The sequence below is a fragment of the Rhinopithecus bieti genome, unplaced genomic scaffold (genome assembly GCF_001698545.2).
Source record: "Rhinopithecus bieti isolate Rb0 unplaced genomic scaffold, ASM169854v2 scaffold_618, whole genome shotgun sequence".
NCBI lineage: Eukaryota > Metazoa > Chordata > Mammalia > Primates > Cercopithecidae > Rhinopithecus > Rhinopithecus bieti.
The window spans coordinates 505,194-649,372 of NW_016803195.1; the positions used below are offsets into that span (position 1 = coordinate 505,194).

General features: G+C 46.1%; 2 protein-coding genes across 8 annotated transcripts in view; both read right to left on the reverse strand.

The window, feature by feature from the left end:
- Positions 1 to 42,735: 42,735 nt before the first annotated feature.
- ABCC12 (ATP binding cassette subfamily C member 12) lies at positions 42,736 to 115,322 on the reverse strand. 7 transcript variants are annotated; one of them, XM_017868590.1, is made up of 31 exons: positions 115,139 to 115,322; positions 104,944 to 105,112; positions 102,555 to 102,710; positions 99,826 to 99,973; positions 99,307 to 99,540; positions 97,771 to 97,944; positions 96,844 to 96,991; positions 92,648 to 92,796; positions 89,751 to 89,858; positions 87,425 to 87,703; positions 83,149 to 83,220; positions 80,650 to 80,774; positions 76,499 to 76,571; positions 74,663 to 74,866; positions 70,976 to 71,110; positions 70,787 to 70,862; positions 70,637 to 70,696; positions 67,625 to 67,714; positions 66,569 to 66,672; positions 64,352 to 64,549; positions 63,356 to 63,582; positions 60,236 to 60,373; positions 56,118 to 56,304; positions 50,557 to 50,646; positions 47,948 to 48,137; positions 47,332 to 47,491; positions 46,138 to 46,216; positions 45,588 to 45,722; positions 44,987 to 45,100; positions 43,310 to 43,474; positions 42,736 to 43,202 (listed from the first exon to the last, which is right to left on the reverse strand). In XM_017868590.1, the coding sequence occupies exons 2-31, from the start codon at positions 105,060 to 105,062 to the stop codon at positions 43,116 to 43,118; spliced, it is 4,224 nt and encodes a 1,407-aa protein (XP_017724079.1). In that variant the 5' UTR covers positions 105,063 to 105,112; positions 115,139 to 115,322; the 3' UTR covers positions 42,736 to 43,115. The 7 variants fall into 7 exon arrangements, 6 of the variants coding, with proteins under 6 accessions (XP_017724079.1, XP_017724069.1, XP_017724089.1 ...); XM_017868580.1 differs by having other exon boundaries at positions 70,637 to 70,708; XM_017868600.1 differs by lacking the exon at positions 45,588 to 45,722 and having other exon boundaries at positions 70,637 to 70,708.
- A 10,755-nt stretch (positions 115,323 to 126,077) lies between these two features.
- Positions 126,078 to 144,179, reverse strand: part of ABCC11 (ATP binding cassette subfamily C member 11) — a 67,788-nt gene continuing 49,686 nt past the window's right edge. Inside the window, exons 22-29 of the mRNA XM_017868630.1 lie at positions 142,391 to 142,577; positions 138,434 to 138,523; positions 136,818 to 137,007; positions 135,152 to 135,311; positions 130,636 to 130,714; positions 129,691 to 129,804; positions 126,662 to 126,826; positions 126,078 to 126,532 (exon numbers count right to left, since the gene is read on the reverse strand). Of these exons, the coding sequence (XP_017724119.1) occupies positions 126,440 to 126,532; positions 126,662 to 126,826; positions 129,691 to 129,804; positions 130,636 to 130,714; positions 135,152 to 135,311; positions 136,818 to 137,007; positions 138,434 to 138,523; positions 142,391 to 142,577 (1,078 nt within the window). The 3' untranslated portion in view covers positions 126,078 to 126,439. The remainder of the gene's footprint in view (positions 126,533 to 126,661; positions 126,827 to 129,690; positions 129,805 to 130,635; positions 130,715 to 135,151; positions 135,312 to 136,817; positions 137,008 to 138,433; positions 138,524 to 142,390; positions 142,578 to 144,179) is intronic.

Here is a 144,179-nt window from a genome sequence, read left to right on the forward strand (position 1 = left end):
AAGAGATATCTGCCTCTCCCCAGAGGCAACGCTTGAGCCAGACACTGTCATGAGCACTGGAGGACTGTTCTTTCATAAATCCCTTCCTGCCTCTGTGGGGCAGGTTATTATCAACTCTGTTTTACTGATGAGAAAAAGGAAGCTCAGAGAGTTGAAGTAACTTAGCCGACATTTCAGAGGGATGGTGGCAGAGTCAGCACCAGAACCATGTTCTCGGCACTTTATCCAGTGCTCAGTCGATTGTACCACGCTGCCTGCATATCTAAAATGAAGGATAGCAGAAGGAGGGTAGAGAGGGAGAGTTAGGCAGAGAGAGAGAGGAAGAGAGCTTTGGGGGGTCTGTAATTAGTTTGTTCATGTAGATCTTTGATGATAGAATTTTTCAAAGCGGTGTAGGTGGGCTGTCTTTCTGAGCATAGTTGTGTGATGGAAGTCCAGTTATAGAATTCTAAAATCAACACCCATAGTTGCCTCTGTCTCTATCCAATCACTGGCTGAGTCCCCAAGGACAGTATTTCCCTGTTCCATGTGTGCCTCTTTCTTCTGTAAGATGGAGAATTGAGATGCTGGGAACCTTCACATCACCCAGTACATGTAGAACAACTCCACCACTAGCTGTTTGACCTTGGGCAGGGCACGGTATCAGTCAATTATTGCTGTGTAACAAATTACCCCCAAATATATGCCCACTCACATATGTGCATATCGCTAGGGTGCTCCCACTTCACTGGTCTCAGCATAGGCCAAGACTGAAGGGTCATTGGCCATCCAGTGCATATTCTTCTCATGTTACGGCCAGAGTGCAAGTGGGTAATACCCATTACTCAAACATACCTCAAGAATCTACTATCATTGGCCAAAGCAAGCTACATGGCCAAGCCCAAAGTCAAGGAGTGGGGAAGTTCATTCCTCTCATAAAGATTGATTGAATAATGTAGGTGAGAGGAAACATTTTTCAAGAATAATCTAATCTGCCACGTTCCTTCACTGACCTGGGCCTCAATGACTACTAGTTTCAATGACTGTTTGGTCAAGGAGTGGAAACACATATCATGCTTAAAAGACAATGCTGGATATGTTCTTGATTTTTGAAGTAATGAGATAGCAGATATCTATTACATCCTAGTTCATTATTTCCTTGATTTGAGTATTCCACAGGTCAAACCGTATCTCTAAATGGAACAACTACATTCGATCGGATGCAATCAGCCCGTGTATAAATCCCATTTCTCATCACCAAGCTGGCAGTATTTCCATTGCATGACTATAGAAATGTACCCATAGCAGTAAGAGCAGGTTTTTCGCAATTGTAGTTTTCTCCCTGCATGAATTATTAATGACAAAGACTCTCCTTATAAATCTACTCACTTTTCTGTGGTCTTCCCATATTTCAGAGCTTGCCACTTTTCTAATTTGCCCTTAAATGCAGCAAACCCTCTTTCCTAAGAGGGTTTCACAAAGGTTTGTTGCATTTAAGGGCAATTTAGTTGGGTGTATTTATCTATCAAGTGGTTATAAGTATTTAGGCACCAGTTATGCACAAGGCACTATGGCAGGAAAGTGAAAACAGACTGAAGGGTGAGAGACAGCTTCTATTCACATGCTGCTTTAAGTCTGGTTGGAAAGTTGAGATACTCACTCACATTGACATAGACTAGCCATTTCACTGAAAATATCACCTTACATTTCACGGCTGAGACTATGGCATAGCATGTTTTTGAACATGTTTCTCAAACCTGACCTCTGTAGCTTGGGTCTCAGGGGCAAATTTGAAATGTCTGTTTTCTGAAATGATGGCTCTCAAATCTCTGATCAACAATAAGTAGGCTGCTCTAGCACTCCTTTCAGCCGAATTTCTCATCTCATAAAGGATATTTTTAATCAGTTTATAGGGGAAGGTTAATTTTATTTGATAAAAGAAAAATGGAAGCACTCGATGATACACATTTATCTTGGTTTCACGTTCTACCCCGATGACGGATTCCATCGCATCTGATGCTCTCACATTAACAAATCTTCGGATACACCATTTTGGAGTTAAGACAATAATTTGCCTGCAAATTTGACAAAAAAAAAATTGGTAATGCTGAAGATCCATCATATGGATATAATTTGCTGCTCTTGTGATCATTTTCAGTAAAGTGATCCAATTAGATGCCACATAGCCTGTCATTAGGTTCTCTACCTCAGCCCACTGAAAAGGGAAAGAGAGTCATGTTATCAGTAAATAACTAAAAGTTTGCTTTGTGCAACTTGAAGTCTGATTCTGACAATGTATTCCAGTGACGTCAAGTTCCAAACCCTATTTACTCAACAAATACATGTTAAGTACCAGCACTCTGCAAGACACTGTGCTAGGTATGAAGAGGAGGAGGATCTACACCAAAAGTGTAAGACAGAAGGATCCCAGACTTATGATGACACAAATAACTGAAATGAGTATAGGAAAGCTGGGCAAATGGGAGGCTGCGTATTCTGCCTACTCAAGTCCAGTCACCTGTTACCTGATACAAAAGCATGAATGACTGGTGGAACCAGATCATCTGAACTTTTACAGGAAGCCAGAAACCTGGGCATTTGGTGAAATCTCATTATTTGAAACACCTATATATTGGCCTATGGGCTGCTAATTAGGACCCCTAGACAGTAGGATTCTGGCCTTCAAGACACTTCTGGTGTAGTAGAGAAGCCAACAGTGGACACTGGCCACTTTGACACAGGGCACAATAAGATTAGTGCTGTGATAGATATAGCACCAAAACAAAGAAGCAATATGGAAAAAGAGACTCCAATTCTAAGTCTCAGAAAGGGCCTTCTTAAGTGAGACATCTGTAGGCCCTATGCACTATTTCCTTTGAAGACCCCACCCCAAGACATAGTAATCATATTAAAATACATCCAGTGCCCAAATTAACTAAATGTTTTGTTGTCAAAAACATTTTTGTGGTTTTGTTTTAAATATTATTATTTAGATTCTGCAATTTTCATATTTTGGAGTTGATTATTTCTAACCCCTTCACTGCAGGTCCCAAACATTGTCACAGGCTCCTGAAAATCCTATGAGGCCTAATAGTCTTGATAAATGACAATGTTTCCCCCAGCAGAGGGGAAGCTGAAGGGCTTTACAGAAAGAATAAACAGGAGAGAAGGTTCAGGAGCAGTCTGGAAAGGATGAAGCCTTCAGCTCTTGACAAAGGCAGGTCAGAGAGGGGTCTTGAAAGATAAGTAGTAAACAAATTTTGGAAACTAGATGTGGATTTTAGACTCTTCTCCAGGCCATGAGGAGCCACTAATAGTTTCTGAGAGAAGCCCGACCTGTCTAGAATATTGTTAGGTGGGACTTGTCTGGAAAAACTTTAAGGAGGTAAGTCTAAAACTTGGCTTTGAAAAACAAAACTCAGGACTGAGCTTGGTGTAGAACTCACATACTGTCTGCATTGACTCTACTCATCTTTCTCTTGATTTTTTTTCTGGCCACTTTGCTTTTCAAGACTTCTTTCCTTGCCTCCAAGATCCCCAGAACCACGTTCTACCCCTGCTGCCTGGTCTTCAGCAGTCCTGGTGCTGATGTGGCTCTCTCTGACCTTCTTAGTCCACATTTCATTCATTATTAAATGTGCTTTCTCCCAAACATACTTCCATATTATTCACACTATAACTTCTCTTTCTACCATAGAAAGGAATTACTTTATAGAACTGTAATGCTGAACAAGACATTACAGGCTAACCACCATTTCCCTTAAGTTTACAGGAAAGGAAATTGGCTTAGAGAGGTAGAATGACTTGCCTAAGGTCACCAGAATCAGAGCCAGAGTTGAAACAAGAATCCATGTCATCTGATTCAAACAATTCTGCTTCTCTGCACCAGGCCACCTCCTCTGGGCATAACCTGGAAGTTAAATGGACAACTATGCAAAGGTATGACCATTCACATACTAAAAAGAGACACAACTATTCTCTGAATTAAGATTGGTGTCCTTGGCAAAAAGAAAAAAAAAAAAATACAGCCCACGTTTATAAAGTCCAAGAATAAACATTGGAAAAATAATTATACTACCAAAAGCAATCTACAGATTCAATGCAATCCCTATCAAAATACCAATGATATTCTTTACAGATATAGGAAATACAATCCTAAAATTCATGCAGAATCACAAAAGACCCCAAATAGCCAAAGCAATCCTGAGCAAAAAGAACAAAGCTGGAGGCATCACACTACCTGATTTCAAAATTCACCCCAAAGCTATGGTAACCAAAACAGTATGGTACTGGCATAAAAACAGACACATAGACCAATGGAGCAGAATAGAGAACCCAGAAATAAACCCATGTATTTACAGCCAATTGATTTTCAACAAAGGTGCCAAGAACATTCACTGGGGAAATGACAGTCTCATCAATAAATGGTACTGGGAAAACTGGACATCTAGATGCAGAATAATGAAACTAGACTCCTTTCTCTCACCATATACAAAAAGCAAATCAAAATGGACTAAACTTAAATGTAAGACTCTAAAGTATGAACCAACTAGAAGAAAACACAAGGGAAATGCTCTAGGACACTGGTCTGGGCAAAGGTCTTATGAAAAAGACCTCAAAAGCACAGGCAACAAAAGAAAAAATAGATGAGTGGGATTATATTAAACTAAAAAAGCTTCTTCACAGCAAAGGAAACAATCAACAGTGTGAGGGGACAACAGTAGAATGGGAGATGATATTCACAAATGATTCATCTGACAAGGGATTGAAATCCAGAACTCAAACAACTCAACAGAAAAAAACAAACAAATAATCTGATTTAAAAATGGGCAAATGAGCTGAATAGACTTCTCTCAAAAGAAGACATACAAATGGCCAACAGGTGTACTAAAAAAATGCTCAACATCACTAATCGTCAGGTAAATGCAAACCAAAACCACAATAAGACATCATCTTACCCCAGTTAGAATGGCTATTCTGAAACAGACAAACAAATAACAAATGCTGCTGAGGATACAGACAAAAAGGAACTCTTACACAGTGTTGGTGGGAATGTAAATTAGTTAGCACAGCCATTATGGAAAATGGCATGGAGAGTCCTCACAAACTAAAAATAGAACTACTATATGATCCAGTAGTCCCACTGTTAGGTGTATATCCAAAGGAAAGGAAATCAGTACTTCGAAGAGTTCCCTGCATTCCCATGTTTGTTACAGCACTGTTGACAGTGGCCAAGATATAGAATCGACCTAAGTGCTCATCAACAGATAAATGAATAATGTGGTATATATATACAATGGAATACTATTCAGCCATAAAAATAATGAAATCCTCTCATTCATGGCAACATAGGTGAACCAGGAGGACATTATGTTAAGTAAAACAAACCAGTAAAGACAAATACTGCATATTCTCACTTCTATGCAGAAGCCAAAAGAGTTGATCTCATAAAAGAAGAGAGTAGAATACTGGTTACCAGAGGTTGGGAAGTGGCAGAGGTGTAGCTAAACGTTGGTTAACAGATACAAAACTACAGCTAGATAGGAGAAATAAGTTATAGTGTTCTATAGCATTGTAGTGTGACTATAGTCAATGACAGTTTATTGTTTTCTTTCAAATAACTACAAGAACAGATTTTGAATGTTCCAAACACAAAAAAAGATTAATGTTTGAAGTGACAGAGATACTAATTACCTTGATTTGATCATTACACATGGTATACATGTATTGAAATATCATACTCTACCCCATAAATATGTACAATTATTATGTATCAGTTTAAAAGAGGGGAAAGATTGCTATACTTGGAGGCAACCTAAAAATACTTTTGGACATGGGACCCCATGGTTTGTGGACAGACCAGGTTGTCATGGTGCCAGTTAGACTGACCCATGGAATGCACAGTGTGTGATTTACTTTCTCTTTTTAACTAAGAATGAATGAAATAAAATTTGGGGCTGGTGAGCCACCCTTTTTTTAATCCTCTGAGAGAAAATGTCTGGCCTGGAAATAACCATTTTTAAAGTCCTTTTTAAAAGCCCAGTCTCGGAAAAACAGTGATGTCAAACAGCTGCTTCCTAGCCTTCTATGCTTGTTCCCACCATTTTAATGAAGAGGGCTTCCCAGACATCATGAATTTTGCATGAAATCCTCATTTCTCTTTAAAGGGATTTAGTGCCAAAACCTTCTGTGACAGCCAAAACCCACGTTTGAGTTATATTGTTAATGTCAATATAACTTACAGTGATGTGTTGTGTTGTGGAGGCAGTGGGCAAAATAGCCATAAATACCATCCTAAGTGTACCATCTCCCCAACGTTTCTGGCATTGTCTACTGGTTGGTTATGCCATCTCTTCCTACAGACCCCCAGGAAGGGCAACATCACTTCCTGGCTCCAAAGCCTCAACCTGATGCTTTAATAATAGATCCTGATTGTCCTATCAAAACTACAATCCCTTCGATATTCATTTAATCTCTTCCTTTTTCAGTTCATTTCCTAAAACATGAAAATCACTGCTCAGTTTTGTCCTTTTCCTTCCTATTTTTGAAGATGTCATTGTTTCTGCTCAGACCAGTACCAAGGGTGCTGGATGATAAAGGCAGCTTGCACGGAAGGTTTCCTTGGGCACAGGGCCCTAGATTCTCACCCTGAACTGGATTTCAGGTAGTTGTTAGCTCACTTGGAGAAGTTGTTAGCTCACTTCCTGGCTGCCTCTTCATTTCTTTGCGATGCCAACAAACCTACTGCAAACACAATGAAAGTTCTTCTTCGCTCATTTGAATCTGTGCTTACAATCTCTAATTAAATAATAACTTTCATAACACTCTGCTTCTCCAAGCCTGAACGGTATTTCCATTACCTCCTCTACTGAAGTCAAAATTACAGACCTGTCATTTTGGATTTTCTCAAAACGCAAGCATTAAATTATACCTACATTCACCCATTAGTAATTTCTCTTTGTGGTGGGTGTTTAAATGTATTATAATGACTCTACTATCTCTTCAACTTTCCATCCCTCTCAGAATATTGATGAATTCTACCTCATTCTGGACTGCCTGCCTAATTTTGTCTTTTAATTTCTTGATGAAACATGAATTTGATTTTATAAAGTTCTTTTTTCTTTCTCTTTGGGAAAGGAAAAGAGAAATATCTTTCTGATGTGGAGTTACTATTCCTCTCTCAGGGTGAAAAACTGATAGAAGAGGAATTACCTTTTAGGTTTCAAATTGTCTTTGAGCAGCAGTGGCTCTTCAGTCGCAGACAGATTGGGTCCCTTGTTCTGGGGTGTGTAATCATTTTTTGCCACTCACTCACACTTTGATGACAGTACATGTTTCTTGTGCTTTATATGTATTGATTCTTTTAATCCTCGCAGCATCCTTACAAGGTAGTGTATTAGGCAGTTCTTGCATTGCTACAAAGATATACCTGAGTCTGAGTAATTTGTAAAGAAAAGAGATTTAATTGGCTTGTGGTTCTGCAGCTTTACAGGAAGCATGGTGCTGGCATCTGCTCAGCTTGTGGGGAGGCCTCAGGAAAGTTACAACCACGGCAGAAGGTGAAGGGGGAGCAGGCATGTCACATGGCCAAGCGGGAGCAAGAGAGGGAGTGGGTAGAGGTGCCACACACTTTCTTTTCTTTTCTTCTTTCTGTTTTTTTTTATTTTTTGAGATGGAGTCTCACTCTGTTGCCCAGGCTAGGGTGTGATGGCACCATCCCAGCCCACTGGAACCTCCGCGTCCTGGGTTCAAATGATTCTCCTGCCTCAGCCTCCCGGGTAGCTGGGATTACAGGTGCCCACCGCCACGCCCGGCTAATTTTTATATTTTTAGTAGAGATGGAGTTTCACCATGTTGGCCAGGCTTGTCTCAAACTCCTGGTCTCAGGTGATCTGCCTGCCTCAGCCTCCCAAAGTGCTGGGATTACAGGTGTGAGCTATTGTGCCTGGCCTCATCTTTTTTTTTTCTTTTTTTTCTAAGACAGAGTCTCACTCTGTCACCCAGGCTGGAGTCCAGTGGTGTGATCTCTGGTCACTGAAACCTCTGCCTCCTGGGTTCAAGCAATTCTCCTATCTCAGCCTCCTGAGTAGCTGGGATTGTAGGCATGCGCCACACTTTCAAACCACCAGATCACGTGTGAATTCAGAGCCAGAGCTCATTTATTACCGAGGGATGGCCCAAGCCTGTCGTGAGGAATCTGGCCCTATAATCCAAACACCTCCCACCAGGCTCCACCTCCAACACTGAGGATGACATTTCAACATGAGATTTGGGTGGAGGCAAATATCCCAACTATATTAGGTAGGTTCTATTATTGTTCCCACTTTGCAGATGAGAACACTGAGACAGAGAGGCTAATGAACCTTCTGAAGATTGCACAGTGAGCCAGTGTCAGATGCAGATTGAACCTAAGTCGTAGTTTGGCTCCAGAGTCCACATCTGTCAGGTTTTTTTGAGTCACAAGTAACAGAAGCTCAACTCAAAAATAGGCAGAAAGGAGGAGTTTGTTTCCAAACATTGAAAAGAACGGAAGTCTCTCTGAAACAACTGAAGCTGGAAACTTGAGTGACCTCAGGACTTTATCTGTGATCTCTTTGTGTGCCCCAGAACCCTGAGGCTGGCTTCTTCCTGAAGGCTGAAGCCAGGGACACCAATTATTCCTTAGCTGACACCCTCCCAGCCTTACGGATGAAAACTAGGCTCTTGCTCCCAAGCTCCAATTAACAAAGAAAAAAAAAAAGAAAGAGAAAACAGGAAAAGATACTGAACAGGTCACATGCCCCAAGGCTGGATCAATCACTATGGCCAGGAGGATGAAGTATTAGGATTGGTTCAGCCTGGGTTAAGTGCCTGTCCTTAAATAAGTTACTGTGATGGGGGAGATAAAGTAGCCTCCAGCAAATCACATTTTAAAGTCACAAAATTAAAAAAAACAAAAAACAAATAATTCCCTAAAAGATGGAGGATGGCACAGTTTTGCTGCTGGAATAATTACTACAAGCTGAACAGCCACCCTGAAGAAATAGAAAACTCAGAGAAAAATAAAGGGCAAGATAATGACTGTTCCTGAAGCCAATGAACAGGTGCACAGATTTGGCGACACCAGACCTTCAGGTCAGCTGTCAGCTGGTGCTGAGGACTGGGATCCCTCTGTAGGTGGGACAGGGACAGTCCACTTTGCCAAAGTTCCCATCAGGCCTGCTTTGCTCATTTATGTCACCTGCCTGGCCCCCACAGGCATCTGAGTTTGAGACCTGCAGCTTAGTGTGTTGCCAGATAGCATAGTCAATCCCTGGGAAGACCAACTAGAGCATCCGTTTCCTCCTTCACATTTGGCCAACAGCCAGTGAAGGTTAATGCTTTGAAGACGAAATAGCCAAGGCAAAGGATCCAGTCATTAAAAACAGAGTTTTCTTGACAGAATGGCTTATGGCATTTGACAGATTTTTTTCAAGGTGCAGAAAAACACATTTGACAGCATGTGTTTTAAGCAGAGATGCGTATATGACACGTAGAAAGTCAATCACTGCCAGCCTTTGTGTGGGGAGGAATCAGGAAGGGAGCGAGAAGGGCTTCGTTTCTTCCTCCTTCCTTCTTTCCATGCAGAGCCTCAGTCTGCCCTCTTTAGATGGTTGTATGAAATAGGTAAACCCATTTGTCTCTTGCGTCCATTAATTTCCAGACATTCCCTTTGTGCTCATGCCCAGCGGCTCCTGGAAAGCCTCAGGCTCCACACGACTCCAAGCTTTTCCCACTGTGGCCTGAGAGATTCTTTCCTACGTTAGGCCGGAGATGATTTTTGGCAAGAGGACTACTGAAAGTTTTCTAGAACTCAAAGAAGAGATTGTGTTTGTAAAGTAGCCTCTGGAAAATCATGAAGTGATGAAATAAGAAAAACCAAACAATTTCCTAAAAGATATGGGATGGCACAGCTTTGCCACTGGGGTAATTACTGCAAACTGAATAACAACCCTGAAGAAATATAAAACTCAGAAAAATAAAGGGCAAGATAATGATTGTTCCTGAAGCAAACGAATAGGTGCACAGATTTGGCGACATCAGACCTGCAGGTGAACAGTCAGCTGGGGGAGGATTTGGTCTCCCTGCAGGTGGAATGGAGACAGGCTGTTAGGATGGGGGGAGGGTGGTGGTGCAAACACAGGATGAAAGTTTTAAATTACACATTCAGTCTTTATTTTTCTTCACATCTGAAGCTGCCAAAATATAAACAGCCACTATAAGGAGGACAGCACAGGGACCCTGAGCTGGGAAGGGGAAGGTGAGGGAGCAGGAGGTGGTCATTGAGGAAAAGACGTCACACCGGTCAAGCAAAAATGGCTCTCTCCATTCCCATTTCACTGAGTGCCCATGAGAAGATGAGTCTCTTGCCTCTTTTTACGGGATTATTGGTTCCATTATCGTATTTGAGGTGGAGAGCAGACTTGGCTGCCAGTGACTGTCTGTCTCCTTTAGCTGTCCCTTTTAGAATAACAACCCATATTTATGCAGCGAATTCAGTTTTCCTGACTGTTTTGCTGCCCCTCTAGGCACTATTGTTCTCCCTGTGCCTTGTGTAATCATTCCACTACAATTCTAAATGATTTCAGTGTTTATTTGTATGTTTTCCCCTCATTTTGTTGAGAAAGAAGAAAACAGTTTGTTGCTCCCTTGTTGCACCCCTACAAAATCTCAGCTTCAGCTTGTATTAGACTAAGATCATCTTATTCAACTCCTTGTTGTGCTGATTTTCTAAAGGCAAAAAAATATTGCCTTTATCAAATCCAGCTATTGGCCAAAGGTAAGCGAGAATGAGTTTCAACTTTCCTTTTTTTAAAAAAAAATTTATATAACTTGTGCTCAAGGTAATCCTTAATCTAACAAGTGATTTTCTCTCACACCTGATTAATTCATCCATTCATTCACTATCCATCCATTGACCCACCATCCATCCATCTATCCATCCATCTATCCATTAATTCCACCATCCATCCATCCATTCATCATCCATCCATTCACTCATTGTTCCATCATCCATCCATCCATTCACAATAGATCCATTCACCATCCATCCATTGATCCATCCATCCATCCATCCATCGATCCACCATCCATCCATTGATCCACCATCCATCCATCTATTCATCATCCACCTATCATCCATTCATTGATCCACCATACATCCATCCATTCACCATCCATCATCCATCCACCATACATCCATTTATCCACCATCCATTCATTCACCATTCAATCATTCATCATCCATTTACCATCCATCCATCCATCCATCCAACAACCAGCCATCATCCATCCATCCATCCATCCATCCATCCATCCATCCATTTCATGCATTCAGCATTTTGTTGAGTGACTACTGTGTCCCACTCATGAACAGAATCTTTGCTTTTTTCAGCTGCAAGTAATATTTATTCAGGTAAAAATATCAGATCAAAACACCATCTCTTTGACATTTACATTNTCATTCACTATCCATCCATTGACCCACCATCCATCCATCTATCCATCCATCTATCCATTAATTCCACCATCCATCCATCCATTCATCATCCATCCATTCACTCATTGTTCCATCATCCATCCATCCATTCACAATAGATCCATTCACCATCCATCCATTGATCCACCATCCATCCATCTATTCATCATCCACCTATCATCCATTCATTGATCCACCATACATCCATCCATTCACCATCCATCATCCATCCACCATACATCCATTTATCCACCATCCATTCATTCACCATTCAATCATTCATCATCCATTTACCATCCATCCATCCATCCATCCAACAACCAGCCATCATCCATCCATCCATCCATCCATCCATCCATCCATCCATTTCATGCATTCAGCATTTTGTTGAGTGACTACTGTGTCCCACTCATGAACAGAATCTTTGCTTTTTTCAGCTGCAAGTAATATTTATTCAGGTAAAAATATCAGATCAAAACACCATCTCTTTGACATTTACATTCATCCCAGTGACGATATGGGATCAGCTGCATCACAAAACATAGCTACTCTGCAGAAGTCAGTTTTTAAAACAACCAAAGAAGCAATTTGACTAGGCAATCATTAAGCGTGTAACTGGGCTTATTAGATTTCTCTGTAGAGTATTATTCTGAAATCTTTAAAAGTAATTTTTAGTTGTGGAGGTAAAGTATGACTACGTGTCTTTTAAAAAGAAGAACAAAAGGAAGGAAAGGAGGGAGAGATAGAGGATAGAGGTAAGAACATCACAAATGTCCCTTTGCTAAGATCCCTTTTCTTTCTAGGCCTAACCATAGTTCCCTCCTTTTGCCTAAGGCCACCATTGTTATGAGGTAGGATTTACAGACTTTTTATATGCATTTATATGCTTATATATAGTATCACATAATTTATATTAAAATACACACAAAATAATGCCCCACATTTCTCTATGGGTAATTACATATACATGCATTCGCTGATATCTTTGTGGGAAGCAATTTCAAAAGTTTCTCATGGTTTTAGTAGAAATGGACAGGGAATGTGGGTCATTTGTTCCCTGCTTTACAGCTTAAATTTAAAATCCCTGGTTAAACATCAGTGCTTTGGTGGCAGCAATGTCTGGGCTTGGGGCAGAATGATGGCATAAATTTATAGAAATATAATTTTTCCAGATCAATTAAAATTTAAAATCTCCTGCTTTTATAGAGGGTATTGCATTATCAATTTTCTCCAGTGTTTTTTCTTAGTAGGGGCTGGGAATTAGGAAAAGCAGTGTATTACCACTCTGACTTTCACAGGCCTACCCTTTGCCCAAAACCCACTTGCTCTTCGTTCACTCTCCCTGAATTGAGAGCAGAGAAATTGCCACCTGGGGAAAAATAACTTGAACAAGCGAGAATCTTAAAGCATGGGGCTGTCACTATATCAAGCCCAAACTGGAGGTGGTCGGGGCATAAAAACAGGGCCTTAAGTCACAATGTTAGGCTTGCTGTCACTCTGACAGGAACCTTTCTGTGCGGCTGCTCTGCCACATCATTAATTCATTGCCTGTTCCCTTTAGGCTGCACTCTGGCGGTACTGATCATAATACATTCATTTGCTTTTAATACAGAGAGTTCATTCTTACCCCCTCTGCCCCAATTTTATCCCCAGCTCTGCTCCCCAGCATAGATCAGTGAACTCCAAATGTCATACTGTAACAATGATACCACCATCCATTAGCAGACGGAGGAACTCCTAAATTGGAAATCTTTAAACTTAAAAAATATGCGTCCAAGTTATAAGTCAGCAGGATTTCTAGATATATTCAAATAGTCTACGTAAACATGAATAACTATGCATGTTACCCAAGAATCCATGTTAAATTATTCATTCATATAGCAGATTTTCCAATTAACCCAGAGTTCTCTTCTATAGGATGAATGCTTTTTTTGAGAGTAATGATTATATTTTTAATAGTTTGTGTTTATTATAAAGATTTTAAGTAATGCCAAATCTATAAGGAAGAAAGTAAAAGAGTTACCCTGAATCTAGCCCCCAGAAATAGATATCATTAAAATAATGTGACTATTTTAAAAGTTGCAAGAATATCACTCTACATACCTCTTTCTCTTTTGCATATATACAGATAGGAGGGCAGACGAATCAACTAAAATACATTTCTCTGAAGTAGGTGATGCATATTATTTTTAAAAATAAATTTAATTTAATTTTACTTGAATTTAGGAAAACAAATGGTGATTAAACTGAAAATATTTATGAATTTCAAGTAAAATTTTCTAAACCACCAGAGGTATTAATTGCTGAAAGATTCATCTTAGCTTAAAATGATAATGAGCTGGGCATGGTGGATCATGCCTATAATCCCAGCACTTTGGGAGGCTGATTTGGATTGATTGCTTGAGCCCAGGAGTTTGAGACCATCCTGAGCAACATGCAGAAACTCTGTCTCTACAAAATACAATAAAATTAGCCAGACTTGGTGGTGCATGCCTGTAGTCCCAGCCAGTTGGCAGGCTGAGATGGGAGGATCCCTTGTGCCTGGGAGGTCAGGGCTACAGTGAGCCATTATGGCACCACTGTACTCCAGCCTGGGCAACAGAGCAAAATCTTGTCTCAAAAAAATAAAAATAAAAATAAATAATATGATAATGACAATGAAAACTGGAAAAGGTTGAAATCACATTTTTTAGCTATGTATACAAATTTAAAATAATGTTTATACATTTCATTCTATGGAAGACATGGAAATTAGCACTGCCTCTCTCTATTTTTGTTAGTTTTTTTTAAGTTTTCAAGATTTATGACATTCACAAGTTAGTCTGTGATTATAATTTCCAACTTACTTAGTCCCGGTTGATATTTGTATGGTTCCAATGCTCAGAACCTGCCCCTTTCCTGTTTTTTCTCCACCGTTAGTTCTTTATCTGGACTCCTCTCTTAAGTGGCTGAATTTTGTTGTTGGGTGATCTTTTCAAAAGGACTCAGGAGTGTTGCTCTCCCATGGTTCTGTCCCGAGGAGAATCTCTGCTACTGTGACATTGGAAGGACATGGTATTGGAAGGCAATAGATTGGGAAGGTGCGTAACATCTAGCCCCTGTGACCAGAGAGGATAGAGGTGCTGCCAGCATCTTACTCAGCCTGCTGGATTGCAGGAGTCCAAACGTAGCTGCATTTAGGAGGAGAAGGAGGCAGAGGAGGGGGAGAGAGAGGGAAGAGGAGGGGAAGCAGGAGGAGGGAGGGGAGAGGGAGGGAATGGAGGAAGAGTAGGGGGAAGAGAGAAAGGGGAGGAGGGACAGGGAAAGAAGGAGGAGAAGTGGGAGGAGGAAGAGGAAGGGCAGAAAGAGGAAGAAGAAGAGGAAAAGGAAAAGGAACAGGAGGAAGGGGAGGTAAAGGAGGACGAAGAGAAGGAGAGGAAAGAGGAGAGAGAGTGGGACCATGTATTAGGGTGGGCAGTGACTCCGCAGGAGGAAAGGGTCCCCTGGACTGGTCACTTGTGGGTGCCGGAAAAAGGCTGCCCACCAGAAGGTCACCCCCACATTCATCCCAGCTCTTGGAGCAGCTGCAAGTAGAATGCAAAGGAGGAGGACAAAAGCCCCCATGAAATCCCAGAGGCCAGGAAGTGAGCTCAAACAGGCCTGCCAGGGAACAAATGAGGAAATCCTGCCACCTGAAAGCCAAACCCTCTGTGGAATAAAGCAGGGTGAAACTAACCAAATTAATCAGAGTCAAAGCAAATGCAAAGGCGGTGAGGGTGGGAGGAAATGAAAAGCTGGTGAACAGGCACAGCTGGTCCATTCAGAGCAAGCTTCATATCTCTCAATTGCAGGACGTGCTTTGCTCTTCAAGAACGTCCACACCTGTTTCCTCATTCAGCCTCTCAGCAACTCTGTGGAGTTGACAGGACCCACCCCATTTCACAGAAGAAGGCACCAGGCTGGGAGATGCAGGACTGGTGGTACCTGCTAGTCCGGGGGTGGGGGGGTGGTTTCCTATGTGATGTGCCTCTGTTGCATTCAAAAGACAATAAAAGAAAAAAGGCAAACAGGATGAAACTAGGAGAGTTTACACACTTTCCACTGTGTGCTGCTTTTGGTTGCCTTTTGCAAGGGGGAGGCTGGGGCCAGCTAGGTAGTGGCCCCCCATCATCTTTGGTTACCTGGCATCCACCCTTTCCCTAATAGCCTGCCTCTTTCCCACTGGGGAATTACTTCCTTTCCCTCCCCACTGTGGGCAATCTTAGTGCAAAATAATTTTAGATGTTCACTTTTACTGCAGAGATGAAGGGAGCCAAACCCATCCCAGGACAGTTGGGAGAGGTGTCTTCTCCACAGACTTTAAATGTTGAGGAAATGCTAAAAGCAAAACTGCAAATGGCTAGAGGTCATTCATCATAGCAATGGTGGAGGTTTTAAGGGCCATGGCATCCTCTTTGTGGTAGAACAGCTCCTGCCTGTTACATCTTCATTTATATAAAGAGGCTAAAGTTGCTTTCTGTCACATGTAGCCCAGAACCCTAACTGATGCAAAGGGGTTTGGCAGACTCATAATCTTTCCAAAGCTCCAGCCCCATACTTAGTCATTAAGGCCCTAATGGACAGCCAAGGAATTAGGATGGGGGCAGAGAGGAATAGATCCTCCCTTCCTCGCTGGGCCGTGCAGCTACAGGTGAGCAGATCCAGAATTTGGCAGGTGCACAGCAGTCATCAGTGAATCACATGAGAAGCTCTTGGAGCCTCCAGGATGGTGGACTGGTGGCTGCTAAGATTTTAATGTATGTATCCATCCAAAATTCATGTTGGAACTTAAATCCCAAAGTGATGGTGGGAGATGATTAGGCATGAGGGCTCCATCCTTGTGAATGGGATTAATGTCTTTATAAAGAGGCTTCAGAGAGCTGGCTGGTCATCCCGTCCCTTCTGCCAAGTGAGGACACAGCATTCATCCTCTCTGGAGAACACAGCAACAAGGAAGCAGAGAGAGCACTGAATCTGCCGGCACCTTGACTTCAGACTTCCTAGCTTTTGGACATGGATGAGGAAATAAACTTTTATCATTTATGAATTACTCCATCTGTGGTATTTTTCTACGGCAGCAGGAATAGACTAAGACAGGCCAAGCCTGGAGGACCCTGGGTCTAAAGGCTGCATTAAGCTGGGGTTGCCTAGGGACACAGGCTTCGTATAGGAACATTCCAGAGATGCATCTCTACCACAAAGTCATTCAAGATGTCATTTCCTCCTGCCAGCAGAGTGGCAGGCTCCCTGTAGAAAGGCTGCCCCCCAATTCTCACTGCTATTGTGGCAAAGAGATGCTTGGAAGCCCCTGCCTGGGAAATGTCTGAGTTAAGCGTGAAGCTTTCACCCTTGGACTCTGTATGGGAGCAGAACATCCACTCCTGGGGCTGCCCATCAGCATGCATCTTCCACTTGATGGCAGAGCTTTGCTACCAGAGTGCACACCAAAGCAGCCCCACAGGCAAGCCTCTGTGAACCCCAAGGGGCTCTTTCCTGCTACTGAATGAAACTTTCCCTCTGCAGGTGAAGGATGGCTGCTTTCCTGATGCTGCTTCTCTCCTCCTTTTACTCCTTTTATTACAGTAGGTAGTTAGGAAGATATAAGCAGGGCAGGAGGGGGCCCTTCCACCAGGAATGTCAGGTGACCATCAAGCGATGGTCGGGTAATTATTAAACTCTCTCTCTAAAATAATCATTGATCACAGCCAGCATCAGGGAAAGGCAGTCTCTCAATAGATAGAAAACACCTGAGGCCGATGATCAGCAGCTTCCTGATAAGATCTCAGGAGTTGAGCAAGTGGACTCAAGCATGTGCATTAAGAGACAAATGGTGGAGATTACCTGGCATATGACCTTCCTCTAGGAACACTCATCTGGTAAGGGAAGGATGTCTCAAGTGAGCATGCGCACAACTTCAGTTAACACACTGGGCACATGGTCCCACCCAAGTGCTGGCAGGTCACTGTGCATGCGGACAGCCTGCTCCAAGGGAAGAACCAGAGGACAAGAGATGCAAGACCCCCAAAGCATGCCAACGTATGAAACTCCAAGTCAAAGGTCAAACCACACATTTGATCTCTCAAGTCACCTGCTTGGCCCTCTTCCAAGTGTACTTTACTTCCTTTCATTCCTGCTCTAAATCTTTTTTTTAATTTTTTTTTAAATTTTTTTATTTTTTATTATACTTTAAGTTCTAGGGTACATGTGCATAACGTGCAGGTTTGTTACATATGTATATTTGTGCCATGTTGGTGTGCTGCACCCTCTAAATCTTTTTAAATACACTTTTATGTCTGCTCTAAAACTTGCCTCAGTCCCTTACTCTGCCTTATGACCTTCAGACATATTCTTTCCTCTGAGGAGGCAAGGACCGAGTTGCTGCAGACCTGTATTCACTACTGCTAACACTCTTACAGCAGAAGAAAGGGAACACGGTTGCTCATTGTGGAAGTTTGTGGTAAGTGAAAGAGTCTAGTAGAAACCAAAAAGCTTTTATTTTACTTTATTCATTCCCTCCTTCTTAAGAAGGCTGCTTGCAAAACAGAGATGAGAAAGCACAATGGGTAGGGCCACAGCAAAAGAAGAAGCAAATCCTTCCCTCTGTTACTGGTGGAGGGTGTCTAGGTTCTTGGTGTCCTGAACAAAGAATTGGACAAAACGTACAAAGCAAGGAAGGAATGAAGGGATTTATTGAAAATGAAAGTACACTCCACAGTGTGGGAGCGGGCCTGAGCATAGGGGCTCAAAGACTGTGTTACAGAGTTTTTGAGAGTTTAGCTACCCTTGACTTGGGGTATGCCCTATGTAAATGAAGAGATGAAGTAAAGTTACAAAGTCATTTACTTGGTGCATGTTCTATGGAGAAGATATTTCCTGTTGTAGGTGAAGTGTGAGTTGGCCTTATGCTCCCTGCCTCCAGACCGTATTTTTCTGTGTTACCTCCTGCCCTTTTGTAACCACCCAGGGGGTTCACCTTGCTCACTGACTAGACGGAGCCAATTCATCAAGACAGGGGAATTGCAATAGAGAGAGAGTAATTCACACAAAGCCAGCTGTGCGGGAGACCAGAGTTTTATTATTACTCAAATAAGTCTCCCCAACCTTTCAGGGAGTAGAGTTTTTAAGGATAACTTGGTGGGTGGGGAAAAGCCAGTGAGCAGGCAGTGCTGAATGGTCAGAGATGAAATCAGAGGGAGTCGAAGCTGTCTTCTTACGCTGAGTCGGTTCCTGGGTGGAGGCCACAAGATCGGATGAGCCAGTTTCTTGATCTGGGTGAGCCAGCTGATCCGTCAAGTGCAGGGTCTGTGAAATATCTCAAGCACTGATCTTAGGAGCAGTTTAGGGAGAGTCAGAATCTTGTAGCTTCCAGTTGCATGACTTCTAAATCATAATTTCTAATCTTGTGGCTAATGTTAGCCCTACAAATGCACTCTAGTCCCCAGGCAAGAAGGAGGTCTGCTTTGGGAAAGGGCTGTTACCATCTTTGTTTAAACTATAAACTAAACTAAGTTTCTCCCAAAGTTAGTTCAGCCTACGCCCAGGAATGAACAAGATGAACAAGGACAGTTAGAAGCAAGATGGAGTCAGTTAAATTAGATTCTCTTTCACTGTCTCAGTCATCATTTTCCAAAGGTGGTTTCACTTTCCTCTGGTTCATTCCCTTTCCAATAACTCTCCATCTTGTAACCACCCAACAGCTTCTTCCTGCTCACTGAACAATTAAAGACCATGGCATTGCAATAAGGAAAGGGTTTAATTGACATGAGGCCAGTTACACCACGTGGAAGATGGAGTTATTACTCAAATCAATCTCCCTGAAGGCCCATAGTTAGGGGTTTTCCAAAGGCAGTCTGGGAGAAGAGGTGAGGGCGGCCAGGTAATGAGTGCTTGCTGCTGATTGGTTGGGTCAGAGATGAAATCACATGGGGCTGGGGGAATAGAAGCTGTCCTCCTGCATGCTGAATTTCTTCTGGGTGGGGTCACAGGAGTGGGGTCAGTGGGTTGGGTTGGAACCGTAGGTGTCAGACATTAAAAAAACCTGCAGAGCTACCTCAAAAGGCCAATCTACAATAGTGGTATTACCTGTAGGAATGGCTGGCAATCTATGTCTGGACCTTAGCAGAATCAGGCTCCTCTCCACCCCCATAGCCCCATGGCCTTTCATTAGCTTTACAGAGGGAGTCGAGTTTGGGGGAAGGGCTATTATCATTTAAACTATAACTTAAATATCTTCCAAAGTTAGCTCAGCCCAGCAATAATTAAGGGAAAGGCAAGATGGGGGGTGGGTTAGATCATATCTCTTTTACTGCCATAATTTTCTTACTGTTATAATTTTCGCAAAGGTGGTTTCCATCTGAGTGGGCCAGAATGCTGCAGGTTAAGATGCTCGCTTATGGGTTCCTCTGTTTTAAGTCTTTTCTTTTTAGAATGGAATCTGCATGCTTGCTCATGTCGCTGCTGCATCTCTAGGGCCAAGGGATGTCCCTGACATGGGGGGCTTGGAAACTGGTGGAAAGGAAGGACAGAGGGGCCGAGGAGGGCAATGTGGCAGCATTTCTTGTTCCTTCCTTTCAGCATCAGGAATAAAATGTGGAACACAAGGGACCTTAGTGATACACCCCAAGGGGCTCATTTCATGATGAAGATGCCCACCCCACTCACCATAGATAGTTAGAGATGGCATTCACACTTGAGACATACAGGTGATTCTATCCAGACCACAAAAGTCCCCCTCGATTACTCATTTTTTCAGGGAACCTTGGAAATATAGGGTCCTGTTTGATTGCCAGATTTTAAGGAGGACTTATGCAGATTTTCATTCAAAATTATTCAGTCAAATATGTTTTTGAATGAAATGATATTAGAGAATTATTTTTGACAACATGCATGAGCTGAAGGACAATGACAAAGGGGTCTGGAAGCCATGTCATTCCAAGAACTGGCTGAGACACCTGAAGTCGGGAGAAGGGAGAGAATGGGCCACAGTGCAGGGATCCTCACACGTGTCTCTCCTCCCCATGGACACATAACACAGAGCGAGCACCCCACACACATTTGTTGAGTGAGTGTGTTAATTGCTTTGCTTGGAGAAGAGAGGGCTGACAATATACACTCCTTCGGAAAGCTCTGTGACAGCTGATGAGAAGGAAAGTTTTGGAGAGCTGGCTGTCTTTCGGGGAAGTGAGAGAGATCGGTCAGAGCTGAAGGACAAGAGCACTTCTCATTCTTGATTACGCTCTTGAATTATCTGGAGATCTGGTTGAAAGGCAGATTCTGATTCAGTAGGTCTGGGGTGAAGCTGAGATTCCGCATTGCCAATGGGCTTGCAGGCAGTGTGGATGCTGCTGTTCACAGACCACCCTTTCACGTCAATAATCATTTCGGGTTGCTTCCATTTCTAAGAGTCCCTATGTGCTGAGCCTTCCATAAAAAAGACAAGGTTGAGAAATCTGGTCGGGTGTGATTTCCAGATGTAGGAGAGTAAAAAATGGCTTTCTTCAACCTTCTAGGTTCCTTGGCTGGGCTGCTAATTAAATTGACATAAGACAGATTAACAAGACAAAAACTATATTCAATTACATATGATGCACAGAGTCCCACAGACATGTGTGACTTGAAGAAGGGCCAGATGATTGAAGCTTATATAATATCCTGAGCTATAGAAAGGAATAGGGGTTTGGGATTTCTAAGGATTGGTGGAGAAAAGCCATGTGAGGGTGAAGAGAAGAAATGTGTGTTGAAAAAAGGTTGTGTTTTTATGCAGCTAAGAGGTCTCTCGGGTAGTAAAAGTTGTCTCAGAGCAGCCCTCAGAAGAGCAGATGAGAGTTGGGGTGTGGTACCAACCTCCAATCTTATCTCTTGTAGTTCAAGTTAATCTTCGCTGGTTGCTAAGATTCCCAGGGAGAAGATTCATGACAGTTGAGTTCTTTTTGGAGGAACAGTCTTTAGGCACATCAATAGAGCGCAGAAAAAGCCCAGATCTCCTGTTCCCCAGTGCCTTCAGTTCAAAGTAATCAGAAATACCAAAGCATCAGATTTGGAGGTGGCATTTCCTGAACTCCTTCATAGACATACAAGTTCGTCTTTATATTTATGTAAATCCAGAGATCTCTGTGCTGTGAACTGATCAAAAGAAGGGGAGGTATTTCTCTTTGTATTTTCACACAAGAAGAAAAAGCATTCCTGGTGGCTATGATTCTACTAAAATACTCAGCATATGTTTACTGCATTTCACAATAAATCTGCTCAGTTTGATGCATTTAAAACCTGTCAAATGCTTTACAGGCAGAAAATACATAACTCATGCAGAATCCATAAGACACTTAAAGCCCTGTGCTGTTACTGTCAGCAAAATGAAGTCTTTCATACTCCCACAGCCTCTCCATTCCATTTATTTCTCCAGTCATCAGCTTTTCTTCCAGAGTTTCACATTCCTCATGAGGCTGCTCCCCAATCTGGCCCTAGAGAGCCCAAGGAATTTGCCCTCCAGCCCCTTGAGCTGACTACACTGGCCTTGCCAGAGAGCCAGAGCCACGGGGCAGCAGTCTTGAGCTCACTGAACTGACAGCTTCTGGTTAGGGAAATGCAAGTCCACAGGGAAGCGAGGAGTAAGGAATCATATTTGTTGAGCACCTACTGTGTGCCAGATAATGAACCAGAATCACTCCACCCATTTCCTCTAATGCTTATTGCACCATCACTGGAGAACTATGGAGGTTAAAGAGAGAAAAAGAAGTCTCCTCACATTCATGGACTTCAGAGACAAGTCAGCATGTCCCAGACTACTCTCCTATTGCTTGACAGACAGGTCCTGACTCTCATTCTGTGTCCTGAAATCCTCTACCATCTTTGGGGAGCAGGACACCAAAGCTTGCCTAGATCAGGGCTGCCTGGCCACATGAGGAGAATCTAGTGGTGATGGTTCCAAGTTGTTTGTTTTTCTTCCAGTGTTGTCTGCTCCCGGGGGAAGGCTATAGATAGTGAATGCAGAAGTCCTGCCTGGACTCTGCCCTCGCAAAAAGTGCACATCTCTCCTGGAGCCTGAAGAGCCAAACTATGGGTGCCAGAGTCCAGGCCAAAATGGTGCAGCATGAAGACCCCATTATTAAGGCTGCTGATTTCAGGTCTATTTCCAATCAAGGAGGAATGGGGTTTTGTTTTGTATTTTGTTTTTTCAGATTGAAAAGCGCTAAACTGATAAGCAATGACGCATGGCCTTCATGGTCAATTACTCACACTAGCAAAAAACATTTAAGATAAGAATCACAAAAATAATAAGGAGAGTAACAATGCCACCATGACCTTTTAGCAACATGGAGGAAACCACTCTTCAGCAGGGATTCATTTTTCTAGTCTTCTTGTTTTTTTAGCTATAGGAAATAAAGAGTGCACCCTACCCTTTAATTCACTGTTTTCCCCATTCATTTTCTACTTCCTCGTAAATTAAGTAGGGGCAATTTACAAGCCTTTCTTATGTTCCCAGCTCCTGTGGACCCTGATTCTAAAAGCCTCTCTACCCTATCCCTACCACTCCCTCCCCATTTCTAACCCAGCTCTTCCAAACAGAGTATATATAGGTACTGTGGAAGCAGAGTAAGATATCCTGCATATAATAGGTGCTCAATAAGTACTGAGATGAATTAAACTGAAACACTGACAGTTCTTTATCTGGGTCTTAGTCTCATGGAGAATTGCAAAATCTGAGAAATGTGCTATCATACCGTGCCTCCCCAATCTAGTTTGTTCTCTTCCACGTTTGTTACCGGAAACTTGGAACTGAGAATGCAACACCCATTTTCCTTGGAAACCTTCTCCAGAGACAAGCGCTCCTTCTCCCTGGGAACTGTGTAAGAGATGCAGCAGGGAGCCTAGCCCAGCCTGTGCCCGTCCTAGCAGCCTGCACCTGTCAGCGCAAGGTCTACGGATCAAATGGAGGGGACTTTCTGATGGAGCCATCCTGGCAGGGCCACTGTGTAAGAAAGAAGTCACATACTTGCAAAATGAGGGTAGGGGCCAAGCGCACTCCCCAAATCCTCTGAAATAACAAAATTATTCATGAACTGAAATAATCACTGCTTTGTATCTTTTCGTTTTCCCTCTTTGTAAACAGCTCTGCTCTTGGTCCTCCTGCCTAACCACAGCAGCCCCTAGTGGCAACAAGCTGGAACACGCAGGACTGTTTCGAAAATGTCTCCAGCCGTTCACCGGAGCCTAAAGCATCCCCCACCTCCGCCCTCCCCTCTCACTTTCATGGATCTGATTATTATTTCTTAGGGGCTGAGGTTAGCCTATTGGTTTTTCAACACACACGAATGCACACAAGCGTATGCATATACTGATACTGTGTGGGGTGAGGCGAGACACACCGGTCAACGGGCCCCTGGGGTGGGGAACGCACAGGAGAGCTGGTAGGAGCTGGGGGAGTTCTCTGCACACCCCCACGTCCGATGGTCCAGAGTGCCCATGAAACCAGGACCCAGCTCTGACTTGATTTTTGTCGAGAAGAATCAGTCGTCAAAGAGTGAGGGGTGGGACGCCCCACTCAGGGGTTCACATCTCTGCTCCTATCACACCCCCAGGAGCAGCTGCCACCAGCCAAGGTGAGAAAATCATAATGGCACCCTAGAGACAGAGCCTTTTATGAAACAGCTAAATATCTTCCCTCTTCCCAGGGAATGACTTAACAAAACCTCAAATGCCACGCTTGGATGTCAGCTGAAACAACTTTTCTCAAAAAAAAAAAAAAAAAAAAAAACCTAAATGCAAAAAAAGCTTATTTGAAACAACATCCAGAGGGAGTCCTTGTATACCTAAGTCCAGGTAATGGATTTATGCCCGGACTGCTTTCCCTCGCAGGGAGTCCAGTCCCTCCACGATGTCCCTTCCCAGAACCAAAGGCTAGTGGAGCATCAGGCCTATTTTGGAAGGGCTGGGAAGGGAGGGGAAAATGGGTTTGTAAATGTCTAGTGAGTGCTGAGACTGCTGGGTGCTTCCTTCAACAACCTGAACTCAATTCAGACTCACACAGAAAAAAATAGCACGTTAAGAATTCCTCTGGGAAGGAATTGACTCTTAAGAACAGAACTGTTTAACTCTTGATCCTGCCTTAATTGACTCTGCAAACGTTTAAATGGATTCAAATACAACTGAAACGGAGTTGGGTGATTTTGACATCAATTAATATACTCCGATGAAGTTAGCAGGGGGACTTTGAGTTAAGTGCAAGGAATTTTTTAAAAAGCAGGGGGAATACTTTGTTTTAAATTATGATAGAGCATACAGGGCAATTCCCCCAGGGCTTATTACAAAGACTCAGAAGATGTTAAACCCACTGGGAAAAGCCCAAAGCTCTGGCTTCTACAGGGAAATGTGAGTTAGTCGATGCAGACACCACAGATGCTTTATTGGTTATTGTGTGTGTTTTTATGTGTGATATTGGGCTCTGTGCTATGTGCCTCTCAGCTGTTTGAGGGACAGATGTCACAAAGAGTAGTCCGGGCACTCACAGGTTAACTCAAGCCCAGACCCCAAAGGACCCAGGCATTTTAAGAGCAGAGCCTCCTCCAGTCATGGCCTGCCCTTACCCCTTCTAAAATCTTGAATGTGAAAAAAGACTGTCTGCCTTCCATCTGATGGGGGTTGCTGAATATTTACTTCACCCAAGTCCCAAAATGAGGCACACGTTAGCTGTTTCCAGCCCCTCACCTTTCAGCAGCCTGCGTCCACTGAAACGGCTTTTGGGGAGCTCACTAGAGTCCTCTCCACATCCAGATTCCCCAACCTCTTTCCAGGTGTCCTGTGGGGATCAGGACCCTCTCTGAGCTGCGGCCCTTGCTGAGCTCCTGCTCAAGTCTCCTCTCCTCCTGGAGTCTCCTCTCCTCCTCTGCTTTTCCTCGAGTCCTTCCAGCCAATCCCCTGAAGTGTTGATGCCCTTTCTGGTTTAGGACCACTCCTTATACCAAACCAGTGTTCACTTCCCTTTTATTCATCCTACGAGTATCTACTGAGTGCCTACCATCTACCAGGCATTCTTCCAGCACTGGGAATACAGCCGTGAATTTAACAGACAAAAGTCCCTGCTCTTATGGCCTTAGAGTCTAGTGCCAGGGTTGGCAACACTTTTCTGTGAAGGACCAAATAGTAAATATTTCAGGCTTTACAGGCCATATGGTCTCCATGGTAACTACAGCTCTGTGGCTGCAGCTCTAAAGCAGCCATAGACAGAACATAAACAAATGGGCATGGCTGTGTTCCAATAAAACTTTATTTACAAAAAAAAGTTGTAGGAAGGAGGAGGGCTTTGGCCTGCTGGGAAAGACATATTCTGTTTCTGCTGAGATTTCTTTTCTTTTCTTTTTTTTTTCTTCTTTTATTAATTTAATTAATTAATTTATTTATTTATTTATTTATTTATGTTGAGACTAAGTCTTGCTCTGTTGCCCAGACTCCAGTGCAGTGGCACGATCTTGGCTCACTGCAGCCTCTGCCTCCCGAGTTCAAGGGATTCTTCCGCCTCAGCCTCCCGAATAGCTGGGATTACAGGTGTGTGGCCGCCAAGCCCAGCTAATTTTTGTATTTTTAGTAGAGACAGGGTTTCACCATGTTGGCCAGGCTGGTCTCAAACTCCTGGTCTCAAGTGATCCACCTGCCTCGGACTCCCACAGTGCTGAGATTATAGGGGTAAGCCACCCGTGCTCGGCCTCTGCTGAGATTTCTAAACTGACAGAATGAAGCTCAAGGGCCATCTTTCCTGCAACACAGGGAGAAGGTGCCTGAGAATTAAGCCATCCTGGGAAGGCAGGGGGGGGAGTCCCCATGGCATTTATTTTTTTTTTTTTTTTTTTTTTTTTTTTGAGACGGAGTCTCGTTCTGTCGCCCAGGCTGGAGTGCAGTGGCGCAATCTCGGCTCACTGCAAGCTCCTCCTCCCAGGTTCTCGCCATTCTCCTGCCTCAGCCTTCCCAGTAGCTGGGACTACAGGGGCCCGCCACCACGCCCGGCTAATTTTTTGAATTTTTAGTAGAGACGGGGTTTCACCGTGTTAGCCGGAATGGTCTCGATCTCCTGACCTCGTGATCTGCCCTCCTCGACCTCCCAAAGTGCTGAGATTACAGGCGTGAGCACCGCGCCCAGCCTCATGACATCTTTTGACCCCCCTGGATTCAACCAGGTAATCATGTCTGTGCCTTTGGTTATTTTGAATCAATAAACATTTCTCCCTCCCCGCCGCTTTATTTTTTTTATTTTTGGCTTAAGCCAGTTGTTTTGGGGTTCTGTCACTTATAACCAGAGTCCTGACCGATACCAAACCCAAACCCATTCTTGAGCTCCTTTTCTCCTTTCTCCATGTGTTTCCCTGGGCAATATCACTCACCTCCCTGAGTTTCTGCTGTCACCTCTATGTAGATAACCCTGGCATATTTTTTATTTTATTTTTGAAATAATAAAACAGGATCTTCTAAAGATTTTTTATAGAATTTTTATAATCCTATTTTTTGTTTGTTTGTTTGTTTGTTTGTTTTTTCAGATGGAGTCTCTCTCTGTCACCCAGGCTGGAGTGTTGTGGTACAATCTTGGCTCACTGCAACCTCTGCCTCTTAGGCTCAAGTAATCCTCCCACCGCAGACTCCCAAGTAGCTGGGACCTCAGGCCTGTGCAACCATGCCCGGCTGAATTTTTTTTTTTTTTTTTTTTTTTTGTATTTTTAGTAAAAATGAGGTTTCGCCATGTTGCCAATGCTGGTCTCGAACTCCTGAGCTCAAACAATCCACCTGCCTCAGCCTCCCAATGTGCTGGGATTACAGGCATGAGCCACCATGCCCAGCCTTCTATTTTATTTTATTTTAAATTTAGAGTTGGGGTCTCACTATGTTGCCCAAGCTGGTCTCAAAATCCTGGATGCAAGCAATCCTCCCACCTTAGCTTTGGGAGTAGCTGGGCTTTTATAGATATGAGCCACTGTGCCCAATCCTGACATCACTATTTCAGGCTCTAACTTTAATCCTGAGCCCGTATTTCCTCTGGCCTACTAGACATTTTGCCTAAGATATCCAGGAAGTATAACATGTCTAAAACTCAACTCCATACTCTGGTTTCTCTTCAGATGGTATAAATCTTTCACCTTTTAAAACTCAGCTTATTACCTAACCTCTGTCCCTTCAAACATTTTTCCTGTGTTTCATAATAATACTAAAAATAATACCCAAGAGGCACTGTGACTCATGCCTGTAATCCCAGCACTTTGGGAGCCTGAAACTGGTGGATCTCTTGAGCCCAGCAGTTCGAGACCAGCCTGGGCAACATAGCAAGAACCCGCCCTATCAAAAAAAAAAAAAAAAAGTTAGCCAGGTGTGGTGGTACACACCTGTAGTCCTAGCTACTCAGTAGGCTAAGGTGGGAGGATCAACTGAGCCCGAGAGATGGAGGCTGCAGTGAGCCGAAATCACACCACTGCCCTCCAGCCTGGGTGACAGAGTGAAACCCTATCTAAAAAATAAATGAATAAATAAATAAATTAATTAATTAATAATATCAACTGAGCCATTATTACTCTGGGCAAGGTCTTGTGGTAGGCATCATATTATTTCAAATCTTCTTAATTAGCATTCAAGGCAGATATTATAAGTCCCACTGTACAGATGAGGAAACTGCATCTGAGAGACTAAGCTAATTGGATCAGCAGGTGACTAAGCCGTAGTTTAACTTCAGGCCAGCTGTCCTGAGCCTCGATCCTCCCCTGTACCAGGCTGGCTGCCCTTCCTTGTTCAGTTAATAGCAGCATCAGTCGCTCAGTCACCCAGGCCAGGAACTCTTCTTCTAGAACATCTCTTGTATCTTCCTCTTTCTATACAGCCACTGTTTTATTCAAGATTCTCATTCCTAAGGTAACAGATAGTCTTCTAGATGCCTTCTCTTCTCCCAGGCCCTTCCCTTCCACTCCAGTCCATACTGTATTTCATTATGTTATATGGTTGATCCTTGAATAACACGGGATTGAACTGCACAGTTCATTTATAAGCAGATTTTTTTCAACCAAAGCACAGTATTTACAGGATGCAAAACCCGCTACGGAGGCAGGGGTACATTTTGTAGACTCAGGTTTTATAGGACCAACAGCAGGGACTTGAGTATGTATGGATTTCGGCATATATGGGGGTTCTGGAACCCATCCCTCACATATACTGAGGGCTGACTGTAAATACAAACCCCTAATGAAGAAACAAAAATTTCTGCCTCTTCTTCCTCCTCTGCTCAGAAACCAACAACTCCTGCTACAAGATAGAAGCCAAGCAGCTTAGCTGGCAGTCAGAGACCTTTTCAACCCAGCCCACAGCCTACCTTTGTATATATAGTTATCCATATTTAAGGTATACAACATAGTGTTTTAATATACAGATACGTAGTTAAATGCTGACTACAGTCAGGAAAATAAGCACATCCACAATCCATCTTTTTTATCTTCTCTGTTCCTAATGCTCCATTTAATACATTCTTAATCTATCCACTGCTTCCAGAAAATAGCAAGTTCAATTTGCTCTTTTAGAACGATTGAAACTGTTTCTGCTTGAAGTGACCCAACAGCTCTCTGACTGTCTTTTGGGTCCGTTCTCAATTTCCAGTTCTTCCATAAAGCACTCCTGAATACTCTCACCTCTCTCATCTCCCCACTTTCTGAACCTTTTTGTTCCTCCCACTCATCCAATGATCTCTCTCTCTCTCTCTCTCTCTCTCTGTGTGTGTGTGTGTGTGTGTGTGTGTCTGTGTGTGTGTCAGTTATCTGTTACTTTGAAAGACTGTTGTCTTATTTCAATTGTGGGTGTCTTGAATTGTTGTCATATGTCATTATTTAACATATACAATGCATTGCTCTTTAACTGCATCTTATTTCCCTAGCTAGGCAGTAAGTGCCTAGAAGTCAGGGGATGGGCCTCTTTTTTAATCCCTCCATAGTTCCTAGCACATTTCTTATTATAGCTCTTCTTAACACTGGCTGCACATTAAAGTCTCCAATGGAGCTTTATAAAAAATACAAATGCCTGGTCCCATGACCGGAGATTTAGATTTAATCATTCTGAAATGAAGCCAGGCATTGGTATATTTTAAATCTTTCCAGATGATTCTAATGTGCAGCTAGGCTTAGAGCCAGTGATTTGTCACATCACAGATACTCAGAAAATGCTTGATGGATGTTTGATTGACCTGAGTCCCAATATGGGCCCAAATTTCCTAATTAACTGCCCAAATATATTTGGCTACCAGAACAAGGTGGCTAACCCAGTAGACTTAATAAATATTGTTTGGAGCTGAAGATGGTTATCTTGATGTTGACGGTGATGATGGTGATGATAAAAATCTGAAACAAATTCTGGCATTTCTAGTTTCAGCACAGGACAGCAGTTCCCCAGTAAGAAATCAGATCAGCCCGAGTTTGACTTTTGCAAATTCTTTTCTTCCCTAATAGGTGCCTTGTGCCTTTCCAGTCACTCTAGACGGGACTCTGCAAGGCAACAGGCTTCCTGGATCAGTGGAGCAGACTCACTGGGAATAACCTAGTTCCTCCTCATTCCCAAGGCCACAGTTTATAAAAAGCTTAGTTAATTTGTCATTGTGAGAAAGTTTTGGACAAACTAAGTTCTTTTCTTAACGAGGCCTTGCTCTCAGGGAATGGGTAGGGACACAGCCTTTTAGTCTATGGCCTAAAAGGTTTCGGGAAGGACAGAAGTTTGCATCAATAGTTGTTGCCAGCTGTTTAGAGATATTTACTCATTTGCGAATGAGGCAAGAGTCATGGCTGCATCCCCTCATTTAGTATGGAGCTTTGCTTCATTCTGTGAGTGGGGTTCACCCCTAACCTCACTCAGTCTTGCAAATGCCATTGGAGTATTCATATAGATGGTGAAAGAGGTGGAGGATTGGAGAGAGCATCTTTATCCATAAAGTGTCACCACAGGTATAGCCCAAGCATTTAGGACCTGGGGCTGTTTCATTTTATAGCAGGTCTGATTTAGAATTATCTTGGCTAGAAGGTAATATGGTTTGGCTCTGTGTCTCCACCGAGATCTCACATCAAATTGTAATCCCTACGTGTTGGAGGAGGAGCCTGGTGAGAGGTAATTGAATCATGGGGACAGACTTCCCCCTTACTGTTCTCGTGATAGTGAGTGAGTTCTCATGAGATCTGGTTGTTTGAAAGTGTATAGCACCTCCATCTTCACTCTCTCTCTCTCCTGCTGCCGTGTGAAGACGTGCTTGCTTCCCCTTCCACCATGACGGTAAGTTTCCTGAGGCCTCCCCAGCCATGCTTCCTGCACAGCCTGTGGAACTGTGAGTCAATTAAACCTCCTTTCTTTATAAATTACCCAGTCTCAGGTAGTTCTTTATAGCAACGTGAGAATGGACTAATACAGAAATCAAATAATATTTAGAATGGAAAAATTAAGCCTGTTTTTTCTTCATCTTTAGCTCAACTTTTATTTAAAGCCTGAAAAAACTAAGATAGGACTGAGCAGATCAGAAACAGAGGGCCTTGGGTGGTGCTTATTTTTTGGGCCACATTCAGAATATATCAAGGAGGCAGAGTAGTGCAGTATTCAGGAGCAAAGCTCTGGAGTTGAACTGCCTCTTCCCAAACCCCGCATTGATCTTTGGAAATTAAAGATCTCTTGCCTCTCGAGGCTTCAGTTTCCATATTTGTAAAATTGGATAATAATAGCAAGTAATAGTAACAATCTCATCAGGCATGAGAGAGATTGGGTTTGTGGGGGCCATGGCATTAAGGATCCCTGTGGCTATTGCAGGTCATGGTGTGGACCCATATCCTTGTTCCCCACAGCCTGGCTTCTGTTTAGCACACTTACTTAAGGGAACCAGCTTTTCATTTCACTGGCCAATGGAAGGTAATAGGGATTTTTTGTCCACATCCTAATGCTATATTCATTGGGTTTTAGTAAGAAAAGCAGAAACCATTTCAGGACTTCCAAACAGCAGCAGTTTAATATGGGGAACTGGAGACACTGGTAATGCAAGAGCCAAGAAGTCAAGCAGAGGATAGTGAGGAGAGCCAGAAATTAGCAAGAGCACCAAGTCACTATCACCTATGAGCTGCAAAGACAATGGGAGGAGTGGATTGCAGTCCAGGAGCCAGGCCTCCAGGGGGAAGCTAAAACCATGGCAGGGGCTCCTGGAAAGAACCTGGGGCAATGGAGGGAGGGACTGGCTCTCCTCACTATCCTCTGCTTGACTTCTTGGCTCTTGCAGTACCAGTGTCACCAGTTCCCCATATTAAATTGCTGCTGTTTGGAAGCAGAGGCTGTGAAGGACACAGCCACTGCCAGAGACAACACAGTCAGCACCAAGAAGGTATGATTTTCTATGACACCACTTGGTCCCAAGGAGCAAGGGAGTCTGGAAGATATGGTTTCTTATGACACCGAAAGAGATAGAGAATACAGGGAATGAGTCCACGTAGGTGGCTCATGCCTGTAATCCCAGCACTTTAGAAGGCTGAGTCAGAAGGATTGCTTGAGGTCAGGAGTTTGAAACAAATTGGGCAACATAGTGAGGTCCTGTCTTTGCAAAAATAAAAAATAAATAAAATAAAAATAATAATAATAGCCAAGCATGATAGCATGCACCTGTAGTCCCAGCTACTCAGGAAGCTGGGGTGAGAGGACTGCTTGAGCCCAGGAGTTTGAGGCTACAATAAGCTATGGCTGTGCCACTGCACTCCAGCCTGGGTGATGGAGCAAGACCCTGACTCTAAAAGAGAGAGATTGAATGCAGGAAATAGATCTGAGGGAAGACAGGTAGACGACAAGCACAGCTCTTTTCCCACTTCCTAATCTCTCCTGAAACCAGCACAGAATTGTGTCTCTTTGGCTGAACTAAAATTCAAAAGGGCACTTCTCACCTGGGAAGTGTCAGAAGGCAGAAGGGTGCTGGAACCACGATGCAGACCCAGGACTGTTCTGTCAGGGTCTGGAATAACAGAGAGAGCAGGAAGGGAATGCTGCTGAGATTGTGGGGATTGCAGTGGCTTGTTTTCTTTCATTTTTATTCCCTGACAACTGCTTCAGTTCTTTTCATTATTAATCTGGGATTTTTTTTATGTTCTCTGCACATCTTTGGAAGATTAATTTAAGCCAAATCTTCACTACCGCAGGGGCTAATTCATTTTTCTGACTCTTTGAACAAAGAACAACTATTATTTCTTATCAACAGAAAAGCACAACTTTCTGAGTTAAAAGCCGGAAGAATTGCAAGCCTCCTTGGCAATTTGGAGCCTTGAGACAGTCGGGGAATCTCAGCACAGGCTGTGTTTCTTGTGGGACTTTTCATATTGTGGTAGAGAAAGGAAGGAAGAGGATGGCCTTTGCCACATCAGGCAGACTTCAGGACCGTGGGCCTCTCCTCTCCCTCGCCCTCTTCCCACCTCAGTTCTGAAAAAAAGAGGTTTCCCTTCAGCCAATGGGCAAATGCATAGTGGGGTGCCCAGTTCTGCTGGTGGGTAAATGAAATATTTAGTTTGTGAGCTGAAGGGAATCTTTTATCTTTTGTCCAAAGTTCAGAAGCTGGGCCCTTCAAGCAGAAACTAAATTATGGCAGAAGCTCTCCAGGGGGAACTGAGAGACAGCGAATTCTGGAAATGCCAACTAAGCATGGCAATTACAAGAGAAATAACCCTGGATTTCCTCCTCTCCTGCCCTTCAACTCTGGAGGAGGAATCAAAACAAAGATCTTAAAGCCATACAATCTCAGAGCCAGAATGTGTAGATTTCTATCAAATGTCCCCTCCCTGATGCCTCCCCAAGCACACACACAGAATACCGGATGCTGCTAGAACACTTCCACCACTGGAAAGCTCAGGACCCTTCATCCCGTCGGTGGCTGCCCCAGTCATTACAGATTTTCTTCCTTTCACTGAGCCAAGTCTGTCCACTGGCTTCCAGGAAGAGGAGGCCTGGTCTGCGCCCCTGCCTGGCAAAGCCCTGTAGACTTTCCACCATCTTTCAAGTGTCTTGTTTATCTTCTATCCTGCTTATAACATAAGCACCACATTCAGTTTTGGGTTTTATACGTCTGCCTGCTAAATATCTGAACCAGGTTTATCCAAAATTTGTCACAGTATATGAATTGATATTCTTTGAAAAAGAACAAAGAACGTTTTGTGGTCACATAAGCTTTGAAAATGCTAGGTTAATAAGCTTTGGTGGTCATGCTAAGTGTTCACCCACATCCCTGGCTTTTCCCACTTTGGCACCCACCAGCCCCACTGCCACTGTCAGCACCTGCATTGCTTTACCTGAGGGCCCTGTCTGGTCCTTGGAGCCCACTTTGCCTGCACAGGCAACAAGAAGTGTGAAGGAATCAAAACTCCCCAGGAGCAGCCCTCAATCGGAGACAGACTGGAGTTGGTGTGTGATATGGTTTGGCTGTGTCCCCACCCAAATCTCATCTTGAATTGTAGCTCCCATAATTCCTACGTGTTGTGGGAGGGACCCAGTGGGAGGTAATTGAATCATGGGGGTGGGTCTTTCCCATGCTGTTCTCATGATTGTGCATAAGTCTCATGAGATCTGATGGTTTTATAAAGGGAAGTTCCCTTGCACAACTTCTCTCTCTTGCCTGCTGCCATATAAGATGTGGCTTTCGCCTTTTGCCACCCCAATGCCAAGATTGTGAGGCCTCCCCAGCCACATGGAACTGTAAGTCCATTAAACCTCTTTTTCTTTATAAATTACCCAGTCTCGCGTATGCCTTTATCACCAACATGAAAACAGACTGACAACAGTGTGTAAATACCCCGGCTGTCCCACACCACCCTTTGGGAAGGATGACACTGAGGCCCTTATTCTGATGACTGCCAAAGTTCTATTCACCATGGGAACTGGCTCCACAAAACATCCTTTATCCCCTGCTTTCCTTCCTGATCTCGTTCCCACGCTTCCAGGAAACAGGAATCTTTGTCTCAATAAATGCCTGTGGGGAACTCAAACTAAGACACAGTCAACCTGAAATTTCCAAGCAAGGGCTATAGTCCAAGCCCTTCCCAAAATTTATCTGATGGTGAAACCCTTTTCTCACAGTTCATCTGGAGGGGCTAGGGTTCTGGAGGAGATGCTTAAGGAAGCTAGGTTCTGGCCCCTGGGAAGGATGCAGACCTGTCATGGAGTTCCTAAGAGGGAAGAAGTCAAGGACAGCACGGTAGCATGGATGATGAGGGTGTGAAGCAAGAAAGACGTTGAGTGGGAATGAATATTCGGCCACCCAGAAACACCTGGAGCTGACACTCCCCAGGGGTGGAGTCCTCTCAGAGACAGTCTGAGAGGAAGTGGCCGATGTGGGCATTGAATACATTCATCTGCTGCTACAGATTTAAATTCTGGTTCTCACACTTCAAGTGCAGTGTGCAGATTAGGCTAGTTCCTAGTGGATTCATGCTTCACAAAAAGATAATACTGTAGCTGTCTATGCAAGAATTAACCCTCCTGCTCTTCTACCTGTAAGGAAATGGTACCAATTTCCTCAAGCTGCAAGACTGAGAGACAGAGACACCCAGGATTGGGCAATTATGTTAGGAAATTCAACATTCGAGATGAATGGAAAATGACTAGGGACTTTTTCTCAACAGCTTGGCTTGAACGGGATTGATTCCAGGACTAAGAAGTATTCAAGCGACTCAGTGTCTGCAGTGATATAAAATAGGATCATCTGGTAGCTGGAAAATCTAAGGTGTGCCCTCTCATCAAAGCACAGGCATTTAATAAAGTTGATTAAGGATGTTGAAGCAGCAAGGAGGGAAACCAACCATGAAACATTGGGTCAAACCCACATTAGGAGTCCGTAACATCACAGAGACACAGGGAGATGTCCTCTAAATTTCTGCATGGACCAGGAAAATTTATCTTCCCCTGGAAGGACATGGAATGTTCTTTCTGGAACACCCCCCAGCACTGGCTCAGGAAATCTCTGTGAGGGTTCATAGCAGACTCAGGGAATGCTGTCTGCACCTGCACACACAGGTGTATGGGTTTCCTCTGGGCATTGGCTACATGTTAGGCATTTGGTGGTCTGTCCTATACATGATTGGATACAGTGTTTAAGAGACAAATGTTCCCAGACCTTCCTGATCTCCTACCCACAAATAAGCATCCTGACTGGGCCTGCCCTCCACCCCCTAAGAAGGGCACTGCTTGGCAGACCAGCTCTTTACACTCAGAATCTGGAGAAAGAAGGAGGGAGGAAAATGCAAGAGGCCTAGGGAGTATGGCTTTGGAAAACGAAGTTTTTCAAGGTAGTTGGGGGAAAAAATGAGTTCAGAGTTGCAGCAGCACAAGAACAAAATAGATGAGAGAGAATAAGGGACTGTGTTCAGAATGGCTGACGTTGGCAGGGCATGGGGACTCATGTCTGTAATCCAAGTGTTTTGGGAGGCCAACTGCTTGAGTCCAAAAATTTGAGACCAGCCTGGGCAACATAGTGAGACCTCACCTGTACAAAATATAAAAAATATTAGCCAGGTGTGGTGTTGTGCCTGTAGTTCCAGCTACTGGGTAGGCTGAGGTGGGAGGATTGCTTGAACCCAGGAATTTGAGGCTGCAGTGAGCTATGATCATGCCACTGCACTCCAGCCTGGACAACTGAGTAAGACCCTGTCTTTAAAAAATAGAATGGCTGAGGTCTATATGTGTCCTTCTTGGTGTTTGAAAAATACTAGTCAAGGACAGAAGAGCTTGCTTTGAAATTACTCTTGATTGCTGGACTATACTTTCTTGACCTCAAATCCACCTTGGGACTGGATATTGTGAGTCATGGCTTAAAGTACTATTGAGATGTACATCCAGACCCTGAGCCTTTAAACAGATCTACCCACTCACCATAGGTGCAGCTAAAGACCAATAAAAATGGGGGGACTGTCTTGGATCTTCTCTCTCCTTTTATCTTTGCTCCTCACTGTCTACTCCAGTCTTCTGTGTTGACTTCTGACTTTTCAGCAGTTCTCCCATTTTTGGCTACAAAATTGCTCTTTGAACTTGAATACAGAAATTGACTTTCATGCTATTGATTCTTGCTCTCCTTAAGAAAAATGTTTTCCTCCCTTCTGTTTCTCCCCTATCCTAAGCCTCCAGGGTGAGCACCAGCCCAGCCTGGCTTCAGTTCCTGAACCACCCCAATGCCTGTTAACTGGGCTTGTTCTGCATCTCACATCAGAGCATGTGATGCGTGCCAGGTTCTTAGCCCATAGCCAATAATTATCGTCTCTGAGCTCCTGCACACATTGACATAGTGAGAATATTCACTTGAGAATGCTGTATTGGCCAGGCGCAGTGGCTCAAGCCTGTAATCCCAGGACTTTGGGAGGCCGAACAGGGCAGATCACTTGAGGTCAGGAGTTTGAGACCAGCCTAGCCAACATGCTGAAACCCTGTCTCTACCAAAAATACAAAAATTAGCTGGGTGTGGTGGTGAGCACCTGTACTCCCAGCTACTTGGGAGGCCGAGGCAGGAGAATAGTTTGAACCTAGGAGGCAGAGATGGCAGTGAGCCCATATTGCGCCACTGCACTCCAGCCTAGGTGACAGAGCAAGATGCCATTTAAAAAAAAACTTTGCAAGATGGGCTACCACAATTTCTCTTCTAAAAAATGCAAAGCCAATCAGCACATGAAAAGATGTACAACACAACTCATTAGGGAAATGCAAATCAAAACCACAATGAGATACCACTTCACACTTATTAGGATGGCCTTAAAAAGGAATTAAATTCTGATACACGCTGCAACATGGATGAACCTTAACTAAAATAAGGCAGACACAAAAGGACCAATACTATACGATTCCATTTAACTAAGGCACCTCATGCAGACAGAAAGTAGAATAGTGGCTGCAGGGTTTTAGGGGGACAGGGGAATGGGGAGTTTAGTGGGCACAGAGTTTCAGTTTGGAAAAATGAAAAATATCTGGAGATAGATGATGCTGATGGCTGCACAACGCGAATGTACTTAATGCCACTGAACTATACACTTAAAATTGTTAAGATGGTAAATGTTGTTATTTACATTTTACCACAATAAAGAAAAATTATTTAGAGCAATGCAGAACAATTGCCACAAACCAAGCTGAGGCTTCTTTGGGTGTGGCTCTTGCCAGGTGAAGGAGGCAGGTTTGTGCTAAAACAATAGAAACTGACTCAGTCTGGTCCTTGAATGCCGGTCTCAGCAGAGGGAAAGCTTTCAGCCGAAGCCAGGAATGTGCACATCATGAAGTTAGGCAGGGCCTCTCCATGGAAATCGACATTTATTTGAAGACTTTAATGCTTGATTTGGCCTCACCCAGAGGTGACCTTCTACACAGGGCCAAAAGAAAAGTGATTTCTTTGATCGTCCATCTGACCCCAAACTGACCTCCTGCGTTTTCCAATTCATTTTAAACCATGCTGTACTGACCAAAGTGATTCCAGCTCTTAGCAAAGAACATTTCATATTTTACCAACAATTCTGGGCCAATTTCAGATCTGTTCACTTGAACAGCAAGAATAAAATCCTGTGAGTTCTCTCTGGGTCTTTCTGATCTCAGGCAGTAGGGAGGTAAGGCAAGGGGAATATTTATAATTTAAGTGAAGCTTGGGGGACAGATGAGAATCGGAAACTCCTCCCTGCTTGAATGTGAACTGGCTCACTTGGGCCACATCTGAGTGGGAGGGAGATGGTGTAACTCGCAGGGCAGGGACTGGGGTTCTTTTTTCCTCAGGTGAGGATCAGCATCTTGCCAGGGAGGAGAAGAATGCGATTCTTCTGTGTTGTTTACAACACTTTAGGCTGCAAGTAACAGCAAGACCAACTAGAGCTGGATTAAACAATAAGGAAAATGTATCCTCTGTAACAGGACAAGAGGATGGAGCTATACAAAAGAATAAGATCATGTCCTTTACAGCAACATGGATGCAGCTGGAGGCCATCATTCTAAGTGAATTAACACAGAAACAAAAGCAAATATCACATGTTCTTGTAAGTGGGTGCTAAACATTGGGTGCACACGGACGTAAAGATGGGAACAACAGACACTGGGGACTCCAAACGTGGGGAGGGAACAAGGGTTGAAAAACTGCCTGTTGGGTACTGTTTTCACTGCTTGGGTAATGGGCATACCAGGAGCGCAAATCTCAGCATCACACAATATACCCATGTAACAAACCTGCATGCGTATCCCCTGAATCTATAATTAAAAAAAAAAAAAGACAAGAGATAGGGTGACTGTGGGGTTGGTGTATCAGCAGCTCAGTGCAGTAAGCAAGTCCCTGTGCTCTGTCCATCTGTCTTGCTTCCTTCATGCTCACACGAAGCTGCCGACTCCCCAGACAGACCAGGCAATGGGAGGGTATGCCTTCCAGACCCCATCCCGACAACCAACAGAACTCCCCCTCATGTGAATCATATCCCATGCCAATGCCCCAAATCAGGAGACAGCAACCTTTCTCTGTAAAGGAACAAGATAGTAGATATTTTGGGCTTTGAGGATATATACATTTGGTCACAGTCACTCCACTCTGCTGTTGGAATGTGAGAGCTGTCATAGGTAATGCATTAACAAATGAGCATGGTTGCATTCGGATGAAATTTTATTTGTAAAAACAGGTGGGCTGGCTGGATTTGGCCAGTGGGCTAATTTGTTCACACTTTTTCTAGACCAGGTAGCCTCAAAATTAGCTCTAGGACACAAGTGTTGATGAAAACAAGTCACAGGCAATTTGTTACTAATTTATAACCACAGTGCTTGTAAACGGTTTATTCCATTCTCTGTTGGCATCTAATAGAGACTATTCAAAAGATCCTAATTCATAACATTGAGCATATGATCATCCAAAAGGCAGATGATAGCAGAGCACAGCAAAGCTAGGGCACCGAAATAAATGAGAATAAAAATTTCAAGGCTAGGCGCAGTGGCTCACACCTGTAATCCCAGCACTTTGGGAGGCTGAGGTGGGCGGATCACTTGAGGTCAAGAGTTCGAGACCAGCCTGCCCAACATGGTAAAACCCCATCTCCACTAAAAATACAAAAATTAGCCAGGCATGGTGGTGCACACCTGTAATCCCAGCTACTCAGGAGGCTGAGGCAGGAGAATTGCTTGAACCTGGGAGGTGGAGGCTGCAGTGAGCCAAGATCGCGCCATTGTACTCCAGCCTGGGTGACATCTCAAAACAACAACAACAACAAAAACATTTAATTACATTTAAAGGGTACTCCATCCCCTCTGAATGCCTAAATTCCTACAGAAACTGTTTTCATATCTCCTTTTTTGTTTCTCCTATATTGAAAGTCAAGAATGAAAAAGACTTAACACTTTGTCCAAATTTTACAGATGGAATGGAGATTCAGAGAAGGCAAGCTACTTTCCCCATATCACACAGCCACTCAGTGGCAGAACGAAGATCCCAACCCAGGCTATAGTAGGTTGTTGTATTGTTCAGAATATTTGCTGCCCCTACAAAGAGGAAGCTTATACAACTCCTGCTGGAATAAGCTTGGTCCTTGTGCCTTGTGGTGGTCCTCTCTGTGGAGTGGGGTATATACCACCACCGCTACCCACATTGTTGAACTCAGGAGCAGCCAAGCAATTTGTTTTGCCCATGAAGTGTGGATGAAAGTAGCATGTATCGCTTCCGATTGCCATGTCTGCCTGTGCTCTACCACAAAACATGATGTTCCTGGCAGAGACTGCTCTGCTCCGCTGGGTTGCAGAGTGAAGAGGGTAAGCACAGCTGCAGCTCACCTGTGATAAGCATATCACACGAGCAAGAAATAAGCCAGTGTGGTCTGGAGTCTTTTGTTACTGCAGCATAACTGAGTCTACCTTGACCAGTATTCAGGCTTTATAACACAGGCACTGCTCTTTCTCACCAGGAGGATTGCATTTCCAGCAGTGTTGCATGGAATTTAACAGCACATGTTTTATTTTTATTGTATTTATTTCTGCAGTGATGAGGGCTCCACCCTCATGACCTAATTAATCACCTCCTAAAGGCCCTACCTCTATACAGTCGCATTGAGGATTATGTTTCAACATGAGGATTTTGGGGGGACACAAACGTTCAGATCATAGCAGGTACCTACCCCACAGGGATATGTTGAGGATTTAATAACCTAAGCCTGTGCTTTGAGGAATTTGGCTAAATGGCTACTATTATTCCACATAGCCTCCCCTTAGCTGACATGGCAGTGACAGCAAGGGATTGGGGTGAGAGAGGGGTTTGCTAAGATGGTTTCATGTCTTATACATGCAAACAGCCAAACCCTCAGAAGTCACTCTCCCCCAGGGAGGATGCTGATGACCATCACTGTCCCTGCAACAGGCCAAGGGGAAAGGACTGGAGGGGCTTTGTGGTGAAGGGGTTGGGAGCAGGGACTGTGGAGCCAGACTGGTGAGGGTTCAAGTCCTATCTGTGTCCCTTCCTTCCTGGGCATATGTAGATAAGTTACTAACCTCAGTGAGCTTCAGTTCCCATCTCATGGGGTGAGGTGAGGATTCAGTGAAATAATTCATGGAAAAATGCTTGTCTCAGTCCCTGGCACACTGTAAGGTCTCAGTAGACATCAGGATCGACGTCGGTGTTCTTCTGCCAGAGTAAACCAAAGCGAGTGTGGGCAGAAAAGGAGTCATAGGAGGTGATTCATCTCTCAGTGCATCTGAAGGAGCAGCAGGGGTCATTGTAGCCTATCCCCTGTCCTCACGAAAACATCACCTCTTGAAATCACAGACTGATTATCTGGCTGGTGTCAAGTTGGTAGAAAATAAAGCATCCCTCCCTGACATTGCACAACTGTCATGGATTCCCATGGCCAGTACAGACTGCCCAGTCTGCTTGTTATATTGGGGAAGTTATCGTATGTCCATAAAGGTGTTCCCCCACTCAGCTGGGAGTAGCTGCTCAGAACGCCATGGATGTGGGTTTAATGACCTTCGGTCAGGGTTATGCACCATGGGGAAAAGCTCAGATCAGGCAAAGATACACTGTGTCCCTCCACAAACAGATCCACACTTGGCCTGGAGCTGCCCACGGAAGGAAACCCCTGGCTCACATCCTTCTCAGCCACATGTCTTGGTGTACCCTCTGCTGAGGGCAGGATCCATTGCTGCCAAGCTGCTGGGCCAGGGCTTTCACACACTTGCCAGGCTATAAGCTCTACCTGAGGCCAGGTGTGCTCGCCTCCCCGCTGATTGGGTAGACTCCTGCCTAGGCCTGGCTGGAGGAGGGCTGGAGAATAATCAGTTGGAGATGAATACCACATGCCCAGCCCTTGAATTGCTGGCTATTGGCTTGTTGGCCAGAAATCCAGATTAAGCTCTTAACATGCACACGCACCTAGGAGGGATGTTCGCCAGGCTCCACAGCTGTGTTTGAGTGAGTTCATTAGATGCTGTCATTCATGGCTGCCACAAGTGTTCCCCGGGTGCTCCCAGGTGTCAGGCACTCCTTCCTCCACGTCTGGGGAAGCAAGGACGTGACCAACACTTAGAAGGGAAGTGGGGTGGGGGGTTGCCATCTGGAAGCTTTGCTGACCACACTGCCCTGAGCTGTGTTTAGAGTTCAGCCTGGGGCCTGGAAAGCAGGCCCAGGAAACCTCATGGGGCCTTCATGCCTGACGAATGAGAAATAGCCAGAACTGCCGGCCTGCCCCTTGGTGGCTACTACACAAGAGCTTGCCAGATTTTCTATACATTTTTTTTTTTTTCTCAAATGTCACCATGAATTAGCAGTGCTCACTCCTGGGGCTGCTGGGAATACATCTTTACTGCTTCCATCAGAACCAGCCTCAAGGTTGGAGAGAAAGCCTTTCATTTGGTAAGCAACTGTGAGGGTTCATTACCGAGTGAAGGGAGAAGGCAACAAGGGTCTATGAGAGGAAATAGTACAGAAATTGGAATATCTTCAGTGAAAGCATTGCAAGGCAACATTTCAGGGTAATTTCCTACTGCGTTTTAATGACCAATAAAGAAGATACAAAAGTGTCATTTATAGAGAAACTCCAGCATTTTGTTTTCTTGGTTATTCTAATAGATCAATTGAAACATATAATATGATTTAAAAAACAATTTTTTTGGCCAAACACTGTATTCAATCTTTCACGCTACAGATCTGTGTAGTTACCGCTTGTCATCCAGTCAAGATGCAAGTGAGTGGGGCTAAACGAGAAGAAAATTCTGCTCTTTTTCCTTCTGATAACAGGCAAGGAAACCTTGCAAACTCCATCCTAAGACATTTTCCCATTTTATTTATTGTGGCCGGTTTCTAACTGAAAGTTACAATATATTCATTCTCAGGCAGTGGGGTAGTTTTGGTGAAAACACATGAGGGACCCTTGGGGTTTTGGGAGGTGAAGGGCAGTTTTTTAATCCATTAGTTTTGTCTGCCTAGGTTCACCACCCAGAACCAACCCCAAGCCTACCAAGTGGGGTGACATGGACTGAGTATGACACTGGGGACAACTTCAGCCCCAGCTCACTCTGTGGATGGGAGGGGCTGGAGACCAGGTCTACTTGTAGAGAGGACAGCTCCTCCTCCTGAAGACCCCTCCTACTCATCTCACAGAGCCTCTTCCTCCTCTAGAATCAGCCGCCAGGACCTCTATAATCTGACTTCTGCTGCTAGTAACATCGCAAAGGCAGAATCTGGCTTCTCTGCAAGGACTTCAGGCTTGTCAAACTCAATCACCTGAAAGTCAGAGAAGAAGAACTGAAATCAGCAGAAAATATCTACCCACTGTAAAGCTCAAACCACTGAAATTTCTGGGGAGGTGAAGCCAAAAGAGCTTCCTGTACCTTCCCATTTTCCATAACCAGGACGTGATCGCAGTTGAGAACTGTGTTGAGGCGGTGGGCGATGGTCAGCACAGTGCAGCCTTTGAAGGCATCTTTGATGGTGTTCTGGACCAGGGTGTCAGTCTTGGAGTCCATAGAGGCGGTGGCTTCATCAAGGAGAATGATCTGTCGAGGAGGGAACATTGTAAAGGTAAGCCAAAGGTGCATTGAGAGGGGAATTTATAGCCTTGGCTCTATTTACTTTAAAAAAAGAAGAAGAAGTAAAGGAAGACCACAAGATGAAAATTAGCTAAACATCCATCTCAAAAAAAAAAAAAAATGAGAAAAAGAAGAGTGAAGTAAAAGTCATATCACATCACCTCCATCTTTCCCAAGGAACTTGCTAGAGGGACCAGGTTGTATATCCTTTACTCCTCTTTTTAAGTGGTTTATTCTAACCCTACAAACTTGTAGGGAGACAGGCTGCACAGGCTTTATCTATTGGGCTAACCTGAGTCGGCATGAAGCACAGTGGCACTTACATTCATTCCCTATACTGCTGCCATATCAAACAATCACAAACTTAGAGACTCAACATAAAATTTATCTTCTAGTTCCAGACGTCAGAAATCCTAAAATCAAGGTATTGTCAGGGCTGCATTCTTTCTGTTTCCTTGCCCTCTCCAGTTTCTGGGCCACTTGTATTCCTTGGCCCACAGCCCCTCCTGGCATCACAGCTCCTTTTCTCTCTTTGACTCTTCTGCCTCCTCCTTGGAAAGCCCCATGTGAATATGTTTGGCCCACCCAGATCTACGATCATCTCCCCATCTCAAGATCCTTAATCACAACTGCAGAGTCCCTTTTGCCAAGTAAGTTAATATATTAAAAGTCTTGGATGAATATGTTCACAAGATCTAAAAATCAGGACATTAACATCTTTGGGGAGGTGGGGTATTATTCTGCTGGTCACAGGGCGGATTTGATTTAGCAAATCAGAGCACTTGAACTTAACCCCTGACTCTGCTTGACTGGCCAAGTTACTTAACTTCCCCGAGGCTCTGTTCCCTCATAGGTGAAAGGGGGCTATGCCTTATTGATGAGCTGGAAATGGAGATGACACTTAAACCACTTAGCACGGCAGGCACTGGATCCATGCAGGTCCCTCTCCCCTGATATTAGCACATCTGGAGAATACACACAATGGGTCACACCTTTGATGAGGCTTCAGACACTGACATTACTAAAGCAACAGCAATCCCTTCCTGGAAATCAGTAAATTAGGGTGGCTAAGTCACAAAGAAAAATAAGTATAAATTGTACAATTCCCATATCCTAGCATTCTGATGGCCCTCTTGAGCATCCTGGGGACAGTGTATCCAGATTCAGAATTGTTCAGAGACAATGGGAGAAAGTTGGGAGACAGATTTTTCAAACTCAAACCACTTAGGCGAGCAGAGAGAAAATCTAAGCGAGACCTCCCCAGGGGAAGCCTGGGAGAGGAAGGTGCTCTTGCTGTAAATGGCTGTTACTTTTCAATTTTTATCCCTCACAACTTTGTCTTAAGAAAAGTGATCTGTTTTAAATGGCTCAATTGCTCTCTCTTTGCTGAAAGACATACGCCTGGCACTACCTCCTGGATTGAGTGGCGCTGCGGGAAATATCCGAAATTTAACCAATCCATTTTCCGTGTTTTCTTACCTTTGAATTACGGAGAAGAGCTCGGGCCACACAAAGCAGCTGACGTTCCCCTACTGAGAAGTTTTCTCCATTTTCTGTAACTTCTGCCTGTAATTTTTCTGGGAGTTTCATTATCTATAAAACACAGAAAATGCCACATTTGTGCTGATGATCTATAAAATTGTCCTATGCTGTCTGTATTGATTGCCCCCTTCTCTTGCATTCATCAGCTTGCTTTATTTTACTATGGCAAAGAAAGTGTAAAACAACAATCATTTCAATATTGCAAACAGGCACCAGGGAAAGACCGGGGAGTAGGCGGACATTAATAATTTAAAATCACAGTATGACTCATAGATCCCCATAGACAATTCACCAAAAGAACAAATGATGCAAATGCAGTTCCAGAGAGCACACAAACAACTGGAAACGGCCTTCTGGATTGCTGTTTGCATGGACAAAATAGAGATGGGATGGGAGAGTTTCCTGGACATTAAGGAAGGGTAAGACAGGGTCTGGCTTATCCAGAGTGACAAGCCAAAGTGGCCTTGGAAGATGCTCACATTGGTACACCAAGTCCTGGAAAAATATCATGTTGGGCTGTAGAGGTGGCCATGCTTACCTGCTGACCCCAGCTGGGGTTGTAGTTCTTATAGGACAGGGTCCCCTCTCGCAGATGGTTCAGTCTTCTCCAACCAGCTATACTTGCTATTCCCAGAACATTCCACACCCTCCCGTTTTCTGTGGCTTGTCTGTTCTGATAAGCAAATGAGGCCATTGGCAGAGTAGCAGGGCCTTCCATCTGCTCTACAGCCAGATAGGCTTGAGTTCAAGTCTCCATCCTGCTACTCACTAGCCTGGGCATGTTACTTCCCTGAGCTTTAATTTCTTCATCTCTAAAATTAGAGGTAAGAGTACCAACCTCAGAGCATTGTAGTAAGGACCAAGTGAGATGATACATGTAGTGCTCTTGACTGGATCACTGTAGAGCCCTATTGTTGCTTTTAATAGGAAAGAGTAACTAAGGATTATGTTCTACTGACTTATGTGGTGTCCAAAAATAAACCTGGCTAAGTGCTGGCCTAGGTGCTTGTCAAATTTAAACCTAGGCCAGGAATCTAGGGCAGTGGTGCTGGGAAACAAACTCCTCCTCAACAGCCCCAGAGACCTACTGTGTCTCTCATGAATGTTCTCTCCAGAACCTGCCAGAGCATCTCGTCGGTGTGACTCTCAAAGGGATCCAAGTTGTATCTGCAATGAAGGAGAGGAAAGGACAGGGAGCCAGATTTCCAAGGACGAGAGGATGGATGGGGAGCAGGCTTTCTGTAGCATGTGGAGGAGGGTAGCAGGTGGCATGTGATGACCTTGTGCTCCAAGAACAGTCCTCAGTCCACGACAGTGGTCCACAAAATACGGACCTCAGGCCACGAGACCAAGGGTTCACAACTCTGTGACGGAGCAGAAACCGCCGAGGCAGGCAGTGACAGGTGGAACCCTGCCGAGAGGCAGCTCTGAGCAAGGTGCTCAGAAAGACACGCCTGGGCCTCTCAGCAGCCCCGAGTAGCAGAGTGGGTTTGAACTGATAAAATTCTTGGCAGAGAAAGAGGGAGAGTGAGCAACCCAAATCTGCCATTCCATGTATCGGCAGCTCCTAGGGCCTCACAGGGTGCTGAGCAGTTCAGACACAGAATGTAAATCTACTGTTTCAAGAGGCAGAATGCATTTTTCAAACAATGAACTCTAAATACAGTAAATACAGTTACCCTACTTCATCTGGTGCTCTATGGGAGAAATGTTCCTCTCATTACAGAGAGAGCCACTGCACTGGCTAACTGAGAAACTGCCTTTCCCCTTGTGCCTTGATATCAGATCTGGAGCCCCACAGAAGCTGCAGCCCTACTGTTCTTGCTTGAAATAGCTTCTGTTCACTTAGTTGTGGAAATAAATGAATGCATTTCGAAATGGACAGCTATATATGTGAGGTAACTATTTATTTTATTGTACACACTGGGACACTTTTCAGAGTGGCCATTGCTAAACCTGATGGGATGCTGGGACACAGGCATAAACTAGGGCTGTCCAGAGCCACCAGAATATCTGCTCAGTGTATGAATGAATATAGAAGCATGCTGTTCATTGATAATGTGTTTATAAAACACAAGCAATGCTCAGACCCCTGGGCCCTGGCTCCTCCCAAGGCTGGAGGCAGAAACAGGGACCAGCAGTGCTTGTGAACCCTCTGGGATGCTGCTTCCCTCAGACAGAACAGCTCCAGGCCAGCCATGCCCTGGGGACATCACAAAGTTCTTGGTCAGTCTGATTTCACTCTCCAAAAATAGGAATGCACAATGATTAAAAACAGCTACCTTACTGTACCTACAAACAGGACAGGATCCTGTGGGATCACGGTCAGCTTGGTTCTGAGGTCTTCCAAGCTGAGAGTGCAGATATCCACCTCATCAATGAAGATTGTGCCATTGGCTGGTTCCACCAGACGAAACAAGGCCATTCCTAACGATGACTTTCCTGGGAACCATAAAAGCAAGAACAACAAATCAAACATCAGCTTGTGCTTCCATCATATCCAAGCATTTAATTAGTGGGATTTTTAATGCAATGCAAATGGCTCCATAAGGATGGTGTAGACAGAAAGTGTCCTCACTGGGGTCGGGGTGGAGGGATGGGCTACCCTGACACAGTTAACCTGCTCATCCTTGCAAGGGCCCTTAGCACACAACTCATCTCTGGGGCCCTGTTGCACTAGAATGATTGTCATTTAATTAATTCAAAAACCGATGTGTCTGCTTCCATCTCTACACACCCATTCAACCTGAAACCCTAATTTACAGTAAAGAGATTTGAGAGAAATAACAGCCAATCTGACACACATACACATCACTCTCTGGTGTGACTTAACTAGGACATCCAGTGGAAATCCAAAGAAAACAACCTAAAAGAAACAAAAGCACAGCTTGTCCTCACCGGAACCTGTTCTTCCAACAATCCCGACTGTCTGCCCACTTTGTATGTTCAGGTTCAGGCTGTCGAGAACAAGGGGGGTGTTGTCTCTGTATCTCATCTGATAGTCTCTGAAGGTGATCTCCCCATGGCTGGGCCAGTCTTTGGGACAGGTCCCCACTTTGAGGGGATGAGTGCATTCAGGAACACAGGTCTGTAAAGGAGAACAACTAATGACCAGTGAATAGCCATTTGTTTTTTCATTTATTTAACTAATTCATTCATTGATTCACACAGTTTCAGGTACTGCTATTCATGGTGGTGAAATAAACCATAATGACCCTTAAGTCTAGAAACTCACATTCCAGTGGGGATGTCAGATAATAAACATGAAAAAAATTAAAAATGAAGACAACAAAACTGAGTATTGCAATAGGATACAGAATGTGAATGTGATTTGTGTGTTGGGCAAGGGGGATGGGAGAGTAAAAGTACTTGAGGTTTGAGGAAGGTACCTATGTGACACTGGAGCTGAGGGCTGGAGTGCTGGGAGGATGCCAGCTACAAGAGGATCAAGTCCAGAGCCCTCCAGGTTGGGGGGACAGCTAATACAAAGGCCCCAGGGCCAGAATGAGCTTGGGCAATTTGAGGAATGGAAAGAAAAATCATGCGGCTGGAGCTTAGCGAATAGAGGGATGGATGACTCAGAGGAATACACAAGGGAAAAATCATACTGGGCCTGGGGGCCTGGGAAAATGTCAGAAGTGTAGCCCTGAAGCTGTGTGACAAGGCCAGAGAGAGCCTTGAGATTTGCAGAACTCAACCAGATATAATTTCAAGATCTGCAAGAATCATCATCATGCTAGAAGTAGAAAGATGGCAAGAATGCAGGATGTCAAGTTCAGAGGTCTTTAGAGATACATGAAAAAAAAAAACAAAAAAACACCATTTAAGTCTTCTAAGAGTCCAAGAAATGCAAGGTCTAATTAAGGAGAAGGGCAGCTTGGCTTCGTCACAAGAGCAGCCCCTCCTCTTAAGTCACCTCTGTGTAAACAGCTGGAATTAGGGATCCCGTGTGCCCCATCAGGGTGACCAGCCCACATCTCTGGTCAATAAGCAACCTCATTTAGCTGAGAAAATACCTGTATTGTTAAGGACTGAGTATTTTTTAACTCCTAGAAGATTTAGAATTAGGAATAAAAATATTTTAGAGAAATGAAACTGTAACAGTCATATTTTTAGTTTAAGAAATCTGCACGCTTGGTGTTTCAAGTATTCACAATATATTAACAGAACTTGGGCGCGTGATGCTAATTTAAAATGTACAATTGAATAATTGATTTAAACATGATTTTAAGTTAAAAATTTACTGTTTATAGCTTTGATTCTGTCATGAAAACTTAGAGCTTACTATATTTATAAGTTTAATTTATTAAAGTTATACAAACTCAGGAAGGTTTGTGGTTAAATCAGATCATTGAGGTACTTAAAAAAGAAATTGAATGTATTAAATTTTAAAATGCAGTTTAAAATGTTTTAAAGTGTTTAATTAAGTTTGTAAATGGAGCCAAACACTCTTCAAAGGCACTTAAATGTGATTGCTAGAATTGGCTAGACTTCTTTTAAAAGAATAGCAAGATTTGTAAGTTGGATATAAAAGCTTTTAAAGAAGTGTCAGACTGGGCTTCTATTTTTTCAACTTATGACTTTAATCAATCAAATAATAATTTTTAACTTAAAAAAATTTTAGAGTCAGGGTCGAGCTCTGCTGCACAGGCTGGAGTGCAATGGCATCATCGTAGCTTACTGCAGCTTCAAACTCCTGGGCTCAAGTGACCCTCCCTCCTTAACCTCCTCAGTAGCTAGGACTATAGCTGCACGCCACCACACATGGCAAAATTTAACTTTTTTTTTTTTTTTTTTGTAGAGATAGGGTCTTACTATACTGCACAGGCTGGTCTCAAACTCCTGGCTTCAAGAAATCCTCCTGCCTCGGTCTCCAAAAGTGTTGAAATTACAGGTGTGAGTCACTGCGCCTGGCCAAATATTAATTTTTAGAAACCAAAGTAAACCACTGAATTGTATTTTTCTGTGTATCAAAACAGCCCTTAAGGAAACCTTGTTAAAAAGCAGCTCACATTCAACATCAAGGACTTTAGAATGTATTGTAAATACAAGTTTTAAGAAGAGGGATGACTCATCCAATTTGGGGTTTTTGTTTTGTTTTGTTTTTGATTTTTGAGACGGAGTTTTACTCTTGTTGTCCTGGCCTGGAGTGTAATGGTGCGATCTCAGCTCACTGAAACCTCCGCCTCCTGGGCTCTAGTGATTCTCCTGCCTCAGCCTCCCGAGTAGCTGGGATTACCACCGCTCGCCACCATGCCTGGCTAATTTTTGTATTTTTAGTGGTGATAGGGTTTCACCATCTTGGCCAGGCTGGTCTCGAACTCTTGACCTCAGGTGATCTGCCCACCTCAGCCTCCCAAAGTGCTGGGATTACAGGTGTAAGCCACCATGCCCAGTCCGATTTCAGTTTTTTAAAAAGACCCCTTTCGCATTTAAAAAGATCCGATATTTGCCCAAGTCCTGCCAAAATTAACTTGTCCCTCCTCTTTGATGTACTAATTTCTTACCAAAATGTATTCCCTAAGCAGCTCCACGGAGGTGAATTTGGCTTGGGTCTCTGTTCCCGTTCGCACACACACTTGGAGCAGTCCGCTTAGCTGTTAAAAAGGAGCAAGCAGCCGCAGTTAGAGCCCCTTTCCTCCTTCGGGTTCTGTTGCTCCCGGTTCAGGAGGCAGCCCTGGTGAATGACCCCTCCCCTGCCTCAAGCAGGACAGCACAGACAGGAGGCCTGCCTTCCCAGCCAAGTGCCTAGAAGTAAAGACATTCCTGTTGGGGTGTTTTGCCTTCAAACACTTCCTTTGTATTTAGAAACAAATGGTAATTACATTTTTCCCCGGCACTCCAGATGGTGAGAATCAGTTCCCCACAGAACCACTTGATCACACGCCTCTTTGAGTGGTGGGAATTCTCTCTGGGAGCTGCAGAACTGCTAGGTATCGGCCCCTTGCTGCCACCTGGCAGGATCTTGCATCTCAGAGCAGCCCTCCCCCAGCCCCTTGCTCGAAAAGCAACTGAAAACCACATCGCCATAAGAGAACAGAAAACCATCAAGCCTGTCTTCTTGCTATAGTAATGAGAAAGTCAAGGCTCAGACTGGGGCATGTGGCTTGCTAAGATCACCCACCTTAGGCCTGGATCTCCCAGAAGCCAACCCTGAGATTTGACTGTAAGGAGTATATTAGGGCAGGTTGAATGGTGTCCCCCACCCCTAAAAGATGTGCCCATTTCCTAATCCCTGGAACCTGCAAATGCTCTCTCATTTGGAGAGAGGATCTCTGCAGGTGTTAATAAGGATCTTGAGATCATCCTGGATCACCTGGGTGGGTCCTAAGTCCAGTGATAAGTGTCATTATAAGAGACAGAGGAGAAAATACAGAGGAGAAGGGGACATGAAGGCAGAGGCAGAGACTGGAGTGATGCAGCTACAAGACAAGAGATGCCAGGGATGGCCAGCAGCCACAGAAGCTGGAAGAGAGAAGAAACAGATTCTCCCGAGCCTCCGGGGGGGAAGCTGGCCCTGCCAACACCTTGAGTCCGGGCGTCTGACTCCACAATAGTGAAAGAATACCATTCTCTTGTTTGAAGCCTGCAAGCATGTAATTTGTCACAGCAGCCTTCGCAAACAAACATAGGCAGTGAACCCAGATTGTACCAGGAGGGGATGGAGGAGTGAGCAGGGGAAGAGAGGCTGCCCATACCAGGTGTGTTTGTGAGACGTTACTGCTGTGGGCAACTGAGAGTCCAGCTGACCTGGGAGCTCTGGGACACTGAATGGAGCACACCTCGGAACTGGCCCATGCTGGGGCAAGAAAGCTGGGGTACACGTGGGTACATAGCCACTGACTCCCTCAGTCATTGCTGCACCTGCTCCTGGGTGTGAGAATGCCTGGAACCTCCAGCCTGCCCTGGAAAGGTGGGGCAGCCACAGCATGTGTTACCAAGTGGGCTAGAGGCAGGACCACCTCATGCATTAGCGAACTTCATTGACTGAGCAGTAGCCATGGGCCAGGTACTGGTGGGGGCACCAGTTTCCAGGGTTGAAGGTTACAGACAAGATCCCTGCACTCACGCAGCTTCCATTCTAGTGGACTGGTGGGGATGGCATGCAAGGCCACTGCGGGAGTGACAAGAATGTCCCAAAAGGATGATGTAGGAGAGGGGCTGGAGCTGGGGAGTTACCTTAGATAGGGGGTTCCAGAGGACTGTGTGAGCTGAGGCATTTATGATAAGAAGTCCACCAGTCAAACTCGGGATAAGAATGCTGTAGTAAGAAGCAAGAGGCCTTAGCAGCAAAGAGGCAGGGGTCACGAGCAGGTGGGTGACGTGGAGAGCATCCACCTTTCGGTGCAGACCCTCTGAGAGCCCCTCAGCAGGCCTCCCTGCTTAATACAGTTCAGCAGTTTCCACTTCTTTAGAGCAATGGCTCTCAACCTGCCCCAGAGAGGGCATTTGGCAATGTCTAGAGACGGTTTGGGTTGTCACAACCTGGCAGGAGGGACGTAATACCAGCATCGCATGGGCAGAGCCAGGGAGGCTGCTGAACATCCTACCATGCACAGAACAGCCCCTCACCAAAAGGATTATCCAGCCCCAAAGCCCACAGTGCCATGGTTGAGAAACCCAGTCTTGGAATACAGATAATATCCCCCCCACCGACTTACAAAGCTCTACATATTCTACTCTGCTGGCACCTCATACCACCTTGCTCAAGCCACGTGGGCTTCTCAGATTCTCAAACATGCCAGGATCATGCCTACTGCTGAGCCCTTCCCTGAGGCACTCTTTCTTCCAGTCTTCCTTGGCTAGTTCTTTATCCTTCAGGTCTCAGGTTGGAAGCCACCTCCCAGCAGAGGCCTCCTCTGGCTGTTGTATGAAATGTTGCTTCCCCTTCTGACAGAGACATTCCTCCACTTGTTGTCTTCCCAATGCTTAAACACTTTCTGAGCTTCTCATCTATTTACTTGCCCCTCATTTATTCCAGCTGCCCATTAGAATGAGGGCAGGACTTGTTCGAACTGCTGACTGCTGAATCCACAGCCACTAGCACAGTTCCTGGCTAATGGTGGGTGCTTAGGGGATATTTGGTGAGTGAATGAATGAACCCTGCCCTCAAGAAGGGCATATACATCTTTTGCTAAATGCAAGAGTATCAGCTCCCAAGGCCACGGCAGCCCTCCCAGATTTAGGATGCCCACAAAGGCACAGTGCTGGCCCCAGGAGGTGCTTATTCTCCTACGTGATGTGATATGATGTCACTTTGCATTCACTTTCTGCTCTTTGGGATTTCATGCCAATTTCTCATCCATCTAGGGAGTCTTCTCTAGTCTCAAGTGGAGTGCTGTCATTTTAATTCTGTGTTCTCCAAAGGGGGCTAATGCTCAGTGAAGCCACAGAGCCAGCTGGAGAACAAGTGTTCCCATAGATCTCAATGCTGTGCACGACCTTACAGGAATGTTTGAAAACAATCTCACGGATAGCTGATAATATCACCCAAAAGCATGACCTTAGTTGGGGAAAGCTGTTTTACTTGGACCAATTAAGGGAAACTGTTCAACATCATGTTTGATATTTTACCAGGCAACAACAAATGAAAACATCTATCAATACAGGAAACGGGTTACCCAAGGAAAATTCATTTTTCCCCACTTAAGAGAGAGTACTGAGAATACGTTTTTGTTTCTCCTTCTTCCCAACAATACCATTTAAGTTATATCAGATAAATTTTCCATAAAGAATAGACCTTTAACAGTAAGGGGATTGAGGAGAGACAGCAGTGAATAAGCTACAAATTTCTACAGGATGGAAAGAGGATGAAAGCCTTTCGATAAAACGGAAGCAGAGCATGCTAGAGTTTAAAGAGCAGAACCCAGAGAGGCTCCAGGTATGAGAAGGGGGCCCACAAAGAGGCTGGCTGATAGGCTGTCTATATAGACAACCACTCCCGTCTGGTTCACTCACTCCTCTTCCCCTCTTCTTTCTCCTAACCAGAGTTAGTTGGACCCTTTTTCCCTAGGCATGGGAGCACACGTGCACACTGATACACACACATACACATGATTTTCTCTAAAGAAACTGAATTAACTGCCTGGGGATAAATGGGGCTCTCAGAATAGTCCCCGCATAAAAACTTCTTAAAGTCTTGCATTTGGGTACCTAAATGTCAGCTCCCTGGCTGCTTTCCTGAAGTGAAGCCAGCCTACGGAAAAGCCCCACCACCCACCTACTGTAGTCATAAAATTTCCCATCAGGAGACACCTAGCAAGGTGAAACAAAGGCAGAGGAAACTCTGAAAACCCAACCCAGTTCCCCAAGGTTAAATACAAATGGGTCAGGAGACAGATGGACAAAACCAATGGCACGAGAGAGCAAGAATGAGAGAAACGAAAAGAAAAACTACCTCTGGAAGAAACAGATGCAAGTCAAAGAAGGGAGGAAAGTTTAGGAGGGGAAAAAAGACTCTAATTGATATGGTTTGGCTTTGTCCCCACCCAAATCATCTTGAACTGTAGCTCCCATAATTCCCACGTGTTGTGGGAGGGACCCAGTGGGTTGGGAGATAATTGAATCACGGTGGCAGTTTCCCCCATACTGTTTTCATGGTGGTAAATAAGTCTCACGAGAGCTGATGATTTTATGAGGGGTTTCCCCTTGCACTTGGCTCTCATTCTCTCTTGTCTGCCACCATGTAAGACGTGCCTTTCACCTTCCACCATGATTGTGAGGCCTCCCCAGCCACATGGAACTGTGAGTCCATTAAACCTCTTTCTCTTTATAAATGACCCAGTCTCAGGTATGTCTTTATCAGCAGTGTGAGAACTAACTAATACACTAATTAATATCCTCAGAGAGATTCAAAAATACACTGCATCCATGTAAAAGTGATTATTTTAAAACTCAGAGAATAAGAGCTTCTGGAAATTAAATATATGAATATAGGATTGCCAAATTTAAAATTCAAAGGAATAGCTGAATGGTAAAACTAATGAAAATTCCCAAGATAAAAAGACAAGAACATGGAAACTTTGAGAGAAAAGAAAAAGAAACAGAATTGATGCAAGAAATTCAATATTCAACTGACATGAATACAGTAAGAAAAAAAAAAAGAAAAAGAGGACATTGTCAAAATGAAGGAGAAAAAGGAGACATGTTTCCAAGCTGATGAGAAATTTGACTTTAATCTTAAAGAACTCACAGCATCAAACAGAACACATGAATAAAGACCCACATTCAGATACATTATTCCAGAGTTTCAGAGCACTAAGAATAAGGACTATGTCAAAAAAGTTTCCAAAGATAACAAGATTCAAACAAACATGAGGTCCAGGTGGCCTGCATTCAAATCCTGGCCCTCACTCATGACAGCTGTATGATCTCGGGCCAAGTCTTTCTGGGGCTCAGTTTCTTCATCTGCAAAATGGGGATCACAGCAGTATTGGAGGGTTGTTGTGGGGAGGAAATGAATTAATTTAGTTAAAAGACAGGGCCTGAAGCCAATCACAATCAATGCCATATGTTCACCTATTATTGTTATTCAAAAGAAAAAAAAAGCAACCAAAAAGATAAATCAGTAATTATTTGTCATCGACATTATGACCGTCTCTCCAGCGTTCATTTCACTCCCTCCACTGTGGAGTAGCTATGTGACTTAAAGTTGGAAATAGGTGTAACTCCATCCCTAGCCTAACCAATGATCCGTATCCCACCAAACCACTAATTAGTTCTGGGATGCCTGAATTAATCCAATAAGAGTAAAGCTCCAGGCTCCTGCCTCCATGGCTAGGGCAGGAAATGCTTTCTTTCTGCTTCTTCTTTACTGTAGACCCCAGAGGCTGCTGGTCACTTGTGAGGAAAGTCATCACAGGGCATGGGCAAAGCTCAGAGCCATGATCCCACTGTGCCTGAAGTCCACGCAACTATTCTACTTTTTAATGATGTGAGCCACTAAGCTCCCTTTCTCGTTTAAACCCATTCGGGTTGGGGTTTTTGTTCTGTCCATCCAAAAGCACCCTCCCTGATGTATTATAAGCCAGAGCCTCCAGACTAAGCCCAACCTTGCACCAGGCATTACCTGGATGATGTATGACAATGACAGGCCTTTGGATGAAGTACTGATGGAGGAGAAACTCAGGGTCACCAACAAGGCCACAATGAAGGTAAGGATGTTCATGAGGACATCCATTCTCAGCGCAAACCACCTGAGAGCACAGTTAAAGTAGAGGAGGTGACTGGAGTTTTCGTCATTTAGCATCTTAAACCTACAGTCAAGAAAATCAGAAAAAGCAGGAGATCAGGTTGTGCTTCTGTAGACTTAAGGTTAGGGTGACTGGAGAAATGAGGCCAGGGAATTTTTAATCAAGGGAATGCACTCTCACATAGCAAACTCTTACAAAATGAACATATATTCATGCTCTTAAAAACCTGCCACTCTAAACATCTTTGATTTGCACATATTTTGGGAAATCTCATGTGGCAATAGAGTAGGGTGCTAAGTGGCTCTTTCTGTCTTTCCCAGAATTGGCACTAGAACCTACAGCTGAGAATAAGAGGTGCTGAGTGCTTCACATTCTGACTCCAAAGGATCCCTATCCTGGAGTCAGCCATCCTAAAAGGCTTTATGGAACTGACAATTGGCCCCCTTGATATATAGAAAGGGTAGGCGTGGGTTGTGGAGCAGGTCACCTTTAGGGAAGTCAATGTTTGTGACCGTAGAGGAGGGAAGGGAGGGCGCATGTCAGGTTTCCCTCCCTGAATCAGAGAAAGAAGATTGAAGACAATTGCTTATAAAACTGGGAGCCTCTTCAAGGAGAGGAAGCTGACACCTTGCATCCCTGCTGCATGTCTGTGGAGCCAAAGGTCTTGGAGAGGGGGGAAGAAGCACAGAGCGGAGTGACAGGGAGATGACACAGCCAGGGGATGGGGGCAAGACCCACCCTTGGAGTTCCGCATTCCCCAGATGTATGGAAGGCGAATATCATCAGCTCCTCAGTTCCTAGAGCTGAGATAGCAGAAGAAAGATGACCTTGGAGCCTGCAGTCCCTGGCATGGAGCAAAGGGGCCTCTGCATCAGAGGAGTGCAGTGTGAGGGCTGCCAGGCAGAACTCACAGGAAGACCCAGTGACTCCTACCAATCCAGCAATGCCAGCAGAACTTCTGGGGTTCTGGCCCTGCTGGGGTCTCCAAGCTGCTGTCCCATATCTGCACAGTGCACTGCAGCAGCAGGAAAGGGTAGCAGAAAGGAGAGAATGGCCCAGAGGTGCCAGTCACCCAAGGATGTGTTCTTCCTGCTATCCCCTCCCCAGTTCCCCTGCATGGGCATCAGAGAGCCAGGCCTGGAGAAAAGGAAGAGGGTGTTTAAAAGCACAGAGCAGGTGCCTCTCAATTACACACACACACACACACACACACACACACACACACACACACACACAGCATAGCCCTGCCACACCAAGCCTCTGGGGGAAAGAGACCTGTGGCTTGAATACATTCAAGATTGAAATTTTCACCACACTGAGATGACCATTAACCAAAAGAGACATCAGATTCAATTGCCACTGTGGCTTCCCTGATCTAGTGGGGAAGGGCTTCATGAGAACAGCTGGTAGAAACTATTGGGGGAAAAATGAAAACCTTTCCATGCTTAAAGCCCTAAGGAGGTAGAATTCCTCCCCTGGCATAGTCGTGAATGTGCTCAGACTGCTGCTCCACGCTGTCCTGGAAGGCCTCCCAAAAGTTCTGCCTGGAAACCCCTCTGACCAGCCGCCCTGGGCTCCACTGCCCTCTCCTCCTCTCTGTTTTAACTCTAACTTATTTTCCCCAGAGCTTAATCAAAATATTATTCAAAACACAGCGCTGTTTCTATCATGTAGCTATAGAGCATACAAATTCAACTGACAGCCTCTGTGACCTGGAAGTCACCTATGGTCTTATCTGTGTGGTTGGTTAGATTGCATAGAAACAAAATCACTAGCTGGGATCAAATTGGAATTTGGCCTCTAACCTTTTTACATTTTTTAAGCTGTAGCATTTTTGTCTGGTGGCAAAAGCAATACATGTCAGAAACCCAAGCCCTTTGGAAATAAACTATTAAAAGAAGGGAACCCCCATCAGTCATTCTTGGCTCCTTATAGGATTCTCTCAGAAATCTTGGAGGAGAAGCTGTGGGAAGACAAAGCTTGCATGTGTGTTTGTTGTGGGTGAGTAGACGAACGACTCCATGGGCTTTCCTCATGGCTAGGACTTTGGAAGGGTCTATGTGTGACCCTTCACAAAGGGTGAGGCAGGACTCTTGACAAACGATGTTCAGGTCAAACTAGGGTCAGGACTAGGTGCTGACTGAACTAAAGACAAGGTGTGATGTTGAGTGTACTCTGAGATCCTGGGTGGTAAAATGGAGGGGGCGTGAGAGAGAATTCAAAGAAATTCTAAATGTAATGCAATTCCAGGCTGATTACAGTGGCTCACTGTAATCCCAGCACTTTCGGAGGCCAATGCGGGTGCATCATTTGAGGTCAGGAGTTCGAGACCAGCCGGGTCAACATAGTGAAACACTGTCTGTACTAAAAATACAAAAATTGGCAGGGCTCCAGCTGCTTGGGAGGCTGAGGCAAGAGAATCGCTTGAACCTGGGAGATGGAAGTTGCAATGAGCCAAGATCGTGCCGTTGCACTCCAGCCTGGGTGACAGAGTGAGACTCTGTCTCAAAAAATAAAAATAAAAATAAATAAATAAATAAATTTAAAGCAATTCCAAACTTAGAATGCATTCGACGCACCCTTTAGAACTACATCTAATTCTTTCTCTCTGAAGGGTGTGTTAGCTTTTTAAGGAAGGAAAAGATAGAAAATCTATGTGGGAAAGGCTGCTATGGATTCACCAAACTCCATTTTCTTTTCCTCCTTTGGACACAGCTGGACTACATTTCCCAGTCTCCCTTGCAGTTAGGTGAGCCCATGTGACTCCAATCTGGCCAATGAATGTGCAGAAATCTTGGGACGCTTTACTAGGATTGGACCATAAAATTCCCCCTGGGTCCTCCTTCCTGGTCCCCTTGTCTTCTGGCTCAACACAGATGATCCAAGAGAATACCCCAGGGCCCTTGGGATGGAAGAGCCCCAGATGGAAACAGACTATGCCTGAGTGTGGAGTACAATCCCCTACTGTTGCCCCATGGACTGTCACTAAATTGTGACATCAGGAAAAATAAAAATTTATTGCGCAAACTCCCTAAGATTTGGGGTTATTGTTACTGCAGTGAGCCTACCGTGATTTATACCTTTTTTTTTTGAGAAGGAGTCTCATTCTGTCATTCAGGCTGGAGTGCAGTAGCGCAATCTCAGCTTACTGTAACCTCCAGCTCCCAGGTTTAAGCGATTCTCCTGCCTCAGCCTCCCAAGTAGCTGACATTACAGGTGTCCACCACCACGCCCAGCTAATTTTTGTATTTTTAGTAGAGATGGGGTTTCGCCATGTTGGCCAGGCTGATCTCAAACTCCTGACCTCACATGATCCACCTGCCTTGGCCTCCCAAAGTGCTGGGATTACAGGCGTGAGCCACCACGCCCAGTCTGATTTATATATTTTATGTCATATTTTAGAAGTGTGAAGCTGGAAGATGCCAGAGAGATTTACTAACATAGTCCCCATATTTTAAAAAGAAGAAAATGCTAAGTGAAATGAAAGGTGGCCTTTAGAAATTATTTCTACAAGAAACATGTAATAACATGAAACAGGCTATTTTAAATTGTTAAATAAATTTAAGAAATGATTATAAATACTTAAGAAGAAAAAGAAGACTCCATGAAGAGAAAAAAAGAAAAAAAACTAGAAGGAAATATGTGAAAAAAAATTAATATGTTTGGGTTTGGGGGGTGCTATAAGTGATTTTTTTTTCTTCTTTTTCCTGTTTTGCCCTATCTTCCTGAATCAAACACATTTTTACTTTCAGAATGAAAAATAGAACAAATAAGGTTGTCATTGAACAAGTTCCCCTCATTCACATTTTCTGGGGCCCCAGATGCTGGAAGAGAGGCTGTGAGGCCAAGTGTCTTCAAGGACTCCTCCTGATTCTTCCAGCTGTTTGTCTGCAATCAGTCCCCAGCAGCCCAGACTTCCCTCCTCCTGTGCCCACCCCATCGGAATCAGGCATGAAGCATGGGGGCCTGGGGCAGGGCCCCACGTGGGACTCACTGGGTGACGCAGTTCTCCTTCTTGCCATAGGCATGAATGATGCCCAGGCCCTGCATGGAGGAGGTGATGTGGGAGAACCAGGGTGACCGGCTGATATTCTCCACCTTCTTGAGCTCCTGGACTCCTCTGTGGAAAATACTGGAAGAAAATTGAAAGGGGCCAAGTGGGCCACAAAGTGAGGTCTCATCAGGCTTGCCCTCACACAAACAGAGCCAACTAGGCACTCAGTACAGTGCTTAAGTCAGAGACGGTGCCATCTAACTGGGGATGAAGAACGGGGCTGCCATTCTGCAGCGGTGCCTGCCCCAGGTGTGGGAATGGCGGGAGCGTGAGAACCATGAGTCAGCCGCACCTTCGTTTGGCCACGGTGCTAAGTGTTTCTCATATCAGGAAAGTCTTGCTCCACAAGGCATGATTCTAGTCTTCAAAAACCAAAATTTCTCATACAGCACAGCCCCTAAGTATCAGCCAACCACTTTTTGGTGCCCAGCCAGAGAAAAGTGATCTGTTCTAACTCTGGAAGAAAACCCAGTGTGTCAACTGCCAACATGTGGCCTTCTAAAGGCATTTTCAAAGGTAATTTTGAATGAACATCATTATAGCTGACTTGAAAACCAAATCCCCATGGGATGTGGAAGCTCCAGGAGCCCTGGTGAGCAGGAGACCAGGGACCTCGGGTGTGTACAGCAGCTGGCTGGCCCCCAAGAGAGAAGACAATCAAACCTCCAGACTCAGCTAAAACAAACCCAGGGCAGTGAGGAGGGAAGCCTCATTAGTGCAGAGCTAAAGTGAGTTGGTTGGAAACACCTGGATAATTCAAGCAGGAAGAGCTCTGGTCTGTCCAATCTTTATAGCTAGAAGGGTAGGTACAGAGCAGAGAAAGAGCTTTTACTAAGTAAATCAACTGCATAAACAGGAGGACAGACAGGAGCAATGATCAAACACAGGAATGACAAAAAGGAACATGAGCCCAAAGAATCCACTGTAAGAATGACGTTCAGGAGTTGCTTGTATCCTGTAAATGACTCTCAGAAATTATTTGTATTTGGTCATCACAATAAACCCTTGAGTTTGGAGACTCGGACCATTTCATTTGGAGGCAGAATGGGGTCTGGAGGCAGGGAATCTAAGGCCAATTCACACTGACTTCCTAGAACTAAATCAAAAGGAAAACCCCAACTTTCCCCACCTACATAACAAAAGGCTCAAAGGCTACTCCCCTTGCACACCTGCCCCTGCCTTTTTCTGGGTGACAGATGTACCTTTGATTAGTCCCCTCCCACAATCAATCAGGCTGGTGGCAGGCCAAGTCTTCATTTGTATAGGAGTAACTTTGTAACTTCACTTCAGCCTCTGATTGGTTGCTTTCTGCAACCAATCATACTGATCATGGGCCACTACTTCATTTGCATGGGGGCATACACCAAGTGGCCAATGGGAAACCTCTAGAGGGTATTTAAGCCCCAGAAAAAATGCTGTAACTGAGTTTTGAGCCCGTATGCTCGGGCTTGCTCCTACTCTGTGGGAGTGTACTTTCATTTTTGTTTTCGTTGTTTCCTTCTTTCCTTGCTTTGTGCGTTTTGTCCAATTCTTTGCTCAGGACGTCAAGAACCTGGACACCCTCCACTAGTGACAATTTCGCTTCCTCAGGGTCACCGCGGAAACAGTGAAAGACAGCAGCAAGAGTCCAGCTCTCTCAGCTCCCTAGGGCACAGTGTCAGCTCCCAGAGCCACACCTGCCCCTGCACAGAGTCCAGCTCTCCTGCGCCAGCACATTCCCACACCCGCATTTGCCACTGTCCACGGACACCATCAGCAGACTTGCTGAACAGAACTGAAGCATCCGAAACTAAATTTGTATTCTTATTCCCCAAACCGCTTCTCCTCCTGCATCACCCGTATCTCTCTTCACATTGCTCTTCACCTTGAAATCATCCATTGCCTCTCCCATCCCCCAACACCCAAAATTCCACCAGATGTGGAAAGTGAAACCCTGATGACACTACCCTGGAAATGACTCTCAAACCCATACCTCTCTTCTGTTCCCACTGCTGCTGCCTACATCTGGTCCTCATTAATTCTCTCACACAGATTTCAAGGGACTCCTGCCCTATAGTCTGCCCTGACCTTTCTGTAGCTCCATTCACCCTCCACACTGTGGCCACAGCAATTATTTCTAAAACCAGGATCTGAGTGTGAAAACCAACAACCCTGTGCACAGGTGAAAGCAAGTCCAGGGTTTGTGGGCTGAATATTTTATTTGGAGGATTCTCTTTCAGATCTGCAATAACTATCCCACTGGCTGGGCACGTCTAGGATCATGATAAATGATTATTTTTAGTTATTGATTTTTATGGAAACTCTTGCCTAACAGCTTACTCCTTTTGTAATCAACAAGCCATTGGTTGTGTAGTTTCCCTGATCCTCGCAAGCCCTCTGAAACAGGTGAGGCATATATTTCAATGATTACCTTTAGGGAGAGAGGAAACAGGTGTGCAGCATCTCTCTGACTTCTCCAAGGTCCTTCAGCTAGTTGTGGCAGAGTTGGGGCTCTAATGCGAATTTCTCTGATTTGCAACCCTTTGCCCTCACCCAATACCCACCATGCTACCTGCTGGGAACCCCAGCTCACCCCAGGAAGAGCGGGGAGCAGGGCGGGTGTCCTCGGAGGCTGGGATCATGGCTGTCCTCCTGCTTTCCCCCAGGGTGGGTGTGCACAGCTGCAGTGGGAACCCCTGCCCCCACAACATGCAAAGTTGCCTAAGGCCTTTCTCTAAACACACCCATGGTTAGGGTGGGGGTTATTTCTCAAAGCTCAGAGCAGCAGCGGTAGCGCCCCATGGTTAGGAACATATCAGCAGAGAGGTGGCAATCATGGTTACTAGTTTCTTGGCCTGGGACCAATGCCTTAATCTTTCAATAACTTCCACCTCTCAGGGTTGCTCTGAGGCTAAAATGCCAGATGTATGCAAAGCACTTAGCACCTGGCATTTACTAAGTACAGAAAAATCAATGGTAGACCATCAGTGAAGACAGCAAGCACTCAATGCTCAATACCACGTGATACCCAGTCAGTGTGTGTGTGTGTTGTCTTCTTGTGTAAATAGCACATGGGCCTACCGTAAGAGAATGAAGAAGCCTACAGCAAGGCCGGCCACGACTAAAAGGACAGCAGGAAACACAGCAGCCAAGATCACGAGAATAAACACCACCATAAAGAACTGCTGCAGAAAGTTCTCTGCGTGAAACGGCAGCCTCACATCCAGCTCATCCATATCCTTGGAAAAACGGTTCATTAGCCTGCCAGTGGGAGTCGTGTCAAAGAAGCTCATTGGGCTCTTTAAGATCTGTGGAGAACAGTAGAGAGTCAGAGTCGAGGTGTGTGCTCAGTAAACCCTGCCGCTCTGCTGGGGGTGAAATTGTGAGCACAGGGCCTGACCTTTTTTCCAGGGCACAGCACAGTGTGTCAGGTGATCTTGGGAAAGGGAGGATGCACCCCCTTCTTGCGGCCACCGTGAATGAGTGTGAACGTGGGGATTCAGTCTCTGTGCGGAGGCCCTGAGAGACCGCCTATAGTTCAGGCTTCCCCTCCAAATCTGGGATGCAGCCTGAGACAGGAGAGGCTGATGCCTTTGTCAGAGGAAGGAATTTTGTGCCCCATGGCAACAAAAAGCCAAGTTTCCCTTTGTCTCTTTACCTCCGAAGTGTGGGCCCCACCCATATGCTCCAGCCAGGGCCCTCCCAGCCCCTGGCTGCTGCCCACCTTGGCAATGGGATGCGGAGGGGGCTGGAAGGATCTCTTGAAGCCCGTGTTGCACTCAGGTCTCTTTGGAGCAGGAGCTGCTTTCTTGGCCTGCACATCTCTGCCGCGGAGTGGCCTCCCCTGCCTCCATCCCCCAGCCCAGCCTCAGGGCTGCTGATCCACCCCCACAGCTCCCTGGAATCTACCTTCAGTTGGTAATTAGCTGTTTGGGAGACTCTTCCCAGACTACACTGCAAGCTCTGTGAGGACTCTGGCTGTTCCCAGAGCCCAGCACCATGCCTGGCACACAGCAGGTGCTCTGTATACCTTGTTGACTGAATAACTGGGTACACTTGCAACACTTGTGGCCATACCTTATTAAACACCATGTCATGCAGACAGGAGGATGCCATCAGTGTGGTCTTGGTGAAGACGAAGCCTTTGGTGACACCAAATACCAGCACGGACACCATGCTTGCAGCGTACACCCACTGGTACACATGCTGACCGATGTCTGCCAGCACCGCGCCAACCTCACATGTGGTCCTGTTGCCCTGGGGCCCACAGGTCATCTTCAGAGAAAAACAAAAGAAGCACCAAGAATTGATAAATTCCTGCCAGGAGAACAGGAATTTTCTGGATAATCTTTCCAGAGAGAAGAAACTAAGAACAAGGACGTGAGTGTTTCGAATGAGTCAGGTGGGTACAATCTAATCTGTTCCCTTCTGGGGCCTCTGAGCTTTGCGGGGTTCCTCCTGCTGGCACTCATGACCCCAAGGGGCACCTGACTGTGAGCTCAGCACAGTCAGTGGGAAAAACAAAGCAGAGAAACGAGGTGGGCACCAGGCAGCCATCCCCGAAGCTCACAGCACCTCGGGACACCAGAAGCAATGCTGGGCTGGGAAGATCAGAGAGGCAAATGGGGAATCAGAATTCTACAAGGCTGAAGGAGTAACCCTCAGGCAGAGGATCAGGAACTGACCTCCAGCATGCTGAGCTGTGTGGCAGCAGCCACCAGGCCTTCGGGGTGACTCAGGGGCTTCTCTGTATGACAGGCCAGCTCCACAGTCCCTTCCCTTTCTTTTTCCCAAGGGGTAACTGAGAGGGGGCTAGGGTACTGCCCTGGGATCTTTGGTGGGGAGGAGGGTGCCCAGTGAATACAAGTGGCTCTCAGAGGATTCAAAGAATCTGTGGCTCCATCCTGCCCAGCAAAAACACACAATTTTGCCAGCACTTATGGGGAGAGGACGTCTCCTCGCCCTGAGAAATTGGCAGTTTCATTTTTCTCTGGGCTGTGTGCTAAAAGTCAAGACTGCCCTTGGGGAGCAAACAAGTATCTTTCTTCTAAATGCCATTTTGCTGATTACAGTCACAGTGGAAATGTAAACCAGAGGTGGCTGATGGATGAACATGGTTGAAAGCAAACGTATCTCTGGGGAGCTGAGGGATAGAAGGCCCAGCCTGAAGAGGAGACACTCCTGTACCTTTGATTGTGCCAAGGCACAAGGGCCAAACACATGGTTCAACCACCATGGCTGCATGTCTGGGAGGGTGGGGGCAGGGGCAAACACACAGTGTCCGGGGCACTGGGGGCAAACACACAGTGTCTGGGGCACCAGGGGCAAACACATGGTTCAGCCACCATGGCTGCATGCTTAATCAGCCAACGGCAGTGGGACTCCTGGGGAAGCACCAAGCCTGTGAGAAGGCCACACCCTGACCCTAAACCTCGGGCCCTCCAAGGACACAGCTCTTCGTGAGTGAGGGAGCATCTGGGAGACTGTCTATTCCGGAGATGGCTCTCTATTTTTGCACAGAGCAGGCCACCCCTCAGCCTCTCCCCTTGGGACTAGCTTTGGAAAGCTGTGCCCGGCAGCCTCTCCCCTGCCCCTGTCTCCTCAGTGCCACCTCCCTTTGGTTGTCATAGCAACAGAGCTGTACCAAATGTAATCTTGGAGGATGGGCCAGCGACCCCACAGCATTCCCCAGGGCTCCAGGAAAGCTTTGAGACCATTGGCCAAAAGCTGGGAGAGCTCCCAGCAAGCTCGAGAGAGAGTCAACACATCAGTTCTTCCCAGGAAGGGCCCTGCAGAGAAGGGTCCCCCGTGGCTCCGTGGCATTTGCAGAGCCTGAATCTGATGCTTGCCCGTCCTGTTCATGCAGAGACGACTTTGGGGAGCAGAGACATGTGGGACCTTCTGGCACTGGGCAGTGTCCGTAACAAGATGCCAATATCTCTTTAGAAAGACACAAATCCGTGTTAGCTTTCCTGGGGGAAACTTACAAGAGAGACTGTGAAAATGACCCAATCTTGTACATGCCTGATTCCAGACAAGCTGGGGCACACGTCTTCTTTAGTCAACACTTTAAAATCTGAAAGTGGTGTCTACACCCTGCTTGTCTTGAAAAACCAAAGGGGATTCCAGGGGCTTGGGTCCTGTGGTGTAAGCATCTGACCTCCACTTCTTGAAAAGGGCAGGGGGAGGCATGTGGGCTCATGGCATGGTGGCAGGGGCAGTCAGATGCTCTGGCAGCAGTGTTTTACTCCAAGACACAGACTCGGTATCTTCCAATGCCAAAGGGAAACTCACCCGTGAGCCCTTGTCCAACCAGAGACCCAGCCACCAGTTGCTGAAGGCAGAGCTGCCAATCATCAGGAGGAAGAGGAACACAGTGAAGAGAGAAAGGAGGTACCCTGCAAGAGGAGGGGAGAGGCCCAAGGGGCTGCAGACATGAGCATGTGGCAGGAGCTGACCTTCCTCAGGTCCCAACCCTGATGGGAAATTCAAAACCTGCAGGAAAAGGATCCGCACACCTGGAAACCACCTGCTAGACTAATGTGGTACATCTGAGTGTTGGGGCCCTGAGCCATGGGGACATCTGTTCTACCTGGTTGGAAAATGGGTCCAAACAGTGAACATATTGGAAAAACCACCAATGTGCACTTCAATAACAGTGACTCAGTATTCTTTAAAAAGAAGCCAAGGAAGGCCGGGCATGGTGGCTCACGTCTGTATCCCAGCTCTTTGGGAAGCTGAGGCAGGTGGATCACCTGAGGTCAGGAGTTTGAGACTAGCCTGGCCAACATAGTGAAACCTTGCCTCTACTAAAAATACAAAAATTAGTCAGGCATGGTGGCGGGCACCTATAATCCCAGCTACTTGGGAGGCTGAGGCAGGAGAATTGCTTGAACCTGGGAGGCAGAGGTTGGAGGTTGCAGTCAGCCAAGATTGCACCATTGCACTCCAGCCTGGATGACAGAGCGAGACTCCACTTCAAAAAAAAAAAAAAAAAAAGGGAAAGAAAGAAAAAGAAACCAAGGAAAACCTTGTATGGAAGGCTGGCAATGGACTGGCCACTGCTGTACAGAGCGACCGGAGTGCAAGGGTACAGTTCATGCTGCTGCTCACTCCACTCCAATAAAAGAGAGTCTGGCAGCTTTAGTGGAGATAAAGAATGATTCCATTTAAAAGGCTGTATTATCAGATGTTAGTTTTTAGGAGGGGAAAAAATAAAAGCATTGATAAATGGCCCTCCCATAAACAGAGTAATTGTTAAAGAAATCATAAAATGTGAACCCAACAGTTTAAGACAGGATTTTTTAAAAATGCAAATTAAATCAAGAAACTCGTTGTTTTATACTGAACCTCCAGAAGCCTTAATATACGTGTGATATGTTTTCCAGGTCACGGTTCCTTCCTGGGGGGACTCAGTCTGGATGAGCTGGTGCTCAGGAACTGTGGAGACAAACACAAGTGCCACGTCTCTCACCACTGGGGCGGGGGCCCAGCGAGACAGGCACAGCCCCTCTGTGGACTCCACAGCACGGCTAAGGGGGCTGTGACGCATCCTTCCACTCGTCCCATGCTCTCAAATTTCCAACATACTTTTGCTCATTTTGTGCTACTTGGTCCTCAGTACAGCCCTGTGAAGTAAGCTTCTGGTCTCTTGGGAAATATTTATTAAGCACCTACTATATGCTCAGTCTGGGGGATGCAAGGGTTGTCTTGGTCTATTTCTCCTAGAAGCAGCACCCAAGAAGAGACTATGAATACATGAGGTTTATTTGGGAGCTAAAGGGAATAAGGCGTGTCACCAAGCTGGCAACCACCGTGGGCCACTGGGGCTTCATCCCATGTGAAGAAATCTCAGAACCAGTGTAGACACACACTCAGGGCTTTTCCACGTGATGAGAGGGATCTGGGATTTTTCTATACCGATTCCTATTGGCCATAGGGTGAAGGCCGCTCCCTGGGTGGGGGTGTTAATTCCTGCACTTCCAGCTTGACATGTAGCCGGCATCTCCTAGAAAGAGCCCCCAGGCAAAGGAATGCAAAGGTGGCATTTGGGAGGGGGCTGGGTGTGCTGAAGTGGTAAGGGCACCCTTGTCACCTGTTACAGAGTAAGCAAGAAAGAGGCAGGTCCTGTGTTCTCAGAGCTCACGCCATGCAGAAGAAAACCAGTGTATACCCCTAGGTTGGCTGCTGCATGGATACCTGATTCCCTCAATGTCTGTCCCAGGTTCTTCCATTCCCCAAGGGGAAGGGAAAATGACTGTCAAGTTCTCATGGAAGCAAGATTTTTGAGGAAAAGGGATGCTGGATAAAGCAGCTCCCAGCAGCCAGTACTGAAAGCATGTCTCTTCCGCTCCTCCACAGAGAAACGTGAAAATGTCAACTCCAAAGCAGAATTATACACCATACTTGGCTTTTATAAACAGAGATAAATAGAGTTAGAAGAGGGGGAACCCCATGTACAGATTCTGTGCACCCTGGCCCAACAGGAAAAGCTTTCACGCCTCAAAGGCACCTTGCTGAATAGAGCCACCATTACACTCGCTGCCTGGGGACCTGGAGCGCCTTTGAAAATGTTCAGCCTGACTTCAGCCCATTGTGTCTCCCTCAAAACTGCAAAATGAGGGAGACGCCTCAGCGTGTGGGCAGAGTCTAATGAACGGCATCCGGGAGCACAAAAGGGACTGGTCACATCACCTCACAGCCTGCAGGCCGGGGCAGGAGTGCCGCTGATGCTCTGTTTGCCTCAGCTGTGCCTTAAAAGATGCTGTGATGCCAGGCAGGTGGCAGTGTTGTCTTTAACCAGTTCACGAGTTGTCCCTTCCTCCACCTTTCACAGCCCTTGACAACCCAGTTGTTTGTCCTTGAGGACTGCGTCTCTCTCCAGGGTGAAATTTCACGATTACACTTTCCTTTCCAGAGAGGGGTGAGTGATGAGGAAGTGAGGAACAGAGATTACTCTCTCCACAGGACCCCAAATCCCGGGCAGCCTGGAGGTTTCTCCAAAAATCACAGAAGAGATATCTGGGTATTTCAGCCCTGGAAGCCTCTGGAACTGCAAAACTATGTTGCCTTTCCAAACGTGCATGCATTTGTCACAAGCACCATTGAGGATGCCAGATCTCATCGATTCAAAGGCTCACTTCTTTCCCCCACATTGTAACATCTCTGGAATCTGGATGTGCCTTCCATTTGCTAGTTTGTCATATCATTTAATTAGCAGAGATTTTTTTTTCCTTTCCAAGTGGTAGGTAAAATGGTGGTAGCCTTAAAAAATGGATGGCATCTTAAATTTGATGAAATCTGCTAAGATTTTTGTTTGTTTGTTTGTTTTGGCTCTGCATTATTGAGAAACAGAATTCTAACTTGGAAAGCCACCTTGCTGTGTATACTTTGAGGACTATTGACCCCAGCCCTCTGTGTGTCCAGCATGGGGCAAGGGACAGAGTAGGTGCTCTAGGGATGTGGAGTGAATGAAGGCAGGGTGTCTATGGAGGAGAAGAGGTGGCCTGACCAGCTGGCCCCCACCAGGCTCATCTTCCACATCTCGTCTCCCCAGCTTCCTGGAATCACTTCCCGCCCTCAACCTCAAGCCCTCTACCCTCTCCCACCTTCTCACTGCAGTTTCCCCAGCAAACTCCTATACAACCTTGAAGGACCAGTCCAAAGGCCACCCCCTCTGTGAAGCCCTCCCTGACCTGTTGGTTTCTCTCACCCAAATTCCCCATTACTCTTACTGGTTTCCCATAGATACCGATCTGCCTGTGTCCCCGCCAGACCACAAGATCCTGAGAACACGGGCATCTCTTCTTGCTCTCCCCAGCCCAGCTTAGAACTGGGCACACAGTCAATGCTTAACCTTTATTTGTTGAAAGAATGAATAACCTTATCCCACCTCAATCTCTTCATTGCTTCATAATCCGTTCTCAATGCTCCCCATAAAGAGTGGGAAACAGCTCTTATGTCTGCCTTTGCCTCTGATGAATCCCCATGCATTACTTTGATCTCTCCAGCTCATAATAACTATTAAGCATCACTGTGTGTCAGGCACTGTGCGAATCACTTATGTTCGTTTTCTCATTTAATCTTTACCAGAAATTGTGGTTGGTACTACTTCCTCATTTTACGGATCAGGAAGCTAAGGTTCAGAGTGGCCAAGTATCTTGCTCAAGGTCACAAAACTAGTAAGTGGTGGAACCAAAATTTGGACTTAGGCAGTGGAACCCCAAGGCACACAGTACCCTAGACCATCCAATTCTGGCTGCGCAAAGTGACATGCACAGTGTCTACACTGTCTGTATCCCAAACGGTAGATGCCCAATACATCCTTAAGTGTATGTGACCAAGGGGATGAGTGGTAAATACCTTTTGTGTCTACAAATTCTGAGCCTGTTTCGGATTCTTTTCCTTCATCTTTGTCATTTCCTGGAGCCAAAACTAGGGTGAGAAATAAAGAGAGATCTGTGTCCATTCAAGCCAAGGCAATAAGAGGGATGGGATTCTAACCGATCATACCAGCATCTTCCTCTCTCTCAGCGGGGCTCTCCTTGAAGGCTTCCACCATTGCTGCATTGTAAAGGTGTTCAGGATCCTGGAGACAAAATGAAATTCCTTCTGAAAGCTAAGTGACAGGACGTCTCCCAGGCAGGAAATCCCGAGGGATTCCTCCCCAATTGCTCCCACAGCTGCCCAGGTGTGAGTTACCTTGAACTGCAATCCTCGCAGGTTGTGAATCAGTTTTGCATAGCGCCCTCTCTCCTCCATTAGCTCCTTGTGGGTTCCCTTTTCACAAATCTCTCCATCTTCTAATAAAATAACTTCATCACAAGACTCTAAGAACTGCAGAGGTAAGTGATCGACAATGAACTTCTGCCTGGAAAGGAGAGCCCATGCCAAACTCCTCTCCAACCTTAGTTAGCATGGTTGACTTTAGGGGCCAGATCATTCTTTGTTTGAGGGGGCTGTCCTGTGTGTTGTAGGATATTTACCAACCTCCTTGGCCTCTACCCACTAGATGTCGGTAGCACCCCATCCCAGAGGTGTGACCAGCAATGATGTCTCCAGACATTACCAAGTACCTCCTGGGGGCAGGTTGGCCCCCAGCAGAGAACCATTCATCTAACACCCACAGGTCTCATGAGTCCAAAAAAAGCCAGCCTTTGGCTGTCACAGTGAAGCACACTGAATCTTCCTTTGCTACTCTCCTTAAATAAGCTGCCTTCCTAAGAAATCTGATCATGGCTGGGCACAGTGGCTCACGCCTGTAATCCCAGAACTTTGGGAGGCTGAGGCCGGTGGATCATCTGAGGTCAGGAGTTCGAGACCCACCTGGCCAACATGATGAAACCTAACCTCTACTAAAAATACGAAAATTAGCCATGTGTGGTGGTGTGCACCTATAATCCAGCTACTCAGGAGGTTGAGGCAGGAAAATCACTTGAACCTGGCAGGCGGAGGTTGCAGTGAGCCAAGAAGGTGCCACTGCACTCCAGCCTAGGTGACAGAGCAAGACTCCGTCTCAAAAAAATAAAATAAATAAATAAATAAATAGAAATCTGATCATGGAGATTTGGGGAAAGTAAAACTGACAGTCACTGCAGCCAGGACTTGGTAGCGAGGGGAAATATGGTCTTCAAGAAGGCCCTTCTCTGTTCTAACATTACAAGCCTCCCTCGTCATCCCCATTTAGCCCAGGAGAAGCAAACCATGGTGTGGTCCCCAGGCAACAGGCCACATTCCCTGGCCTGAGGAATTTATGCCAGCTTTATCTATGAGATAAAAACACAGCTACATTTAATGCTGGCATCCCACATTTTGCCCAAAGCACTTCTGTTTTATTAATTTGAATTCCCTTCACTTCCATATCATTCGTGAGATCAAAGAGTTCTGCTAAGAGGGTTTTCCTTTCATTTTGGAATGAGACACAGAGATCTCCCCACCAGGATCAAGGAAGTCCGCTCCTAGAGGCAGGCAAGATGCTGAGACTAAAGATGGTTTGATCGAAAGAAGCCTTTGCAGTATGGGCCAGCGGTCTTCCCTGATACTGCACGGTTCATCCAAGGTCAAATCAACCTCTGCTGCTCTTGATTACAAGCCTGAAAGAAGTAGCTGTGTTCGGTCATTGTATACTTGATTGGGCGAGTTGGGAGGGTGCCCAAAGGCTGAATGATAACAGTTCTAACAGCTTGGACAGCTCCAGCCCTCATGCCTCCCTCCCATTAACTGCCCAGCTCTCTGTCTTATTGGCTGATATTTCAGATGGGGAAACTGAGACACCATAAGCCTGTTCCAGTCCCATGGCCTTTTCTGCCTGTGCCACAGCACACACTCCAGCTCCAGGAGCTCCCAGGGAAGCCCCCTCTGGCCAGCAAGCCCCCAATTCACTCCAGAGATATGAGGCTGATTTGAGCAGCTTTGTTCTGCAAACTGTCACCGAATCTGCCCCTGAGTTGGATTTCAGTGGCTGCTCCCAGCCTCTTTTCACTGGTTTCTTAGAAGAGTGATCATCCATCCCAGCCACTCAGATGTTTGCCTGTGGACCTGAGAGTAAGAGAAGAGGGGATAGGCTCTGGAAAAGCCCCGGGCCCCAGTTCTGGGGCTCTGAGTTCCATCCTCCCTGACAAGGGACAGCGGGACTAAGATCTTGTGCCACCTGGTGGCTACCTGCCTCTTCCAACTTGCAAAAAGTGAGATAAAATGACAGGGGAAGGTGGAATCTGAGGAGACAGGCCTGGTGTGAAGATGGCTCCTGCCTGAGGTCATACTACAGCTCAGTCAGTTTTAAAGACTGAACCAGGACCGAGGTTGTGATTCCCCTCATGAGGACTCCTGGAGGGACAGCTGTGACCCACACCTGTCAGGGATGAGGTATCCCCTCCGGATCCCCAGAGCCCTCAGAGGACAGCCCTCCCTGCTGCCGGGTGTCTCCAGGGAGATCCCAGGTGCAGAGCGGGGGCTGCCAGGTTTAGCACCTGGACTTGGCCAGAGCCCATTCTCAGTCACCTCATGGGGGTCTTGAAGAAATCCAACCTTGTCCTCCATCCTAACTCAGAAGAAGAAGAACTAGGAGCTCTTGTCCACACCAGCCCAGTGTGATGCTTCCTGGAGGTGCTCAGGCCCACTCAGAGGAAATCCAGACAATCCCCATGTGCAAAATTCAGATGCCTTGAGCTTATTCCAGGGCCAGAACTCTAGCCCTGGGCAAAGGTCGGCCCAGGCTAGGGGCAGCATCACAGCAATGGGAAAGCCTGGTTTTACGGAGTCTTCGAGGAACGCCCTCTTTAGGCTGGTCCTCCTGGCCACTACTGAGGGTTCTAAAATGCTGGCTGCAGCATCCTTTAGCCATGGCAACCTTATTTGCTGCAATTACCCCTCCCTCTCCACCGCAGCTTGACTTACCCTTGCAAAAACCTGCTTCCTGTCCGCAGACCAGGCCCTTATGTAACATGTTCTCTGCAGGTAGCAGGAGAGTAAAGAAGATGGGACTCTTGCTCTCCTGCCCCAATAGGCCTTTCAACATAAGTCAATCCCGAGGAATCTCTCATTGGGCAAGGAGACACACACGTGCACGCATGAACACACATGTGCACACACATGCACTGCCCCCCTTCTCTCGCACATCTCTGGAGATTCCCTTCAAAGAGGAGAGAGGGAGATGGTCTGGAAGCAGGGAAACCTGGCCTGGGAGGAGGAGGTTCTTGGATTCCCACCAGGCATTCAGGACCCCTTATGTGGGACCAGTGCAGTGAGGTCTGTTCCCACCCTGCCAAATTCTCAAAGTCACCCAGGTCAAGCCCAGTCACTTCCTTCAGTGAGATTCATGCTCCTTAGCCTGCGACAGTGGCCCTGAGCAGAGAGAGCTTCCCCAGAGTCTCAGCCTTAGTCCCAAAGTCCTGGCTTCCAGCCTCTTTCCCCTGGGGTGTGATGCCTGGGGCATCTGGGACCCTCATCTAAGAGGTCTACCACCCCTAACACCCCAGTCAAAGTGTCCCTGGCCTCAGGCTTGCCCAGAATTGCTGGATTAAGGGTGGGGCTGTCATTGTTTTCCCTGGCTCCCAGAACTGGGGGAAGCAATCATCCTTTTACCAGGCACCCAGAACTGGGGGAAGGGTGCCCCAGTCCACCCACAGGCAGGACTCAATTGCTTCTACAGAATCTACCCTCTGGGGCAGGAAAGGTCTTGACCCCACTGAGGCCATGCACAGAGTGGAACAGGTGGACCTCCTGGGACCCAGGAAGGCTGGGGAATCATGAGTGTCTCTTGCATCCCTGGCTCCCTCCCCACATTCCCAGCTGAAGACAGGCAGATATAGGCAGAATAGGAGGCTCTGTGAGCATCAGACACCACCCACACCCATCCCGTGACCTCCTGGATCCTGCATGTCCCGTCACCTGTAGCTGGTGGGTCACCAGGATGACTGTCTTCCCCCTGAGCGTCTTCTTAATGCACTCCTCAAAGACGTGCTTCCCCACATGGGCGTCCACAGCCGACAGGGGGTCATCCAGCAGGTAGAGTTGACGGTCAGAGTAGACGGCACGGGCCAGGCTAATCCTCTGCCTCTGCCCCCCGGAGAGGTTGAGGCCCCGCTCCCCAATCTGTGGACAGGGACAATGCTACTGCCTATTGTCAGGCCACCCTGAAGTTCTTGGGCAATGGAAGCTTCCTGGAGCTTTTCAGGACTCAGGGGAAAGATGTACACACTGATCCTCACCTCGTCCAAGTTCCTCCACCCCTTACGGGGCCCCCAGTCACACGAGACTCTGTGGTGAGTGGAAGTGCTCCACTTGTCTACCTCTCCAGGAAGCCTGGTGGGCAGTAGAGACTAGGGCAAAGCTCTTTCCCATGAGGAGTGAGGGGTGCCCGTCTCACAAGACCCCAGCCCAGTGCAGATCCCATGGGGAGGGGCTACGTCATTATTACCACCAAAGGGAATTGTGTGAGCAAAGAGCTGGGGAGAATGCAGCAGTGAACCAGAGGGAAATGTGGCTGGGTACAGATGGAAAAGGGAGTTCCCTATTTTATTTACTTGGAGAGCAACTATCCCATCCCTAGGCAACTCTAAACACTGTGGAGAGATAAGCCTTGACTTCCTAGTTCATCATCACTACCTAAGGCCTGGCATCACGCTGGGCACAGAATAGGTGCTCAGCAAATATTTACAGAAATGATGATTGCTTACTGTAGGTGATTCTATCCAATGGAACCCAAAGTGAACCCCACGTGTTCAGCTAGGCATTGAGCTAGGCACGGGGTGGGACACACAAGCTGGACAAGAGAACTCCCCTCTCCCTCGGGAGCTCCACGGTGGGCAGGTTAGTTATGTACATAATAGCAGCAGCAAGCAGAATTTCACAAGTGCCTGCTGAGAAGCATCAATAGAGTTCTTTGGAGCAAATTATTCAGGTGGTGGGACTTGGGAAAGCCTTCCTTAAGGAGGTAGATCTGGGGTTGAAACTCAAGGGGTAGTGATACCACAGAAGCAGAGACTTAGAGGCTAGGAGGTGAGTGGACACTTTGGCAGGCAGGTAGGAGCATGGCCTGGAAGGGTGAACCAGGGCTGCAGTGTGGGAGGTCTCAGATGCAGGCCAGGAAGGCTTCACGGCCATTTCCTTGGGGAGGCAGACTGAGGGCACCAATAGAGAAAGACACCCCAAACTGGCCTTTCCTCAGAAAGCTTTAGCCTTCTGATCTCCTCTGGGGCTCCTGGGCAAGGTGAGGAAGATTGTGCAGAGGGCACAAGAAGGGTGGGGACCCAAGATGGCAAGGTGACTCCCTGGGTCTCTTGGGGTGGCAGGCTCAGCCCAGGATGGAGCTAGCACTTTGGACAAGCACCCCAGGGGGCAATGTTTAGAGGTGACCCCCATATTCCTGGCCTGGGCAGAGCCAGTGAGGCAAGAAGGGGCCCTGGTTTGGAGGACAGAGCCAGCCCTCGGGATGAGGAAGCAGTTTTCACCAGAAACCCTTCCTGAGATGACAGGCAGATTGGGAGTAGCCCCAAGAAGTGACTACACTGTGCCAAACACCAGTAAGCTTGGTGCCACGTCCACTGTGACATCCAGCAAGTATAGATCCAGAGGGAGAATTCAGAACGGGTGGAACCTGAGCTTTGCCCACACGTTCTTGGGGCATCTGGATGTGGAACAGGGGCTTGCTGGCCTCAGCCCTTTGGACCTGAGCAAATGTACTGTGTGCAGCAACAGTGGGCTTGCGCTCCCAGCCCTGCTCACCTCAGTCAGGTCTCCATAGGGGAGGTTGCTCAGGTCCTTCTGGAGGCCACAGACGTGGACTGTGTGCTGATACCTGTTGGTGCAAAGCTCAGAAGTAGCTGGGTGAGAAAGACTGCAAGCACCGCTGCCCTGGGCTGTCTCCACAGGCACTGCTGGTGTCGCTGGGACAAGGCCAGGGGTGGTGAGTGCTACGTCCAAGGCTCCCTGGCCAGTCACTCTGCCTTCAATGACCCAAGGATGGCGTCCCATTGACCACTGGCCCCTCCCCTGACCTGATGCAGTGTTGATTCAGGAATGGCTCCCCCGCTGGCAGGGTTCTTGCCAGGCAGGGAAGAAGACAAGGGTGAACGGGAAAGCCCTGCAGGGAACACTCAGGGCGCCACCTGCTGGACGCTCGTGGGAGTCAGAGGAGGGGTTACCCATGGGGGCTGCCGTCACTGGGGACCGCCTCCTGGGGGGCACAGGGCTGAAGCAGGACATGGGTGGAAGAGAGGGTGTGTGTGAAGGAGGCTAACAGCAGGTGGCTGGGTGATCACAGATGACGACCTTGACATTTGCCCAGCCCCATCACAAAGCTAGTCCATCCACCCCCTCACTGCTACTCGGTTGGAGAAAACAGAGTTTTCTCCCCTGCGACAACTCAGGACACTGAACCAAAGGGAATGGCACCTGAGGTGAGGGGGTAGAATGGGAGAGAGAGTGGGACTCCTGCTCTTTGGGCCTCTTGGCCTCTCCATTGTGCCCCCTCAGTGTCACCCTCTGCCTAGCCCTGCAGCCCAGGCTTTGGGGAGTTTGACAGCTGAGGCCCTAGCCAGCTCTGCAGCAGCCAAGCCGCCAGGACTAGCACTCTGTCCTGCAAAAAGCAGCAAAGCTGTGGGGTTGGCCCCACAGTGGTCCCCAGGGGCATGACCCCCCTCTGCCCCAGGGGAGGCCTTTGGGGACTTCTGGCACTGAGGAACCTAAGACCATCAGTGGTCACTGGGATGTCGTCCCCATGTTACGACAGATGCCCACACCCTCCTCCCTCGGTTTTCTCTGCAACTCAACCTCACTCAGATAGCCCCACCATAAGCAGAACCTTCCCCAGGCATCACAGAGCACCCGCACAGCCGCCTTGGGGACCCAACTCCTGCTTGGGATGCCTGTAGTGCCTGGCTCAGGTGTGTGCTCCCTCCCAGCAGCTGCTGAGCAGCACCACTGGGCCTTTAGGTTTCTGTCCTGCTCGGTGGGTTGCCTGCCTCCACAACGGCTGATTGGTTGGTGGATGACAGATTGACTGATTGATATCATTGGCATTATCATCATCAGGACCCTCTTTCCTTCAGTGAGTGACAATGGGCAGGTCTCACAACTCAGACATCGAAAGACAAACCTTCCCAATAAAGAGGCAAGAAAGAGAGCGGATAGGCATGAGCAGCTGCCTCCCGGTTGCACACAGGCCCCGAAATAGAACCTGGGCACAGCCCGAGCATCGTGCCCACACACAAACTTTAGGGTTGGCGTACATAGCAGTTATGATGAGGGGCCTTGGAATCACAGAATGGGTTTGACTCCAGCTGGGCGACCTTGGACAAATGACTATACATCCCTGATCTTCACTCTCTGCTCTATAAAATTGTGCAAACAACAAACTCTCATTGGGTTGTTGTGAGAATGGAGCAGAAAAACATGTGAAGCTATTAGCACAGTGTCTGCTGCATGGCAAATTCTCCATCAATGGGGGCCATAATTGCTATTACTACATTTGCCAATCTGCGACTACAAGACTCAGACTGCGCAGCACATCTTCCTCCCCTCAGCACCTCCCACCTTCAATTGCCTCCCACCCTCCTGCTTCCTATGGCCCTGAGAGTTTCTGCCCTAGGAGCAAAATCTCTGCTAAATATGCCACATATGAAGGATGCTAAATCCATCTTTCAAAGCCCAATTCAAGTGCCATCTTCTCTTCCCTGATCCACCATCCTCTCGTGATCTCTGCTGCCTTGGAACAATCTGAGCACAGTCTCCCACCACCTGGCTCATTCCTCCCTGGTGCACTGTCATTTCTGTGCATTTCTTATAGCTCCTTCCAAGCTTGGGCATCTTAAGGGCAAAGATACACCTGAGCCATCTCTGTCCCCATGTGCCCTGCATGCTGCAGGCATTTGGCACATATTTGTCTTCTGAACGTCATTTTGATGAATAAGGCAACCCTCTGTCCAGTCCGCTTCCACAGACAGAGAAGGTGTTCCAAGTGGGTGGCACAGGCCAAGAGATGCTGAGCAGAGTAATTTGGCTGCACTGATCACTGACTCCTGCACTGATCACCTTCCTGCCACACCTGAGCCTCCTGGCCACAGGACGGCATAGCCAGGGAAGAGGAGGTGAATTGACAAGCCTCTTGATGAGAATATATATGCTGGCCATGCCAGCCAGCAGGGACAGAGTTGGTGGGTAAGATGAGAAAGGCCAAACTACCGCTGGAGAGCTGACAGCCAGATTCCTAAAACCAACTCTAATTCTCTTAATTCAGCATTGTGATGCCTGGGAAGGTTTCTGAGTGACCCAGCTGTCAGGCAGCTCCAGCTCCAGACAACTGATGTTGATCTGGAGCTCAAGGTCTAAGTCCAAGACTCAACTCTGACATTTAATAGCATTTAATACCTTGGGAGGGTCAACTCACCTCTCTGGGCCTTTTTCTTTATCTGTAAAATGGGGATATAATGCCATGATCTCCCTAAATGGGTGGTTATGGGACTCAAATGAGAGAATGTACATGGCAATACACCAAGCTAAGCAAAGAACCACAGGAAGCCATTACTTTCCAGAGCTTAAAGATGATGGTCCAATCAATGGTGAATTGGATAAAGAAAATGTGGTATACATACACCATGGAATACTATGCAGCCATAAAAAAGAACAAAATCACGTAGCAACATGAGGCAGCTGAACTTCATTATCTTAAGTAAATTCACACAGAAACAGAAAACCAAATATCACATGTTCTCATTTATAAGTGGGAGCTAAACCTCGGGTATGCACAGACATAAAGATGGCAACAAGAGGTGGGGGGATTCCAAAAGGAGGGAGGGTGAGAGGGCGCAGGGATGAACAGCTTTCTATTGGGTACTATGTCCACTAAAGAGTGAACAGGATCAGTAGAAACCCAAACCTCAGCATCACACAATATACCCCTGTAACAAAGCTGCACCCCCTGAATCTAATGTTAAAATTAAAATTTAGAAAAAATCAAACATTTCAGAAGTAGGGAGAGAATAACTATAGAAATGTCCAAGGTGATCACAGTATTAATGAGTTATGAAATGTTCTTAGAGAAAATATTTCTCCCCAAATTGTTGTCTGTTCATTACATACTACAGTTATTACAAATACATAATCATAATTTTCCTGTTGAAAACATTTACAATATACTCTTTTAGTACTTTTGAAACATACAATACGTTAAAATTTATCATTGTCACCATTCTGTGCAATAGATCACTAATGCCTATTTCTTCTGTCTAATTGAAACTTTGTACCCTTTGGTCAACATCTCTCCTTTCCCCACACTCCCCTCTCCCCCAGCATCATATATCAAAACACAAAAGTGTACCCCATAGATAGATGTAATTATGTCCATTTAAAAAATAAAATAATATTAAAAAGTTGATGGCTCAAAGTAAATCGAGTAATTATAAGTTGAGCTTTGTTTTTGTGTAGTTAGATCATTCTGAGGACACTAACAGCGATAATATATCCTGATAGCTCTGATGTCAATTAATAATGTCAGGGCTGACTCATTACATACTTGCTCATGATTTCAAGCAGTTTTGGGTACTCAGCCTAAAGCAAAATTGCTGGATTCATTTTTCTCTAGTCAGACCACAGATGCCCTGTTGCAGAGAACCTCAGAACATATGCTCCTCTGCCCTGGGAATGAAGTACCGATTCTATCCTCTTCCCAGTGTGCAGTCACAGGTCTGCAGAAGTTGCCTCTCCTTAATGCTTGGCTCAGGAAGAGGAAAACCAGTGCCTGTGTGGATCTGATGAATGTTTAATGGGAATTCATTAAACTCAGAATCCACTTAGCAGTCATTACCAACAGCATCAGCATCTGTAGGAGAGTGTGTACCAAACACAAATGTGCCTCCTGCTTTAAAAGTTAATATTACCTTTGGTGATCATACTTTTCTCCAAAGAGTATGTTTTCTCTCACATTTCCATGAAAGATCCACGCCTGCTGTGAAACGTAGGCCAAAGTTCCATTGACCGCCACCACCCCTTTCTGCAGCTGCATCTGGAACAACAAAACCAGAGAAGCTTCAGGAGCCAAGCCTTGAGGACATTTCCTCGAGCGCCCGTTGCACCCTGCCACCCACCTATTCCACAAGTATTGGTTACAAAGGTGCAAAAGCATCGACAGGATGTTTTGTCCATGCACCAGAAAGCCCAACCATGCAGATGGAGAATCTCAGAGTCAGACGCCTGCACAGGGCCAGGCAGGGAATGTTTGAAAAGAGTCAGTGGTAAGCTCTGCTGCAAATGGGAGAGCTTGGACTCCAGGGCTGCTCCCAGTGCACATGGCACCTGGACCCAACTACAACAGGGTGTTCTCTCAACAGACTCTTCACAAGAGGTTCCCCTTCCTCCAGGTGCACTGGCTGGATCCAACCCTGCTCAGCCAGGCCCTGGGAGCAGGGCACCGCCTGCATGGCTGTGGGTGCTAGCCTTCGCACACCCCATCTTTGGGAAGCAGCTTGACTCAGTTGCATTGTTGGTGCCATGAAAGGATACAGGCCTGATGGGGCAGGATTTTCTAATTTGTCAAAATAAGTCAAAGATCCAGTTTTCCATGAAATCTCTGGACTTTTAAAGCATTCGGCAATCCAATTAAAACTATGCATGGGCTCCAGTTTGTGACCCTGAGTACATATGCTCATTTAAGATGACCCCTCATGGGGGCAACCAATACACAACGGTAGACAGTGGGGATGCAATGTTCAAAGCTATCAACAGAGGGGACATGTGGGGCAGGCCACAGTGCTCAGGGGTGATGCTCATGGGGCAGTGGCAGTGGGTCCAGGGGCAGAGGAGGAGAGTCACCAAGGCAGCCAAAGGATGTGATGCCATTTCACCTCAGGAGTTGTGCAATGGACAGAGAATTCAATTTGGAGAAGAGACCATGATAATAACAATAATAATCATAGTATTTTTAATGTGTAGGGTATATTCTGTGCACTGAGTTAAGAGTATGTTCAATGTTTATCACCATGACTGGCCTTGCAAATTATCCTATAGTCAACTATTGCTTACATAATCTCATTCGATCCTCACCACAACTCTCCTTAGCCCCATTTTACAGACAAGGAAACCAAGAGGTTTTATGAGGCTCAGAGAGGTTAAGTTACCTGCCCAAGGCTAAACAGTGAGCATGTGGCAGAAACAGCTGGGGAACCCAGGCTATCCAGAGTGTCCCCCTGCCTCCCCAGTGACCACAGCAAGGGGCCTGATCCCACCACTGTCACATGGGAGATAGATTCAATGTTATCTCAAAATTTCCAAAGGATAGAAATTAAAAGGAGGCAAATTTCACTCCAATATACATCAAAATTCTCCAAAAAGGTAACTGGCTGTGACATGTTGAGTTTCCCATCACTGGAGCTATCTGAGCAGAAGTTGGGTCATCTCTTATGCAGTAGGATGCTATTAAGAGTATTCACATGATTATGTGGGGGAATTGAGCTGAGTCACCTGTATGGCTCCCGCTGACTCATCATGAGCGTGGGTGACCTCAGGAACTCATCTGATTCAGCCCCCACCTCCACCTGCAGGCAGGGAAGGAGTTGTCATTCTTTCTATAGATGAGTCAACTGAGGCCAAAACAAGTCACTCATATTAAAACTCATGAGACACATCCCACCACCACCCGATTCTGGAATCTCCACTTCTTCAGAAGTACCCTGACCTCTTCCTGAAAGAGGCAATCCCAGCTTCACAAACTTCCCTTTAGCAACAGCAGAGTGGGGAGAAAGAGGACTTAGCATTTTTTTCCCCACAAAGCTTATTCATGTGGGATGTGACGTAGAAACCATGGTGACATACAGGTTTGTGAAAACTACAAATGGCTTGGCCATTTTCCCTGGGGTCACTCAACTAGAAGGAGCAGAGAAGGGACAAGGACCCAAGTCCCCTCCCTCTTCCTACCCCAAGGTTTGCAGAGAAGCTGGGGGCACGAGTTGCTTTAGTTCAGGCATAAAATACATCTATAGTCACTGGGAGCTCCTGACTCTAAAGTCCTTCCACACCAAGCTGCCTTGCTGGCATTTCTAAATCAGGGCAGCCCAAGTCATGGAGAAAACCATGGGTTTATGGACCCGTCTTTCCTTTGACCAAGATGGAGCTTTAGGCAAGGAGGCAATCACCATTCAATAGACCTCCTCATTGGCAAACTCAAGAGTTTGTGAAAAACTCAGCCTCATCTGGCCCAGGGGCCTGGAGCTGCTGAGCGCACTAACCTCCCAGAAATGATCGTGAACCACATGCACAGTGTCCAGTGCAACCGAGGCCATCTGCTAGGTCCACTGTTCTAATGGCACCACACCTGACCAGAAGGGAGCCATTTCATTGTCATGTTAATGTTCCATCCTCACAGCACTCATCACACAGCTTACCTGTCCTAGGAGAGCTGCAAGGAGGGAGCTCTTTCCACTTCCCACATTCCCACATATTCCCAAGATCTTCCCCTGTCAGAGAAACAGAAATAGGACACAGTTACTCTCTCCCACTTCTTAGAGGGTCTGGCCCAAAGGTGCTGCTCTCAAACTATGCTGGTCAGGCCAGGCGGAGAACAATGGGTCACTGCAGGCTCTGGAGCATGGCAGCTGCAGCCACACCACCCCAGCCCCGCATATACACAGCCTGGGAGGATGCAGGAATGTAAGTCTTAATTAAGTGCTTTCCCTTGTGTGGCATAACCAAGCACCCAGAGGGCTTCTAGAAATCATGTAAGATCACTGGTGTGAAACAGCCTTGTGCTGGTCTGGGAGCCACAGGCCTTGAACATGAAGGCTATTCTGTGCTCAGACTCCAGAAAAGCAAATCTAATGGGATGCAAAAGGCTGTACAACCCAGGGGGACTAGGGTACATTTTGAAGTATGGAGATCTAGGGGCTTTTCAAAAATCTTCTTTTATGGAATCCTCCACCATAACAACTCAATCTGGAACTACTGAGAAGTTACACTATTCTAACATTCTACAGCTCCAGATTTATTAATTCAACCAAGAAATCATTATTAGAGCCTGCTATGTGCCAAGCACTGTTCCAACCACCAGCAAGAACAGCAATGAACGCAACAGGCAGTGGCCTGCGTCTGCCCTCACGAAACTTACCTTGCAGTCAGGGGTAGATGGACAGGAAGCAAGATAAATTAAATGTGGGGCAGGCACATCTTTGCTTGCCATGGAGAAAAATAAAGCAGGAAAGAGACAGGGAGTGGGCTGGAGGCTCGGGGGTACAAGGAAAGCCTTACTGGAAATGTAGATGTCTTAGCTTGAATTTTCCCAGAAACAGACCTTGAATCAAGGATTTGAATGAAAGTCACACTCTCATTTGGAAGGTGCAGGAGATTCCAGTAGGGAAGAGGAGAAGTGATACAGGAAAGGGAAGGTGGCCCATCAAGGGCAGCCTATTGGGTCAGCTCCCTAACAGAATATCCTACACAGAAGGCAAACGGAACTCAACCCTGCAGGGAAACTGGAGGAAACTCTGGGGAACTGACTATAGCTTTGTCCCACCCAATGGCAGAGGAGGTGGGGTATTGATGCCCCAGCAGTCATTGTTTGAGGGATGCTCTTTACTCTGTGAAGGTCTTTATAGAAGTGTGCAGAGCCCTTGGGCACAGATGTGGATAAGGCAGTTGGAAGATGGCCAGGAAACACTTAGAGGTCCAGGGCACATGGGCAGGGATAGCATCTGCCACAGGTGACATTTGGGTAAGACCTGAAGGAGGTGAGGAAGGGTGCCATGGGGTATCTGGGGAGAATCACTGCAGGCAAACAGCCCACGTGGAGACTGATGTGGAAGCATGCCCACTCTCGTGTTCAAGCAGATATTGCAATACTGCACTTGGAGCATCCGAGAACATTCTCATGTAGGCCTGCTCCCTGCAATCCCTTAGGGCAAAGATGCCCAACATGGGGCCAAATATGGCTTTTTTCCCACCCCAAGCTAGACCAGAAAGGCACATCCCCTGTCTGCCACTCTCAGCACATGACAGTTGCTGCCTGTCATCAATAACTCCTTGAACAAGGTCTTTGTTGAATCCCAGGCACCTTGGGATAAAATAGTGATCCACACAGATGCCTCCCTGCCCTTGCGGAGCCCACATGGATATAAATCTGGTTGGCTGAGTGCAATTGAGCTCAGATTTCAGTTAAGTCCCACTGAGTGCCACCTACTTTGCCTTCTCACCACTCTCCCCATGGAGCACCTGACTTCCCCCACCCTGCTTTCCCATTTGCCTCCGAGAGGCCTCCGTGAACTTCCCGCATTCTAAGGACTTCCTGGCCACACAGTGGCTTTGCTAATGGGCTATTCCATATGCCGATGACTCTGGAATTCCTGCCTCATGAAATGAAGCTGGATCTATTTAATTTCCCTAATTGGACTTCAAGGAACTGGGGCATTAAAGAGACCGCAGATGTGATGCAGCCTCACCAGGTATTTGGTTGCCCTCTGAGTCCTGTCCACTTCTTGGGGTCAAGTAAGAAGCCTTCTAGATTCATCCTTGTCTTTAGCAGAAAATCCATGAGGCCTGTATCCTCTGATGATTCTCTCAACAAACATTGCTGGCCACCTTCAAGCCTGGGGCTGGGCTTGGGGATAAGCACATAACTGTGAACAAAAAGCCCTGACCCCATGGAGGATCCAGTCTGATGGAATTGAGGAGGAGCTAAACTTGGAAAAACTTGGATGTCCTGAATGTAGAACAGCTGAAGGCAGCACTTAAGCTGGGCATAATTGTTAAAGAAAAAGGCAACAATCATACTTAACATCAGCTGAGACTTACTATGGGCTTAGCATTTTTATGTGGTATCTGAGTTCCCCCACCACCTTGTGTAATGGGTACTTCTATGAAATGCATGGTGCAGGTAAAGAAACAGAGGCTCAGGGAGCTTCAGCAAGATGTCCAAAGTCAAGCAGCTAGGAAGTGGCTGCGCCTGGAACTGCAGTCCCCCAGGCTCCAGAGGCATTGCATTGCCCCCACTGCTCCAGAGGCAACACTGTATTGCCCCCACTGTATCTTCAATTTATTACACAAAACACTGACCGCATCTTGAGGCAGGAATTCCACAGTCACCAACATATGGAATAGCACATTAGCAAAGCCATTGTGTGGCCAGAAAGCAGTGTCCTTAGAACACGGAAAGTTCACAGAGGCCTCTTAGAGGCAAATGGGAAGGCAGGGTGGGGGAAGTCAGGTGCTCGACGGGGAGAGTGGCGAGAAATCAAAGTAGGTGGCACTCAGTGGGACTTCGCTGAAATCTGAGCTCAATTGCACTCAGCCAACCAAATATCGTTTCCAATGAATCCGTGGCAGACAGCCTTGTTAGCTACAAGAGGTACCATTCTCACACCAGCTATTGAGCTTGACATTGCATAATAAATGAGAACCTCTCCTTCTATAGTGCTGGCACAGGGAAAGAGTGAGTCAACAGGATGAGAGATTAAAATACTAGGCACAAGATTAATGTTGAGGCCTCTGCAGCAAAATCACCACTGTCACCCTGGGAGTGTGCTGCTGAGTTCCCAGAGCAAGAAAGAGATGCATGCAGGAGATGCAGGAGGAGGCCAAACATTCCCTAAATCCACAGCGTTGCCTGAAATCTCCATCCCCCAATCTTCAGGGAAGAGAACAACAAACAGACTCTGGCTGGCTTGGCTGGCTTAGCCCTTAGCTGGGTTGCTTGTTATCTCAGTTTGCTTTTTACAAGAGGAATATTTCCTGGTGGTTAAGAGCCCAGACTCTGAGGCCAGGTGCCCTGGATATGAAACCCTCCCCTGCCACTTGCTAGCTATGTGACCTTGGGCAAGCTATTTAACCCTCTTGTGCCTCAGCCTCCTCAACCATCAAGTGGGGGCAGTTATGATGCCTGGTTATTGGGGTGGTTAAGTGAGTTTATTATGTACCTGGTAAACAGTAGTGTTCAAAATTATCAGTCATTATCATCTATCTTAATATTCCAATGTGAAATTAAGAACATATCTAGGGAAGGAGCAGTGGTTCATGCCTGTAATCCCAGCACTTGACCCAGGAGGCCAAGACAGAGAATCACTTGAGGCCAGGAGTTCGAGCCTGGCCTGGGAAATATAGCAAAGCCCCATCTCTACCAAAAAAAAAAAAAATTAATTTAAAAATTATCCCTCTTTCTCTTGGTAAATAAAATTTTTTTTAAAATTATCCAGGCATGGCGATACATGCTTGTAGTCCCAGCTACTTGGGAGGCTGAGGCAGGAGGATCGCTTGAGCCCAGGAGTTTGAGGCTGCAGTGAGCTTTGATTGCACCACTGCACTCCAGCCTGGGCAAAACAGTAAGACCCTGTCTTACACACACAAAAAGAGAACAAATCTAAAAGGATTTATGAAAGCTAGTCAGTTCAAGCCTAGCCACTTGGAGTGGACTGTTCATTCAAAATCGCAACTGACTCTAAGGCAAGTACTGCAAATCAGAATGAATATAACCACCGTCTTCTTCACACTTGGAGAGAGGGCCTCCAATGTTCATGTACGTAGTTTTAAAATTGGGGGAAAAATACAGGGACTCTGGTTAGAGACATCCCATCACCACCTTCAGCTCTAACTGAACTGTATCAGACCTGGAGAAGGCCGTAGCTATGCAACGCAAGGAGGAGGGCTGGAGGCCACACCTGTGCAACACACACCCACCTTTCTCACCACAAAGCTTATGCTGTGCAGAACCGATTTGAGGCTGCCACTTTGCTCCTCTGGGCCAGTGGCTCCCTTTGCTGGTGGACTCCATTCACTGTATGCCTCCGACCTCTGTTTCTTGAATAAATGCCTTTTCTGGTTCTGCACTTTCTCTGGGTCACTTTTCCTGCTGGCTTCATGTTCCCATGTCAAGGTGGCATTTGCTAAAAGCAAGACAGTATCTGGGTCTTCTGGTTGGGTGACGTAAGATGGGGGGCTTTTATCTATGAGAATTTTCTAAGATTAAAGAGACAAAATTAACTGAGCAGATGTCATCCATTTGCAAGAATCATCCCAATATATCTCCTAATGACCCCAAATCACAATTTTGGCCATTCTAACCCAGCACATCCAGGAAAGAGGTTCTGAAATTATTCCCCCAGGAGAAGCTGCAGCAGAAATAGTCCACTAGCTCATGCTATCTGGGACAGTTGCCTCTTTAACCACAAGGCCTATGGGGTCACCCACATTGGAGAATACTGATCCCAGCCACATTTCACCCTTGTGCCCAAGACAGTCGGTCTTACCAGTCTTTGGGCAGTGAACTTCACTGCTTGGCACTAAATGCTTATGAAACCAAGGTCATATGCTCAATCTCTGCTGTGTCTTCTTCCTAGGCCACTCAGTCCAGTTCGACAAAGCATTTGCTAAGCCCTAACCATGTGCCAAACTTTGGGGTAAAAGCAGAAATGCAAATATAAATAAGGCACAGTTCCTGTCCTTGAAGAGATTACAGTCTGGAGGGAGATGAGAGCACGCACGGATTGTTTCTATAAAATGCGATGAGGACAAAGAACTGCGACTGCCAGAGAAGGGACATTTGCCTTCTCATTCTCGAGGTCCACGCACTTGGTGCTTGAGCAGAGTCTGTACAGGTGTTGTACAGGCAGAGATGAGAAAGGGAAAGAGGATGACAGCATTCTACCTGAGGGCCCAGCATGGGCAAAGGCAAGGAGCATGCAAAGGCATGGTTTGTTGGGGTGGCGGCATGAAACAAGCAATTCAGGATTACTGAGGCACAGAGTTCAAGTTGGGAAGGGAGGGGGACACAAAACTGAGAACGCACAGATGGAGAGCCTGGAGGGGACAAGGGTTCAAGGATTTTGAGCAGGTGAGAGTGAGTATTGGTAACCAGACCAGTATTTTAACAGCTCTCTTTGGGTTGAGTGCTATATGGACTTGAGAAGAATGTTAGAAAAAGAAGGATTAGTTCATAAATCACTGCACTAATCAGATGAGAGATGAGGGAGGCCTCGATTGAAGGCAATGGCAGTAGGGACAGAGTGAAGGTTGAGGAGTCAAGAAATGCCACCCTTTATCTAGTCTAAGAAGCACCTTTATTTTTTTTCTGATATCATAATACATGCAATTAATGTGATGATGTTCTTATGTTTTGTTCAAAGAGTAATAACTCAACAGTGTACCTTCCAATCCAATCTTACAATGGCACCCCTTAAAATGGAGAGAATACCATAATCAGGGGTTGATTTAACAGGGTTCTTCACTGGTAGGATGTGTATGGTAAGGGAAAAGAGGAGTGCATGAACCAGGATGCTTACAATGACTTCCGGATTTCCGACTTGGATGAGTAAGATCATTCAATCAATTCATAGATGTTTGAACAAGCTTCTGTGTTGACAAAATGCCCTTCTTCCCTTTCCTCTCCTCAGTTGAACTTTCAAACCACTTTATTTGCCCTTCTCAAATGTCACTTATATCCTCATCATGTATAGAGATTCTTAGAGTGCCTGGTCCTACACTGGAACAGAGGATCTTGAGGACAAAGCCTCTCTATTCCTTATATATGCATTTCCCATGTCTTATACATAGGAGGCACAAAGCAAATCTTTGATGAGTGAATAAACGAATGAATAAAGGGACAAAATGAGTGCATAAATGTAGGGACCCCAACATCCTCTTCATCACTTCCATCACCATGCCCATCAAAGGACAAACTAGGTAAAGTGGGGATGACTCAGTACAAAACCAACCTCACTTGTGGAACACTTAGGATGTATAGATTGTTTAAGGAAAATAGGGTCAGGAACATCTTCTTCATGTACAGAGACTCTATCTCATCATTCCTACAGACAACCTATAAAACTCTGCCTGCTCTGCCATTCATACACATTTATTCATCTAACTCTGAATGGATGCCCTCCTCCCAGTGTCAACTCAACAAGTGACCCAGCTCTCCAGCAGGTTGGTATAGACTCCACATATCTGAGCATTTTCCCACCCCAAAATGAGATCTCTCTTCCTACTCACCCAGGGTTAGTTATACCTTCATTCTCCTTAGAGAGACATTCGCTTCAGCCATTGCTTTGATGGAGAAGGGCAAGATTGCAATGGAAAACTTCATTACATTAAACATGGCAATCACACTAAATGCCTGAAGAACAAAAGAGAAGTATGAGGGTTTAGAAGGAGAAGTCACCTTGGCTCTAAACTGTTATACACACGGGGATTAAACTTGCTCAGATGAGAAATGGCAGCATCGTTGGAATGCACAGAGGAACAATCTTTTCATTTCGTGACTCAGAAACCATGGGTTGGCCAGTTGGGGACAGCAGCGTCTTAATCTATTTTGCTTTGGGATTTTCACCAAAATGATGGCAAGTATATCCCCTTGTCTCTGTTGATTCAGAAGGGAAGAGGTCTGAGGCAGGCCACTAACAGAATACATTTGGCAATCTCCATCCACACTGCATCCTCATTTGAATCTAGACTATTCACTCGAAGCCCAGGCAGACTGTCCTAAAGCACCCCCTGCTCTCAGTTCTTCAGAGACATCTGACCCTTTGGAGCTACAGCATCATCTTCACGTTATACACCACACCACAGCCTCAGGGATGGGGCTGGAAGCTCCCCAGAGAGACCTGCTTGCACCTGGGGGAAGCTGGAGGGTGACCTCACTCTCCTGCTCCCAGGACCTGGCCTCCATGCCCTGCCTCCCCATGCACCACACGAGCCCAGATTTGAGAGCCTTTGGTCAACTCTGGTTCCCCCCATCCTTCCCCATAAAAAGTCACCTCTGTTCACGGGGCCTTCCTTGCTGTGCCCTGCATAGTGGGTAGTTGATATTCTATAGCCTCAATGAAAACAAGCCTTCTCCCTTTGGTTGGTGCCCCAGGGGTGCATGATTTCATCTCTCCAATTTCATCTTCTCATCTGTCTGAATTGTAATTAGCAGCCTCTCCCTAGCTACCCATTTAAGAAATTGATAATACAACTTTCTTCATCAAATCCTGAGTGATCCTGCCTGCTGTCAAATGGGCCCCATGGACAGGGCCCCAGGCTTCAACTAATCCTAGTCCCTTCATTAAGAGGATAATGAAACACGCTTCTATCACATCTGGTCCTAAATACATCCTCAAAGGGAATTCAGTTCTTTCAGGTCCCAAAGCTCCACCTTGGCTCAGGAAGCCCAGGCCTGGCTGACAGAGCACATGGGTGGCCTGATGTGACTGAATACCCTGGAGCTGACCGACTCCTGACATGACCCTAGCAGAGGAAGTGACTGTAATCAGTTCTGAATCCAAAGGACCCAGAGCTTTGCAAATTTGGTTTTGGTATAGATTCCCTCTAAACTATCATGTTAGAAAATATGAACTATGTGCACTCAATTTGATTTGCTTGATATGTTCCTGGAGAAAAAAAAGTAGTTTTCCTTTTGGTCTGGGATCAGAGAAAGTCACAATAATTGAGCAGTGTTACATCCAGCCTTGGTGTATCCTTGCCATTCAATCTGGCTTTGGGCTCACAGCTGGGCTGAAGGCCCAAAAGTGTGTCAAAGTAAACTGTGCATGAGTGATTGCCTGCTGAAGAACCAGAGAAAACAAAAGCAACTCACCGAGAAACACAGGGCAGTAATGGGATTAAACACAGGGCAGTCATGGGCCCCACAAAGGATGGCTCAGCAAGCCCATTCTAGCTTTGCAAACGTCACCTCTTTCCTCCCCCGTGAGGTCCCTGATTTTAGGTGCAATTCTTCCTCTACGAACTTACTTATTTCCTTCTCTCTCTCTCTCTCATTTTTTTCTTGCCTTCGTTGACTTTCCTCCAACTACTTAGTTTAATACTTAGCTGGTTTTTTCTTTGTTTAAGCCAGGAATCATTTTCCCTGTAGCTCAGCATTTCTTTATCTTTGGATGTCCAGGCCCCTTGTAAAGAACTTGAACATCTCACATTCATCCCAGCTCTCCCTCTAAGGCTTTCAATCCTCATTTGCCTGGCCCAGATGAGAATCAAGGTTAAGAAGAATAGCTGACACTTGTATAGGACCTAAGAGCCTGAGATGGTTCTACATGCTTTACACAAAATAACTGATTCAGTCCTCACAACAGCACTGATTGTGGCTATCATCGTCCCATTTACAGATAACAAAACCGAGGCCAGAGAGGCTCAATGATTTGATATAAGTCATAGCTACTAAGTAGCAGAGTCTGGATTTAAACAAGGCTGACCAGGCTCCTAAGCCCAGACTCTGACCCCAACACCACTGTCTCTCCCAATACCTACACCTCCTCCCTCCGAGAAAATTTTCTCAAACTCTCCTTCTTGTAGTGTAAATAAATAAAATAGCCAACTGCTTGTTTGGGTTCCATCTTTTTCCCTATACTTAAAATTGTATTCCAACATTAACTATGACCCCTGCCCAGCCATGGACATGATAAGAATCGCTGCCAGGCTCTCCTGGGCCCCTTATCAGCCCAAGCACTTGTTTTTAAAAGTTGGAGTTGGCCCGGCGCTGTGACTCACGCTGTAATCCCAGCATTTTAGGAGGCCAAGGCAGGTGGACGACCCGAGGTTGGGAGTTCAAGACCAGCCTGGCCAACATGGTGAAACTCCGTCTCTACTAAAAATACAAAAATTAGCCAGGTGTGGTGGTGGCAGGCATCTGTAATCCCAGCTACTCAGGAGGCTGTGGCAGGAGAATTGCTTGAACCCAGGGGGCAGAGATTGCAGTGAGCCGACATCATGCCACTGCACTCCTAGGAGAGAGAGTGAGAACCTGTCTCAGAAAAAAAGAAAAAAAAGTTGGAGTTGAAGTCGCATCCTGTGGCCTGCTGTGATTGGATGCTCCCAATGCCAGTATTGAGCAATGGTAGGGAGGGCTTCCCATCTGGGACTTCCCGGAGTCAGGGTGTGAAAGAGGCCCAATCTGAAGCCAGCTCTTACCACGGGTGCAGTGAGTTTGCGTCTCAGGAGGATGTGGCAGGAGAATGTCAGCACGATGGCTATGGTGGACACAATGGGGGCCAGGGCAGAGTTTCCACTTTGGACAAATCCAGCTTTTTCCAGTAATTTTCTTTCTCTCCTTCTTATATCTGCAAAATAGAACACCGTCCAAGGTGGTCTCATTTTGCATGTTGAATGCTAGCATTATGAAATGTACTAGCCCTACTTGGGCCTCTTCCAGATGAGTGCTCATGAGTCCTGTTGTGAAGTTTAAATGAAAGGAACCACAGAAAGCCCCGGGCACAAACCCAGCAGGTACTCGCAGCTCGGTACCTGTCAGCTGCTGTAACTGGATGGTGTCCAAAGTCCCTTCCAGCCCTGACACTCTGTGTGTCACGAGTCATAAGCTCAGGTGCCTACAAGAGCCAGGCAAGTACCATCAGTGAAGGGAGTAGGGCCAGAGGGGAGGGAAGACCAGAGCGGGGCTCTAGAGCGCAGCGGAATGGAGAGGAGAATCAAAGGGGCAGCCCCTTCTCAGTCAGGGGAGGCTGGTGCTACCATGAAATGCAGCAGGGACCTCTCCTAGGAGCCTGTTCCCCACCAACTGCAAGTATGGAAACAAAGGAAAATCTTGAGTTCCTTCAAGGGAAATTGTAGGCACCCAGCTAACCCTGAGAAGTAAATGAGCAACTTGGTAAGCAAGAAGGTAACAATAGACTGAAACAACACCCAAGGAAGTTAGAGTCACAAGAATGTTTGGCTCCCTATAGAAACTAAGGATTATATCTTAACATACGTCCCTGAGTTGTATTTCAGAAAACCCGGACCCCCATCCAATTGATCCACTGGCACACAGACCTCAGAGAAGGGGGAACTGAGGACAGAACTCTGATTGCAGTTTTTGTTCTAAATTTCTTCCTGAGGGGCCTGGAGGAGGTCATGCCCACCGGCCGGATCCAGTACTCTTCTGCTAACTCCAAATCTTCAGACAAAGCTTCCCTTCCTTAACCAGATGCAAATCAGAAAATCTTTGAATCTACCCATGACTTATAAGCTGCCTGCTTTAAGATATCCCACCCTTTCAGGCCAAACCAACATATAATCTCCATGTATGAGTTACGATTTTGCCTGTAACTTTGCTTTCCTGAAATTGACCCCTGCCTTTAAAAACCCTTGCTTGCAAGCCACTGGGGAGGTCAGGTCTTAACCATGAACTGCCTGATTCTCCTTGCTTGGCACACAGCAAATAAAGGCCCTCCTTTCTCCTGTAGCAAAACCTCAGCATGGATATTTGGCCTTACTGTGCCAGATGAGAGGCCCCAGTTCGGTCCAATAACAACCAGATCATCAACGATTTCAAAGTCTGAAGTCTAGATTTTTATTTATTTATTTATTTATTTATATTTGAGACAGGGTATTGCTTTGTCACCCAGGCTGGAGTGCAATGACATGATAGAGCTCACTGTAGCCTCAACCTCTCAGGCTCAAGTGATTCTCCCACCTCAGCCTCCTGAGTACCTGAGACCACCACACCCAGATAATTTTTAAAAACTTTTTTTGCAGAGATGGGATCTCCCTATGTTGCCCAGGCTGGTCTCAAATATTTGGGTTCAAGCAATCCTCCCAAGAGGTCCAGATTTTTGTGAGACATCTCCCTACTTTAAAATGTTGGAAACTAATTGAAAAAATGTTTTAAATACTATACAGCAGGGGAAAACAAAACACATGAGCTGGCTTGAAGGCACCTGCCTGGTGTCTCAAGAATAGACACAAAAACTCGAGAGTATTCTCCCTTTCCTAAGTCCAGAATATGCCCACGGCACTGCAGAGCTCACAAATTACATTCAAGCCTCCTTCACCTGCTGTTTCTTCTCCTCAACCCCAATTCCAGCCTCCTCTGCAAAAGCTCTTTCATATCCGCACAGGACAGCCCTAGATGTTCTAATGGAGTGATCACTACATGCCAGGTGCTCTGCTCAACACTTCACAGGCACTTTCTCATTAGAGCATCCTCACCACTGCGTGATGAGAGACAGCCTGCTATTTTACGCCTTTTTGACAGGAGAGAAAACTGTCTTTGCAGGTTTAGTAACTTGCCTTTTCAGTGATCGGGGCAGATTGGAGTCCACTTCTCCTGGGATCCAAGCTCTGCTATCCAGGTGCCCTTCCCCTAAAGAACATCTAGTACCCCCTTGTCCCCAAGAGCACCCTCTTATCTCCACCTCCAGGCCTCTCCTCCTCCCCAGTTCTCTGTACATCCCAATCCGTCCTATCCCTCTGGCCTACCTGAAAGCCACTTCTGCCAGGAAGCCTTTCCCAGTCTCCCCAACCCAGTGTGCTCTTCCATGGAGCATCTCTTGTTTCTCCTGTGGCACTTTCCCCAACTTCCCCCATAGAATAACGTGAATTCATGTGTTCACTCACTCAAGACATTTAAACCTGATGTCTACTATATGCCAGGTGCTGCACTTGTGGTTGGAGAATAGAGGAGTGAACAGGGTCTCGGCCCTCTTCCAGTGGGGGAGATAGACAATAAAGAAATAAACAATTAAGTAATTACAAATTGTGTTGTGTGACCTGAAAGAAATGAGCAGGATGAAGTGATTGAGAGGTAGGGCATGGAAATGCTTGGAACTGCAGCCCAGAAGTCCTCTCTGGACGTTGAGAAGAGACCTAAAGTCAAGACAAAGTCACCGTAAACATCCAGTGGGATTGCCCTCTAGGCAAAGGAGACAGCGAGTGCAAGGAATGAGTGTGGCGTGTGGTTCTAGAAACAAACTAAGGCAGACACCGCTAGAGCTGAGTTTCCTAAGGTTAAGGTAGAATGTGATGATGTCAGAGAGGTCACCAAGGTTCAGATCGTGTCCAACCTAACAGACCATATGAAAGAATTTCCTTCCTTGGAAGAATTTCCTTCCTTTGGAAGGATTTCCTTCCAAAGACCTAACTTTGAATAATCTTAAGTGTGATAAGAAGCCACTATTTTCCAGCAGAGGAGGAACAGGATCTGACTGACATTTTTTAAAGGTCACTCTGACTGCTGAGTGCACAGTGGATTGCAGGAGGGAGGGGGAAGGCAGGAGCAGGGCCTAGATGTCATAGTCCAAGAGGGAGAGGATATTGGCTTGGACTGGGTGGGAGTGGAATGGAGAGCAGCAGATGGCTTCCGGATATACTCTGAAGGTACAGCCAACAAACTCGTGGCTATTTTTGAGCTAAGTTATCTCATCCTCCCTTACTCGTAAAAGCAGGAATCCTTTTTCATTTCATTTGTGTAGCTCCCATGGCCTTGCACACAGTAGGAACTTGATATATATTTATTGAACTAAATTGACAAGTTAAATTAAATTGAAATCATATGGAAACAAATTTAATCAAATCAAATTAAATTGCACTGACGTGAACTCAGAGTGTGAGGATGTGTTTCAGGGTCTTCAAAGGGGGTCCCCTAGTGCTGCTGGGGTCCCAACCTGGGGCACTTCCTTTGGCCAGCTCAGAAGCAGGTGCTCTACAGCCACTCCCTAGAGTGCAGATACACAGCTTTGGCCCGGTTCCATGCTGGTGCAAAAGTGTAATTGTCCATCCAGAGAGTCAATTGTAACAGTGGTTCAGATCATTAACTGGTGAACCACCTGAGTCTATGTCAGCAATTATGTAAATGTCCCTGCAATTAGATTTGCATTTATATTTGATCGAAATAGTTTCTATATCAGCTTTAAAAAAAGTAAAACTACATATGCATCTCCTCGTATCTGCCCAAGGAGCGTTGAGTCAGTGGACCATCCAAACACAGAGACGCTGCTGCAGGCAAAGAGGTCTGTGTAACCCTGGATGTGTGTGAGCATATGTGTGTGTAGATGTCTTCTAAGTCAAGGAAATAGCTGGAGACAGCTTTTTTCCTGCTCACAATATTTTAGTGGATTATTTTTATAAAAGGTAACTTGCCAGGACCAGGATCCACATGCCCCAGGAAAGAGAAACCATATGTCACTCACCCTTGGGTTCACCAGAACCCAGATGCCTGGCTCTATTATTAAATCTCCATAATCCTTTGAAAAATCCCTTGACCTGCAGAGCAGCTCAGAGGGTCCCCTCAGCCTCCTTCTGGAATGCCTGGCCCTGGGAACCTTAAGAACCCCTTAGAAGAGCATATTCTACAAGATAAGTGGTTCTTTAAGCAGCTACTCTTGTCCTACCTTGGATAGTGTTGGTAAAAGATTTCTCCCAGGCATACATTTTGATCAGCTTGATGCAGGTCAGAAACTCATTCATTGTCTGAACTCGCTTGTCTGTCACCAAAATTGCTGAGCCTCGGAAAGCTGAATTGAGCTTGGCCATAAACATCTGAAATCAAGGTACAAACACTGTTTTCAGAGAGAACTGCTGAGTTGCAGCTGGCCTAAAAATCCAGAGATGGGAGTTAAGTGCCAGGAAAAGTTCTAAAGGAAATTGGCTTGAGATTCTCAGCCAAGATTCTTCCTTTGAGTTATGGCTGTTCATGCTAAGGGACACCACGCAGGGGTCAGGCAGGTGATAGAAAGGCATGAATTGCCAGGACGCAAGGGGAGTGCTGGGGGCTTTGACAAATTGAAGAGGCATTCCACTTCCCAGAGCATTCAAATTCAAATTTTTTTAAAGCCTTCACTGTGGCCAGGTGCAGTGGCTTGCACCTGTAATCCCAGCTGCTCAGGAAGCTGAGGCAGGAGGATGGGCTGAGCCCAGGAGTTCAAGACCAGCCTGGACAACATAGCGAGACCCTATCTCTACAAATTTGTTTTTTTTTAACTAGCCAGGTACGGTGGCATGCACCTGTAGTCCCAGCTAGTTGGCAGGACTGAGACAGGAAGATTGCTTGAGCCTAGGAGGTTGAGGCTGCAGTGAGCTACAATTGCACTACTGCACTCCAGCCTGGGTGACAGAGCGAGACCCTGTCACTAAACAAACAAACAAAAAACAACAAAAAACAAACAAACAAAAACTACCCTGTGCCAAAGGAAGTAAATCTGTGGGTACAAAATGGGGCACAGGCTTCATGAGCCAGAAATGCAGCTTTCCACCCAATTCAGTTAAAGTGCGTGAAATGCAAATATAAAGCAGTTAGAAGCGCAAAAGCCCGCCATTACCTGGACGGGGATGAATATGACATACACCGATATCCCGATGAGAGCTGTGGGCCCCAGAATGAAAAAGGCGTATGCTGCACAAAAGACCATTAGGATCGGGATGGTGGCTGGCAAGGGACAAAACAAGGCAGCTTCAAACAAGGAATAGCTATCACTTGACAGTATATTGAGCACCTGGAAAGAAAAGCACAAGGGTTCAGGCTTTGGAAGAGTCAGTAAAACATGTCTTTAAATGAAGGTTTTCAGACTGGCCGGGGGGATCTAGGGAGAAAGGAGAAAAACTACTCTAAAGCAGGAAGGGGTCACTGGGGACCAATACGATGAGTTTTACGGGTTGTGGTACCACTTTGGAGAGGCCGGTCTTTTAGGGCTGATCATCTCAATGCAGAAAGACAAAGTGTAATGTTACCATCTGGGAGCATGCTGGAGGCACTGCTAGCTGTCTACACAGTCTCCCGCACCTCCTTCTACCTCTGCCTTCCTTGTGAAGGCAATTCCGCTTCTTCGGGGAAGAGATGGGCCCAGAAAAGACTACATTTCCCAGCCTTCTTTGTGGAATGAGTGTGGCCATGTGTCCATGTTGAGGGCAATGAGATGTAAGCCAAAGTGTAGAATGAGACATTTGTGATGAATTATTAAAGGGAGTCAACTCAACCTGAAAGGCACCCCTTCTTCTGTTCCTCTTTCTCCTACCACCTGTCTGAAGCGTGGCTGGGATGGCTGGGTCTCTAGCATCTACTTCTGAACCATGATGAGAGCCAGGTGCAAAGGTAGTGATAAGGGCAGAAGGAGCTGGAAGCTCCTGTGGCAACCCTGCATTATTCCCTTCTAGATTCCTTTTACGTAGAGTGAAATTAATTCCTTTTGTTTAATCCACTGTTATTTTGGGTTTGCTGTATGCAACTGAATCTAATCATAATTAGATGCTTTGAGCTTGCTAAAAGAGCAACTGTAAGAAAGAAGCAAGTTTCTTATCTTACCCCACACCACCTGGGGTTCCCTTGATTAGGGAGTTTTTGTTGTTGTTGTTTGTGTGTGTGTGTTGTGTTTGTTTGTTTTTTGTTTTTGATAAGTGTTAAGGATTTTATTGCCAAGGATTAAGAGTTTAAGAAAATGTCAGCTCTGAAGTCCAACAGGCATGGTCTTCATTGTGGTTTTGGCACTCCCTGTGCTATACAGTTGGGATTATTGGAGCCATCAGTCAATCCATTGTATTAAATGCCTATAGTGTGCTCAGTACTGCTCCACTGTCCCCATAGACCATCAAAGCAACTGGATTAAGTCTCCCTGAGCCCTGTTCCCACTGGAACTAGGAAGTCTCTCCAAATTCTCCAGCCTGAACCGAGCCCTCCTGTCTCTGAACTCCCTCTGGTGTTTTGCGTCTCCACCCCTCACTTAGCCAGGAGATGGGACATGAAGGGGAGGTCATAGACAAGCAAAACGAAGGCAGGTGCTCCATCCAGGACCCACATCTCACATGCACTCAAACTACTCGGGACTCATTTTCCAACATTAAACTCCTCTGAGCCAGCTTACCTCGCCAACAGAGATGTGCGTCAATGTCTTGAAGGACACCAGGTTTTCAAAAACCAAGGTGGAGAGCGCCACCTTCAACCGGATGGCCGTACGGTAGTTGATGGCCCAGGCAAGGGCCCAAAAGAAGACTTTGGTAAACTCGGTGACAAAAAGGGCTATGCAAAGGCCGATGCCAACCCAGACTTTCCCAGAGGTGCTCTCGGTCTGCTGGAGGATCTGGTGAATGAGAACTGTCTGTAAAACAGCATGGTGGGGAGAAGAGAGGGCCACTGAGGACTGAGGCTGGCATATGAGGCCTCAGATCATGCCAGCAAGCTGATTTCAGGAGGCAAACTTTTTAATTAATTTTGGTGGCTGCTGCTGTGCTTGACAAGGATTCACTTTATGAAAATTCTCCCCCAAGGAGCACACAGATAATGACAATGCACTAAACCCACCAGCTCGTAGAGAAAGTAACTAATGGCATTCTTTGCTAGGCTAGGGACCTAGCAGACGAGGAGGAAGGGCCACCCCACTCACCGGCCCTATGGCTGCCATGATGATGCACAGTATGTTGGCCACGATGTCCATCAACACTCGCGTCCTCTGGAATTTCCAGACCACGCGGCTCAGAGAGGCCTTCTCAGGACCCACCCTTTCTACCTCTTCATCCCAAAGGACTCGAAATCTGTGATTAAAAAAAACGGAAGCTTAAAATGGATTGGCACTTCTATGTGCTGTTTGAAGCTATGCTGTTGGGCACGTTCTTGCAAGGGTGCTCAGCACAGCTCACCTCCCTGGCGGTGGTACCTTCCAGCACTGGCTCAGCTTTCTGCTTTTCCTGAGCAGGTGGGATTTGGGAAGGGCAGGGGGCAATGCCTAGACACAAGCTGGTATGTCTGTGGCATCTGGGTCCTTGCCAGGCCTTCTTTTCCTCTGCCTACCACCCATCTCTGCCACAGTGTCGGCTCTTATAAGAAGACAGAGGCAACAGACAGGCCAAGAGAAAAATCTTCTCAGTGCAGCGAGGACGTTGTTAATTTCAAAGATCTGCAAGAAGGCCAGAGAGACAGGAGTGTGGTGCACAAAGGGGAGGGGCTGATGGGACAGTGGGAAGCAAGGCAGGAACTTTTGGGACTTTGGGGGACTTCACAAGACCTGGGAAAAACCTCAAGGGCCTTCAGGAGTTTAGGTTTCACTCCAAGTGCAAAGGAAGCCATTACAGATTTTTAAGCTGATGTGACAAGATCATTTTGCACATCTAAAAGATCAATTGGCTGCTATGAAAGTGATGGATGATGGTGTGAGACTGCAGCAGGAGACTGTCAGCCTCCAGGTGAGAGGTGGCAGTGGAATTAAAGAAAAGTGGACAGAGAGCGACAACAGGTCTTACTGATGAATGAGATGTGGGAGGAAAGGAGAAAGAGGTTCAAGGATGGACTCCGGTTTTCGGGCTTAGCCAAATGTGTGAGTATTTATAGAGACAGAGATGGGGAAAAGCAGAAGACAAGAGGAATAGTGTCAGTTTGGGGCCCTGGATCAAGAATAGGTCCAGCTTTAGATAGAAGATGCTCATGAGGCATCCAAATGCAGCCATCCAATTAGATGCTGGCCACATAGTTTCAGAATCTGGAAGTGGGGTGTGGCCTGGAGATAGACATGGACACGTTATTGGGGGAGTCAGTGTGTGTTTGGTGTTTAAGCCTTTGGAGTGGAGGGGATCACCTAGGAGCATAACACGGCATGGGAGAGACAAGGATCTAAGTGGACATTGGGTAGATGGGAGGAAACTTTAAGAACAGATGGAGAAGTACTGGCCAGAGAGGACGGAGGAGAGCCAGCACTCCACAGATGCTGGTCCAGTCCCTTGCCCTCAGAGCTCCCTGGCAAGTTTCTCCAGGAGGTAGATTTTCGAATGTACCACTAGCTGAGATTTCTTCGGGGGCACAAATGAGGAGAAGCACAATTCTAGAAGCAATTAGGAGGCCATGACTAACACTCCCAGGCCTTCCCCATTCTTCATATTATATATGTAATCAGAACCACAGAGTTCAATGCAGCTGCTGGAAAAAATGAAGTTGATGTCTTTGTCCTAACATGGAAAAGTCTTTATAAATTCTTAACTGAAAAGAGCAACATGATCAACAGTTATGTAGCATGCTTCATTTTTTGTTTAGATTAAAATAAAACATGACCTGTGAGGTAAGAAGAGGTACTGATCTGAAGAAGACGGTAGCCCAGGGTGTGTTTAATCAGAGTAGGAAAATTCTGGACAGAGCCACACTGACATTTTCACAGTGCTTTGCCTCCAGGGAGTAGAGCAGGAACATGGGAGAGATCCTTTCACAGCTTAAACTTCTGCTGCTTTCACATTTTTATAATGAATATGAATTAGGTTGGACAAATGACATTTACATTTTTACAAGTTAAAATTGTCAAATATTGGCAGTTTCATTAGGATCAACCTAAATATATTTTGTAATATGAAAGTCCAGTAATGATGTTTAAAGTAAAACAAAACCTGACACCTTAAGCTGCATGCTGGTCAGGTGGGGTCTGACCAGCACAGTGCAAAATGAGATTCCGGCCACCTCTGTCTTGATACAGTGCTCCTGCAAACCAGCTGGAGCTCAGCCAGAAGGGTTGTGAGCCTCAGGCCATAGCTCTCCAGTGAGTCCTCTCTCCCCGCTAATGCTGCCTAATTCTCACCTCCCCACAGCTTGGGCCAAGAAGTTCATGCAGTCCAGCCTGAATCTCAGAGAATGGTTACCAGCACTCATGGGTGTCATTTTCCATGTTGGGGATATTGTGAAGCACACAACTAGGGAGTACACAAAAGGGTTTACGGGACCCTTTCGTTAGAGTGGGCTTTTCTCCTGAGGTGACTGATACAGTTTGGTTGTGTCCCCACCCAAATCTCATCTTGAATTGTAGCTCCCATAATCTCCACCTGTCATGGGAGCGACCCGGTGGGAGGTAACTGAATCATGGGGGCAGATTTTCCTGTGCTGTTCTTGTGGTAGTAAGTCTCATGAGATCTGATGGTTTTACAAAGGACAATTCCTCTGCACACACTCTCTTGCCTGCCACCATGTAAGACGTGCCTTTTACTCCTCCTTTGCCTTCCACCGTGGTTGTGAGGTCTCCCCAGTTACATGGGACTTTGAGTCCTTTAAACCTCTTTTTCTTTATAAATTGCCCACTCTCGGGTATTTCTTCATAGCAGTATGAAAATGGACTGATACAGTGACCCAAGCAAATGCTGGTACCTTTTGGCATTGGTGTCGGATGAGTCATATGGCGACAATGGGGGCAGGGTGTCCACGGTCAGCCTTTGCCAGTAGCCTTTCACCATCACCGGTGTGAGCCAGGAAAATGTGGCGAAGGAGAGCAGCCCCGCATCATCCATTGGGTTGGGTGCCAACCTGCAGACAGACAAGATGCTCAGTGTTCCGGACATTGGGGTCATTGCCCCAACTCTCTCTCTGGATTGAACTTGTAACTACAGTAACAGCCACAGCTGCACTAAGAAGCTGTGATTTGCATTCATTATGTTCATTAGCCTTTTTAGCAGTGATGTGCTGGGGCCAGCTGGTGAGAGCCAATTGTTAAATTTTCAGGAATTTTGCAAGTTACTTGTTAAACACAGTCAATATTCAAAATTAAGTTACGTAAGTTTTAATAAATTGTCTTAAAGACAAAGGTAATAATACTCAAAACTCATCACTTCCTTTTCTTTTGTTCCTCTTCCTTCTTCATTTCTTCTTCCCTTCCTCCTCTTCCTTCTTTTTTCCCCTCCCCTTCCTCCTTCTCTTCCTTTTTTTCCTCCTCCTCTTCCTCCTCCTCCTGCCCAGATTTTCGGGGCATTAATACCCCCAGGGGCAAAACTTCACTAGGGGAGTATAGAAGTCCACATCACATCCTCTGGGTGGAAAACTGGACACTTTCTAGAAGGACCTAGTAGTATCAGGCCCCTCTGCTCACAGCAGTGACACTGAGGCCACACCTCACGTTATCTTTTCCTCCTTCCCTGCATCACTCTCCCTAAATCTTTCTTCCTGCTCCTTGGAATCACTTCTCAAATAAGCGATTTGCCTCCAAGTTCTTAACTGAGGACATGCTTTTGGGAGAATTCAAGCTAAAATCATGTGAATAAGGTACTATGTGCTCAGCACATAGTAAAAATTCCCTGAAAGGTGACTTTCATGATACAGTCATGCATTACTTCATATATTCCTCACAACAACTCAGTAAGATGGGTGGCAGGGTAGTATTATATGCCCATTTCATAGACAAAAACATCAAGGCACAGAGCGTTTAGAGTATTTGCCTAAGGTCTTACTGCTGGAAAGTGGTGGGACAGGAGTTCAAACCCACTGCTTGTTGACTCCAGAGCCCTATCATTCCCTTCAGCACCTCCCCACATTGCCTCTCCACAAAGCGATTATAAACTAGTTGAAAAAGTGGACAGTTAGAGATCTCCTGGGCTAGGAATAATAGCCCATGTCCTCCCCTTCCAACCTCCACCTGCCACCTTGGAGGGCTCAAATATGTGTGTCCTTGGCCCAGACAGAGATGCTGGGAGAAGGTAGCACAGTGTCCACTTATTATAGAGATGCCACTTGCCCTTCTGTTGCTCAGAGAACAAACCACAGGGCCTCATTCCATGTAGAAAAGGTAGCATTTCATAAAGTTATTGTTAGCATAATGCTAATAATATATACAATAATACAATATGCTGCAAGGTTGAGCACGGGAGCTCAGAAATCAGACTACCTGAGTTTCTATCCTGGATTACAAAAATGACCTCATTTTCTCTCCCGATCTGTTCCCAATCCCTTGGAATGTGACCTGGCAGCTCATTCCATCAATAAGTCGAGTCTGTTTCCTCACACTTTGAATCTGAGCTGCCTTGTGATCTGCTTTGGCCAATAGAATGCAGTGAAAAAAGTGGTGTGCCAGTTGCAAACCTGAATCTCAAGAAGCCCTGCGTGCTGCCACTCATTCCCTTGGAAGCCCGCCGCATTACTGTGTGACTGAGCCTGGGTTAGCCTGTTGGAGGTTGAGCACACATGGGGTCCAGTTGCCCCACTGCCCCAGCCAACAGCTGGCCCACCCCCAGCAGCGCAGCCACCTTGCTGTACAGGAGTAAGTCTGGTCAAGACCAAATGAACCACCCAGCTGAGCTCAGCCCACGTTGCTTTATTTTATGGGTCACCCATCAAGCTGTAAGCTAAATAAGTGGCAATTGTGTCAAGCTGCTAAGTGTTGAGACAGTTTGTTACAAAGCAAAAACTGTCTGGCAAACCTTACACAAGTTACTTAACCTCTCTGTACCTGTTTCCTCACCTATCAGATATAGTAACAGTACCTCCAGGGTGGTTGTGAAGAGTAAATGAGAAGATATTTGTAAAGCACTTGGACAGGTCCTGGATCATGAAATGCTCTCCTTAAACCTGAGCTACTGCCTCCTTTTCACCAAAGGGCAGGAGGAGGGAAGGAAGTGAGTGGTTGATGAATGAATGCGTGCATGGGTGGACGGACCAAAGGACGAGCAGATAGAGCAGCAGATGGGTTGCAAGAGCAGTGCCCACTCTCCTGATGGACATTCCTGGAGGTCCTGCCCTGGCCCTCCCTTCCATCTTTCTTCTGACTTACCTTGCACAGGGTCGCACTGGGATCATGGTCTTCAGGCTGGGGTCATATCTCTCTGCAAAGGGTCTCCGCCGGCCTCGCTGGTCCAGATCTGAGATAAGGTAGGGTCCTTCACCCACCATCCTGATGGCAGCCTGAAGCCCTGGGGTTTTGGCCTGGGGACACTTTCACTCTATGGCAGAGAAATGGTGAAGGTTATTGAGAGGTGAAGATGTCTAATTGGGATCAGGCAGCCCCTACTCTACCCAGATCAGTTCCTTTGCTTTGACCCCTGAGAACTGTTTTCCCCAATGAGCTTTCCACATTTGTAGGGGAGTGTGGCCAGAAGACGTGCTACGTCCCTTAACACTACGCTGAGGCTTTCTTATTAGTGGGACCATTTGGTTCCTCTTTGCTCATGTTGGGTTGGCAGAGAGCAGAAAACCCTATGGTGTGGTTTCGGTTGGGAGCCCGTCCAGTGACCAAGGTTGAGTCCCAGCCCAGGGAAAGAGCCCCAAGAAAATGGGTTTTCTTTCTTAGTATTACTCAGAGTGAAGTTTGACTGACATACACACACGTGCACACACACACACGCGTGCACATACACACATCCACACAGATGCACACATGCACACACATCCACACACATGCACACACACACTCATGCACATACACCCACACACGCCTGTGCACACACATGCGCACACCCCTTCTTCTTTCAGATTCTCTCAGATCCCCAGGAGTCTGTGCATCCACATCCCCTCCATCCTGATACCCACTGGTCAGAGAACTTCAACAAAGCCATCCCCCAGGACCAGCCACATCTGGACAGGCCCACATTCCCCACACTTCTGTGACTGCTGCCCCAAATGAAAACTAACAACCCGGGTGGAGAGGACACTTTTTGCAATGTCTGTTCAGTCCCCAAGCCAGCCACCCCATTCTCCAGCCACCTAAATCCAATCCATAGAGCATGATCCCTGAGGGTTTCCCATGGCTAGTCCTAGTCCTTTCCTGAGGCCTCCCTCTATTCCTGCCCTAGGGTCCCATGACAGCCCCTTCCTCATACTCTATAGATAAATTCTCCTTTTTTACCTAAGGTATGTTGAGTTGGTCTCTGCCACTTGCAAACAAGGGCCTTATTATTATATATAAACAGGGGTCACATTCCCATGAGTTCTTTCTGGAAGTTTCCATAGCTAGAAGCAGTGAATAAACTGATTCCCATCAAGTTGCTAGTGGCTGATAAAACCATGGCATGGCAGAGCTGGAAGTGTCCTCAGATGCAACCTTTTACACATTTCTCATTATACAGAAGAGGAAACAGAGGCCCAGAGAGAGGAAGGACTTACTCAAGAGTATATAGAGAATGAGTAGCATCTATCTCATCTGAGGCACTCTGGATACAGGAAACTGATGTTCTTTCCCTCCTCCAATAACCTACAATAACCCTTGCTTGTATTATATTACAAGAGGCAACTCCTCTGGAATAATATACGTATTTCTTACAACAGAATTTGAAAATCATAATGTCTTCATCTCAAAAAGATAAATCCCCAAACATGGAAACTGAAGACTTGTAGTCAGATGGAGAAGCCCATATGTTTTAGAGCTAGTAGTTGCTGAAAAGCTCTTTAATCATTGTTAATGAATTTAAAGTTGTTGTTGTGGTGGTGGTGGTGGTTGTTGTTGAGACGGAGTTTCATTCTGTCGCCCAGGCAGGGGTGCAGTGGTGCGATCTTGGCTAACTGCAACGTCTGCCTCCCGGGTTCAAGCGATTCCCCAGCCTCAGCCTCCAGAGTAGCTGGGACTAGAGGCGCATGCCACTGCCTCTAGCTAATTTTTGTATTTTTAGTAGAGATGGGGTTTCACCATATTGGCCAGGCTGATCTCCAACTCCTGACCCCAGGTGATCCACCTGCCTCAGCCTCCCAAAGTACTGGAATTACAGCCATGAGCCACCAAAAAAAAGAAAACAAAAAAACTCTGAGACAGGGTCTCACTCTGTCGCCCAGGCTGGAGTGCAGTGGCACGATCTCAGCTCATCATAACGTCTGCCTCCTGGGCTCAAGCAATCCTCCCTTCTCAGCTTCCCAAGTAGCGGGGACTACAGGTGTGCACCACCATGCCCAACTAATTTTTGTATTTCTAGTAGAGATGAGGTCTTGCCATGTTGCCCAGGTTAGTCTCAAACTCCTGGGCTCAAGCAATCTACCTGCTTCAGCCTCCCAAAGTGCTGGGATTACAGGCATGGGCCAATATGCCCAGCCACAGTTAATGAATATTAATGACACGAATACCATAGACCCAGGTGTAGATTCCTTATTCAATGAGAATATTAGCAGCTACCAGAGACTCCCTAAACCTCTGGACAAACTGCATACTCTACTCTCCACCCTCTATTTGTATTATTGAACGCTGGACTCCAGCCATGTGGAATATCTTACTACTCCCTGGACAAACTGTTTATTCCTCCTGCTTTTTAGTTTTTGTATTCACTACTGTCACAACCTGGAACCACCTAGGATCCCTTTCTTCACTTGACCAATTTCTGCTCAGCCTTCAAGTCTCAGTTCAAACATTTCCTTTTCTTTTCTTTTTCTTTTTTTTTTTTTTGAGGCAGAGTCTCGCTCTGTCGCCCGGTCTGGAGTGCAGTGGCCAGATCTCAGCTCACTGCAAGCTCTGCCTCCCGGGTTTACGCCATTCTCCTGCCTCAGCCTCCCGAGTAGCTGGGACTACAGGCGCCGCCACCTCACCCGGCTAGTTTTGTATTTTAGTAGAGACGGGGTTTCACCGTGTTAGCCAGGATGGTCTCGATCTCCTGACCTCGTGATCCGCCCGTCTCGGCCTCCCAAAGTCCTGGGATTACAGGCTTGAGCCACCGCGCCCGGCCCAAACATTTCCTTTTCTAAGAAAACTTTCCTACATACTTTTTTATTTCCCCAAACTGTGGGCTTCATGTTTGTCTTGTTCACAGCTATATTTCCAACACCTGGAACAGTCCCTGGTACATAGTAGATGTTTAATACATATTTGTTGAATGAATCAGTAATAATAAGTATGAGAAACATCTAAGATGCAAATGCTTTCCCCAGAAAGTGAAAAATAAGCACACAATAACATACAGTAAAATATATAAATTATTTTGAAATTAACTATGGGATGATATAAAAATAACAAATAAAGTATAAATCATAACTTTGTGTTAACTCTGGAAAAAATACTTTTTAAAAAGGGTTAAAGCTAAGAAGTCAGTCAAGGAAATAAAAAGAAACACTAAATAGTAGATTAACTGAAAAAAAAAAGTAGGCAAGGAGGGACAGAAGAATAAAAAACAAAAAGAATAAATAGAAGACAAATATTAATAGTAAGCCAGTAGGCTTAAACCCAACCATATCAATAATTACATTAAATATAAATGAACCAAACATTTCAATTAAAAAAAAAAGATTATCAGACTGAATATAAAAACAAGATCCAGGCCAGGCGCAGTGACTCAAGCCTGTAATCCCAGCACTTTGGGAGGCCGAGACGGGTGGATCACGAGGTCAGGAGATCGAGACCATCCTGGCTAACATGGTGAAACCCCGTCTCTACTAAAAATGTAAAAAACTAGCTGGGCGAGGTGGCGGCGCCTGTAGTCCCAGCTACTCGGGAGGCTGAGGCAGGAGAATGGCGTAAACCCAGGAGGCTGAGCTTGCAGTGAGCTGAGGTCCGGCCACTGCACTCCAGCCCTGGCAACAGAGCAAGACGCCGGCTCAAAAAAAAAAAAAAAAAAAAAAAAAAAATCCAATGATATGCTTCCTATGAGAAGTTTATTTTAAATATAAAGACACAAATAAGCTAAAAGCAACAAAGTGAAAAAAGAATACCATGTTAACAGTGCAAAGTACATACGGAGACATGTATTTATGATCTTAGGATAGAGAAGAATTTCTTAAAGCAATTTTTTAAAAAAGTCCTAAAGCAAAATCTTGATAAATTCTAGTACATTGAAATTATAGATGTCCATTAATCAGAAGACATTATTTGTAAGAGAAGCAACATACTGGTATAGATGTGACCCATTTAACTGTAAAGAATCAGTATGCGATTTATAAAAAATTCTCAATATATTAATAACAGAAGGACAAAAAATTAATTAGAGGAGCCAGCAAAAGACAATTGACAGATGATCCAAATAAACACAAAAATATGCTCAATCTCTGAGTGTCAGGAAAATATGAATTAAAACCACAATCACAATAACAGACATTTCTCATTCTTCAAATAGACATTATTTAAAAGTCTAAAAATTGCAAGTCTTGGCATATGTATGGAGCACTGCAGCTCTCAAACCCCCCGGTGGGAATATAAATTGTATAACTAATTTGTAAAGCAATTTGGCATTATCTGGTCAAGTTAAAGATTGTCTTACTAACATAGGCAGCAATTATCCTTCTTAATTATATATATGCCTTGGAGAAAGCCTGCCTGTTCAAGCAGTCAGATACAGAGTGGCCACTAATTTTGCAGGCTGTCTTCCATTCTCCTCTGAATTTCCTCCCTGCCCCTGCTAGCCTCTCTCCTCTCATACTGGTGTCAACACTGAAGTTCAATCTAGGAAAACACAAGGAAACAATCCACAGAGGATGGACTCTCATGCAAAAATATTTTTGTGGCCCCTCTACAGGAATATTTATAGTGGCTCTCTTTACAATATCTTAAACATCCATGAATAGGAAAATGGATGAATAAATTGTATCATATGAGTTTGGCATATTACTATTCAACAGTAAAAATGAATAAACTAAGTCCACATATCAAACTGTGTGTATAGCTCATATGATAAGTTGAGAGGGGGGAAGAAAGCTGCAGAAAAATACATACATTCTGATGCCATTTATATAAAGTTCACAAACTTGCAAAATATACAATATACAAATTCATGTACTTGCAATATATAATAATATATTTTATTTAATAATGACTATATTTGTAGTAAAATTTCACTTCTCCAAGTACTTGAAATTCCTTATATTGGAGAATCGTATTAGAACCAAGATCTGGGCACTAGGTAAATTCTTTGTTATTAGGATGTTGCTGCTTCTAGGCCCTCTCAGCTGACAACGCAAGGAAATATATATATGCATATTAACTAGTGCATAAACACATATCTATAAATATTTCTATATGTAACCATCCACATCTATTTTAAGCTAACAGTGAGTTCATACTGATTCATGCTGACTCTCCAACTTGAATCCATTACCATAATTATCACAAGTCTAGCCTCCTCCCCTTGCTTATTTGTAAGCTCCAATTCTAAAAGTGAGAAGCCTGGCTCTCACCACCTACCATGTGTTTACTTAACTGTTCAATTAAGTGTACATGTATAGCAGTATCAGAATTGTCATCCCATAGCCCTGTGAGAAGCAACTTAATCAACTAGAATCCGATGCTTCCAAGAGTATAGTACCATATGAAGAAGGAAAAAAAAAATAGCCACTTTACAGTGGAGAAGCCTGGCACACATGACCTCTGCCAGGTAATCAAGGTCAACATCAGCAGTGATAAGTCCTGTTGATAATGTGTACCCTTAATATGATGTGGCAAGAAGGGCACTTTACCTCTGAGGTCCTCCGCCCAAAAGCCCATAACGCCAGTCTAATCATGAGAAAAACATCAGACAAATCCCAGTTGAGGGACAGTCTACAAAATACCTGGCTGGTACTCTTCAAAATTGTCAAGGTCATCAAAGACAAGGAGAACCTGAGACAGTGACACAGCTAAGGGGCACCTAAGGAGACCTGACAACTACTTGTGAAGAGGCTTCTTGGGTGAGATCCTGGAACCAAAAAAGGATATTAGATAAAAACAAAGGAAATCTAGTAAAGTATAAATATTAGTTAACAATGTATCAATATCATGCATTAATTATAACACATATACCATACTAACATGAGATGTTATTAATGTTATTAGCAAGGATAGCTGGATATGCGGTACTGGAGGACTCTGTACTATCTTTGCAATTTTTTTGTAAACCAAAACCAGTTTTAAAAAATAAAGTTTATTTTTACAAAGTGAATGGGAACACTCTACACCAAATTCAAGATGATGGTTACCTCTAGGGGTGGGGAAATAAGATCTGGAAGTTACTCTGGTTTCCTCCCACGTTGCTGTTATATCTGATCATAATTTTAAGAATCTAAAGCCTGAAAGCAGGCTGTCTGTGCTCAGTGTCACTGAGTAATGCAGGCCTGTGCTACAGAAGTTCTGAGAAAGTAGAGGTCAGTATGGTCTGGGAGGAGGATGGGGTTAGGGAGGACTTTTGCGGGAGGTGAGACTGGAAGGATTTGAGAAAAAGCCCAAACAGAGGGTTTCGGCTGAGCCTCGGTTTGTGTGTGGTGCCTGTGTCGTGAGGCTCTATGCACCAGACTTAGGTAAGAGTCGAGACAAGGCTGGGCATGACTGTGAAAGGCTTCAGATTCAAAACTTTCCTTGGATCCTTTTCCACAAGACTTCCATTTGTTTGTTTACCAGAAAGCCCTTCAGAATTTTCTCTACCCAAGGCACCCCCCACTCAGAAAAGCCTCCTGCTGACCTCTCTGCATTTACTTCAGGAGACAAAGGGAAGCTATCCACTGCAGAGATGCTGGGGCTGAAGAGCTTAAAAACTGGCCTCTCATTCTTGCATAGGTCCTTGGCTCCCTGCATGAACAGAACCCAGCCCTGGTCTGGATCAGAAGCAAGAAAAGAAGCCTGAACTCGGGTGCAGCCTTTGGGCACGGTCTTTCTACCGCATGCCCACTCGCTCTGCAACTGCCGGGCAGAATGCACAGTCAAGCTGTGGTCCCTGATCAACCACCCATGACCTCCCAATGGCCGCTGGGGCACTGCCCTGCCCTTGGTAACCTGAGCAAAGCAGCGGTAGGAAAGCAAATTCGCTGATAAAGAAGAAAGAGCTCACAGCAAGTTCTGAAACCCAGCTGAAATTATTTGGGGGAGAATCACAGAATCCAAGACATGGCAAACTAGCCTCTCATGGAGAATTTCCCTCTGGCCCGCCAGATCGGGCCTCAACACACTTTGGTGACAGACCCCAGTCACTTCTTCTCAAGACAGCCCGCATGCCGTATTCCTGCAGGAAATGCATACCCTGCATCTAGTCTTGAGAAAATACCAGACGAACCCAAGCGGCCTGTGCTCTTCAAAAACATCAATAGTACGAAAGACAAACAAAGGTGAGGAAACATCTCAGATTAAAGGATACAGAAGAGATGTGACAGCTAAAGGCAACACACAAGCCTGGATTGGATGCTTGAACAGAGGAAAATAAATTTGCTATAAAGAACATTATTGGCCCAAGTCAAAGGTCAAACTGTGCACTTGATTCTCAAGTCACCTGCCTGACCCTCTTCCAAGTGTACTTTACTTTCTTCCATTCCTGCTCTAAAACTTTTTAATAAATTTTCACTCCGGCTCTAAAAAAACAAAAATAAGTAAATGAAATTTTTAAAAGAACAGTATTGGAACATTGGAGAAATTTAAATATGGACTACAGATTCTGCAATAATATTTTATCGAAGATAAATTTCCTGATTTTGATATTAATGCTAAAGTAAATGTGGCAAAAATGTCACTGCAAATCTCAGTGGAGGGTAGTTGGGATCTCTTAGCATTATTTCTGTTACTTTTCTGTAAGTTTGAAATCATTGCAAAATAAAAAGTTAAGCATTTTCTAAGGAAACACCCCTAAAGAGGATGATTTTTTTTCCTTCTGTGGAACTAAATGCAATTTTTCTGCACACTTCTCTGCTCTCAGGAGCCATGCAGCCTCCACTGATGTCCTCTTCATGTGCCTTGTGATATTTGAGGACCACTGTCATTTCCTACAACTCACTCCCAACCACCCAGTTGCTAGCTTCTCTCATCCAGGCTAATCTTTCCCAGCCCCTGTGAGAGGGTGGAACTCATTGTTAGTGGAGAACTCTTACTTATAATTTCTATTTTTTGCTTCCCTTTTCTAACGGTAAGGGACCCTGGCAGCAAGATGTCATCAGTTTGTCTTTAGGGCTCCCGAGTCCCAGATGCCAAACACTGGAGGCCAGGACTCCCTGGCCAGGTTTGAGTAATCAGCGTGCATAGGAAATTGGTGCTAGAAGGTAATTTCCTTGAGTGCTCCCCAGGGCATGGGAAGTTATGATGATCTGAGGTGGCTTGGAAGCATTGCAGCTGGAATGGCACTTTGCTAAATTTGGCAGCCCTGGGGGGAAAATGAGACTTTTTTTAAAATCAGGAAGCCTGCTTTGGCTAACGTCTCTATCACCGTCTGTCACACCATCCTCTGCCAGGAGTGAGGAGCTGCCTGGGGTGAGAAATCTGCTTGCTGGCAATCACAGGATGGGGTCTGAGGGGCGCACAGCTGATGAGAGCTGGGAGGAGGCAGTGCCAACCCAGCCAGGGTCCCTGCAGCCATCATGGCTCTGTTCTTGGCATTGTATTTTCCATGCAGAGCATCTGAGGGTTGGCAGGAGGTGCCAAAAAGTCGTTGGTGCACCCCTCTGCTGGCAGGCAGGAGGTTCCTAACCTAACCTCAACAGACTGGACAGGCAGAAGCAGGAAGAGCTCTGTTTAGGGCACAGGACACAAACTGTGGACCATGTACAACTTGCAGTTCCATTTTATATGGCCTGTGTAGTTTAAACATTTTTTTCCAATTTGTGGAAAACATTTAAAAATGAGGAGATACCACATTAAAAAAAACTAAGACTGGCTTCTGGCTTTTGTCAAATATCAGGAGCTCTGTATGCTTACATGGCGACAATCCACTCACGTTGAGCACGGCAACCCCTCCTGGGCAGGGCATACATGCTTTAGTTTGCCACAATCCCCACCACTCCTTACTGCCTCTGTGACTCTGAGATTCGGGGTCATGTAATATTTATTATTGCATTAGCACTGCTGTCTTCCTTATAGTGTTTCCTGAGGCCTTTTTCTCTATCCTCGTCTCTACCCCAAGAGAGAACAAAAGATGTCTAGAAGTCATCTCAAGAAGAACCATTTTCCACACCTGCCCACTTTGCTCTGTTATATTTCATTTCTGCCCCTGTCTAGCCCAGAAAATTAACAACTTCATGTTCAAGAATTGGACTCTGGGTCTTCCTTGGTGTTCATGATGGGAGTCCCTCCATCAACCAAAAGCAGGCACACCTTTAGTCATAACATTTTTCCCAGGTACGAGTCGACAGCCCTACTTCTTTCTTAATAAATCCATTCTTAATTTAAAGCCACCAAAGTCATCAATATCTGATGGTCTCCGCCAACCCCCACAGCCCCTTCCTCCAGGGCCTGACAGGCCTCCAGCATGAAGGAGACACTGGGGAGCTCTCCCAGGCCCTGCCTGCACTGCACCTCTCCTGTCTGTCCCCAGGTCCCCCTTACCTGCAGCAGCCAGACCCGAAAGCCCTGTGAGTGATGAGGGACTGGCGTTGGGAGGGAGGGGGAGGCAGAGAGGTGGCAGAGGGAAGTGCATGCAGGGGACAGCACCAAGCTGGGGGTGCAGGAAGGGAAGTGGGGGTGCTTTTGCTCAAGTCCCCTCATCCCCAAGAGGTCCTAAAACAGTGGCCAGTGATGGCATCTCCAAACGAGGTCATCCATCCAGTTACAGACACATTCCGACACGATTAGAGAAGGATGCAAGAGCCTGGATTCAGGGCAACTGAAATCTACACTCCCAGGAAAATAATATATTTAAAAGAAGGAAAGAAAGAAAGAAAGAAAGAAAGAGAGAGAGAGAGAGAGAGAGAGAGAAAGAAAGAAGGAAGGAAGGAGGAAAGCCTCCTATGAGAACCACAGTAATGCTTCATGAATTCCAGGTCTTTTTTTTGGGTGGGTGGGGGGTATAAATCCCATAATTAAATTGTGAACACTACCCTGTGTATGTGTTTGTGCATGTGTGGAAAAAGATTTAAATTATTCAATGTAGACTTTTGTATTTCAGAGATTTTGAAATCGTGTCTTGGCATTTCTGCCTTTTCTTTTATGATAACAGGGGCTCCAAAAGTGGAAGAGGGGCTGCCTTTCTTCTCGGAGGCTCGATCCTGCTGCCTCCCGCTTGGGCAGCCCCATTCAGTGGTGTCACCTCCTCCCCTCCCCACAGCCTGTCCTGGGGATGAGAGACAAGGGCCCTTGGGAATAAATGGTGGCCGCTAATTGCTATAGGGAGAAGCTTTACCTGGGCTGAGGACGAGAGGGAGGGGAGGAGGGTCAGCAGTCATGAGGCTCAGAGCCTGGCACCTACTGCCCAGGACTCCTGGGCCTCCTTCTCCCCAAGGACCTCAGATTCAGCTTCTCTTGTCCCACCTGCCTGAAGTCCTCCTCTCCAACTGCCCCATTCAACTGCCACTCCCACCACACCTGAGAGGGAACTCTGGCGGACCAACATTCCCTCTGCCCATATTAAAGGGCTCTTCCCTCTCCCAGGATGACCTGTGGCCCGGTCTGGCTCTTTGGTGACAGTCAGAGCCTGTGCATGAAAGCACTGTGCATGGTCAGCCCTTCCCTGGTTGTCGCAGCACATCCTTGTAGAAGAGGAGAAAAATCCTCTCTCCAACCCTCATTCTACAGACGAGAAGCCCAAGGAACAGAAGCCTGTCCACGACTGGCATAGGGCTGAGACCAGCACCCAGGTCCCCTGAGTCCCACTCCAGGCTCCTTCCTGGGAGAATGCATCGAATTTCCTACGCTGTGTTCCTGCAACGAAGAAGTAACTTTGGGATCAGGGGAAGAGACGGAGGGGGGAGGGAGGCGTGGGAGGGAGGATAGAGGGTAGGGGAGGATGGGGTAGGGTAGGGGAGTGCAGGGGAGGGGAGGGGACCGTAATCTTCAAAACGGGAAAATCTCATTCATTCATTCCCACATTCATTTAACGAAAAGAAAAGGGTAATTTCAGCTCAATTTGTCTTGAAATGAATGGAAGGTAAGTCTGATACCGGCACTAGCAGCTAGCCCTTGCATAGAAAAGTTCCCCGTGTGTCAATCTTGGAACCCTGCACACCCCGAGCGCAGGTATGATTCCTGGGGCCCCTTCAGCGCCTGGCCCAGAACAAGCGCCCGATTTCAGGTGAGCCTAGCCGAAGGGTTCCACAGTGCTCAGCGAGCCGGCTGGGAGGAAGCAAACGCTCTAAGTGCAGAAAAAAACAAATCTTGGTTCCGCTTTAAGGGTTATTTAGACACCTTAGAGGACCCTCCCTAGCCTCACGCACTTGGATTTTATAAGGAACTTGGCCGCTGCCTTCTCCTGTCCTGCGCAATGCCGCCCCCTGCTGGCTACCTTCCGGCTCCGCCGCTTCCTGGACATGCGAATTCGCCGCCTTTGCCCGACCTGAGTTCCCTTGGTACCTAGAGGAAGGTGGAAATGGAGGGGGGCTGTGGGCAGCTGCGTAGGAAAATGGGTCCTCCCAGGAAGGAAGGCTCCCTGGCCTGGGGAGTGAGCTAGACCGACAGCAGTTTCCTTACACGTGTCCAAAGTGTCCCATTTAATTTCCCTCCGTTCTTTCCTTCATTAATGCAAATTACTGCTAATAATATCACTTGACATTTCTGGAAGCCCTTTGTGTATCACAAAATTCCTTATCCTCTTTATCGCCTGATCTTCGCAACAACCCCGGGGGTCTCATAAACACAGCAAAGACTCGCTTCCACAATCTTCCATACGGAGTCAAGTGCTATCAAGTTTATGGAGGAAGAATGCTGATCAGTTTTCCTCCATCTCCATGAAAGGCCGAGCGGAGACGGATTTCCACCCAGACAAACGGTATTGGGCGCTGCGCAAGAAGATTGGTTGGCCTAGCAGGAAACAGAGTGGAGAATGATGGAGAGGGACTGTACGGTCTGTATCCAAGGAAGTCCTTAGGAAAAGACCAGACAAGCTCCTGCTCCAGGCAGAGCGTGGACTCACCCACGGTCAGGGACCTGAGGCCCAGTCTGGGTGTACACACGCCTGGGGGTGGGGCAAGATAATGCACTGGAATACAAAAAGAAAAAAATAGAAATCCTTTTCGTATTTTTCCTCTTCCTTTAAAAATTCTATTTTGGCTGGGTGCAGTGGCTCAGGCCTATAATCCCAACACTGGGGGGCCAAGGCAGGCGGATCACTTGAGCCCAGGCATTCAAGACAAGCCTTGGCAACATGGCAAAACCCCATCTCTACTGAAAATACAAAAATTAGCTGGGCGTGGTGTCATGTGTCTGTAGTCCTAGCTACTTGGGAGGCTGAGGTGGGAGTATCACCTGAGCCTAGGAAGTCAAGGCTGCAGTGAGCTATGATCATGGCACTGCATTCAGGCCTGGACGATGAGAGTGAGACCCTGTCTAAAAAAAAAAAAACAAACCCCCCCCCTATTTTGTATACAAAATAGTGTACACAAAATTGTGTACAGTGATATACATGTGTAGGGGATAAAAAGTGTGATACTTTTCCTCACCAGTCATATAGGTCATGGCTGACACTCTTGTAACAAAAGGCAGACTAACAAAAGGAAAGCATAACAACTTTACTTCATCAAAGTTTACCGTGACGTGTGAGTCTTCAGAAATGAATACCAAAAGGCTCAGGAACAACCATCCATTTTTATGCTTAGATTCAATGAGGAATTGACAGTGGTATAGAAATGTGATTGGACAGAAAGTTCTGATCGACTGTAATGGACCGAGGTGGTAGGATGGGGACCCAGCAGGGCCTGTCTGTGCAGATTCTTCTTGGCCTCTCTGTGCAGCATTCCTTCTTTCTAGATATGGGGCATGACCCCTCTGGAATGAGGGTCTTAGGACCTACTCTCAGACAAAGTTGGTCAGAGAATTTCTTTATGGCCAGTTCCTGTGCAGAAGAGTGGGGGAAGGTTTGAGTCATATTTTTAGGTTTTATGAGTGGCTTTGGGGAAAGAATTTCTACGACTCACCTTGGGGAAGGGGAACTCTGGTTTCTATGACTCATCTCAGGGGAGAAAGAGGGGCACAAGGGGTACAGGAGGGCAGGAGAAGGTCAGAGAGAACTTGCTTCTGAGGTCATCCAAACTCCATCAGTTCAAAGTACTCAGCCTGCCAAAGTGCCATACTTTGGGGTATTGTTGTCCGAGCCCCAACACATGTCCACCCTGCACATCCCTTGTAAATAACTATGCATGCATAAATCAGAAGTCTGTGTGCTCAAACACCTGCGGTGGTGCTCCGTGGCAAGGGAAAACTGGTGCTCAATGGGAAGGGAATTTTCCCAGCTCTGAGGTTCTGCGGGGTCTCTATTCCAAAGTGAGGTGCTGGCCGGGCATGGTGCCTTACGCCTGTAATCCCTGCACTTTGGGAGGCTTGGGCAGGCAGTCCACCTGAGGCCAGGAGTTCAAGACCAACCTAGCCAACATGGTTGAAACTGCATCTCTACTAAAAATACAAAAACTAGCCAGGCATGGTGATGCACACATGTAGTTCCCAGCTACTCGGGAGGCTGAGGCAGGAGAATCGCTTGAACCCTGGAGGCAGAAGTTGCAGTGAGCCGAGATTGCGTCACTGCATTCCAGCCTGGGCGACAGAGCAGGACTCCATCTTAACAACAACAACAAAAAAGTGAGGTTCTGTCTGAAAAAAGAAAAAGTTAGAGAGGAGTGGGGAGACAAAGACAGAAAGAGACAGATAAGAGAGACAGAGCAGAAAGACTTGGCCCAAAAGCCCCAAGAAGTCCTCAGAAATCAGTGTGTGCAGTTACATAGAATCAATAGCTTATAGTGGCTAAGAGTAGAAACTCTGGAATCAGATCTGTTCTCAAAATCTCTAAATTTCAATGTCATCAACTACAAAATGAAAACACTATCCTAAAAGCATTGTAAACTAACCGAGGATTAAAGTGGATCATGGAAGTGAAGTGCTTAGACACAGTGCCTTAAACAGAGTAAACACTCAATAAATGGTAGCTATTGTTTGTGAATAATAATTTTAAAATGAGCAGGATCTCGCTAGAAGTAAGAATTCTACCTCCTGGGTTCCTATCAGAATCTGTCTAGTAGAAATACACTGAAGTCTCTGCTAAAAGAAGGGGTTTGGGTTTTTCACTTTATTTGCCTAATGAACTAAGGCGAGAGATGTAAAAGGACTATCAAAGCTGATGTCAAGTGATTTTGGAAAGCAATTTGGAATTTGCATGGACTTTTAAAACAGTAAGTGGAAGAAATAAATGTAAGTAAAGCAATAATAGGATTCGTGAGCCAGAAATACATGCATGCAACAGTCAGAGAACAAGCCCTCTAATAAAGAACAAAAATATTTCACAGCCAGAAAATGTGGGTGCTGGCCTCAGCTCCACCACTTACAGCTTAAAGACCTGAACAAGCCCCTTGGCTCAGAGAGCTGAGCCTAGGAATTAAAACCTGCCCCCAACACAAGAAAGAATTCTCAAAGAACCCATTCTCAGAATCAGGAAAACGATGCTAATTGCAAACAACTAAATTTTCCATTTAAATGGTTGGGTCACAACAATCTTGTAATAAACCTATTTCTTTCTTTGCATGGGCTGTTAAGGAGCTTAGAGCAAAAACTCAGCCATCTCTAGTAACTGTACACAATCTTATGGCATGCATTTATATGCAATTATATGCAAGGAAGTGCTCTGTTAAGTCTAAATCATGAACACACCCCAGATCAGTGAAGGATACTGATGAGTGAGGGGAGAAGGAGGTGGGGAGCATTTCAGTAAATGCCACCGAGAGGAACTGAGACCCTCAAATCAGAACAAAAGTTTCCAAATCAGTACGGTTCTCTCTAGAGTTCGATGCCAACCATGAAGTATCTGGGAACCAAGGATTGGCAAGGAACACGGTTATTGAGTCAGCAAAGTGTACTCCTCTTTGCTCTGATGAAACGTAGTTTTGCACTAATGCTACTCAAAGATGCTGCACTGGATGGCAAGCTCTGCATGAGGGGCCATCAGGCACTAGAAATAGAACTTCCGTGAGGGGCGGCCTCTCTGTCCCCCTGCTCTAAGCAGGCCATGTTGGCTGGTTTGGGGGTGAGGCCTTTATCCCCGGCCCTATAACTTGCTTTGTCCTTCTCGTTTTCTTCCCTCTCCTGTTTTATTTCGTTATTTTATTTTATTTTTGAGATGGAGTTTTTCTCATTGCCCGGGCTGGAGTGCAGTGGCTCAGTCTTGGCTCACTGCAATCTCCACCTCCCAAGTTCAAGCAATTCTCCTGCCTCAGCCTCCCTAGTAGCTGTGATTACAGGCACGTGCCACCACACCTGGCTGATTTTTGCATTTTTAGTAGGGACGGGGTTTCACCATGTTGGCCAGGCTGGTCTCGAACTCCTGACCTCAGGTGATTCATCTGCCTTGGCCTCCCAAAGTGCTGGGATTACAGGCATGAGCCACTGTGCCCAGCCCCCTCTCCTGTTTTAGATTCGAGTTCTAAACCAGCCTATTAAAAGCCAGTGGTGTGGTTGTGGGCAAGGTATCTCGTCTGCCTGGGACATGAGTTTCCTCTAGAAAATCAAAGAGCTGAGTTAAATGCAGGTTCTTAAATTGTTTGTATGCCATGGACCTCTTTGGCATTCTAGTATATTCTCAGAAAAAGTATTTCTACGCATGAGATGAAGTACATAGGATTGCAAAGATAACCAATTATACAGAAGGCGCTCATCATAATATGTATAAAATACAGCTGAATATTGTAGGATATATGCTTCTATATTGATGCACTAAGTAATGTGATCTAGCAGAAGGCTTAATGACTATTATAATATCAAAGCATTGATGCATATAAGTGATATTTTGAGACATCTGAAACAATTGAAATGGGATTTGAGAATATCGCTGATTTCTATTGGTAGCAAGGTCACAGATATTGCTAATAGTAGCTATTTGTTGCCCCATCAAGGAAAATACCAAATTTCAATTTGTAAAAATAACGATGTCATTTTTTTCCCATCCAAATTCATAGGTGCCCTGAATCTAGCTAAGAGGTCCATGGACCACAGGCTAAGAGTAGCTGGACTGATGACTTCTAAAATTGCTTCTGACTCTGAAGCGGTTGCATTCCATAGAATTTTCTAAATGATACCAGGGGACAGATTAGGGGACATTTAGGATAATGGGGTGAAATTTTACAATCTTAACAGCTGGAATCAGAGGGTGGGAACCGTTTCTGTTTAACGACTGCCTTGATCTGTCTCTTGGGGCAGTCAGAGACACCCTAATGACTTGCTTGGCAGGAAAGGGCATCAGAAGGAAGAACTAAACTGCTCTGCGTAAAACGTGTTCAAGAATTGGGAGGTGGGGGCAGGGAGAACACAGAGGGTAATTAGAGAACCAGAAAGGAAACCAGAGCCAGAGCAGGCAGAATGGTGAGGGACTCCTTAAGAAAGCAGATGGTTGATGTTCAGTTGGAAGTTGCTGTCAACAACTCTTCTGACCCCGCACTTCATTAAAGTGGTCTACAAAGGAAATAAGGAAAAGTGCTGAATTCTCCTGCTAGGTCAATGCAGTGGAGCAAAGGAGAGGATGGATGGCCTAGTGGGATGCTCAGGAAGGCAAAGTTAAAAGAGGGCATGCAAATCAAAGTGCCCGGATGCACAGAAACTTTGGGAAGCACATTCGCATGGGGGCCTGGACCCTTCCTGTCTAGATCATATGGGACACGTGCTCTCAGCTAACCTCTGTGTTCTCAGAGCGCGGGCCAGAGACCAGCAATATCAGCAACATCTGAGCCTTGTTAGAAGGGCAAATTATTAAGCCCAACCCCAGATCTACTGGATGGAACCATATGAAGTTGGGGTCCAGCGATCTGTGTCTTGCCCTCCAGGCAATTTGGATACTCAAGTTCAAGTTTGAGAACTTCTGCTGTCCGGCGTTATTATTTCCATCATTGCATTCCAGTGTCCCAGTCCCCAGAGAGGTGTATGCAGAATTTCTCCCAGCACTCAGCCTTGGGGGACCCGCTCCCAGCCTGGGGATAAGAACACTGCCCCTCACTTTGCACTGGAGGGAGCTTTCAGCGCCAGAAAAAGCTCCCAGCCATGGGGAGCTCCCTGCCCCTCCAGGCAGCCACTCCCTCCTGGGACCTTTCCAGTGACCCAAACGTCCATGCCTTCTAGGCTGGGGGTGCCCTCTGGAGTCACTTTTCTGAAAGAAGCCCTTCCAGACCGGAAAGACTGAAGTCTGAGTCTTCCCCTCTTGCTGTTGGTGACTTGCACAGCATAGTGCTCTGGCCACCATGGAAGTTGGTCTCTGAAGACTGCTTATTTACCAGTTTCTCTTAGAAAATCGTCCAGGGCTGCAGACAGAGGGCAGGGCAGGCAGGGCCAGCGTGACTGTGGCCTCCTTTGCTCTGCACATTGGCTGCTGTCACTGTGGACCACACTGTTACAGGAAAGGAGCCTCAATCCAGACCCCAAGAGAGGGCTCTCGGATCTCGCGCAAGAACGAATTCAGGGTGAATCCATAGAGTAAAGTGAAAGGAAGTTTATTAAGCAAGTAAAGGGGCTGGGCACGGTGGCTCACGCCTGTAATCCCAGCACTTTGGGAGGTCGAAGTGGGGGGATCATGAGGTCAGGAGAGCAAGACCATCCTGGCCAGCACGGTGAAACCGAGTCTCTACTATAATACAAAAAATTAGCTGGGCGTGGTGGTGGGCGCCTGTAGTCCCAGCTGCTCAGAAGGCTGGGCAGGGTAATCACTTAAACCCGGGGGGTGGTGAGGAGGGGGTCAGGGGTAGCGCGGAGGTTGCAATGAGCTGAGACCGTGCCACTGCACTCCAGCCTGGCGACAGAGCAAGACTCCATCTCAAAACAAACAAACAAAAAAAACAAGTAAAGAAATAAAAGAATGGCTACTCCATAGACAGAGCAGTCCCGAGAGCTGCTGGTTGTCCACTTTTATGGTTATTTCTTGATGATATGCTAAACAAGGGGTGGATTATTCATGCCTCTGCTTTTTAGACCATATAGGATAACTTCCTGACGTTGCCATGGCGTTTGTAAACTGTCATGGCACTGGTGGGAGTGGAGCAGTGAAGACAACCAGAGGTCACTCTCATCACCATCTTGGTTTTGGTGGGTTTTAGCTGGCTTCTTTACTGCATCTTGTTTTATCAGCAAGGTCTTTATGACCTGTATCTTGTGCTGACCTCCTATTCCATCCTGTGATTTAAAATGCCTTACCATCTGGGAATGCAGCCCAGTAGGTCCCAGCCTTACTCTACCCAGCCCCTATTCAAGATGGAGTTGCTCTGGTTCAAATGCCTCTGACAACATCACCCCAACTCATGCACAGACTAATGCCTCTAGAACCTCTAAGTACTAAAAAAACCATGACCTCCTCTCCACCAGTATGGAATTGAAAACAAAAATAATAAACCATCAAGTAAATACAACAAAGCACAACAAAGCCCTGCATTCTCTCATTACAATTATTTTAGCATTATTTTGAAAGACCAAATACCAATTTTAAATGTTTATCTTAAAACATTTCTGAAACCTGAAAAGGTGAAAAGAATTATTAAAAACCAAAGCCTCATACACTCACCACTCAGCTTAAGGAATAAAATATTACAATATTGGCTGAGTGCGGTGGCTCACACCTATAATCCCAACACTTTGGGAGACCGAGGCAGGCAGAGCACCTGAGGTTAGGAGTTCAAGACCAGCCTGGCCAACTTGGCAAAACCCCATCTCTACTAAAAATACAAAAATTAGCCAGGTGTGGTGGCACGCACCTGTAATTCCAGCTACTCAGGAGGCTGAGGCAGGAGAATCGCTGGAACCAGGAGGCAGTGAGCAGAGAGCGCGCCACTGCACTCCAGCCTTCGCAACAAGAGTGAAACTCCGTCTCTCTTTCTCTCTCTCTCTCTCTCTCTCTCTCTCTCTCTCTCCACACACACACACACACACACACATCTATTTGTATATGTGCATACATAGATATGCATATATATGTATGTGTGTATATATGTAAAACTAATTTGGTTAAAAAAACTAATGGTATTTTTCAAAAAATTCTGCTTTATTGCTGCTCAGAGTCAATGGTTCTCACATTTTGCTGCTGGAGGTGGGGACGGGGGCAGATGGGATGGGGCCCTGCACACTGAGTGGAAATGGGCTCTATTTCCTATCCTCTGACTCCAGGGGTCAACACTTTTCTGGCTAATTCTATCCGTGGATCCGCCCAGCTCTGAAGCCCAGTGGGGCCTTCACCGCATTTTTGGGACGAGGCTGCCATCTGCTGGCCGCTCAAGGAAAAGGCGGCAGCTGCATGTGGCCTGGGGAGGGACCTTGCCTGGAGTGTGATGGAGACATCCCAGCGTGTAGAGAGTTCCCTCACCCGTGACGTGGGCAGTGTCCCACAGCGGCTCTGGGAAGGGACAAACTGGGGTAAGAGAGTCAACCTCAGTGGGCAGATGACCAGCAGAGCTGTGACGGGATGGTAGCACATGGGGTTTCCAGGGACACTTCAGGACCCAAAAAAGAGAAAAGCCAGGACTGGGGAGAAGGGAATAACAGACAAAAGATTTTTTAAGAAAGATAAAACCCCTAGAAGGAGAAGCAGGTGCCACTAGAGAGTCCAGAATGGGGAACAGAAGGTTCAAGCTCCAGGGCACTGGACTTCCGTTCCATCCAGGGATTGCATCAACCCCTATAGTAGCTCATTCCCACAGGGATTTGTCTGCTGTTCTCTCCTCTCTGCCTTGAACATTCTTTCTTGCCCCAGTCCCCTTCCTCGGAGTAAATGTTTGTTCAGTGCTCGGGTCTCAGTAAACTATGCCCACACTGCCTCCAGGAAGTCCCCATGGGCTGCCTTTTCCTCTGCACCCTGTTCCTGCCTATAACCTCAGGTAGCCCTGTTCTGGATCGGCCTGCTTACTTGTTTACAGTTTTACTGTTTACTTACCCTCAGGAGATTCCAAATTCCCTGAGGGCAGGGATGACATTGCATCCCCAGCACCAGTGCAAGCAAGAGAGTGAGAAACCTTGGTTTACTAAATTGATTTTTTATGGCATTTTTGGAAAATCAGACATCATAATCTGGAACAGAAAGGAAAGTACTTTGAAACATATTTTCCCCAACAACAAAGTCTCCCCAGAAGTAAGGTGAAAATGATTGCCTTTTCTATTTATCTATAACCACATGTGGAGGGTGGGGGAGTGAGAACAAGAAAGAGAGAAAACAAATTATTTTATTTTCAGTTGTCATATGTTGTAAGTTATGCTGTCCTTCAGTAAACAATCATAGTAGACAGCTGCTATTTGGGGTCTGGCCAGCATCCATAGCCATTCTTCCTTCAGGTAGTAAGAGCATCTCAATTTTACTTTGGCAAAAAAACCTCTTCTAGTCTCCATCTATATGATCCAGGGCAGCAAATCCCATCCCCAGGCCCAAGTATGGGCACGTGGCTCAGGCCTGGCAAATCACGGTATGCCAACAGCCTAGCACATGACTGGTCAGGAACAAGCACATGACCCAAGTTGGCCCAGTGAGATTTTACCCTGGAATCATTGAGGCAAGAAGACCTGGGGGTGCCAAGTGTGTAGGACGTGAACCTGGAGCTGCAGGCAACCATATTGCCACCATGAGGCAAGAGAAGGTCAGAAAGTGAAGCCAAACAAAGGAAAGCAGAGCTAGGAGAAGAGAAACGGAGACCTCAAGACAAGCATCTTTTCATTCTGGCACCCAACCCTGAACTTTTTCTGTACCTTTCTGTTACAAGACCAACAAACTCTTTTTTTTTTTTTTTTTTTTTGCCAAAGTTAGTTTGAAGGAGTCTGTGTGCCTTGCAACTGAACAAGTACTAGCTAACATAAAAAGCAGAATGAAGATGGCTGGGCACGGTGGTTCATGCCCATAACCTCAGCACTTTGGGAGGCCAAGGCAGGCCGATCACTTGAGGTCAGGAGTTCCAGACCAGCCTGGCCAACATGGTGAAACCCTGCCTCTACTAAAAATACAAAAATTAGCCAGGCATAGTGGCACATGCCTGTAATCCTAGCTATTCAGGAGGCTGAGGCAGGAGAATTGCTTGAACCCAGGAGGCAGAGGCTGCAGTGAGCTGAGATTGTGCCACTGCACTCCACCCAGGGCAACAGAGCAACACCCTGTCAAAAAAAAAAAAAAAGAGAAAGAAAGAAAGAACAAAGAAAGTGACTTTTCCTTAGTTTTATTTTTTACAAAGTCAGTACAGCATTTGCAACACTTCTAACACAGATCAGAAAACGATAAGCTTTTACCTTATTATAAAATTATTCAGCATATAAGTTAAAAGGAGAACCACACGATCACTGAATCCCATGTCTCCAATGGTGCTGGGGTTCTAAGGCTTTGAGAGCCATCAAGTAGCCTGTTCCAGCGTTTCCATCCAGCAATCCCCGCCCCTCCTACATTTACCCCTGCTTCCAGGAGAAGTTATCATCTCCGAACAGAAGGTCGCAGACTGTGGGCCCCGAAGCTGCCCCTGTGTGAACCTCTGAGCTCAGCCACCAGCCTCCATGAAGTCTCCACATCTCCTTATCTCAGTGAAGAAGTGGCTGTGGCCATGAGGGCTGCGAACAACGACCCAGGCTTCTTCCGCAGGACCTCCGGCCGATCAAACTCTACCACCTGGAGGGTAGAGAAAGGTGAGGGGAGGATCAGGGCACAGCTGAGCTTGTGTCCTTGGAGGACTCAAAGGCATCCGGGGTAGCAGCCTGAGCCCTCATCCTCCCACCAGCCCAGGGACGCAGGCTTCACCTTTCCATTGGCCATAACCAGGATGCGGTCACAGTTGAGCACGGTGGTGACACGGTGGGCAATGATGAGCACGGTGCAGCCCTGGAAGGCTTCACGGATTGTGCGCTGGATCAGGGTGTCCGTCTCTGTGTCAATGGAGGCTGTGGCTTCATCGATAAGGATGATCTGATGAATACAAAACGGGTGAAGACATGTACTTCAGGCCCTACAGACCTGGGTCTTGTCCTGGTTTACCACTAATTCACCAGGGCCCTTCCTCTTCAGGTCTCCATTTCTTCAGCTGGGAAATGTGAGAATTGTGCTGAGTGCAAAGTCCACTCTGATTGCTGATGATCCATTACCTTATGAAGAGAACGTTAGATCTCAACCAGGAGCGAACTGCATTTTGGTGGCCAGAGAATTAAGTTCTTGGAAATGAAAATGGCCCAGTGGCAACTTCTTGTTTTATTAACTGCTTTTCCATTTACCTAAATTAAAGTGGAGCAGTGTTCTCCAAGAAGGGGCAGGCACACACCCCAGGAGGTACATGAGATGATTTCTCCAGCATATGGATAAACACTCTTTTTAGTTTAACATTTTTGTATTTATTTCATTAATGATATGCATGAGGAAACTGTAACTCGCACTGAAAGTGTGATTTCACAAATGGCACTGCTTAGGATGAGGCTGTTTTTGAAAACGGAATATCATTAGTAAATCACAGGGTAGGTGGTACCCAGAGATGATAAAAATCATTGAGTAATGACTCAAATTTGGGAAGCAATACAGAGGAAGCCATTGCTGCACCAAATGGCTATGTAATTGAAATAAGGAAGTGTGAAGTGAAGAAAGTACTACATGCACATTGCAAATTTGTTGTTCATCTCTCGGAAGAAGGGGGGGAAAGTCCTACCTCTTCTGAAATTTTCCCAAGCTTTGGGTCCCACTGAGCTCTTTTCCCACAGCTCTGACAGTTTGCACCAACATTCTTTGCATTTATCATTAATTAACGTGTGTTAATTATTTATTTATCATTAATATGTGTGTGTGTGTGCGCATATGTGTATGAGTATGGAGGAGGTGTGTACATATGCATGCATAAGTATGTGTGTACATGTGTGTGCTGCCTCACCTATGTAAGAGAAGGGTTGCCCCAGGCTACCCCACATACTCAAACACCTGAAATTATGGACAAAATATCCAGAAAGCTTCTAGAAGCCCTGTTCCACCAAATTTTTAAAAATATGCAATTTTGCAGCCATAAAAAAGAATGAGTTCATGTCCTTTGCAGGGACATGGATGAAGCTGGAAGTCATAATTCTCAGCAGACTAACACAGGAACAGAAAACCAAACACCACATGTTCTCACTCACAAGTGGGAGTTGAACAATGAGAACACATGGACACAGGGAGAGGAACATCACACAACAGGGCCTGTCGGGTGGTTGGGGACAAGGAAAGGGAGAGCATTAGGACAAATACCTAATGCATGTGGGTCTTAAAACCTAGATGATGGGTTCATAGGTGCAGCAAACCACCATGGCACATGTACACCTATGTAACAAACCTGAACGTTCTGCACATGTATCCCAGAACTTAAAGTAAATTTTAAAAAAATGCAATTTTGCCCTGAATCAGCATCTGTCATCCAATTCCCAATTCTAATAAAGATAAAAGGGATGTCCTGCATCCAAGTTTTAAAAGAGTACACAGTAGGCAATTTTAAAATCAACAAGTTCTAATGTGTTGTGTTTTCTGAGAAAAGAGANACATGGACACAGGGAGAGGAACATCACACAACAGGGCCTGTCGGGTGGTTGGGGACAAGGAAAGGGAGAGCATTAGGACAAATACCTAATGCATGTGGGTCTTAAAACCTAGATGATGGGTTCATAGGTGCAGCAAACCACCATGGCACATGTACACCTATGTAACAAACCTGAACGTTCTGCACATGTATCCCAGAACTTAAAGTAAATTTTTAAAAAAATGCAATTTTGCCCTGAATCAGCATCTGTCATCCAATTCCCAATTCTAATAAAGATAAAAGGGATGTCCTGCATCCAAGTTTTTAAAAGAGTACACAGTAGGCAATTTTAAAATCAACAAGTTCTAATGTGTTGTGTTTTTCTGAGAAAAGAGAATCATCATTAGGTCTAGTTGGAGACCATTTCAGCTCAGATGTAAGGAATCCGGCTATCAGGCAGCCCAGGCTGTGAATCTCATCTACCATGCCTCACCCACACCACAAATACATGTGGAATGGCACTCAGTGAAATGAATAAGCCCATTTTGCATTAATTTTTGTATAAGGTGTAAGGAAGGGATCCAGTTTCAGCTTTCTACATATGGCTAGCCAGTTTTCCTAGCACCATTTATTAAACAGGGAATCCTTTCCCCATTTCTTGTTTTTGTCAGGTTTGTCAAAGATCAGATGATTGTAGATGCGTGGAAATAATTAAGAAAATGTGGCACATATATACCATGGAATACTATGCAGCCATAAAAAAGGATGAGTTCATGTTCTTTGTAGGGACATGGATGAAGCTGGAAACCATCATTCTCAGCAAACTATCGCAAGGACAGAAAACCAAACACTGCACGTTCTCATACGTTCTCACTCATAGGTGGGAATTGAACAATGAGAACATTTGGACACAGGTTGGGGAACACCACACACTGGGGCCTGTCATGAGGTGGTGGGAGGCAGGAGGGATAGCATTAGGAGATATACTTAATGTAAATGACGAGTTAATGGGTGCAGCACACCAACATGGCACATGTATACATAGGTAACAAACCTGCACATTGTGCACGTATACCCTAGAACTTAAAGTATAATAAAAAAAAAAAAAAAGAGGAAAAAAGAAATGAATAAGCCCTTTGGATTCCGTCGTCGTTGTTGTTGTTGTTGTTGTTGTTGTTGTTGTTAAGACATAGAGTACAGAGCCCAGTGTCCCATGGTGGTGAAGGGAGAAGGAACCGGTGTGGCTTCCCTCATCATGTGTAGTCTGTGGCTTCCCATGGCCACACAGCAGTGGTGGCCTCACCTTGGAGTTGCGAAGCACAGCCCGAGCAATGCAGAGCAGCTGCCTCTCCCCCACAGAGAAGTTTCCACCATTGTCCACCACATCCGTATGCAGCTTTTTGGGGAGCTTTGAGATCTGCGATATGGGAAGAAGAGACAACATAACCTGGAAGCCACTGTGGGGTGAGACCCAACCTGACCTCATCAGTCTCCCGCTATTTTGGAAGCCACTGTGGAGTGAGACCCAACCTGACCTCATCAGTCTCCCGCTATTTTGGAAGCCACTGTGGAGTGAGACCCAACCTGACCTCATCAGTCTCCCGCTATTTTGGAAGCCACTGTGGGGTGAGACCCATCCTGACTTTGTCAGTCTCCCACTGTATTGGCAACACTCCCCTCCTCTCTCTATGCTCCAGCCTCTGTCTTCTTGCTCTTTAACCGTGCCTTGCTCGCTCTCATCTCTGGGCCTTTGCATACACTATCTCCTGTGCCCAGAATGTCCTCTCAAAAGATCTTTCACCAGCTGCCCCTCAGTTCTTGGTCTCAGCTCAGCTGTCACCTGTTTAAAGAGACCTTGCCTGGTCACCCAGTTGAAAGGAACTGCTCCTGCACTGAAGTTTCTATGCGTCTCATTACTACCTATACAGCCCTCACCAGTATCTGAAAGTATCTCCTGCATTTACTTGTTGCCTTTATCTCTCATTGAATGTACGTTCCAGGAGGACAAAGACCTCATCTGCCTTGTCTTTGCTGTGCCCCTGAGCCTAGAAGAGTGTCTGGCACACGGTTGGTGTCTGAGTGCCATCAGCCTTGACTTAGGAATGCCAAGTCATCTCATCTCCATGAGAGGATGCATCCATGACCCGAAGCAGCAGCAGCTGGCACACCACATGAGGGGAGCCCACAGGAGCAGGCCCCCATGGGCGATACAGACTTAGATCAAGACTTGGGCCTTGGAGCTACTTACGGCCTTGGTCAGTAATGTCCTCTCCAAGGCATCCCAGATCTCCTGGTCGGTGTGACGGTCAAAGGGATCTAGGTTGAATCTGCCATATGAGAGAAAGAGAAGTGTTCAACAACATCACCCAGCCTTTGAACACTCATTTATATGCCCAGTGAATGACCAAGAATGTTTAGAACTGGAGTATGGGGTTTAGGGAAATGCATGGAACCACCACGAATGGAGATTTCCTGTGCCTCCCAGCACCTGTTCCTTCTGCAGGCAGCAGCCCCGGGTTTTGTTTAGGGGCCACCTCCTCCCCAATCCCCCAGCCCATGTGTTCCAAAGTGGGCTCCGCCATCCACTCCAGATGGAGCGAAGGGCTCAAGGATAAGCCAATCGACATACAGCAACCGCTGGCCACAGTGCTTAGCTCGGGGTGGGAAAGTAACCAATCAGAGTGTATCTCAGGACTTTTCAGGCTACCATGGGGGAAGAGACGTGTGGAGAGATTGCAACCATCCTCCCACAGGAGTGGGACACATGGAGCTCCCCAGGGCCCTCATGTGGAGTTGAGAATGAAGCAAGACAATGCTAGGGGAAAACCGGGCCCTGGAACTCAGCCTTGGCCTCCCCATTATCATGCATGAGTCATTAGAGGCCACTTTTGCTTAAGCCATTTGGGTTTTGTTTTATTTTGTGATAGAAAGTACATAATATTTACCATTTTAACCACTTATAAGTGTATGATTCAGCAGCATTAAATACATTAATAATGCCATGTAACCATTACCACTATTTATATCAAAACCTTTTTCATCATTGTGCTGGGTATGGTGGTTCACACCTATAATCACAGCACTTTGGGAGGCTGAGGTGGGCGGATCACTTGAGGTCAGGAGTTTGAGACCAGCCTGGCCAACATGGTGAAACCCCACTCCACTAAAAATACAAAAATTAGCCAGGCATGGTGATGCGAGCCGGTAGTCCCAGTTACTTAGGAGGCTGAGACAGAAGAATCACTTAAACCCAGGAGGTGGAGGTTGCAGTGAGCTGAGATGGTGTCACTGCACTCTAGCCTGGGTGACAGAATGAGACTCGGTCTCAAAACAAAACAAAACAAAACTTTTTCATTATCCCCAACAAAAACTCCATACCCATTAAACAATCTCTCCCCTCCCCACCAGCCCCTGGTAACTTCTATTCTGCTTTCCATCGATATGGATTTGCCTATTCCAGCTACCTCATATAAGTGGAATCATGTAGTATGTGTCCTTCTGTCAGGCATCTTTCACTTCATGTCCATCCATGTTGTAGCATGTATCATTTCCCTTCTTTTTAAAGCTGCATAATACTCCATTGTACGGCTATACCACATTTTGTTTTTCCATTCATCTGCTTATAGATGTATGGCTTGTTTCTACCTTGTGGTTACTGTGAGTAGGGCTGCCCTAAACACTAGTGTACACATATGGGTTGAAGTCTCTGCTTTCAACACTTTGGGATACATAACTAGAAGTAAAATTCCTGGACAACATAGTAATTCTATGTTTAACATTTTTTGTTTGTTTGTTTTTGAGACACTCTGTCAGCCTCTGTCGATGAGGCTGGAGTGCAGTGGTGAAAACACAGCTCACTACAGCCTTGACCTCTTGGGCTCAAGCAACTACCCTGCCTCAGTCTCCTGAGTAGCTGGAATCGCAAGCACAGACCACCATGCCCAGCTAATTTTTGTTTACCTTTTTGAGGAACTGCCAAATTGTTTTCCATGATCTCTGCACAATTTTACGTCCCCACTGGCAATGCACGAGAGTTTCCATTTTTCCACATCCTTGTTAACACTTGCTATTTACCTTTTATTATTGTTATAGCCATTTTAGTGCATGTGAAGTGGTAGCTCATTGTGGTGGGGCTGGAGTTTCTGTTTCTTGCAGTGAAAAGAATACTAACATCCAGGTAACTGACAGGAGAGAGGGAATCTATCTGGACTTTACACCCAGCAAGATTTACACTTGCATCTGGAACAGGCAGCAAGTGTCTATACACTTGTCTATACAGCAAGTGTCTATACACTTCCCTGCTATTACACTGCATATACACTTGTCTATACAGCAAGTGTCTATACACTTCCCTGCATACACTTCCCTGCTATTCAGCCACGCAGCCCTGAGTGAAACCTGTCAACCTCTGCTTTATCCTTCCCCAGCTGTGCTGGCCACACATATCTTGTGCGTAGGGCTAATGTGTACTAAAGAAGTGGCAAGTCTTATTTGCATGACATTTGATGTCTCCAAAGCACTTTCATAGATGGATTATTTGACATTTTCTCCTCCATGAGATGAGTATACCCCTTTCTTATCAGTTTTAAATGGCTTGTTCAAGGTCGTGCCACAAGCCAGTATGAGAGCCAGGCTGACATCAAAGACACTCAGAGAGACGCTTAAGGGTAGAGCCTTAAGTTCTAAGGTACGATTTCAAGTCCACATTTCTTTCTGCAGCAAGAGGTGTGCGGAATATCGTAAGTTATGGGTTTAGAACACCTAGGGTTATATCTCATCTTCACCATTTCTCTGTGTGTCCTTAAACAAGTCCCCTTCCTCTCTAAATTCTGTGCCTTCATCTGTAAAATGGGGATAATGAAAGGGCCTCACAGGGTTGCTGGGAGAGTTAAATTAGACAGTATACTAAAGCATTCGGTTGGCACATATAAATGCTCAATAAATTATTTATATGTTTGTTTTTTAATAGAGTCAGGGTCTTGCTGTGTTGCCCAGGTTGGAGCACAGTGGTTATTCACAGGCATAGTCATAGTTAAGTTCATATTTTTGCTACTCTTCATGCCAATGCACAGGAGATTTGGCCACATTCTCCTGTAATACAGAAATCCATCACTAAATGTCTTATCATTCCCCTAACACGACCATTTTGTTGTTGTTGTTGCTGCTGTTTTTTTTTGGGGGGGGGGGCGGTTGAGACAGAGTTTCCTTCAGTTGCCCAGGCTGGAGTGCAGTAGCGTGATCTCGGCTCACTGTAACCTCCACCTCCTGGGCTCACGCGGTTCTCGTGCCTCAGCCTCCCGAGTAGCTGGGATTACAGACATGCACCACCACATCTGGCTAAGTTTTGTATTTTTAGTAGAGACGGGGTTTTGCCATGTTGGCCAGGCTGGTCTCAAACTCTGGACCTCAAGTGATCCGCCTGCCTTGGCCTCCCAAAGTTCTGGGATTACAGGCATGAGCTACCATGCCCCGCCTCACAACCCAGTCATTTTGAAACTCTGTGTCTGTGCACATATTGTTCCCTCTCCTTGAAAGGAGTTTTTCTCCTATTTCTTCCTGGCAAGCTCCTACTTAGCTTTCAAGACCCTGATCAAATGTCCCCTCCTCTGGGAAGCCTTTCTGGATTCACTCAGGCAGTGACTCATCCCACTCTGACTTAGCAATTACCTCTTCATACTGTGATTTATTGGGTCTTACCCCTGTACAAAACCATCTTCCCCACCCACACTGCGAGCTCCTGCTGGGGGAGGAGGGGAAATGCACATTCACTAAACTGGCTCCAGTCCCTAGCACAGTGTCTGGACCAGGCAGAAGCTCAGAAAAGGCAAGTTAAATGGGTGGAAGGATGAATGAAGGAATGAATGAATGAAGCTCTGGGGCCCAGTTTATCCTCCTGGCTCTAAGAATTCTCCTTAAATATCACAAAACATGGGGGACCTAGCCTGCTTTTTAGAGCATCTGTCTTCCTCAGTCCCCATGCCTTTATGCTTCCTCCCAGATAAACTGCATTGTCAGCAGGAGCCTAATCTGGATAAAGCTTTGTCCCTGAGTTGACTTTTGAGGACATAGAAAGTGTAGTGAAGAGGATGGAAGATCTGGTTCTGTCTGCTTCACTGACTGGGCTGCCTGGATTTTTCTCACTTCACCCTTGTCCAGAATGTGTACCATTGAAGAAGCACTTCCTAAAAACGTCCCCAGGGGCTTTGCCCAGTGCACAGAGAGAATAAGCCACATCTGGACAAGAAAGAATATGGTAGCCTGAGTCCAAATGCTTAATGGTGTAGTGAAATCTGACCAATCCCATCAGGGTTTTGTTTCTGTTGTTTGTTTGTTTGTTTGTTTTTTAATAGAGTCAGGGTCTTGCTGTGTTGCCCAGGTTGGAGCACAGTGGCTATTCACAGGCATAGTCATAGTGTACTACAGCCCTGAGCTCCTGGGCTCAAGCGATCCTCCTGCCTCAGCCTCCCAAATAGCTGGAACTACAGCTGTGCACCACCATGCCCATCCAGTTTCTAAAAAATAAAAATAAGCTTTGTTTTTGCTCAGAACATTATGGTTTACAAAGTGCTCTTATATATATTGAGGCCGCATTTAATCCTCAACAGTACTTCAGTGAGGTAAGCCTGGTAGGCATGAGTGGCCCAGCAGGCCAAGGAGGCCTGGAAATCAGGGCACTGGTCACCAGCTCACTATAGGCAGCCCAGTGCTGGAATCCTGGTCCTGTGACCTCCCTCCCGCAGGCTGCCTGCTGGCTGAGCACTCACTTGATGGTTCCCGAGAGCAGCACCGGATCTTGAGGGATCACTGAGAGCTTGGACCGCAAGTCCTCCAGGCCGATGCTGCAAATGTCCACGCCGTCAATGAGAATCCGGCCTGCCATGGGCTCCACCAGGCGGAAGAGAGCCATGCCCAAGGAGGACTTCCCTGTGGGGCAAGAAACGAGCAGGGCCTCAGTTTCCTGCATCTGCACTAGTGGAAGCACAGGTCACACCTGGCGATCGCATCTGACCCACTGCCCTCCATGGCCCATTCTTCATCGTTGTGAGCCCTGAAAGGGTAGGAGAGGGCTGGTGGCAGCTTCTTACAGCCTGGGTCAGAGGGCACACATGGGGCCCCTGGATCAAAGCCAGCCCACAGACATGTTTTGTTTCATACACACAATGTTAGGGTTACTTTGTAATTCCTTGACAGCATTTTTTAAAATCCTAGATATAAAAATGCAAATTGTATGTTTCTCTTGAAACTTAGTAGAACTGGCAACACTGGACCCATATACCCCCAGGCAACAGCTCAACTGGAGCTGAGCATGGCCGCTTGGTTGAGACACAGTGGCGTTCTCCAGTCACCACCCGCCCTCCCCAGCCCCCGTATGTCACACCGAGACCCATGGCACTCAGCTATGTCACCTGCCAGGCTCCAAAGCATTGGAGGTTTCAACCCTGTTCTCAAAGATAAGCTCTGTGAGGGTAGAAGCTGTGTGTCTTCTTTACCTGTAGATTTCCAGGCACATAGTAGGTGCTCATAAATACCTATTGAATGAATATAGTCAGTAGGGTCAGAATCTACTGAGAGCTTCTCTCTGCCAGACCCTGGCCCTCTCAGGGTTTCCACCAATCGGCAGGTGGAAAATAGCAAGAGAAGAACACCCAAAAGAACATAAGTGGAAGCTCTTCACCCTGCAGTGCGCGAGTGCTGAGGAGACAGAGACCAGGAAGGCTCTCATCATCCATGGGACTGCCTGGAGGAGGCAGCTCTGGGGTGTCCAGGGGTGGGGGACAGGGGACAAGAACCAAGTCTGAACAGTAGCTTTCGAACAATGCAAAGAAGCAGAGGGAGGGGGACTTGGGCCAGATCTCCCAGAAGTGACAGGAGAGGAAGACAGGGAGAGAAACTGAGGTGGTGAAAGGAAACTGGGAGAGGAAAGAGGAGGAGACAGAGGCTGATGAGAGCAGTCCAGGAAGGGGGTGGGGAGGGAGGAAAAGGGGAGTCTGGATTTAACTCCTGTCCTGCTCTTCATCCTGGCAGTGCCCTGCACTGCCCCTCCAAAAGTGCTCCTGCCCCAACCCTACACACCTCAGCTTAAGCAGTGGGCTCAGAGCCCAGGTATCCACAGCCTGGTACCACTGGCCCCATTATTCTGCATAACACCACCCTGTTTATTTTCTCCCTGGCAGCCACTGCAGCCTGCACCTGTCATATTTCTGTCTTTATTTGCTGGTCTATTTAACATCTCTCTCCTCCACTGGAATCCCATGATCACAGGGACCTTGGGTTTTGCTCACCAGTGTTTGTCTAGCACAGGGACCAGCACAGCGTGAGGACCTAATACATATTTGGGGGATGACTGAGCAAACACATGCCCCCAAATAGGTCTCGTGCCGAAAGGGCAAAGGAGGAGCCGGGGATGCTCCCCCAGGAAGCTTAGCTCACCAGAGCCCGTCCTTCCCACGATGCCCACCACTTCGTTGCTGCGGATGGTCAGGTTGATACCATGAAGCACAGTGGGTGTGTTGTCTCTGTATTTCATGTGATAATCCTGAAATGTGATTTCCCCATGCTGTGGCCACCCCTGTGGACAACTTGTGCCTTCCATATGTAAAGGAGCTTCAGAGACACACATCTTGTTTTTGAAGAAAGAAAAAGAAATCAATAGTTATCATCCATCTCGGCCCATCCCCTGCAGGCCTGCCAGCCTCCCACTGTAGGGGGTGTGACCCACCCCAGCCTGCCCTGCGCCAAGGTCAAGCCCCCCGCTGTGTAATCAGAGGAACACCTCCCACCCTCCATGCCCTAAAACACACAAAATTTTCCCCAGAAGAGTGAGAAACCTGCACAGCTAATTCCCTTGTTATTAACATATAGCAATGTTCCTGATTTACTGTGTGACTCTAAAGAAATAGAATCCAAGGTAAAGAGAGTAAAGGCAGCAGAGACTCACCCCTTCGAGGGGTTTCATAGCCCTTGCGGAGACTTAATGTCTCTCTATCCTCATCCTATGAGACAGGCCTTTTTAGAGGCATTTACCAGGTGAGGAGATAGAGGATCCAACAACTTAAGATCAACAACCTACTTAAGATAAGTTCCACAACTTACTTAAGATCACGCAGTTTCAGGTTGGAACTCAAACCCAGATCTACAAGTGCAGTTGTGTGTGTTGAGAGGAAAGAACACTGAAGAAGTTGGGTCTGACCACCTGGCTGCAAGCCACAGCTCTCCGTGTCACAGCAGCATCCTGGGCAGGAAATCAGGGCCCTACAATTCTTAAATTCCACTTATGCAAGGGGGCAGGAGACCTGGTTTGCAGAGGGCTCTGCCAGCCCCAGCCTGTGTGATCTTAAGCAAATGTTCTGCCTGGGCCAACTTCGGTTTCCTTGTCTGAAAAATGTGGATAATCATTCAATCAACCTGATAGAATTATTCCATGATCCCATGAGATAATCTAGATAAAAAGCTTAGTGCCATGCTGGCTCGTAGAAAGGTCTCAATCACAACAATAAAGAACATGATGGAGCCTCACTACGGGTCAGGCAGTGTGCTACGCGCTTTACGTGTTATATCATTTCAACTTTGTGATAATCTGGCAAAGCGATGCTATCGTCTTTCTCATTTCAGAGATGGGGAAAAGAGTTTGAATAAGTTGCCCAGGTTATTCCAATGATTCAAATGATAAAGCTTAGACTTGAACCCAGGAAATCTGGCTACAGAATCTGTGCTCTTAACCACCACGACATAAATGGAAGCAATAATAGGAACAAAGATTATTGTCATCATTATTATTGCAAACCTCTCATTTCTAAGAGGAGCAGATGATCTCCTCTTCCCCCTAGGAATGCTGTGAGGGATGTGGACAAAGTGAGCAGACAGGTGTGGAAGAGCTTCAGCAAGATGGTCAACAAAAGTCTGGGGAAGACGGGGAGGAAGGGCCAGGAGCCTGGTGTTTCCTGGGACGGTTTCAGGGCTCTGAGGTCACTGGGGCTTGTAGAGGTCACAGAAGTCATGCCCCAACTTGCATAGCTCCCCACACCAGACCCAGACCTGAATCACACCTTCATGTACTGCAGCATCCTCTCTGCAGCCATGAAGTATGCCTCTGTCTCCACGCCAGTCCGGGCAGTGGCCTGGAAGGTGGACGCCAGCTGGAAGGAAGGAGAAGTGTTGGGGGTCAAGAGGCTGCTGGGGTGTGCTCAGGCTCTTCAACGCTCCTGACAACCACTGATTGCCATTGCCCCTGAGTGACCCCTGAAACTAAGATAATTTTCCTAGCAAGAATGGAGCAGAGGCCCCTGGTGCCCCCTCAGCCCACTTCTGAGTTTAGCTGCAGCTGAGATGGGCAACTCTGGGGGAGAACCTCCCCAGACACTGTTCCACCTCAAATGCCCTCTGTATGTCTTTCTGCTCAAGACCTCTGCCCACATCACAGCAACCACCTAGCCTGTGCATGAGGGCATCCCAGAAACCCAGGAGACTTAAGGCTACTGAGAATGAACTTTGACTGATGGGGAACAAGAGCTAGCAGAGATAAATGCTCCCATCTCCCAGCCTTTGAGGGCATGGTCCTGGGAATATCCCATATGCTCCTCAGGAGATCCCAGGACAGTTGAGCCCTAGTGACATAGAACAGGGACCCCAATGTCACACTTCCATGATGACTTCCTCCTTCCCCATCTCACTTTTCTGCTCCCTCAATCCTGGTTCCTGGTAGCACCTCCCAAATAAGCTGCCCGCACCCAAGTACCTGTCTCAGGTCCTGCCTTCAGGGAAACCCAGGCTAGAGGAGTGAGGGACTCTTGGGAATTGGGGGTACCAAAGATAAGGAAACTGAGACTCCAAAAGAAGAAATTATATTCATAGAAACATCTAGAAGCTGGAGGCAGAGCTGGGGTTGGAGCCCCCATCTATAACCTCAATTACCCTGGCCCAAGAAACGGGCAAACAGGACGTGCAGGGGGTGCTGGGTAACACATTCATCTACATTCATTCAACAAACTGGTGGATGGCTCTGTGCCAGGAGCTGGACCAGGCTCCATGTCCCAAAGTGTGGCAGATGTAGGCCTGCCCTCAAGGAGCTCCCAGCTGGATGGAAAGGCAGACAAGGCAACTAAGAATAAAGTGCAGAGGGGTGCACTCCACAACGGAGAAGCCCTGGAGTTCCACTGGGATGCACAGGAGGGGTCCTGGATGAGAGCACAGGGAAGGATTCCAGGAAGAGTCAGTCCTAGAGTGACATTTTTAAGGTGAAGTAAGATGCAGTGGGCTAAAGATGTGTGGAGAAGAGTGTTCCAAACAGAACAGCCTATGTAAGTGCTGAAAGCAGCAAGTTCACAGATTACATCCAGGCACCCACAAGCTGTTTGGCTATGGCTGAAACAAAACGGTGTGGGAAGGAGGGGAGCCCTCTGTAAGTCAGAGAAGGTAGGCGCCATGATGAAATGGTGCTTAGTCTGGAAAGGAGGCCAGGGGTGGGTTGGAAGACCACTTTTCCTCCCATCCCCCAGTGTATCACACCCTGTGGGCTGCCTTGCCAGCATCATGTTCAGGTGCCTGATGGCCTTATGCTTCAGGGAAGCTTGGTTAATCCAAACCAATCACATTAATTCAACTTCTCTTACCAGAGATTGGTTTATGTGTGGGCTCATGATGCCATTCCGGCCATTGAAGGATGAGAAGGCATCAGATGGGTGTGTTCTTGAAAACTTCTCTTTGCTTTTAAAAAGGAACACATGGAAAAAGTTATCTCCTCTCCAGCCTTTGACTGTTATTGTGGGAGGATATGTCACTTGGGGCTGCAGCAACCATTTTGTGACCATGAATACAGACAGACTTGCAGACAAAGCCGGACTGTGGATGCCAGCACAAAAAGGTAGAATGATCAAGGGTTCTTGCTAGGCCACTAAAGGAGCCAACTGAGCATAGCCCTACCCCAGCCTTCTGGCTACATGAGAGAATAAGTTCCCGGATGGTCGAGGCCATTTTGGGTTGGTTCTTTGCCTTGCAGCCAGATGCATCTCTGGCATTTCCTGAGAAGCCTCTTAGGGCTACAAAGCAATGTGATGTGTGATTCCTGCCTCCCAATGCTCGAATGTAATTTTCTCAAAAGTGCATGCAGAAGTCAGTGAGGTTCTGGCTTGACTGCACAGAGGGAGCATATTGAGGTCAGGACCCCATAGCTGAAGTTTAGTGGACAGGAGACAGAGTTTTCGAAGGCTTCTGAACAAAGCAGTGACATGATGAAAACTATAATTAAAGATTACTCTGGTGAGAGTGTGGAAGGTGACTTGGAAAGTGCTGCAGGGCTGGAATTGAGAAGTTATGACCAGGATGAAGATAAGATGCTTAAATAATACAGCAGAGCTTGAAAAGAAAAAATGACCCTCAAGGGCCATTTTGAAGCAGTCAGTCCGCCAGGCAGAGTTTCCCATTTGAGTCTCTGGTGGTATAACAACCTTGGAGCAACCACCTGCTGTGAACGGGGCACCCTGGGAGAGATGAGCCTCTGCCTCGCTCCTTACAGGGGCTGCGCTTCGCCCTGAGCGTTGCCCTCCTGATCTATGTCCTGAAGCAGCAGCAGGAGGGATTTCTGGGCCTTAGTGGTTCCAAATCCCCTAAGACACTGGTGTGGTGCCTCTCCCTGAGAGTGCTGGAGGTCTGGGGGTCACTCTGCACTGGTGCATGTGTGTGTATCAGAGAGAGAAGGAGAATGTGAGCCTGTGCACACACCTGCCTCTGATTGGCTATGGGAACATGGCCAAGTTACTTAAACTCTCTAAGCCCTAAGTTTTCTATTTGTAAGACCAGAACAATAATAGCTAATATTCATTGAGCGTTTATTGCAGGCCAGGCACTACTCTAGGTTTTTACAAGCATTAAGTCTCACATTTACACATAATCCTCACAAGGCTATTATTTTTGAAACCTTTATTATCTCCCTTTTACAGATGAAGAATCCCAGGCACAGAGAGGTTAACCAATTTACCCAAAGCCACACAGCTAATAATGGGCAGAGCCTCTTTGAACCTGGATATTCCAAACCACATGTTCTTTTTTTTTTTTTTTTTTTTTTTTTTTTTTTTTTGAGATGGAGTCTTGCTCTGTCACCCAGGCTGGAGTGCAGTGGAGCGATCTTGGCTCACTGCAAGCTCCATCTCCCGGGTTCACGCCATTCTCCTGCCTCAGTCTCCTGAGTAGCTGGGACTACAGGCACCCGCCACCATGCCTGACTAATTTTTTTTGTATTTTTTTTTTACCAGAGATGGGGTTTCACTGTGTTAGCCAGGATGGTCTCGATCTCCTGACCTCGTGATTCACCCACTTTGGCTTCCCAAAGTGCTGGGATTATAGGTGTGAGCCAACACACCTGGCCCCAAACCACATGTTCTTAACCACTTTGCTCATCTCATGCAGTGGGGTGAGCATTGAATGCCTGGAAGAGAGCACGGCCAGTGCCTGGCATTGCACCAGCTCAGTGGAAGTCTGTTTCAAGTCTTAGGCACATTTAAGTTTGAGAAGCCCTGTTCTAGGGGCCGGGCTGTGAAACTCACCTTTTAAACGACACTTCCAGGTGATTCAGAAAGGTTTGACAGCTCAATCAGGATAGGAATGGTTAGGTACAAAGACAGCAGCCCGGAAGCCAAGAGGTCAGGGTTCTCTTTCCAGCTCTGCTAACATGCATCTGTTTGGACAACTCCTTCCCTTGTCTGGGCCTCAGTTTCCCCAACTGCACAATATGAGCATTGGACTCTGTTGCCTGTGGGCTCCCCTTCATTCCCAGTGTCCTGTGATTCTATTAAATACCTTTGAATACAGACTTCCCAATTCAGAGCTGACCATGAGGAAACAGAGCAAAGCAGCCAATTTCAAAAGGCCAAGCACATAGCTCCTAAGACCACATGTGGCCAGAACTTAAGGTGTCACTGAATACCTGAGGACCCCCTGAGTCTGCCCAGAAGCCGCAGGCAGAGGATGAGCAAAGCTCAGAGAGGGCCCACGCAGAGTCACCTCCTCACCTGCAGCACGATGCTGAGAGCCATGGCTTTAAAGGAGTAGGAGGTGGAGGATATGCCAAAAGCCACGAACAGGGCAACAGCCAAAGTCACAAGGTTGGTCAAGATCTCCAGCCTCAATGCCACCCATCGCGTGGAAGACAGAAACAACAACAGGTAGTTATTCCGCACATCAGTCAGCCTCTTAAACCTGAGAAGGAAAGCACAGACTAAGAACCACGTGTTTGTCTGACCCAGGGTCTCCCCAGGTCAGGGTAGATACCGGCTGCTTCCTCCAGCATCCAGTTTCCCACTCCCAGCAGCAGGGCCTGATTTTTCTTTCGGGAGTTACTCCCTACCACTTTCTCAGCCATGAATTTGGGTGAAGTTGACCTGACTCCTAAACCAGATTGAGGAGTAGGCTCTGGTGGTAAGGCCCATCCTTAGCACGCACTCCTCGCCTAACCTCTGTGACTCACTCAGAGATGGGTGAGTTACCCTAAATTGGCCACAGAGAGTGAATAAATGCCAGGACGTGTGAATGAGTGTAGGAGTGGTTCCTTTCAGTGGGATGATGGGAGATCTGAAACTACCATTCTGCTACTAGGAGGGGAGCCTGGAGCCACCAGAGGGTCTCTGGAAGCTTAAAGGTAAAATAACACAGTGGAAGGCAGAGCAGTAAAGCTGAGACACCCGGGGAACATTAGCTGAGTCTCTGGATTAAGCCTCACTTTAAGCAAGTCCTCCTTCCCAGCCTTTTGTTATGAAAATTTTTATAAGTACCAAGAGATTAAGAGCTTGATTTAATGAACATCTGTATACCCACTAATGAAAAATTTTTAAAGTACCAAGAAATTAAAAAGTTGGTTCCAAGAACATCTGTATACCCTCTACCTAATTTAGCAATTGTTACTATTTTGCCATATTTAAGTCATACTTTCAAGCTAGTTTGAATTAGTTTTTTCTGTCACTTCCAACCAATAGAGACCTACCAATTTCCAATTTTCACATACCACCATCACAGTTTTCCATATCAATCACAACCTATACTGTTAATTGATTAGTATTCTTATTTTACTTGCTTTGAGAATGTATATTAAAAGAAACTTTACTCACAAGCTTAAATTATATAAATAATGGCTTTGATATGTTAGTTGCATTTTTTCTAAAGTACATTCACATAAAACTTTGATTATTGAAATTAAATATTCATTTACACATCAACTAAAACCATCTTACCATCTGAGTGGGCTATCACCCCAGCACAGTGGCCCTTCTGACTCACTCTGTCCATACCCTCTGAATCTTTGCATAAGAGATTCCAAATTCCATCCACCTTACCTTTCTATACTGACTGAGTCACCTCCACCTTGAGGCCTTCCCGGATTAAACAAAACAGACCCCGGTCACTCTGTGGCCCCTGTGCTCAAGCCACCTTGCTATCCTTCAAACCTACTCCCCCATCTCATGGTCTTTGCATTTACTGTCCCCTCTGCCTGGAGAGCTCCTGCTCACATAATTCCATAGCTCAACCCACACTTGATTTAGATCTCTGCTCAGGGTCCTTTTCTCCGAGACCTTCCCCAACAACAGCTCCAATCCCTCCAGTCTGTCTTCATCTGCGTGTCTTGATATATACCTTGGGGCAGGGTTCTCAGTGTGGGCTGAGCGAATGCATCCCTGCAGGATCCCCTCAGTCCTAGAGTCTGCACAGACTTTGAGTGGTCTATAATGCCACTGAGAGAAGGTGCACAGTTCATCCAATATTCCAGCTAACTGAGCACATACCATCTCCCAAATGTGTGTCCAAGTC

What these genes read in the sequence shown, in the direction of transcription:
- ABCC12 (XM_017868580.1), bottom strand. Translation starts at nt 105,062, where the DNA reads ATGGTGGGTGAAGGACCCTACCTTATCTCAGATCTGGACCAGCGAGGC. An exon ending in AGAATTTGTAGACACAAAAG is followed by an intron (nt 67,715 to 70,636) that starts GTATTTACCACT and finishes TTGTCTCCACAG; the next exon opens with TTCCTGAGCACCAGCTCATC. An exon ending in GAACATTCATGAGAGACACA is followed by an intron (nt 45,723 to 46,137) that starts GTAGGTCTCTGG and finishes TTTGCTTATCAG; the next exon opens with AACAGACAAGCCACAGAAAA.